Consider the following 124,945-nt stretch of genomic DNA (forward strand, 5'->3'; position numbering starts at 1 on the left):
AAGAGTGCGGTTCCACTGAAACTTTTTCAGAGGCTCCTGGGGCATATGGCATCTGCAGCCGCGGTCACGCCGCTCGGATTGCTTCATATGAGACCGCTTCAGCTTTGGCTTCGCGACCGAGTCCCGAGGTGGGCATGGCAACACGGCACGTTCCGAGTACCAGTTACTCCGACCTGCCGTCAGTTCTTCACCCCGTGGTCGAACCTCGATTTTCTCAGGGCCGGTGTCCCCCTGGCTCGAGCTTCCCGGCATGTTGTTGTCTCAACAGATGCCTCCACCACGGGCTGGGGCGCCATGTGCAATGGACATGCTGCTGCGGGCTCCTGGACAGGACCCCAGCGGCTGTGGCATGTCAATTGCCTCGAGTTGTTGGCAGTACGCCTTGCCCTGCACCGCTTCCGGGCGTTGCTCAGGGGTCAACACGTACTAGTCCGCTCAGACAATACCGCCACTGTAGCGTACATCAACCATCAAGGTGGTCTACGCTCCCGCCGTATGTCACAACTCGCTCGCCACCTCCTCCTATGGAGTCAGAAGCATCTGAGGTCGCTTCGAGCCATCTTCATTCCCGGAGCGCTGAACTGTGCAGCCGACGAGCTCTCACGGCTTCAGCCCCTCCCTGGAGAATGGCGACTCCATCCCCAGTCGGTTCAGCTGATTTGGGACCAGTTCGGGGACGCGCAGATAGATCTGTTTGCCTCTCACGACTCGACCCACTGCGCCCAGTTCTATTCCCTGACCGAGGGCACGCTCGGCACGGATGCTCTGGCGCACAGCTGGCCGCAGGGCCGCAAGTATGCGTTTCCCCCAGTGAGCCTTCTTGCGCACACTTTGCGCAAGGTCAGGGAGGACGAGGAGCAGGTCATTCTGGTTGCCCCTTACTGGCCCAACCGGACCTGGTTCCCCGAACTAGTACTCCTCGCGACAGCACCTCCCTGGCCGATCCCTCTGAGGAAGAACCTTCTTTCTCAGGGACGGGGCACCCTATGGCACCCTCGTCCCGATCTTTGGAACCTCCACGTGTGGCTCCTGGATGGGACGAGGCAGGTTTGAGTACCCTACCACCAGCGGTGGTGGCTACCATCACTTCCGCTAGAGCGTCGTCCACGAGACACGTCTATGCGTTGAAGTGGAACCTCTTCGTCAACTGGTGCTCTTCTCACCGAGAAGACCCCCGGAGATGCTCGATCAGTGTTTTGCTTTCCTTCCTTCAACAGGGGCTGGAGCGAAGGCTGTCTCCCTCCACCCTGAAGGTCTATGTTGCCGCCATTGCCGCACATCATGACCTCATCGAAGGTAAGTCGGTAGGGAAGCACGACCTGATCATCAGGTTCCTGAGAGGAGCGAGGAGACTAAATCCTCCTCGTCCTCCTCTCGTTCCCTCTTGGGACCTCTCAGTGGTTCTAACTGCCCTGAAGAGTGCTCCCTTTGAGCCCCTGCAATCAGTTGAGCTTAAGTTCCTGAAGAGGGTTGGGGACCTGCACGCATTCTCCGTTGACGAAGCGTGCCTGGAATTTGGGCCGGCTTACTCTCACGTGATCCTGAGACCCCGGCCTGGATATGTGCCCAAGGTTCCTACCACTCCCTTCCGGGACCAGGTGGTGAACCTGCAAGGGCTGCCCTCGGAGGAGGCAGACCCAGCCTTGGCACTGCTCTGTCCAGTACGCGCTCTCCGCGCCTATGTAGACAGAACGCAGTGTTTCAGGACCTCAGACCAGCTCTTTGTCTGTTATGGTGGGAAGCTGAAGGGAAAGGCTCTCTCCAAGCAAAGGTTGTCTCACTGGATAGTGGACACCATTGCCTTGGCTTACCAGCAGCAAGGTCGACCGTGCCCCCTTGGTGTGACTGCCCACTCCACCCGGAGTGTGGCGTCCTCTTGGGCTCTAGCGCATGGCGCCTCGCTAACAGACATCTGCAGAGCTGCAGGCTGGGCGACACCTAACACATTCGCCAGATTCTATAATCTCCGAGTGGAGCCTGTGTCCTCTCGTGTACTCGCTTCAACCAGCTAGTACCGGACCCGCTCAGGTGTCTTCGCTTGCTCGCCATTCCACTCCACGGACTGGATACGTGCGATATTTTTCTCAGGTGAGCTTCTCCGAAAGCCCTGAGCTCCTCCAGCACTCCTGACGTCGGCGCCAGTGTCTATTGCCTGTGCGTCGGCTAGGTGCCTCCCGTGTGCATGGTCCCTCCTCTGAGCGACCCCCACATGTGTATTTCCACTGTAAGCCTCCCTGAGCGTGTGTCTTTCCCTTGGCAAGCCACCTTGCCACCCCTGGGGTTGAAATATTCCACCTGCGGCTGGACACCCCAGTGTTTCCCATATGCTTCCTTCGGGTCATATGTGTATTCTCTAAGTCCCCCCCCTCCGGGCTGGCATTAATTGCATACTTCCCCTAGCTTGGGATATGCTTCCCAGTGTACCTTGGTATTCCTGTGTTATATGGAGTCCTTTGTCCAGGCTGACAGGGATCTCGATTTACGCAGGACACTGGAAGACAGCTGAGAAGGTGGCGTGATTAGACTGGTAACCCCATTCGTCGTCATCCGACGTAACTCGGAGTGACAACGAAAGGGAACGTCTACGGTTACGTATGTAACCCTCGTTCCCTGAGTAGGGAACGGAGACGTTACGTCTGCCTGCCACTTTCCGCTGTACCGCGGGGATCGCCTGAGCTCAGTCTTGGCTCCTCAGCGAAGAAACATATCTGCTTGCTGCCGGCTTCCTCCTTTTATACCCACGAGGTGGGGCGGAGTTACGCCATGCAAATTCCGCAGACCCATGGCATTTCTTTGCCATTGGCTCGTTTTGTAATACTCGAAGTTGATAGGCTTTCTAAGCGAAACCCCATTCGTCGTCATCCGACGTAACGTCTCCGTTCCCTACTCAGGGAACGAGGGTTACATACGTAACCGTAGACGTTTTTTTAACATATGTAGTTAAGTAACATAACACGACTAAGGACTGTTCTATATCACGATTGCAAATGTTACATTGAATTTATAGTTTCATAAACAAGTAGCCTAGTTTATATGTAATAACTTACATTTTAGACGCAATATTGACTGGTTTTGTTCTATTTCACCGACGAAAATAGTTACAAAAGAAAAGCATCACTAAGCGCTGTGTTTTGTTACTGAATGATTCATTATTTTGAACGAATCGTTTTAATGAATGACTCAATAATTCATTTATTAAGACAGTCACTTGTCGCCACCTATTGTTTAAAGGTATCATTTATTTTATTTTTTATTTTATTATTTGTTTTAATCTCATAATATTTTTACAGTTGTAATTTTGCAGTGTAAATTAATCGAATGGATACCAGCCCTTTTTATTACAACTGAATTTGATCAAATGTAAGAATTTGACATAACATATATTTAGTAAGATTTAATAAATTGTCCTTTATAAAGGCAAAAAACGCCCTGGTGACCCCCTACAACAAATTAATTTGTAAACATGTCACCTTTTTCACCACTTGTAAGTTTGCAGGTCTGTTTAATAGTTCAAAAAGTACAATAAATGTTCACATTTAGATTTTTTTAAGAGTTGTTGAAAGGTGTCTTTTAATAAATGCAACACGTTCCCAAAATCATGTAAAATAATCGTGTTACATATTCGTGATTTCAATACTGACCAAAATAATCGTGATTATGATTTTTTCCATAATCGAGCAGCCCTACACGAAAGCTCAAATCTGCTTGAATGACACGCTATAGTAAAATGAATGGCATATTAGTGCCTCTGTGGCGACCCCTAGGAATAAGCTGAGAGAGAGAGAGTAATAGTAGTAATATGAATAATACTAATATTACAATTAAGCTACATTTGTCAACATTCATTAGGTAACCTGACCTAACAGTATTATAGCATTTATTAATCTATATCAATCAGTAATTAAATGACCTAGAAAATTAAATATAATAATACATGTTTAGCATGTTAACATTACTTTATGCAATGCATTAAACTAATATGAACCCAAACAGTAACCAAACCAAGATGAATAAATACAATAAATGTTGATAATTCTCTGTTGATGCATGACAGCTAATGGTTTACATGTCCTGTCATTATTCTATTATTATTATTATTATTATTATTATTATTAATATTATTATTATTATTATATGTTAATCTATTATTATAGATATTAACCTATTTTAATTGTATAATTTAAGGTTTTTTTTTTTTTCAAAATCAAAATTTAACCTACTGAATGTTCCCTGACTGAATTATCATTATATATTTTTTTACATTTTGATACCTTTTCTTTGGACATTTTGGTAGTGGAGAGTTTCAAGCAGTTATTTTTAAGTGTCACTTAAATTGAGACTTTTTTTTATTTACCTGTGGTATCGATTTAGTATCGATACCGAGGTATTAGGTTCTGGTATCGTACCGAAGCCAAAATTGTGGTATCGAGCCATCCCTACTATGTTTTAGATGAGTTTTTGTTGTTGTTGTTTTGAACAGGCCATTGATGGCAGAGAGCTGGAAGACCTTGACATCTTGGCAAACATCACCAATGCAGGCTGCTCAAGTACATACTTGTTGCTTTTTTCCATGACCAATACTTTGCTCTTTTAGGAAGAAGTCACATCTGACAACAGTGCATAATTCACAAAGTATTTTCTTATGGCCTTCCTGGTTCTCAGGTGATAAAGATGATCTTCTTCCTGGAGTGAACAGGACAAAATATTGTTATCTTGTTGTTATCAATATTGTAATATTGTCTATTGTTATCTACCATTATCTTGGCTCTTTACTGGCGTTCATGGGTCCATAAAAAGCCTTTAACATCCACTGTTATTTGGCAAGGTCATATATAATGTTAAAAAGGTTCTTCAGATTTAAATATTCTTCACTAAACCCTTAAGTGATGTCATAGAAGAATCATTAGGGTTCTTCAAATAACCTTTTATTGAACGGTTATAGTTTTAAGAACATTAATCTACACTTTGTATTCATGGTTATTCATGGATCCACATATGCCAATCAAAAGCCTTTATCTGTTAGTATCAGGAAAAAGGTTATAAGAAATGTAACAAAAAAGGTTCTTTGGGGAGCCAAAAAAAAGGTTATTCTATTGCACCCCCGAAGCCCCCTTTTTTAACCTTTATTTAAGAGTGGTACTTTTGAATAAAACTTTTGGGGAAAAGGCTTATTTAGCGGAGCCAACTCTTTGTGAAATTTCAATATCTTGGGTTTGGTTACAAATAGTTTATAAGTTTTAGGTAGCTCATTTATGGAATGTGTGTGCAGAGGTGGAAAGAGTAATAAAATATTGTACTCAAGTAAAAGTACTACTACTTCAATGAAATTTTACTAAAGTACAAGTAAAATTAACAGTCTAAAAATCTACTCAAGTAAAAGTAAAAAGTAGCTCATTTAAAATTTACTCAAGTAAAAGTTACTTTTTTAACAGTGGGGGGTGGGTGAACAGTGTGTGGGGTGGGGCGGGGGACTCTCCCTGTAGGGTTGTAATGTATGAGATTTTCACAGTATGATAACGTCTCAGAAAATATCACCGTTTACAGTATTAATCAAATATTAAATAAATAAACGGTATTATTAAATTATGGTTATTATTATTATCAGTTAAAATAACAGTTAAATGAAAGAAAACTGTTTTTTGGTGGGTTGAACAAATGCTTTTATTATAACAAACTTGAAACCATTTGTTTGTTTTGTTTATTAAAATTTCAATAAAACATGTCTAATCAATTAAATTCAATAATTGATAATGACTTAGATTAACAACTTATTTTTAACATTAATAATTTATTAAAATGTTTAAGCATAATATAGTCCAATGAAATGTATTTTATTCAGAAAATTAATGTTTCTTTTTATGATTTAATCCAAATATATTATCAAAAACGGTGGTAATCAAATGAAAATTTAAACTTGTCCTTTTATTTTTAGGGGAAGAGCTGCAAAAACAGATTTACTAAATTAAAACATGGACAAAAATATATTTCTTAAATAATGTTTAAATAAATTGTATTATTATTGTTGTTATTAGTTAAACCAAACTTTTATTTTGACGGGTTGTAGTGAAGACCTGTTTCAAAGTGTATTTTAAAATGGTTTTTCTCAAATAAAATGATGAAAATGCTCATTAGGCGTTCTCTCAGAGCAGCTCTGGAAATGTTCATGTATTCATGTCCTTAAATTCTTTGTGAGACGTCACGCATACTTGAGTAGGCTATGTAGTAGACAAAGCGGAGCAGCTCATTCACACCGATTCACACAGAACAATCGGGTTATATATTTACATAGCAGTATTTTGACCATGTCGCGATTGGATTTATTACACAGTTATACTTTCCATTTATTCATCCATCCATCATTTTGCGTGTTTTACCTGACATCTAGGCTACTAATGTAAACTCCATTTCCATGACTGGATTCCGGGATTCCCTCTGCATCACGTAGGCTAAATCATTCGCCTTAAGTTATAATCGGGACATACCTTTATCTGCAGGGGGATGGTGTCCTATGTATCCTCCTTTGGATATGTCCAATTTTTGCAAATTGGATATCTATCCTCGAGGACAACCACACTATTTTCTACATCCAAAGTACTAAGCCTACCATCCATACTGGCCATAATTCGCTTCAAAAGAATTCGAGGGCGCTTCGCTTTCAGCTTCAGCTGGGTCTGCGTCACCTTTTTTGCGCGTTTTTTCTCCCGCCCTTCAATCAATGCAGTAGTTTCCGGAGTGGGATTTTCTTTTTTTTGTCCCTTGTATTATTTTTTACTCAGTAACGGATATGATTTCAAATGTAGCGAGGTACAATACTTCAAACAAAACGTACTAAAGTAAAAGTTAAATTTACAAATTTTAAAAACTACTTAAAAAAGTAGAAGTACACAAAAAAACAACTCAATTACGTAACGTAAGTAAATGTAATTCGTTACTTTCCCCCTCTGCGTGTGTGTGTGTGTGTGTGTGTGTGTGTGTGTGTGTGTGTGTGTGTGTGTGTGTGTGTGTGTGTGTGTGTGTGTGTGTGTGTGTGTGTGTGTGTTGGGGGGTTCTGGTCTCATGCACCATGTGACTACCTTGTCAAAACTCTACCTTTCCTTCATACTCGATTCAACTAATCTGTAAGCCTTTATATTTGCTATTTTTAATTTTTTTATGTTCTGTTTGGAGAGAAAATAAAAGTATGTCATGTTCTCAGTCGGGAGGCAAGTGTTTCATTCATCTCACAAGCTCCACTTATGAAATGCAACCTTATAATGCTTTATGGAGTGATGTGGGAAGATTCTCTTCTGAAAGTGAAGACATAAAAGCCTAGAATCGGGAAATATTGTCTATAAGATGGTCTCTTTATACTGGTAAATAACTGTTAAGTGATAGTTTTGAAATTGTGCATTCACATTTTAATTCTGGAAGTACTTGGAGTCAAGACTAGATCTTCAAGACCAACAGTTTACCTGAATCCAAACCAGACACTGTCAATCCAAATGGCAGGCTGTCCATTTTAAATGGAAGAAAGCTGAATTTGCACTAATTTCAAACAAGTTCTAGGCGTCAGTCAAAACCAATTTCATGATATATGTAAAGTGGTAATTCCATCGAATACACTTCTTTTTTCTTTTTTTTCTTTTTTTTTGAGGGGTATTAAACAATTTCCTTTCAGTTAAGGTTTGTATTTGTTAGTGTATATTCCTTTTAAAGTTCTTACATATTTGATTTTGAACTAATCTTTCTCCTAATGAAAGGTTTTGCTGAGTATTACATTTCTAAACCTGTTAATAAAGAGTAATTGATAAAAAAAACAGCATGTTAAGTTTTAAACATGTTTGATCAGATTTGCTGAAATCAGAGTTTGACTATGAACAAAATCATGCATCATTGTCAGATATACATTTTAGTAAATTATTCAAATATTAAAAGTGAATGAATCTGGGTGATGTAGCATCAAGAACAAACATTTTCTAACAATGAACGAAAGTATATTTATGAAATAACATTTACCAAGATAACTTAACTTAGACTAATTTATTTTCTGCAGAAGAAATTCAAACAGATTTGTAAATGAGAGTAAATTATTGACTTTTTACATTTTTGGGTGAACAATCAAATGTTTGTTAATGTTAATATGTAAATCTCCTAAAACAGAAACCCACCATTCAGCTTTCATTGATACAATCACCTGTGCCATTAATTATAACATTTACCTGAACTTTTAATACTTATGTAGTATCAATATTAGTTAATTTTACTTTTAGGGGCTGTGTACATGAAACTACAAAAACACAAATTTGTGAAAACGGTGACATCATGCAGATGCGTATTACATTCATTCTATAGTTGTGTAGTGTTTCTTTACAGATATTTACTTATCCTTAAATATGATGATTGGATACTTAATACAGTGCAGACTATCTTTAACATCTATAATAAAAATGAATACTCATAAGTTTGTTACATCTGAGATGCATGAAATAACCTGACATCAATTTACCTGTCTGGGGGTGGAGTGTAACAGCTGACATCATAAAACACCTGAACCAAATGAACCGTAATCACACCTGGTACCACCTGTCTCAATTAAATCATTTTGATAACGGTCCATAGTCATGTCTTTGCACATTTCAGGACTTTAAAAGTCTTTGAGAATAAAGCTTTTATATATGGTGGGGCTCTAACAAGGTTTTGCAGTTTCAATACAGGAACCAGCTTTTGGCTTTAATCAGAAGAGAGGTAGTCAAGTGCAATATTTGCAGACTGGTGAAGTTACTTTAACTGACTAATATGGTAAGATAAGCGTTCATAAAAATGTAGTGTAAAAAGAAACGCCTATAACAAATGTAATCTGTGTAATGCTTAAATGTTATTGTTTTGTCCTGGGAAAGAACTTTGCATTGATGAAACCATTTAACTGAAAATTACGTAACAGAACTGAGAGTTTGCATTACTTCTGATGTTTTTTTTTGTGTGTTTTTTTTTAGATGAATGCTATCATGGCCTGCCTTGCTTGTCTGTTGCTGATGGTGCACACTGCATCATCTTCTGTGCGTGAGTGTTTGTTCGTCATTCCTCTGATTAATGTCACTGTAGTTTGTAATGTCATGTTTCAAACATTAATGTACATTTGCCTTTTCTTTTTTTTTTTAAGCGTGGTGCTATAACAGGCCATCCTGTAGTAAGTTCCCATCATGTTAACCTAAATTACACCATAAAGATGTAGGCTTAGCTACAACAAAGATGTTTATATTATAAAAATGTGTTAAATCTGAATAAGTAAACAAAATGCTTCAATGTTAACAGGGTGAAGATGTTTAAATAAAATGTTTGCATTTCAGATGACGTCACTTGGCCCAGAATTGCAAGTAAAGACTGTAATGGCAATCAACAGTCTCCAATAAACATCATAGCCGCCAATGTCCGAGCTAATGCTAGTCTGACCTCTTTCAACTTCACTGGCTATGATGACAAAACGACCTTGACTGAGATTAAAAACACTGGCAAGACAAGTGAGTAGATCTCTTTATTGTCTTAAATGGTTTTATTCTAGTTTTGAGCAAGACAGGCTTTCTTTGTGTTTAAAACACAAGGGGTTTAAAAGGGGTGCATTTCCCAAAGCCAACAATAGTTCTGGCATGAAACTTGAGGCAAATTTGGCCCGCACCCCAGGACAGTGGAAGAAAATGAAAGCTCTACCTGTTGTTGTTTTTAAGTTTAACTTTTAACTTGATTGCCATGTTTTTAGAATGCTGTTATGCGAAAGATAAACTGTGTTGGAACAGAATTTCACTGGTCAATTTGTTGTGGTTTCAATTCAGTTAAAGTTACACTTGATCGCAAGAGAATGCATGTGGAAGGAGGTGATCTGCCAGGCTTGTTTACCAGCCAGCATTTTCATCTCCACTGGGGTAACAGCAGTGCACTGTTTGGATCTGAACACACTGTGGATGGCAAACGATACCCTATGGAGGTATGAAGATTATGTAATGCAATAAAGCTTTGTTTTTATTACTGGTCTTATGAAAGGTCTTGCGTCTCAGTTGCATGTCGTAAATACAGCCGGGCATAATGGCAGCGTGTCTGGTGATTCAGAACTGGCAGTTCTTGGTGTCTTTATTGAGGTACGTTGCCTTCTCCTTCTCTCATATTTGGAGAAACTATTTCTATATGTTTAATTGAAATGTCACCCACAGGCCACTAAAGACATTGGGAAACCGACGAGCTGGAAGAACTTAACATCTTATCTTCAGAAAATTGCCAATGCAGGTTTGGCCATGATCCTAGACTATGAGGAAGTGGTTGCATAAAAGATGCTGGTAATGTTTATAAATGTATTAATTTTGTCTAAGGTGATGTAGCACGCATTTCCCACAATATCTCCATGAATGATCTGCTGCCTGGAGTGGACCGGACGAAATATTACCGTTATATGGGCTCCTTGACCACACCAAACTGCACTGAAGGTGTTGTGTGGACCATCTTTAAAGATCCCATCAAAGTCAGCCAAGATTTGGTAAATCTATAGCCGCCCAAAATATTTAGTTTTATGTCTTTGATTTGTACAGTTTTCATCCAGGGATGCGTTTCTTGTACAATGAGCAACTCTCTGCTTAACTACCATAGTATGATGCATCTTTGAAGAAATCTACTAGCTAGTCAGGGCTATTTTGCAAATTGGTCGTTCAACCACCTTCGTTAATGATGTCCAGCACATGAAGTAATAATTTAATGAATCTGTTTGAGATCGAATTAAAGCTAGATGTTGTGCTACAAATTGAGTACATGGCACTTGAGGACCATTTCAATTTTTTCTCATTTATTTAGCTTTATTTCCAAATTAAATCATGTGCTCTAGTAAGCAAGAACGAGTTTATGCACACTCTTCAAAAACGGTGCTTATAAATAGAATTTGCGTCTAATTTTGTCAACATTTAATGTATTCTAAATAAACTGTATAGATTGTACTGAATGTCAACTAGCTTTTTGGCTCAAGATAAGGATTTGAGGCTACATGCAAGCAAGACACTATACTTCTAACCACAGGTCGTGAGCTGTCGTTCCAACTACACAACTTTGCAATGCTGTTTTGCGAATGTCGTTACAACTATAGTTTTGGGAAAACCAGATTCGTTGAATTCTAATAACGACAGAACTTGCGACCGTAGTTGGCTAACGATGCTTTCAGGAAATGCGTCCCAGATTTAGTCTCTCTAAGCCCCTCCTTTTCACAGACTACTCTGCTCTGATTGGTCAGATGGCCCAGTCTGTTGTGATTGGTCTACTGCTTTACAGTGTGTGTCGGAAACGAAAGTTCTTCGAGTCTTGGTTACAACCAAAGTGTTTAAGGGTGGAACAAAATAGATGTTTTATTTGGTTGACTGCATTTCAATTTGATTAATGGAAATGTCAGCTTAGCAACACTAGAACATATATGGTATGTGCGCATGAGGCCCCTGCGCGATCAGTTGGATTTAATAAAGATATAAAGAACTTCAATGCGTTAGTCCCAAAAACGAGAGTAGCCTATACTGCTTGACGCATAGTTGTTGTTTTTTTAAACCACACCCATCTATTCTAATTTAATTTGACGGTTCTAATCTTAGCGGTAATGATCGATTGAGCTTCAGTTGTCAGTTTGCCAGTAGATTTACTATTCGCAAATCACGCTACCTCAAACTTGTGTAGGCCTATACAAGTCCTTATTGATAACAGCTGATAACCATATATTTTGCGTGGAAATGGCTATACTATAATTTGTTTTCTTGTCAATGTTTTTCATAAATGAGACCCAATAACTAAGCAATTTTAATAGCCTAAATGCATTTTGAAAACTTAATCTATGCAAATAGTTAAACTATGCAAAACTATACAAGTGTAGACAGAGGTTAAAGTGGGATTTGCAGGTGGGGGAACCCTCAACCCTGTGTTGGTGCAACAGGGAAAAATGACTCTACGTGGGACAACATATTAAGTATCGTGGTATAGCAATACTTTTTGGGACAAGAGTGTCTCTGTGGCACCACATATCACAATACTCATTTACTTGATATTTTAATGGTTTTATTTTGGTCCATTAACACTGATACGATGACGATACTATGTTAAAATTGCTGAACACTGGGCCAAAAATTGAGCCCTGGCATTGTAGCCACATCAGCACACATTACCCCCCACAGACATGTGCGTTTAAATGTGAGGTAGTTCGGGGGCAAGCTCCCCCGAGAAAATTGATTTCTCTGACCTACGTATGTGCAATTTAAGACTTTTGAAGGCCAAAAAAAAATCGATAAATAGCTTTAAAACCATGTCAGTGTTTATTAGATTATTTGTCAATACCTGCTCTCTCATCTTAATCTTTCTTTTTCTCTCAGTCTCCTTATCCTGCCTTACTACTTCCCCTCCTAAAGCTGAACTTTGACTGATAGTCTTTTCATTTTCGTCTGTGTCAGTGAAGAAAGTAAACATAGGCTCAACTGATGAGTGTTATGAAGCATTTTCTTAGATAAGTTAATATACTCAAGGCTACCAGGTCAGCATTGCCAATAGGAACTTTCTACAAGCTTTGGATTTTGAAACTCAATTTTAAATACAAATTTTAGGCTACGTTTAACGCAGTTAGTGGAATTGGCAGACGTTCCCTTAGGCATGCGTTGTGGAAAAGTGTTCAGCATTATCAGGTATAAATATGCAGCATTAATGCACAGTAATTTTGAACGAATATTAAATGTCGATAATGGTTACATGATATTAAAACTAATCCTGCTATTGATATCGTTGTAAGACTGCCGACCCTAGAACAGTGGCAAGGGAAAACAATGTCCGTCGAAATATCGAACATTAAACTAACTTTACCGCGCTCAACCACCGTGAGTGCATTTCACGCATTTATAATCACTCGCGGGGAGGAAGGGAGGTCGGTCCATCTCGGGTCCAGCGAGATTCGTTGCGATTAATGAATATTTATTTAATAATTTATCTGAGGTGCCGGAAAGCAGTTCCGGCCCACTTTAACCCCTGAGTGTAGAAGTCTTACCCCTTTCTTTTATGTATAACCAAAGTCCCTTTAGGCACACTTTGTAAGATTTGATTAAAATATGCAAAAGCCACTAGAACTGTTATATAATTGTGTGCTTACATTTTTCCAAGAATGTTTAAATCCAGAGAAACACGCAGTTTTAACCATGACATGGACCATGTTCCTGCGTCGCCTATGAGTGACATCAAACCCGCGTTACCCTCGATTTCTGGTTTTATTTTGCAGAAACCATGTAAACACCAGACGCTTTAATGTATTGTTTTATTAGAAAGGTCAGCAACTGTTTGGATGCATCCATTGACCGAAAACTAATCTAGCTCAACCGTCTTTGTTTAAATCTCATTTTCTCGATTTAGCGCGAGTAGGCTACCATTTACCATGCTGAATATTGATATAGTTAACTGTAGTGATACAAGTGTCTCATAGTAGCTGCTGAGCAAATGCACAGAAGCATCATAACTTTCAACATACGTTTGAGTATTTAATATGATCAAACAGGGTTGCGTTACCCCACATGTGTATGGGGGTAGAATTGTTGCGTTAATCCAAATAAATAGATTAAGATCCACAAATAAATGTATTATGATCCACAAATAAATATAAAGAGATTTACAAAAATATATAAAATTCACAAATAAATGTAAAGTTTCACAAAGAATTATAAAACTCACAAATAAATAGAATGAGATTTGCAAATAAAAAATATATTTATAAATGTTTATACCACAAACGCAACTCTGCCTGGCATTTATTTGTGAACCGTTTTTTGTGCATTTGTGAATCGGTTTCAGTGCGTTTGTAAATCCCCTCACGCATTTGTGGATTTTGAAGCTCTTCTAGCGTCGACGTGCAGACAAATCCACAAATAAGTGGACTCCACCCACCGTTTACTCAAGGCAATCATATAATGGCAACATTGAGCTGACCAATTGTAGCACGTTCTCGCTACAACCAATCACGTTAGGCTTTACAATCAGAGTGGTCTTGCCCTGAAATAACTTTGCTCGTTCATCTGCATTGGCTCAAATAGGAAGTGTAAGGCTATAAGGCCCATAATATTGCTTAAGTAAAATGTTTATAATTTGGATTTCGTTAGGGTTAGACCATTAGACTGTGTATCAAGCAAAGACACATTTCTATGAGCCTTTGAAAATGCCAGAGAAACAGCGCTTATGTTATGGGAACAACGTGTTATGGAAGCATCACGTTATTCATGATAAAACAGAAAAGCATCAATACGTTGCTGAATAATGAATAACTGGATTCAACCTCGGGAAAAAATTCGTGAGTTTGTGTAATATTGGGGAAATTACTGTCACAACAGCTTTTCCCACTTCTTCATTCAAGTTTTAAAAAGCAGGTCCGTGGATCTAATGATTAAATATATAACATGCATTTAAAAGTGAAATGCCCAGCAGACAAGCGATTTGAATTTATCCGTTAAAACGCTTGATCACATAAATATTTCATATGACTCAGACTTAATAATATTGTATTGTAAAAGTTACTTACAGCATCCAATATAAATGCAAATATGTATTTTTTCAGCATTGCATAATCCACTCAATCTGATGTCACAAATAAAAGATGTCTACACGCTGTTACATCTTCAATGATGGTCATTTGGGCTGACATTTTGTCTTGTACATAATATTTTGTCTTGTACATAATGTTGTGTCCTATAGCTAGCTATTTGTCACAACGATTGTGCTTTAAAAGACAAAATCATCGTTTTGTAATTTATTACATCGTGTCTACCCCGTGCGAGGCTTTCTACATTGGACAATGGAGTAAATGATGTCTTCTGTAGTTGCTTGTAGTAGCCGGTACTCCAGAAGAACGGGCATCCGTTTACTATCAGTGAATCATCGTGTAGCGCCGCGTCCAGTAGACACTATCACGAATTATGAATTTTCATGTAGCCAGCATAGTCGATAAAGAAGATTATACGTCATATATCTTCAGGTAAGAAAACAGACGTCATGGGCAAAATGTGTTAACATTGCAAACATGTTACATGATTTGAAACTGCTACGGCAGGGAAGATAATCTGCTATTTGCTTTTGACGCGGAGCTTAACTCCGGTAGAGAGGGTGTTAAGATGCTTGGGATCTGTGATGATCATTTGTGTGTAATCCTGAGTTAATAATAAATACAAAGAAGCCTTAAACTCCCAACAGTCTCTTGGAAACGGGGTGTTTTAACCACATAAACAGCTCCCATTACAGCTGCTTTCAGGGGTGCAAATATCTGCAAAATTAATCAGATCCAGTTCTCACCCCGAGTGTAAAGCCTAACGTGATTGGTTGTAGCGAGAACGTGCTACGATTGGTCAGCTCAATGTGGCCGTTATCTGATTGGCTTTAGTAAAGGGTGGGTGGAGTCCACTTATTTGTGGATTTGTCTGCACGTTGACACTAGAAGTGTTTCAAAATTCTCAAATGCGTGAGGGGATTTACAAATGCACAAGAACCGATTCACAAATGCACAAAAAACGGTTCACAAATAAATGCCAGGCAGAGTTGTGTTTGTGGCATAAACAACATTTGTAAATATATTTTTTATTTGCAAATCTCATTCTATTTATTTGTGAGTTTATAATTCTTTGTGAAACTCTTTACATTTATTTGTGGATCATAATCTATTTATTTGGAATAATGCAACAATTCTACCCCCATACATGTGCATGACAATAAGAAGCTGAAGTGGCGTCTGCGGCGTAATAAAAGCTCCACTGCTCTCGAGCCGTGTCTCACGCTCGTCTCTCATTAGCAATCGCTCCAGCTGCCTAGATCTGCTCCAGGTTTTGTAACATTATTAAATCTTTAATACATTACCGGTCATCCGTGAATATGACTTCTGCACGAGTCCCGTCGTATTCTCCACTGGCTGTAGAGGTGAAGACGACTCCCATGATTCCGCCAAATCAAGGTGTCATCAAGCCACGCCTTTGTTTTGAATAAGTGACCTCTAGCGGCGAAAAATTACATGGTGTGCCTTGAGGCATGTAATTCTATAGTCTTTGGTATAACTGTCATATGCATCACATTAAGTGCATTTAGCTGCAGTCCAAATGGATGGAATTATTTATTTTTAATTTAGGCCTCAATTCTTGAGACATATTTTCTCAACATCTTCAGTTGCTTTTTGTTTTTTTTCTAGATTGAGCTCTTCACAAAGACTGTCTACATCAACAAGACCACCAATTCTCCTCTAATGACCAACACTTTCCGGGGTGTTCAGCCCCTCAATGGCAGGATTGTGATGTCACAGGTAGCTGGTACCAACACTTCTGGCCTACTAAAACCAACTACACCAACCATAAAACCAACTACATCAACCACAAATCCTACTAAACCGACATCAACATCTGCAAAAACAACTACATCAACAGCAACAAACCCATCCCAGGCTCTCGCGCGCCCACTTCTGAGTCTCGTACTCCTGTACTGCATCCTACCTTTGTTCTAAAACCGGTGCATTAAAAATGAAGGTACTTTTGAACTTATGTCTTTAGACCTGATGGTATAATATTCCCTTGAAATTTTAACAGATGTAAAAAAAAAAAAAAAAAATTGTCAAGGTTTAATATTGTTTTGGAAAGATTTCAGTGTTTTTTCAGCTAAATGCTAGTTTCCTCGCTCTCAGCTTGTTTCCTGCAACTGTTTCATACGGAAGTGTGAATTTCTCCCAGGTTTTGCACTGAAGGTCTTGAGCATTTGGTTGTAGTTGTGTTTTATAGAAGTGTTTGATTTGGTGCACAGTTTTGAAAAACATTTGAGCATGTGTTTTGACTTTTAAATGCACTTATTTTAATATTTGACTACAGTGTCAGCTTTGCCGTTTGAAATGGAAAGCAGGCTGAGGGTGAAGGACATTGATTTAATTGTGGCTTTAGGAGGAAAAAAACTGTTTTTCTCCCCAGAAAGGTAAAACTGTATGATTCTTTTGACGTTCCACTCATGGCTATTTTGTAGGTTTTCACTAAAGTTTGGATTTGTTTGTAGTGCACAAGCTGATTCTTATGAAATGCGTCTCTATAGTACGCATTGTATTATCATGCAATTTATACAATGCGTGCTTTAGAGACAAATTTCATGAGATCGGGTTGAGTACTACACAAGGTTTTTTTCCCTAATCCCTTCAAGTGTCATTGTCTAATATATGAATGTCAAAATGCTTCAGTGTAGTATTCAAACAGTCATTTGAGATTTTTACTCCTTGCTTTTTTTTAATGCAAATTATTGTCTTGAGGGGGGAAAAATTCATTAAAGTTACTAATTGTATCAAATTTATCGGTTTACATTGTTTTGTCTTTTTCAAAGTCATTTTAACTGCAGATGATTGAATTGATTCCACATCAACCTAGTGGTTTTGATTTGCCTTTGAGTGCTGTAATGGTCTAGAACCCTTTAAAAATATTAGTGCTAGGGAGATGTAGCACTAGATTAGCATACATGAGGTTACTTTGTCAAAGCAGAACTAATTTCATATTTGACCTTTTTTAAATGGTATCTTGTCTCAGATTTAAATTTAAGCATTGCGTTATGGTGGTTTTAAGGTAAGGGGAGTGATAAAGAATCTGTATATTTATAAAAAAAAAAGTTTTTGGGGCTATATGTAGAATTAGAAACCCGAGTCATTAGTGATGACTGGTGGCTGTTAAGTGAATTGCAGCCAGCTACTTACTGCTTGCACTTACACTTGTACACGTAAAGTACAAACAGGAGACTGAAGGTGATTCATTGCCCTGATATACTAATTATGTCGAAGTTCTTTGCTTGAGGGGTAAAACAAGTTGGAAATACCTTTGCAGCTATACTGTTAAAGATGAAAAATCATGGTAAATGTCATGAAACAAACGATTAAGCTGTGTTCACGTCATTGTATGGAAGGCTCTATGGTGTGCTCATAAATGTCACACTTGATTTTTTTTTTCCTGCAAAAGACTTCATATAAATTTGTTTACAGGCTTTTAAAGACAACCTAGGATGTCAGGGAAGGTCTCATTTTCTAAGTTTTGATAGTTCACAAATTCTTACCTTATAGTCTGTATAATCCCAGAAAAAACTTTTGAGTATTTCCAAATGACATAGTTGCATTGCACAGGAAAAGGAGAGCTTTTGAACAGCGAGACAGGCTTAAAATGAAAGCAACTCAGGAGATTAGACTGATAACAAATGACTGTAAACAGAAATATAAATGGCTGATTGAGGGGCATTTATTTAGCGCTTTCACAGACCCAATGGCCACCAAAGCGCTTTACATGTTGCCTCACATTCACCCATTCACTCACGCATTCATACACCGACGGCGGGGATTAATAAAGATATGTCACACCCCCTACACCAGGCATATGAGGTGTTGCCATCAGGGAGAAGGTTTAGGTTACCTTCCTTCCAAACAAATCAAGCCAGCAAGTCATTCAATCCAACTAGCATTACATTGATGAATAAGAAGTTACCTGCAGGACAGTGCTTTAAATAGCACCACGCACTTTCTTTCTAGATGGACTGTCACAGTATGCACAACCACACTTTATTATCCCTGTTATGTGTAGTGGGGTTTGAGTTTTTTTGTCCTGACGGCGACGCTGTGTATGTCTAGGGGTGTGGTAGGATGGGGGTGGATGGGGTGATTGAAATTCTGTTGTATATTCTGTTTTGTATTCTGTAATGTCAAATTGTCCATATGGTCCGTCTTCTAAAATGTCTCAAGACTGCATCCCAAATGACATTATATGAACAATTTACTATATAGTCTAGTATATTCATTTTTATAAGATAATTTGCATGAAGTGCCTTACATCTTTTGGTGCATTTTCTTTTTGGAATTTTCAGTGTTAATACACTTCTCACACTGTTTATACTTCTATTATATACTTTTATATACTTGCCATAGAATAGTGCATTAGTACCCAATTTTCAAATCGTGTCAGGACAAATAGATAACATTTGGAATGAGATGTGTGGGTGTTGAACATAAAGGTCACTTGAAATATTACATTTCCGTCCCATGTGGCTCAAATGGGTTGGCCTTTGTATGAATTTCCTTTGCCAGCTGATGTTTCATATGGCCACATTATTACTGCAGGTCGAAACTCATTACAAGAGAGGAAATATTTTCTAAACGCATGTGGGCAATTTGATTATTAAACGCAATGACATCAGTGATGTCCCCTGTGATGTCTTTTGTATGCCTTTGTATTATTAATACAGTAGTGCCACCTTTGAGGGGGTGACCATAGTTACATAATATCAACTGATACTGTATCTGTCAACAAAGAATGCTGAATGTGCAACCAGTGGATTGACAGTCAGTTGGGATTATTAAGTCCAAATGCATTTAAAGGGTTAGTTCACCCAAAAATGTTAATTCTGTCATTAATTACTCGCCCTCATGTTTAAGCAGTTTTTATGTTATGTAAGGGTTGCTTGCTTTCTCATGATAGCAGGAAGTTCCAATATATATTTTTTAATTATTAAAAAATATATTGAACAATATAAAATATTATATTCTTTTCATTGTGTGGCCAATGTAGGCAACAGGGCTGAGGTACGTCTGCTGAATTAGCAGATACAGGACTAGTTCAGGTAGGGCTTACATGGACCTCATGGACAAACCCTTTTAAAGTGATATTTCACACAGAAATTAATATTCTGTCATTGATTACTCACCCTCACGTCGTTCCAAACCCGTAAGACGTTTGTTCATCTTCGGAACACAAATGAAGATATTTTTGATGAAATCTGCTGGCTCGGCTTGACAGCTATTTAATTAACACTTTGAAGGCCCAGAAAGAAAGGAAAGACATCGTTAAAATAGTCCATGTGACTACAGTGGTTCAACCTTAATTTTATGAAGCGACAAGAATACTTTGCGTACCAAAAAAAAACAAAATAACGACTTTATTCAACCATTTCTTCTCTTCTTTGCTGCCGTTCTGATATATGACTCAGAAACGCAGGGCTTTGTTTACAAGCAGAGGAAAACCCACGCTCAACGTAAAACAGTTCATAACTATGTATGTAAATTTCGACACAGAGGAGGAATTGTATTTTTTTGCACAACCTTACTTATTCAAACCAGAATATACAGAGAACGAACTAAAATAGATAGAAGAGGCTGCAACACAACTACGGCCACAAGCTTCTGAGATACAGAGAGCAATGGAAAGCTGGTGGTGTAGATGTATTCAGTGCCAAGCGATTCCTACTGAAGAGGAGAGTGTGTGATGCATCCATTGTGATATTGTCATGACACATCTTGAAAGTTTGGATAATTCAGACGATGAGACGACATATGTATCTCACACACACACACGTCGTGGTGCTCTCACAAGCGCGCGTCGGAGACTGATACGGAAAAGAAGAAATTGTTGAATAAAGTCAATATTTAGGTTTTTTTTGGCACACAAAAATATTCTTGTCGCTTCGTAAAATTAAGGTTGAACCACTGTAGTCACATGGACTATTTTAACAATGTATTTCCTATCTTTCTGGGCCTTCAAAGTGTTAATTAAATAGCTGTCAATGGAGCCCCCTTGAGCCATCAGATTTCATCAAAAATATCTTCATTTGTATTCCGAAGATGAACGAAGGTCTTACGGGTTCGGAACGACATGAGGGTGAGTAATTACAGTTTTTCTCAATTGCTTTGGCACATTTTTCGAAACAGTCTTAACATTCTCTAAACTGTGAGTGCAAATGTCACAACTGATTGCAGGAACTTCAAAACTTTATAGCATGTCTGCAAAATGTAGTTACTCACCCAAAACATTTAATTCATTCTTCAAAACCTAGTTATTGTGTCAATAATTTGGCCAAGGCCACCAAAATCTAAAGTATTTTTGTCATTGTGTGAGCCACACTGGTCAAAATGTTTAGTTGTTTTTTCACCACAACAGTCAACCATGAAATTTAAGGATTTACTGTAAACAAGTCTCATATTTGTTGAGAAAAGTCAATAGTATGTAGAAAAAAAAGTGTATGAACATTTGTATTTTTACAGTGTTTATTTTTGTACTTCATGTGTATATACACAATACAAGTGTATTTACTGTACATGTTACGGTAAGTAACTGACAAGAGTAACAAGAATCACTTTACATTTCATATTTGTGTAAGGATGCTAACCTTGCCAATGGCGACTCTGGCGCGCGCGTGTGTGTGTGTGTGTGTGTGTGTGTGTGTGTGTGTGTGTGTGTGTGTGTGTGTGTGTGTGTGTGTGTGTGTGTGTGTGTGTGTGTGTGTGTGTGTGTGTGTCATTATACTGTAAATATATATATATACACACAAGTGTGGCTCTGATTTCATCAGAGACTCTGACTCTTCTATTTCCACCTCTTCCTCGATTATTTCTTCCTCTACCACCACCACGTATTCTTACACGCCTTCCAACTGCTCTTCCATGAGCATGTTGCTGCAGTTCAGGGTTGTGAACGTCCTCCATTCTCAAAAACTTCTACAGCAGTGATTGTGCTGTGGGCAATCTATATATATATATATATACAGGTCCTTCTCAAAAAATTAGCATATTGTGATAAAGTTAATTATTTTCCATAATGTAATGATAAAAATTAAACTTTCATATATTTTAGATTCATTGCACACCAACTGAAATATTTCAGGTCTTTTATTGTTTTAATACTGATGATTTTGGCATACAGCTCATGAAAACCCAAAATTCCTGTCTCAAAAAATTAGCATATCATGAAAAGGGTCTCTAAACAAGCTATTAACCTAATCATCTGAATCAACTAATTAACTCTAAACACCTGCAAAAGATTCCTGAGGCTTTTAAAAACTCCCAGCCTGTTTCATTACTCAAAACCGCAATCATGGGTAAGACTGCCAACCTGACTGCTGTCCAGAAGGCCATCATTGACACCCTCAAGCAAGAGGGTAAGACAGAAAGAAATTTCTGAACAAATAGGCTGTTCCCAGAGTGCTGTATCAAGGCACCTCATTGGGAAGTCTGTGGGAAGGAAAAAGTGTCGCAAAAAACGCTGCACAACGAGAAGAGGTGACCGGACCCTGAGGAAGATTGTGGAGAAGGACCGATTCCAGACCTTGGGGGACCTGCGGAAGCAGTGGACTGAGTCTGGAGTAGAAACATCCAGAGCCACCGTGCACAGGCGTGTGCAGGAAATGGGCTACAGGTGCCGCATTCCCCAGGTCAAGCCACTTTTGAACCAGAAACAGCGGCAGAAGCGCCTGACCTGGGCTACAGAGAAGCAGCACTGGACTGTTGCTCAGTTTTGCATGTCATTCGGAAATCAAGGTGCCAGAGTCTGGAGGAAGACTGGGGAGAAGGAAATGCCAAAATGCCTGAAGTCCAGTGTCAAGTACCCACAGTCAGTGATGGTCTGGGGTGCCATGTCAGCCGCTGGTGTTAGTGCACTGTGTTTTATCAAGGGCAGGGCCAATGCAGCTAGCTATCAGGTGATTTTGGAGCACTTCATGCTTCCATCTGCTGAAAAGCTTTATGGAGATGAAGATTTCATTTTTCAGCACGACCTGGCACCTGCTCACAGTGCCAAAACCACTGGTAAATGGTTTACTGACCATGGTATTACTGTGCTCAATTGGCCTGCCAACTCTCCTGACCTGAACCCCATAGAGAATCTGTGGGATATTGTGAAGAGAAAGTTGAGAGACGCAAGACCCAACACTCTGGATGAGCTTAAGGCCGCTATCGAAGCATCCTGGGCCTCCATAACACCTCAGCAGTGCCACAGGCTGATTGCCTCCATGCCACGCCGGATTGAAGCAGTCATTTCTGCAAAAGGATTCCCGACCAAGTATTGACATATTGTGTGCATAACTGAACATAAATATTTGAAGGTTGACTTTTTTTTTTGTATTAAAAACACTTCTTTTATTGGTCGGATGAAATATGCTAATTTTTTGAGACAGGAATTTTGGGTTTTCATGAGCTGTATGCCAAAATCATCAGTATTAAAACAATAAAACACCTGAAATATTTCAGTTGGTGTGCAATGAATCTAAAATATATATGAAAGTTTAATTTTTATCATTATGATGGCTTACACAATAAAAAATGTCTGAGAAGTTCTGAAGTGTTTGACAGTGTAAGTGAGAATCGAGTCATCAGTTTTGATCAACAAGCCATATGCAATTATTTGTTGTCCAAACTGCAGACAGTTGTATGTACTCTTTGCACACATGTGCCAAAGCATTTGCAATTTGCTCAAATCAATAAGAAATTCCAATCTGATGTGAGGAAGAAGCGAATTGTTCAGAGATCTGAACTTAATGTTTTGGGAAATAAAAAAAACATTTGAGAACTGAGCCAAAGCAATTGAGAAAAACTGTAATGACAGAATATTCATTTTTTGGGGAACGATCCCTTTAAGACCCACACCGGGGCTAATTCAGATAGGGCTGACAGGGCTGAAAGTAAAATATTGTGTGTGAGAGAGAGGGAGATGAGGAAAGAAAACACAATTTACAAAGACAGTGGACTCGTATTACTATGAATGGGAGAAATGCAATACGAATATGGCATACCAACGACATACGCACAAGTTTGTGTCATTGTATAAAAATCCTACGAAATTCCCATAAACTAATTTGACAATACCACACACAAAAAAGGGGTGTTCCTTTAAGAGACGCACACTATCCACATTCTTCCAATACTGTACATTCTACTGCTTCTGAAACAAAACTTTTTTTATGACTATTTGTTCCGTAACAGGTCTTGAAGGTCTAGATTCTTCCAAAGCATGATTTTCCACCTCTGCAAAGGAAATTTTAACAATACGCAGGTAGTTCTTTGACGTGCAATTACTATGAATGGGGTCCAAAGCTTACAGTTTCAAAATGATGTAAAAAAGGTTCCCATTATTCATTCACTAGTTTACAGGAGCTATGTGATTGCTTTTTGTGAGTGACAGAATAAAGTTTAAGTGGTTATTAACTGACATGCGCACTACATTCCCCTTGTGCATGAGAGTTCAATGATTTCCAATTCCTCAATAAGTTATTCACTCTTTTCAAGGATTCATTTAACCCGATGTGGCCAAATGAATACATACTTGTTAAATATAATCTAAAACCTGAATATGAACTCCAACTGTTAACTAGAAAAAAAGTTTGATGAGATAAACTTTAAGTTGGCTTGAAAAAGCCGGACCAGAGAGTTTGAAGAAGTTTAAAATAGTTTGAAGGTTAAAGTAGTATAAAGTTTGATAGATGGATTAGTTAGAAAGAAAGAATAGTTAGAAAGCAAGAAAACGATAATTTAGGAAGAAAAGAAGATTAGTTAGATAAATGGAAAGATTAGTTTCAATAAAAGAAAGATTAGTTAGAAAGAAAGATTAGTTAGAAAGAAAGAAAGAAAGAAAGATTAGTTAGAAAGAAAGAAAGAAAGAAAGATTAATTAGAAAAAAGAAAGAGAGAAAGAGAAAGAAAGAAAAAGAAAGAAAGAAAGAAAGAAAGAAAGAAAAAGAAAGGAAAAAATGCATAGATTAGTTAGAAAGAAAGATTAGTTAAAAAGAAAGATTAGAAAGAAAGATTAGTTAGAAAAAGATAGATCAGTTAGAAAGAAAGAAAGAATAGTTAGAAAGAAATAAAAAAGATTAGTTAGAAAGAAAGATTAGTTAGAAAGAAAAAAAGATTAGTTAAAAAGAAAGCTTAGAAAGAAAGATTAGTTAGAAAAAGATAGATCAGTTAGAAAGAAAGAAAGAAAGAATAGTTAGAAAGAAATAAAAAAGATTAGTTAGAAAGAAAGATTAGTTAGAAAGAAAGAAAGATTAGTTAAAAAGAAAGAAAGATTAGTTAAAAAGAAAGAGATCAGTTAGAAAGAAAGAAAGAAAGAAAGAAAGAAAGAAAGAAAGAAAGAAAGAAAGAAAGAAAGATAGATTAGTTAGAAAAAAGAAAGAAAGATAGATTGATTAGTTAGAAATAAAGAAAGATTAGTTAGAAAGAAAGAAAAAAGGATTAGTTAGAAAAAAGAAAAAAGATTAGTTAGAAAGAAAGAAATATGGACAGATTAGTTAGAAAGAAAAACAGAAAGAGGGAATAGTTAGAAAGAAAAATAGATTAGTTAGAAAGAAAGACAGAAAGAGGGAATAGTTAGAAAGAAAAATAGATTAGTTAGAAAGAAAGAAAGATAGATAGATTAGTTAGAAAGAAAAAAAGATTAGTTAGAAATAAAGAAGATTACTTAGAAAGAAAGATAGATTAGTTAGAAAGAAAGAAAGAAAGATTAGTTAGAAAGAAAGATAGATTAGTTAGAAAGAAAGAAAGATAGATAGATTAGTTAGAAAGAAAAAAAGATTAGTTAGAAATAAAGAAGATTAGTTAGAAAGAAAGAAATATAGATTAGTTAGAAAGAAATAAAGATATATACATATATATATATATATATATATATATATATATATATATTAGTTAGAAAGAAAGAAAGAAAGAAAGATGAATAGTTAGAAAGAAAGATTAGTTAGAAAGAAAGATATATCAGTTAGAAAGAAAGATAGATTAGTTACAAAGAAAGATAACTAGATTAGTTAGAAAGAAAGAAAGATAGATAGATTAGGTAGAAATACAGAAAGAAAGAAAGAAAGAAAGAAAGAAAGAAAAAAAGAAAGAAAGAAAGAAAGAAAGAAAGAAAGAAAGAAAGAAATATGGATTAGTTAGAAAGAAAGATTATTTAGAAAGAAAGAAAGAAAGATAGATTAGTTAGAAAGAAAGAAAAAAAGAAAGAAAGAAAGTAAGGATACTTAGAAAGAAAGAAAGAAAGAAAGAAAGAAAGAAAGAAAGAAAGAAAGAAAGATTAGTTAGAAAGAAAGAAAGAAAGATTAGTTAGAAAGAAAGAAATATAGATTAGTTACAAAGAAAGATAGATTAGTGAGAAAGAAAGATAACTAGATTAGTTAGAAAGAAAGAAAGAAATATGGATTAGTTAGAAAGAAAGATTAGTTAGAAAGAAAGAAAGAAAGAAAGAGAAAGAAAGACAGAAAGAAAGAGAAAGAACGAAAGAAAGAAAGAAAGAAAGAGAAAGAAAGACAGAAAGAAAGAGAAAGAACGAAAGAAAGAAAGAAAGAAAGAAAGAAAGAAAGAAAGAAAGAAAGAAAGAAAGAAAGAAAGAAAGAAAGAAAGAAAGAAAGAAAGAAAAAGAAAGAAAGGAAAAAATACATAGATTAGTTAGAAAGAAAGATTAGTTAGAAAAAGAGAAATCAGTTAGAAAGAAAGAAAGATTAGTTAGAAAGAAATAAAAAAGATTAGTTAGAAAGAAAGATTAGTTAGAAAGAAATAAAAAAGATTAGTTAGAAAGAAAGATTAGTTAGAAAGAAAGAAAGATTAGTTAAAAAGAAAGAAAGATTAGTTAAAAAGAAAAATATCAGTTAGAAAGAAAGATTAGTTAGAAAGAAAGAAAGAAAGAAAGAAAGAAAGAAAGAAAGAAAGAAAGAAAGAAAGAAAGAAAGAAAGAAAGAAAGAAAGAAAGATTAGTTTAAAAAATAAAGAGAAAGATTAGTTAGAAAGATAGATTAGTTAGAAAAAAGAAAGAAAGATAGATTGATTAGTTAGAAAGAAAGAAAGATTAGTTAGAGAGAAAGAAAAAAAGATTAGTTAGAAAAAAGAAAAAAGATTAGTTAGAAAGAAAGACGGAAAGATGGAATAGTTAGAAAGAAAGATTACTTAGAAAGAAAGATAGATTAGTTAGAAAGAAAGAAAGAAAGAAAGAAAGAAAGAAAGATTAGTTAGAAAGAAAGATAGATTAGTTAGAAAGAAAGATAGATTAGTTAGAAAGAAAAAAAGATTAGTTAGAAAGAAAGAAGATTAGTTAGAAAGAAAGAAGATTAGTTAGAAAGAAATAAAGATAGATATATTAGTTAGAAAGAAAGAAAGAAAGAAAGGTGAATTAGTTAGAAAGAAAGATTAGTTAGAAAGAAAGATATATCAGTTAGAAAGAAAGATAGATTTACAAAGATAACTAGATTAGTTAGAAAGAAAGAAAGATAGATAGATTAGTTAGAAATACAGAAAGAAAGAAAGAAAGAAAGAAATATGGATTAGTTAGAAAGAAAGATTAGTTAGAAAGAAAGAAATAAAGATAGATTAGTTAGAAAGAAAGAAAGAAAGTAAGGATACTTAGAAAGAAAGAAAGAAAGAAAGAAAGAAAGATAGATTAGTTAGAAAGAAAGAAAGAAAGAAAGAAAGAAAGAAAGAAAGAAAGATTAGTTAGAAAGAAAGAAAGAAATATAGATTAGTTAGAAAGAAAGAAAGATACATAGATTAGTTAGAAAGAAAGAAAGAAAGATAGATAGATTAGTTAGAAAGAAAGAAAGAAAGATGGATTAGTTAGAAAGAAAGAAAGAAAGAAAGAAAGAAAGAAAGAAAGAAAGAAAGAAAGATTAGTTAGAAAGAAAGATAGATTAGTGAGAAAGAAAGATAACTAGATTAGTTAGAAAGAAAGAAAGAAAGATAGATAGATTAGTTAGAAAGAAAGAAAGAAAGAAAGAAAGAAAGAAATATGGATTAGTTAGAAAGAAAGATTAGTTAGAAAGAAAGAAAGAAAGAAAGAGAGATAGATTAGTTAGAAAGAAAGAAAGAAAGATTAGTTAGAAAGAAAGAAAAAAATATTAGTTAGAAAGAAAAAAGATTAGTTAGAAAGAAAGAAAGATTAGTTAAAAAGAAAGAAGGATAAATAGATTAGTTAGAAAGAAAGAAAGAAAGAAAGAAAGATGGATTAGTTCAAAAGAAAGATTAGTTAGAAAGAAAGATAGATAGATTAGTTAGAAAGAAAGAAAGAAAGAAAGAAAGAAAGAAAGAAAGAAAGAAGGAAAGAGTAGTTAGAAAGAGAGAAAGAAAGATAGATTAGTTAGTAAGAAAGAAAGAAAGATAGATTAGTTAGAAAGAAAGAAAAAAGAAAGAAAAAAGAAAGAAAGAAAGAAAGAAAGAAAGAAAGAAAGAAAGAAAGAAAGAAAGATGGATTAGTTAGAAAGAAAGAAAGATATATCAGTTAGAAAGAAAGATAGATTAGTTAGAAAGAAAGATTAGTTAGAAAGAAAGAAAGATAGATTAGGTAGAAAGAAAGAAAGATTAGATAGAAAGGAAGAAAGATTAGTTAGAAAGAAAGATAGAAGAAAAGAAAGATTAGTTAGAAAAAAGAAAGAGAAAGATTACTTAGAAAGAAAGAAAAAAGTTTAGATAGAAAGAAAGAAAAAAAGAGAGATTAGTTAGAAAGAAAGAAAGATTAGTTAAAAAGAAAAAAGATTTGTTGGAAAGAGACATTAGTTAGAAAGAAAGAAAAATTAGTTAGAAAGAAAGAGATCAGTTAGAAAGAATGAAAGAAAGAAAGAAAGAAAGAAAGAAAGAAAGAAAGATTAGTTAGAAAAAAACAAAGAGAAAGATTAGTTAGAAAAAAAGAAAGAAAGTTTAGTTAGAAAAAAAGAAAGATTAGTTAGAAAAAAAGAAAAAGAAATATTAGTTAGAAAAAAGAAAAACCTTTAGTTAGAAAAAAAGAAAGATAGATTAGTTAGAAAAAAAGATAGATTAGTTAGAAAGAAAGAAAGAAAGAAAGAAAGATGGATTAGTTAGAAAGATAGATAGATTGGTTAGAAAGAAAGATTAGTTAGAAAGAAAGATATATTAGGTAGAAAGAAAGAAAGATTAGGTAGAAAAAAAGAAAGATTAGTTAGAAAGAAAGAGATCAGTTAGAAAGAAAGATTAGTTAGAAAGAAAGATAGAAAAAAGAAAGATTAGTTAGAAAAAAGAAAGAGAAAGAAAAAGAAAAATGTTTAGATAGAAAGAAAGAAAGATTAGTTAGAAAGAAAGAAAGGTTAGTTAGGAAGAAAGAAATATAGATTAGTTAGAAAGAAAGATAGATTAGTTAGAAAGAAAGAAAGAAAGAAAGAAAGAAAGAAAGAAAGAAAGAAAGAAAGAAAGAAAGAAAGAAAGAAAGAAAGATGGATTAGTTAGAAAGATAGATTAGTTAGAAAGAAAGAAAGATATATCAGTTAGAAAGAAAGATAGATTAGTTAGAAAGAAAGATTAGTTAGAAATACAGAAATAAAGAAAGAAAGAAAGAAAGAAAGAAAGAAAGAAAGAAAGAAAGAAAGAAAGAAAGAAAGAAAGAAAGAAAGAAAGAAAGAAATATGGAATAGTTAGAAAGAAAGATTAGTTAGAAAGAAAGAAAGAAAGAAAGAAAGAAAGAAAGAAAGATAGATTATTTAGAAAGAAAGAAAGAAAGAAAGTAAGGTTAGTTAGAAAGAAAGAAAGAAAGAAAGATAGATTAGTTAGAAAGAAAGAAAAAAATATTAGTTAGAAAGAAAAAAGATTAGTTAGAAAGAAAGATTAGTTAAAAAGAAAGAAGGATAAATAGATTAGTTAGAAAGAAAGAAAGAAAGAAAGAAAGAAAGAAAGATGGATTAGTTCGAAAGAAAGATTAGTTAGAAAGAAAGATAGATAGATTAGTTAGAAAGAAAGAAAGAAAGAAAGAAAGAAAGAAAGAAAGAAAGAAAGAAAGAAGGAAAGAGTAGTTAGAAAGAAAGAAAGAAAGATAGATTAGTTAGTAAGAAAGAAAGATAGATAGATTAGTTAGAAAGAAAGAAAGAAAGAAAGAAAGAAAGAAAGAAAGAAAGAAAGAAAGAAAGAAAGAAAGAAAGAAAGAAAGAAAGAAAGATGGATTAGTTAGAAAGATAGATTAGTTAGAAAGAAAGAAAGATATATTAGTTAGAAAGAAAGATATATCAGTTAGAAAGAAAGATAGATTTACAAAGATAACTAGATTAGTTAGAAAGAAAGAAAGATAGATAGATTAGTTAGAAATACAGAAAGAAAGAAAGAAAGAAAGAAAGAAATATGGATTAGTTAGAAAGAAAGATTAGTTAGAAAGAAAGAAATAAAGATAGATTAGTTAGAAAGAAAGAAAGAAAGTAAGGATACTTAGAAAGAAAGAAAGAAAGAAAGATAGATTAGTTAGAAAGAAAGAAAGAAAGAAAGAAAGAAAGAAAGAAAGAAAGAAAGATTAGTTAGAAAGAAAGAAAGAAATATAGATTAGTTAGAAAGAAAGAAAGATACATAGATTAGTTAGAAAGAAAGAAAGAAAGATAGATAGATTAGTTAGAAAGAAAGAAAGAAAGATGGATTAGTTAGAAAGAAAGAAAGAAAGAAAGAGAGAAAGAAAGAAAGAAAGAAAGAAAGATTAGTTAGAAAGAAAGATAGATTAGTGAGAAAGAAAGATAACTAGATTAGTTAGAAAGAAAGAAAGAAAGATAGATAGATTAGTTAGAAAGAAAGAAAGAAAGAAAGAAATATGGATTAGTTAGAAAGAAAGATTAGTTAGAAAGAAAGAAAGAAAGAAAGAAAGAGAGATAGATTAGTTAGAAAGAAAGAAAGAAAGATTAGTTAGAAAGAAAGAAAAAAATATTAGTTAGAAAGAAAAAAGATTAGTTAGAAAGAAAGAAAGATTAGTTAAAAAGAAAGAAGGATAAATAGATTAGTTAGAAAGAAAGAAAGAAAGAAAGAAAGATGGATTAGTTCAAAAGAAAGATTAGTTAGAAAGAAAGATAGATAGATTAGTTAGAAAGAAAGAAAGAAAGAAAGAAAGAAAGAAAGAAAGAAAGAAAGAAAGAAAGAAAGAAGGAAAGAGTAGTTAGAAAGAGAGAAAGAAAGATAGATTAGTTAGTAAGAAAGAAAGAAAGATAGATTAGTTAGAAAGAAAGAAAAAAGAAAGAAAAAAGAAAGAAAGAAAGAAAGAAAGAAAGAAAGAAAGAAAGAAAGAAAGAAAGAAAGAAAGAAAGAAAGATGGATTAGTTAGAAAGAAAGAAAGATATATCAGTTAGAAAGAAAGATAGATTAGTTAGAAAGAAAGATTAGTTAGAAAGAAAGAAAGATAGATTAGGTAGAAAGAAAGAAAGATTAGATAGAAAGGAAGAAAGATTAGTTAGAAAGAAAGATAGAAGAAAAGAAAGATTAGTTAGAAAAAAGAAAGAGAAAGATTACTTAGAAAGAAAGAAAAAAGTTTAGATAGAAAGAAAGAGAAAAAGAGAGATTAGTTAGAAAGAAAGAAAGATTAGTTAAAAAGAAAAAAGATTTGTTGGAAAGAGACATTAGTTAGAAAGAAAGAAAAATTAGTTAGAAAGAAAGAGATCAGTTAGAAAGAATGAAAGAAAGAAAGAAAGAAAGAAAGAAAGAAAGAAAGAAAGAAAGAAAGAAAGAAAGAAAGAAAGATTAGTTAGAAAAAAACAAAGAGAAAGATTAGTTAGAAAAAAAGAAAGAAAGTTTAGTTAGAAAAAAAGAAAGATTAGTTAGAAAAAAAGAAAAAGAAATATTAGTTAGAAAAAAGAAAAACCTTTAGTTAGAAAAAAAGAAAGATAGATTAGTTAGAAAAAAAGATAGATTAGTTAGAAAGAAAGAAAGAAAGAAAGAAAGATGGATTAGTTAGAAAGATAGATAGATTGGTTAGAAAGAAAGATTAGTTAGAAAGAAAGATATATTAGGTAGAAAGAAAGAAAGATTAGGTAGAAAAAAAGAAAGATTAGTTAGAAAGAAAGAGATCAGTTAGAAAGAAAGATTAGTTAGAAAGAAAGATAGAAAAAAGAAAGATTAGTTAGAAAAAAGAAAGAGAAAGAAAAAGAAAAATGTTTAGATAGAAAGAAAGAAAGATTAGTTAGAAAGAAAGAAAGGTTAGTTAGGAAGAAAGAAATATAGATTAGTTAGAAAGAAAGATAGATTAGTTAGAAAGAAAGAAAGAAAGAAAGAAAGAAAGAAAGAAAGAAAGAAAGAAAGAAAGAAAGAAAGAAAGAAAGAAAGAAAGATGGATTAGTTAGAAAGATAGATTAGTTAGAAAGAAAGAAAGATATATCAGTTAGAAAGAAAGATAGATTAGTTAGAAAGAAAGATTAGTTAGAAATACAGAAATAAAGAAATAAAGAAAGAAAGAAAGAAAGAAAGAAAGAAAGAAAGAAAGAAAGAAAGAAAGAAAGAAAGAAAGAAAGAAATATGGAATAGTTAGAAAGAAAGATTAGTTAGAAAGAAAGAAAGAAAGAAAGAAAGAAAGATAGATTATTTAGAAAGAAAGAAAGAAAGAAAGAAAGTAAGGTTAGTTAGAAAGAAAGAAAGAAAGAAAGATAGATTAGTTAGAAAGAAAGAAAAAAATATTAGTTAGAAAGAAAAAAGATTAGTTAGAAAGAAAGAAAGATTAGTTAAAAAGAAAGAAGGATAAATAGATTAGTTAGAAAGAAAGAAAGAAAGAAAGAAAGAAAGAAAGATGGATTAGTTCGAAAGAAAGATTTGTTAGAAAGAAAGATAGATAGATTAGTTAGAAAGAAAGAAAGAAAGAAAGAAAGAAAGAAAGAAAGAAAGAAAGAAAGAAAGAAAGAAAGAAGGAAAGAGTAGTTAGAAAGAAAGAAAGAAAGATAGATTAGTTAGTAAGAAAGAAAGATAGATAGATTAGTTAGAAAGAAAGAAAGAAAGAAAGAAAGAAAGAAAGAAAGAAAGAAAGAAAGAAAGAAAGAAAGAAAGAAAGAAAGAAAGATGGATTAGTTAGAAAGATAGATTAGTTAGAAAGAAAGAAAGATATATCAGTTAGAAAGAAAGATAGATTAGTTAGATAGAAAGATTAGTTAGAAAGAAAGATAGATTAGGTAGAAAGAAAGAAAGATTAGTTAGAAAGAAAGATAGAAGAAAAGAAAGATTAGTTAGAAAAAAGAAGGAGAAAGATTACTTAGAAAGAAAGAAAAAAGTTTAGATAGAAAGAAAGAGAAAAAGAAAGATTAGTTAGAAAGAAAGATAGATTAGTTAGAAAGAAAGATAGATTAGTTAGAAAGAAAGATTAGTTAGAAAGAAAGATAGAAAAAAGAAAGATTAGTTAGAAAAAAGAAAGAGAAAGATTAGTTAGAAAAAAAGAAAAATGTTTAGATAGAAAGAAAGAAAGATTAGTTAGAAAGAAAGATAGATTAGTTAGAATAGAAAGAAAGAAAGAAAGAAAGAAAGAAAGAAAGAAAGAAAGAAAGAAAGAAAGAAAGAAAGAAAGAAAGAAAGAAAGATGGATTAGTTAGAAAGATAGATTACTTAGAAAGAAAGAAAGATATATCAGTTAGAAAGAAAGATAGATTAGTTAGAAAGAAAGATTAGTTAGAAATACAGAAAGAAAGAAAGAAAGAAAGAAAGAAAGAAAGAAAGAAAGAAAGAAAGAAAGAAAGAAAGAAAGAAAGAAAGAAAGAAAGAAAGAAAGAAATATGGAATAGTTAGAAAGAAAGATTAGTTAGAAAGAAAGAAAGAAAGAAAGAAAGAAAGAAAGAAAGAAAGAAAGAAAGAAAGAAAGAAAGAAAGAAAGAAAGAAAGATAGATTATTTAGAAAGAAAGAAAGAAAGAAAGTAAGGTTAGTTAGAAAAAAGAAAGATAGATTAGTTAGAAAAAGAAAGAAAGATTATTTAGAAATAAATAAATATAGATTAGTTAGAAATAAAGAAAGATAGATTAGTTAGAAAGAAAGAAAAAATATTAGTTAGAAAGAAAAAAGATTAGTTAGAAAGAAAGAAAGATTAGTTAAAAAGAAAGAAGGATACATAGATTAGTTAGAAAGAAAGAAAGAAAGATGGATTAGTTAGAAAGAAAGATTAGTTAGAAAGAAAGATAGATAGATTAGTTAGAAAGAAAGAAAGAAAGAAAGAAAGAAAGAAAGAAAGAAAGAAAGAAAGAAAGAAAGAAAGAAGGAAAGAAGGAAAGAGTAGTTAGACAGAAAGAAAGAAAGATAGATTAGTTAGTAAGAAAGAAAGATAGATAGATTAGTTAGAAAGAAAGAAAGAAAGAAAGAAAGAAAGAAAGAAAGAAAGAAAGAAAGAAAGAAAGAAAGAAAGAAAGAAAGAAAGAAAGAAAGAAAGAAAGAAAGAAAGAAAGAAAGATGGATTAGTTAGAAAGATAAATTAGTTAGAAAGAAAGAAAGATATATCAGTTAGAAAGAAAGATAGATTAGTTAGATAGAAAGATTAGTTAGAAAGAAAGATAGATTAGGTAGAAAGAAAGAAAGATTAGTTAGAAAGAAAGATAGAAGAAAAGAAAGATTAGTTAGAAAAAAGAAGGAGAAAGATTACTTAGAAAGAAAGAAAAAAGTTTAGATAGAAAGAAAGAGAAAAAGAAAGATTAGTTAGAAAGAAAGAAAGATAGATTAGTTAGAAAGAAAGATAGATTAGTTAGAAAGAAAGATTAGTTAGAAAGAAATAAAGATTAGTTAAAAAGAAAGAAAGAGAAAAAGAAAGATTAGTTAGAAAGGAAGATAGATTAGTTAGAAAGAAAGATAGATTAGTTAGAAAGAAAGAAAGAAAGAATGAAAGAAAGAAAGAAAGAAAGAAAGAAAGAAAGAAAGAAAGAAAGATGGATTAGTTAGAAAGATAGATAGATTGGTTAGAAAGAAAGATTAGTTAGAAAGAAAGATAGATTAGGTAGAAAGAAAGAAAGATTAGTTAGAAAGAAAGAGATCAGTTAGAAAGAAAGATTAGTTAGAAAGAAAGATAGAAAAAAGAAAGATTAGTTAGAAAAAAGAAAGAGAAAGATTAGTTAGAAAAAAGAAAAAGAAATATTAGTTAGAAAAAAAGAAAAATGTTTAGATAGAAAGAAAGAAAGTAAGAAAGATTTGTTAGAAAGAAAGAAAGGTTAGTTAGGAAGAAAGAAATATAGATTAGTTAGAAAGAAAGAAAGAAAGAAAGAAAGAAAGAAAGAAAGAAAGAAAGAAAGAAAGAAAGAAAGAAAGAAAGAAAGAAAGAAAGAAAGAAAGAAAGAAAGAAAGAAAGAAATATCAGTTAGAAAGAAAGATAGATTAGTTAGAAAGAAAGATTAGTTAGAAATACAGAAAGAAAGAAAGAAAGAAAGAAAGAAATATGGATTAGTTAGAAAGAAAGATTAGTTAGAAAGAAAGAAAGAAAGAAAGAAAGAAAGAAAGATAGATTATTTAGAAATAAATAAATATAGATTAGTTAGAAAGAAAGAAAGATAGATAGATTAGTGAGAAAAAAAGAAAGATAGATAGATTAGTTAGAAAGAAAGAAAGAAAGAAAGAAAGAGAGAAAGAAAGAAAGATGGATTAGTTAGAAAGAAAGAAAGAAAGATTATTTAGAATGAAATAAATATAGATTAGTTAGAAAGAAAGATAGATAGATAGATTAGTAAGAAAGAAAGAAAGAAAGAAAGAAAGAAAGAAAGAAAGAAAGAAAGAAAGAAAGAAAGAAAGAAAGAAAGAAAGAAAGAAAGAAAGAGAGAAAGAAAGAAAGATGGATTAGTTAGAAAGAAAGATTAGTTAGAAAGAAAGAAAGATTAGTTAGAAAGAAAGATAGATTAGTGAGCAAGAAACGATAACTAGATTGGTTAGAAAGAAAGAAGGATAGATTAGTTAGAAAGAAAGAAAGAAAGAAAGAAAGAAAGAAAGAAAGAAAGAAAGAAAGAAAGAAAGAAAGAAAGAAAGAAAGAAAGAAAGAAAGAAAGAAAGATTAGTTAGAAAGAAAGAAAAAAGATTAGTTGGAAAGAAAAAAAAGATTAGTTAGAAAGAAAGAATGATTAGTTAAAAAGAAAGAAGGATAAATAGATTAGTTAGAAAGAAAGAAAGAAAGATGGATTAGTTAGAAAGAAAGATTAGTTAGAAAGAAAGATAGATAGATTAGTTAGAAAGAAAGAAAGAAAGAAAGAAAGAAAGAAAGAAAGAAAGAAAGAAAGAAAGAAAGAAAGATTAGTTAGAAAGAAGGAAAGAAAGATAGATTAGTTAGTAAGAAAGAAAGAAAGAAAGATTAGTTAGAAAGAAAGATAGATTAGTTAGAAAGAAAGAAAGAAAGAAAGAAAGAAAGAAAGAAAGAAAGAAAGATGGATTAGTGAGAAAGAAAGATTAGTTAGAAAAAAAGAAAGATAGACAGATTAGTTAGAAAGAAAGAAAGAAAAAAGAAAGAAAGATTAGCTAGAAAGAAAGAAAGAAAGAAACAGATAGATTAGTTAGAAAGAAAGAGTAGTTAGAAAGAAAGATAGATTAGAAAGAAAGAAAGATATATAGATTAGTTTGAAAGAAAGAAAAAAGGATTAGTTAGAAAGAAAAATATTAATTAGAAAGAAAGAAAGATTAGATAGAAAGAAGGAAAGATAGATTAGTTAGAAAGAAAGATAGATAGATAGATAGATAGATAGATAGATAGATAGATAGATAGATAGATAGATAGATACATAGATAGATAGATAGATAGATAGATAGATAGATAGATAGATAGATAGATAGATAGATAGATAGATAGATAGATAGATAGATAGATAGATTAGTTAGAAAGAAAGAAAAAAAGATTAGTTAGAAAGAAAGAAAGAAAGATTAGTTAGAAAGAAAGAAATATAGATTAGTTAGAAAGAAATAAAAAAGATTAGTTAGAAAGAAAGATAGATAGATTAGTTAGAAAGAAAGAAATATAGATTAGTTAGAAAGAAAGATAGATAGATTAGTTAGAAAAAAAGAAAAAAAGATTAGTTAGAAAGAAAGAAAGAAAGATTAGTTAGAAAGAAAGAAATATAGATTAGTTAGAAAGAAATAAAAAAGATTAGTTAGAAAGAAAGAAAGAAAGATTAGTTAGAAAGAAAGAAATATAGATTAGTTAGAAAGAAAGATAGATAGATTAGTTAGAAAGAAAGAAAGAAAGAAAGAAAGATATATTAGTTAGAAAGATAGATAGATTGGTTAGAAAGAAAGATATATTAGGTAGAAAGAAAGAAAGATTACGTAGAAAGAAAGAAAGATTAGTTAGAAAGAAAGAGATCAGTTAGAAAGAAAGATTAGTTAGAAAGAAAGATAGAAAAAAGAAAGATTAGTTAGAAAAAAAGAAACAGAAAGATTAGTTAGAAAAAGAAAAAGAAATATTAGTTAGAAAAAAAGAAAAACCTTTAGATAGAAAGAAAGAAAGAAAGATTAGTTAGAACGAAAGAAAGATTAGTGAGGAAGAAAGAAATATAGATTAGTTAGAAAGAAAGAAAGATAGATAGATTAGTAAGAAAGAAAGAAAGAAAGAAAGAAAGAAAGAAAGAAAGAAAGAAAGAAAGAAAGAAAGAAAGAAAGAAAGATGGATTAGTTAGAAAGAAAGATTAGTTAGAAAGAAAGAAAGATATATCAGTTAGAAAGAAAGATAGATTAGTTAGAAAGAAAGATTAGTTAGAAAGGAAGAAAGATAGATTAGGTAGAAAGGAAGAAAGTTTAGTTAGAAAGAAAGATAGAAAAAAAGAAAGATTAGTTAGAAAGGAAGAAAGATAGATTAGGTAGAAAGGAAGAAAGTTTAGTTAGAAAGAAAGATAGAAAAAAAGAAAGATTAGTTAGAAAAAAAGAGAAAGATTACTCAGAAAAAAAGAAAAAAGTTTAGATAGAAAGAAAGATTAGTAAGAAAGAAAGAAAGAGATTAGTTAGAAAGAAAGATAAGATAGAAATAAATAAAGATTAGTTAAAAAGAAAAAAGATTTGTCAGAAAGAAAGATTTGTTAGAAAGAAAGAAAGATTAGTTAGAAACAAAGAGATCAGTTAGAAAGAAAGAAAGAAAGAAAGAAAGAAAGAAAGAAAGAAAGATTAGTTAGAAAAAACAAAGAGAAAGATTAGTTAGAAAGAAAGAAAGTTTAGTTAGAAAGAAAGATAGATTAGTTAGAAAGAAAGAATCAGAATCAATTTTTATTGCCAAGTAGTGTTGTGCACATACAAGGAATTTGCTTTGGTAATAAGATGTTACCGAGGCTGCTATATCAGCGCCAACTTGAGAAAAAAATACAGCATGACATGAGGAGAGGTGAGGAGAAAAAAAGGCGACCCCCAGACTATGCTCCTGTAAGGAGAACAGTCTGGGAACAGGAAAAAACACCTCAGCAACATTAGCACATAAACAGTACACTCTACAAACAAGACATTGCAACATGGTGGGGAGTGGGGGATGGAGGTAGTCCAGCCCAGGCAAGCAGCATCCGGTCCTGCAGCCATTATGGCGCTGGTCACAGACCCGCCTGTCAGACTGGGGGTACGAAGCGGCGAAGGCGTGGGATGGGGTGTGGGTTAGGTGCATATCTGTGTATGTGTAAGTTCATGTGTGTGTAGGCCTGGAGAGAGTCGCTAAGCCAGCACCATAATCTAGGAGCCTCAGTCCGCAGGATTGTCATAGCGATACACAGCAAGTAGCCATGGAGACAACCTTGATCATGTCCCAGGCAGAGTCAACAATCAGCAGGTGTCTGAGGAGTCGGGGAAGGAATGCAAGAGCGGCTCACTGCAGTGCTCTTCCGGGAGAGTTGTTGTTCCAGCAGCGGCCTTGGCCAAGGCCAGTGCTGGTAGGGGGGTGCCGAAACAGATAAGATTGGGATTGTTTGGTCTTCGGGCGAGTAGCCGCATCCAATTTATACAGGCTATTCTCCTGGTCCGTTTTGGTCTCTGAAACGATCCATTTGCCTTTGCAAAGCTGTGAGCTTCTCCATGATGTTATCCATATTGTGGTTCATAGACCCAGTCTGAGTGCTGACAGCTCTGCCCACCGCTTCAATCATCACGGACAGCCTTGCGGGGCTTTTGACAGCTGTCACCGTCTGCTTAGTTCCTCGATAAACCAGGGCAATGCCTAATCCAATCGGCAGAAGACCTGTTATCATGGTGCCGAATAGGTAGATATCTTCAACGTCCTCCACGGAAAGAGCCGCCAGACACACGACCCGCCACCTCTCCCACGCGTCCATCGTGTAGCCAGCTGCGAACGTCCCGGCAGGGCAGTCAGGTTCCCCCCAACCCAAGCTTCTCGTCGAGAAGATGGTGTCAATTGCGTTGAGAGACCAGTTGATCAAATCCATAATTTCTTGGTTTTGGAGAGCAGTAAGAAAGAAAGAAAGAGAGAAAGAGAGAAAAGAGAAAGAAAGAAAGAAAAAAGATTAGTTAGGAAGAAAGAAAAAAGATTAGTTAGAAAGAAAGATTGGTTAGAAGGCAAGGAAGATAGTTAGATAGAAAGAAAGAGAGATAGATAAGTTAGAAAGAAAGAAAGAAAGAAAGAAAGAAAGAAAGAAAGAAAGAAAGAAAGAAAGAAAGAAAGAAAGAAAGAAAGAAAGAAAGAAAGAAAGAAAGAAAGATGGATTAATTAGAAAGAAAGATTAGTTAGAAAGAAAGAAAGAAAGATAGATAGATAGATAGATAGATAGATAGATAGATAGATAGATAGATAGATAGATAGATAGATAGATAGATAGATAGATTAGTTAGAAAGAAAGAAAGAAAGATAGATAGATAGATAGATAGATAGATAGATAGATAGATAGATAGATAGATAGATAGATAGATAGATAGATAGATAGATAGATAGATAGATAGATAGATAGATTAGTTAGAAAGAAAGAAAGAAAGATTAGTTAGAAAGAAAGAAATATAGATTAGTTAGAAAGAAAGAAATATAGATTAGTTAGAAAGAAAGATAGATAGATTAGTTAGAAAGAAAGAAAAAAAGATTAGTTAGAAAGAAATAAAAAAGATTAGTTAGAAAGAAAGAAAGATAGATTAGTTAGAAAGAAAGAAATATAGATTAGTTAGAAAGAAAGATAGATAGATTAGTTAGAAAGAAAGAAAAAAAGATTAGTTAGAAAGAAAGAAATATAGATTAGTTAGAAAGAAATAAAAAAGATTAGTTAGAAAGAAAGAAAGAAATATTAGTTAGAAAGAAAGATAGATAGATTAGTTAGAAAGAAAGAAAGAAAGTTTAGTTAGAAAGAAAGAAATATAGATTAGTTAGAAAGAAATAAAAAAGATTAGTTAGAAAGAAAGAAAGAAAGATTAGTTAGAAAGAAAGATAGATAGATTAGTTAGAAAGAAAGAAAGAAAGTTTAGTTAGAAAGAAAGAAATATAGATTAGTTAGAAAGAAATAAAAAAGATTAGTTAGAAAGAAAGAAAGAAAGATTAGTTAGAAAGAAAGAAATATAGATTAGTTAGAAAGAAAGATAGATAGATTAGTTAGAAAGAAAGAAAGAAAGATATATTAGTTAGAAAGATAGATAGATTGGTTAGAAAGAAAGATTAGTTAGAAAGAAAGATAGATTAGGTAGAAAGAAAGAAAGATTACGTAGAAAGAAAGAAAGATTAGTTAGAAAGAAAGAGATCAGTTAGAAAGAAAGATTAGTTAGAAAGAAAGATAGAAAAAAGAAAGATTAGTTAGAAAAAAAAGAAACAGAAAGATTAGTTAGAAAAAAGAAAAAGAAATATTAGTTAAAAAAAAGAAAAACCTTTAGATAGAAAGAAAGAAAGATTAGTTAGAACGAAATAAAGATTAGTTAGGAAGAAAGAAATATAGATTAGTTAGAAAGAAAGAAAGATAGATAGATTAGTAACAAAGAAAGAAAGAAAGAAAGAAAGAAAGAAAGAAAGAAAGAAAGAAAGAAAGAAAGAAAGAAAGAAAGAAAGAAAGAAAGAAAGAAAGAAAGAAAGAAAGAAAAGAAAGAAAGAAAGAAAGAAAGAAAGAAAGAAAGAAAGAAAGAAAGATGGATTAGTTAGAAAGAAAGATCAGTTAGAAAGAAAGATAGATTAGTTAGAAAGAAAGATTAGTTAGAAAGGAAGAAAGATAGATTAGGTAGAAAGGAAGAAAGTTTAGTTAGAAAGAAAGATAGAAAAAAAGAAAGATTAGTTAGAAAAAAAGAGAAAGATTACTCAGAAAAAAAGAAAAAAGTTTAGATAGAAAGAAAGAAAGATTAGTAAGAAAGAAAGAAAGAGATTAGTTTGAAAGAAAAATAAGATAGAAATAAATAAAGATTAGTTAAAAAGAAAAAAGATTTGTTAGAAAGAAAGATTAGTTAGAAAGAAAGAAAGATTAGTTAGAAAGAAAGATTTGTTAGAAAGAAAGAAAGATTAGTTAAAAAGAAAAAAGGTTTGTTGGAAAGAAACATTAGTTAGAAAGAAAGAAAGATTAGTTAGAAACAAAGAGATCAGTTAGAAAGAAAGAAAGAAAGAAAGAAAGAAAGAAAGAAAGAAAGAAAGAAAGAAAGAAAGAAAGAAAGAAAGAAAGAAAGAAAGAAAGAAAGATTAGTTAGAAAAAACAAAGAGAAAGATTAGTTAGAAAAAAAGAAAGTTTAGTTTAGTTTAGAAAGAACTCCTGTTCTTGTTTCATTGCACTGGCTCCCTGTCAAGTTTAGAGTTGATTTTAAGGTCCTTCTTTTTGTATATAAGGCTCTCCAAAAATCAACCCCGGATTATCTCTATGAACTTATCCAGCCACATACAACCTCTAGGTCATTAAGATCCTGTAACCAGCTTCTTTTATCAGTTCCTCGTTCACGTTGCAAATCAAAAGGCGACAGAGCTTTCGCGGTTGCTGCACCTAAACTTTGGAACAGCTTACCCTTTAATATCAGGGCCTCTCCATCGCTCAATGCTTTTAAATCTAGCCTAAAGACTCATTTTTATACTCTTGCATTTGAGTGACGCTGTGTATGGTACACTGTGTAAATGTACGTAGAAATGTTCTTTTATTCGTTTATTATTATTAATAGTTTTCTTTATTAATTTTTAATTTTTATTTTTGACCGTCTGTAAAGCACTTTGGATCAACTAATGTTGTGTTTATGTTGTGCTCTATAAATAAATTGACTTGACTTGACTTGACTTGACTAGTTAGAAAAAAAGAAAGTTTAGTTAGAAAAAAGAAAGTTTAGATAGAAAGAAAGATAGATTAGTTAGAAAGAAAGAAAGAAAGAAAGAAAGAAAGAAAGAAAGAAAAAAGATTAGTTAGGAAGAAAGAAAAAAGATTAGTTAGAAAGAAAGATTGGTTAGAAGGCAAGGAAGATAGTTAGATAGAAAGAAAGATAGATAGATTAGTTAGAAAGAAAGAAAGAAAGAAAGATGGATTAATTAGAAAGAAAGATTAGTTAGAAAGAAAGAAAGAAAGAAAGAAAGATAGATAGATAGATAGATAGATAGATAGATAGATAGATAGATAGATAGATAGATAGATAGATAGATAGATAGATAGATAGATAGATAGATAGATAGATTAGTTAGAAAGAAAGAAATATTAGTTAGAAGGAAAGATAGATAGATTAGTTAGAAAGAAAGAACAAAATATTAGTTTGAAAGAAAGAAAAAAGATTCGTTTGAAAGAAAGAAAAAAGATTGTTAGAAACTTTCTTTTAGTTAGAAAGGAAGAAAGATAGATTAGTTAGAAAGAAAGAAAGATAGATAGATTAGTTAGAAAGAAAGAAAGAAAGATTAGTTAGAAGGAAAGATAGATAGATTAGTTAGAAAGAAAGAACAAAATATTAGTTTGAAAGAAAGAAAAAAGATTAGTTTGAAAGAAAGAAAAAAGATTGGTTCGAAAGAAAGAAAGATTAGTTAGAAAGGAAGAAAGATAGATTAGTTAGAAAGAAAGAAAGATAGATAGATTAGTTAGGAAGAAAGAAAAAAGATTAGTTAGAAAGAAAGATTGGTTAGAAAGCAGGGAAGATGGATTAGTTAGAAAGAAAGAAAGGTAGATAGATTAGTTAGAAAGAAAGAAAGTAGGAAAGAAAGATAGAAAGAAAGAAAGAAAGAAAGAAAGAAAGAAAGAAAGAAAGAAAGAAAGAAAGAAAGAAAGAAAGAAAGAAAGAAAGAAAGAAAGAAAGAAAGAAAGAAAGAAAGAAAGAAAGATTAATTAGAAAGAAAGATCAGTTAGAAAGAAAGAAAGATAGATAGATAGATAGATAGATAGATAGATAGATAGATAGATAGATAGATAGATAGATAGATAGATAGATAGATAGATAGATAGATAGATAGATTAGTTAGAAAGAAAGATAGATTAGTTAGAAAGAAAGATAGATTAGTTAGAAAGAAAGATATATTAGTTAGAAAGAAAGAACAAAAGATTAGTTTGAAAGAAAGAAAAAAGATTAGTTAGAAAGAAAGATTGGTTAGAAAGGAAGAAAGATATATTAGTTATATATATATATATAAGAATATATATATAAGAAAGAAAGAAAGAAAGAAATTAAGACTCTTTCTCATCCCTGGAAAGAGTCAGTGATTGAGCCTGTGCCGAAGATAAAGGTACCCAAATCACTCGACGATTTTAGGCCAGTGGCTCTTACCTCTCTTATTATGAAATCCTTTGAGAAAATGATTAAACCGGAGATTATAGAAATGACACAGTCTCAACTTGATCCCTTACAATTTGCCTATAGAGCAGGTAGAGGAGTTGAGGATGCGATAAGTAGCCTGCTCAATACAGTTTTTAATCATTTGGAAGGGGCAAAAAAAAATTGTGCGATTATTATTTATTGATTTTTTATCAGCTTTTACCTGCATTCAACCCCACATTTTAACAGATAGACTTTTAAAGAATTATAACATTAACCCAGGTCTAACAGCCAGGTTAGTTGACTTTTTAACCTCAAGATCTCAAAAGGTTAAGGTTAATGGTGTCTTATCTGGTAAACTTTTATCTTCTACTGGCTCCCCCCAAGGATGTGTCCTCTCTCCTCTTCTTTTTGTATTATACACAAATGAATGCCGTTCACACTATGATGATAGACAGATTTTAAAATTTGCAGATGATTCTGTCATTGTGTCTCTTTTAAATGAAAATGTGATTGATCATGGACCAATAGTGAAGGATTTTAATGAGTGGTGTAAGTGTTCCTTTTTAAACATAAATGTGTCCAAAACGAAAGAACTAATTATTGATTTTAGGAAACAGAGCCCATTTCTCCCCCTCACTATCATTGATGGCCAACCCATTGAGATAGTACAAGAATACAAGTACCTTGGCACAACAATTGACAGTAAGCTATGTTTTGATTCTCACACTGATGCTGTTTGTGCTAAAGCACGGCAGCGAATGTATTTTTACCGTAGATTGAGGAATTTTAACATTGACTCCACTCTGATGAAAATGTTTTATTCTTGTTTTCCTGAGTCTGTTTTAACTTTTTGTTTTATCTGTTGGTTTGGTTCCTTGTCTACAAAGAACAAAAAACGACTTGAGAGTATTGTTAGAACATGTAGCAAGATTGCGGGTATTAACCCCCCCCCCCCTCCCCTCTCCCACATCTATTCCAACAGAGTGGCCAAGAAGGCTATAGCTTTTGCAGCTGACCCCAGTCATCCTTTGTCCTGCCAGTTTAAGCTACTTCCTTCAGGCCGTAAGTACTCTATGCCCAGATGCAGGTCAAATAGATACAGAAACTCTCTTATCCCGACTTCGATATCGATATTAAACAAATTGCCAGAACTGTTTTAATGTACTTAATAACTAACTTTTTCTATGTATTTTTAGAGATTGTGTGTGTTTTATACCTTGTGGTAGTGTTGTGTGTTGTGCCTTGTGTTCATCTGCTGGCTGTACAAATAATTGCCCCTCGGGGACAATAAAGTAACCTTGGACCTTGGACCTTGGAAAGATGGATTAGTTAGAAAGAAAGATTAGTTAGAAAGAAAGAAACATATATTAGTTAGAAAGAAAGAAAGATAGATTAGGTAGAAAGAAAGAAAGATTAGGTAGAAAGAAAGAAAGATTAGTTAGAAAGAAAGAAAGATTAGTTAGAAAGAAAGATCAGTTAGAAAGAAAGATTAGTTAGAAAGAAAGATAGAAAGAAAGAAAGATTAGTTAGAAAAACTAAAGAGAAAGATTTGTTAGAAAAAAAGAAAAAGTTTAGATAGAAAGAAAGAAAGAAAGATATATTAGTTAGAAAGAAAGATAGATTAGTTAGAAAGAAATAAAAATAGATTAGTTAGAAAGAAATAAAGATAGATTAGTTAGAAAGAAAGATTAGTTAGAAAGAAAGATTAGTTAGATAGAAATAAAGATTAGTTAAAAAGAAAAAAAGATTAGTTAGAAAGAAAGAAAGATTAGTTAGAAAGAAACAAAGATTAGTTAGAAAGAAAAATAGATAGGTTGGAAAGAAAGAAAGATTAGGTAGAAGGAAAGAAAGAAAAAAGAAAGAAAGAAAGTTTAGAGAGAAAGAAAGAAAGATTAGTTAGAAAGAAAAATTAGTTATAAAAAAGAAAGTTTAGTTAGTAAAAAAGAAAGAAAGTTTAGATAGAAAGAAAGAAATATTAGTTAGAAAGAGATTAGTTAGAAAGAAATAAAGATAGATTAGTTAGAAAGAAAGATTAGTTAGAAAGAAAGATATATTAGTTAGAAAGAAAGAAAGATAGATTAGTTAGAAAGAAAGATAGATTAGTTAGAAAGAAAGAAATATTGGTTAGAAAGAAATAGATTAGTTAGAAAGAAATAAAGATTAGTTAAAAAGAAAAAAAGATTTGTTAGAAAGAAAGAAAGATTAGTTAGAAAGAAAGATAGATTAGTTAGAAAGATAGATAGATTAGTTAGGAAAAAAAGATTAGTTAGAAAGAAAGAAAGAAAAAAAGATTAGTTAGAAAGAAAGAAAGAAAGATTAGGTAGAAGGAAAGAAAGATTAGTTAGAAAGCAAGGAAGATAGATAGATTAGTTAGAAAGAAAGAAAGAAAAAAAAAGAAAGAAAGTTTAGTTAGAAAGAAAGAAAGAAAGATTAGGTAGAAGGAAAGAAAGATTAGTTAGAAAGCAAGGAAGATAGATAGATTAGTTAGAAAGCAAGGAAGATAGATAGATTAGTTAGAAAGCAAGGAAGATAGATAGATTAGTTAGAAAGAAAGATTAGTTAGAAAGAAAGAAAGATTAGTTAGTAAAAAAGAAAGAAAGTTTAGATAGAAAGATAGATAGATTAGTTAGAAAGAAATAAAAATAGATTAGTTAGAAAGAAATAAAGATAGATTAGTTAGAAAGAAAGAAAGATTAGTTAGAAAGAAAGATTAGTTAGAAAGAAAGATTAGTTAGAAAGAAAGATATATTAGTTAGAAAGAAAGAAAGATAGATTAGTTAGAAAGAAAGATAGATAAGTTAGAAAGAAATAAAAATAGATTAGTTAGAAAGAAATAAAGATAGATTAGTTAGAAAGAAAGATTAGTTAGAAAGAAAGATAGATTAGTTAGAAAGAAAGATAGATTAGTTAGAAAGCAAGGAAGATAAATAGATTAGTTAGAAAGCAAGGAAGATAGATATATTAGTTAGAAAGAAAGACAGAAAGAAAGATGGATTAGGTAGAAAGAAAGAAAGAAAAAAGAAAGAAAGTTTAGTTAGAAAGATAGATAGATTAGTTAGAAAGAAAGATTAGTTAGAAAGAAAGATATATTAGTTAGAAAGAAAGAAAGATAGATTAGTTAGAAAGAAAGATAGATTAGTTAGAGAGAAATAAAAATCGATTAGTTAGAAAGAAATAAAGATAGATTAGTTAGAAAGAAAGAAAGATTAGTTAGAAAGAAAGATTAGTTAGATAGAAATAAAGATTCGTTAAAAAGAAAAAAAGATTTGTTAGAAAGAAAGAAAGATTAGTTAGAAAGAAAGAAAGATTAGTTAGAAAGAAACAAAGATTAGTTAGAAAGAAAAATAGATAGGTTAGAAAGAAAGAAAGATTAGGTAGAAAGAAAGAAAGAAAAAATAAAGAAAGAAAGTTTAGTTAGAAAGAAAGAAAGATTAGTTAGAAAGAAAGAAAGATTAGTTAGAAAGAAAGAGATTAGTTAGAAAGAAAGATTAGTTAGAAAGAAATAAAGATTAGTTAAAAAGAAAAAAAAGATTAGTAAGAAAGATAGATAGATTAGGTAGAAATAAAGAAAGATTAGTTAGAAAGAAAGAAAGATAAATTAGGTAGAAAGAAAGATTAGTTAGAAAGAAAGAAAGATTAGTTAGAAAGAAAGATTAGTTAGAAAGAAAGAAAGATTAGTTAGAAAGAAAGAAAAAAGAAATTTATGGTGTTGGCGCAGTGGATAAGACACATGCCTTTGGTGTGAGAGACCCGGGTTCGAATCCACTGTGAGACACCATTGTGTCCCTGAGCAAGACACTTAACCCCTAGTTTCTCCAGAGGTGTGCGACCTCTGACATACATAGCAATTGTAAGTCGCTTTGGATAAAAGCATCAGCTAAATGGATAAATGTAAATGTATATAGGCTATATATATATATATATATATATATATATATATATATATATATCACTAGCTGCGCCAGGAATTTGATTGTAAGTGGGCCTCCAGAAAACTGGATAAGAAACGCAGCGCTGTGCTGCATCGCGTCTAGGACAACTCGAGGTATCGCACTGGACGCGTACTTTCTCAGTTTATGGCCAGCAATACTGTTATGTTTAAGGACATTATGGAATTAAGATAATGTCTGTATTATGTTTTGATTGTAGCTACTGTACAATTAAATACAATCGTTGCTGACTTTGTAGTCTGAATACTTTACCTCAGAGCGTCTGTTAACTGAATGAATTGAGAATATCAGCTGAAAATCCGATAACATCAGCAATTTTCATTCAAGCAGCTGATTTCTGTAAATGAATATAAAACTAAATGTACATTGCAGCACAGGTTGAAGTCAGTATATACATTAACGATGATTTGAGACAAATATATTTAAAATGAATATAAAACAAATGGCGCTCTGTGGGGTGGCAGGGTTTTGAACAAGGTCCTGAGGCGTTGCTGGGCGCTGCAGACAGAACAGACGGTGTGTGTACACTCAAAAAGTGTTCGAATTTAATTTATGTCAAACGTGCAATGGCTTCACCAGGGGGTGGCCAGGCCACCCCAATGGCCAGTATACATTTTAGTAGCATCAGTTATGCATTTCATAAAGTCAAAAATATTCTTTAGTAAAAGAAGACGGGAAATTATTTGTCGTGACGTGCTTTTTAAGTGCCAAATGGTTACAGTATACTGTTACAGCAGCTTTTTGATGTGTCTTTGCCACGTTTTGACAAGCAGGGATGCAAACAGGCGCTTTTCGGCGTCTCCCGCTTTTTTCACGTCAGTTTGGGTGACAAAGTCATCTGAAGTCATTCCATAGCTTAATGTGAGGGACAGAAGTCTATTTACTAGAGATGCACCGATTGATCGGCTGGTGATCGGAATCGGCCGATTTTCACGTGATCGGCCATGATCGGCGACCGGCCGGTCAGTCTGACATATGCCGATTTATTTTTTGCCGGTCAAATGCACTCGGGCGCCGCATGATTAACATCGCGCAAAATCAGCATCACACGTGCACACAGAACGCAGATGTAGGAAACCTCGTGAATTATGGCCGTTTCACACCGCAAGCGTGAGCAGCGCAGGGTTTTTTTCCCCCGGCGTGCATGTTAATCTATGAGTGCATTCACACCGAGAGCAGGAGCAGCAGTGAAGCGCGGGTTTCAGCGCAGAGTATATTTTTGCTGCGCTGCTCGCGCTCAATTAAAGTGATTGTTTTGCCTGGCTGGACATGTGGCAGACGAGAGAAGAACTGTTTGCGAAATAGAACTTGCCATTGATGTACAAGTGATTGCAATAGGCTGTGTGTGTGTGTGTGTGTGTGTGTGTGTGTGTGTGTGTGTGTGTGTGTGTGTGTGTGTGTGTGTGTGTGTGTGTGTTTTGAGAAACATCTTTATACTGCAAGGCTATATTTATTTTATTTTTATTTGCTATTTATATATTATTTTATTGCCATTACCTGTTTTCATACAGAAGTTTAGTTTCGTAAATAAGTAAATATATCACTTTTTTTTGTTGAATATATGGAAATGAAAATGGTTCTTCCATATACCATAACTCTGCATTTAGATATGTGTGAATTTCCCACACCAGGAGTAATAATTTATATAGTTTTATTTTATTTTATTTGTTAAAAAAAATGCTATGTTCTATGTAAAATGTTCAATTAAAGAAAAGATAGAAAATAAATATTTGTGTTTGCTGTAAAGTGGTTAGAAAAAATGAAATCGGAATCGGCTAAAATCGGTATGGGCAGGTCAAACTCATGAAAAATCGGAAATCGGAATCGGCTTAGAAAATTGTAATGGTGCATCTCTACTATTTACATCATTAAAGTATACGGAAACTCGTTCCCTTTCGTTGTCACTCCGAGTTACGTCGGATGACGACGAATGGGGTTTCGCTTAGAACACCTATCGACTTCGAGTATTACAAAACGAGCCAATGGCAAAGAAATGCCATGGGTCTGCGGAATTTGCATGACGTAACTCCGCCCCACCTCGTGGGTATAAAAGGAGGACGCCGGCAACAGGCAGATATGTTTTCGCTTCGGAGCCAAGAGCATTTCTTCACTCCACAGTCATCTCTGACTTCGCTCTACGAGACGAGCTTCTCTCTCCGGTGTTGGTGTGACGGCGATCTGCAGCGAGCTCACAGTGCCTGCTGATCTGTGCAGTAATCTGCCAGTGTGTGTGTGTCTCCCTGTGCGCTTCAACATCGCGGAGTTTTTTCTCTCCTCTCATAAAAGAGCTCGCACGCGGCACGTCTTTTTAAAGACGGCTCGCCCGTGCATTTCTGGTTGCAGCGGACTGGTATCGGACTCTGATGGGCACGAGCGCTGTCTAGTGTGTTTGATCATGCTTGAACAGCGCTCGTGGGTGACTCATGTTCTCGCAAGGGAACGTGATCATCGCGTCATAAATAGGTCGAGACTCGGTGAACTCGCAAGAGTGAGAGTCCCCTCATCCACCCCCCGATCTTCGGCGGGTGGCCAGGGTGACCTGAGGGTTACGGTCTGGAACAAGGCGCCGACTATGTGTCCGTGACCCCAGCCCCCCTCTTCAATGACGGTGCCCGCTAGTGAACTGCTGATTCCCGCGAGTCTACCCTCTGGTGGCCCGCGTGTTTCAGTTGAAGCTACAGAGGAAGATGCCATGTCTGTTGCAGCATCAGAGTGCTTCTTCTCGGCGCAATCCTAAGCACCCGCCCTTGGCCTGTAGTTTTTCGTCTACGCTTGTGGCGAGATCCTATAGTGCCACGGGACTGGCAGCCGCCTCTCTGCATGCCATGGTCATTCTGCTGGTCCACCTGACCCAGATGCTCATGGACCTGCACGAGGGCGGGACTGACCCAGGGCTCTTCACTGAGCTGCGCGCCGTCACTGACCTTGCTCTCCGAGCGACGAAAGTGGCCGTACGCTCCCTGGGTCAGGTGATGCTCACCATTCTGTGGCTGAACCTGTCTGATGTGCTGGATGTCGCGCGGACCCGTCTGTCCGACATTCCCATATCCCAGGTCGGCCTCTCCGGCGGTGCGGTTGAGGGCTTGACCAACAGCTCTCAGCCGCTCATGAGCAGACTGACGTTGATTCCGTCCCGACGGCCTCGCCGTCCGCCCAGGTCCCTCGGTCTGCCCACCGCCGAAGGCGCCCTCCCACGGCTCCCACCCCGCCCGTTCACCCGGGCCGGCTCTGGGGGCCGCGAGCGGACGCCACAGCCCCTCTCCAGCCCCGCCCCCCGCTACACGCCGGGTTAAGCGGCGCTCCTGAGACGGGCTCCTCGGGGATGGAGCAGACTGAGGTTGACTCTGTCCCGACGGCCCCGCCGTCCGCTCAGGTCCCTCGGTCTGCCCACCGCCGTGGGCGCCCCCCGCGGCTCCCACCCCGCCCGCTCAGCCGGGCCGGCTCTGGAGGCGGCGGTCGGACGCCAAAACAGTCCTCTCCAGCCCCGCCCCCCGCTACACGCCGGGTTAAGCGGCGCTCTTGGGATGGGCTCCTCAGAGATGGGACTCAGTTCTTTTCAGGAGCTGGTAGCAGGACCACTCCTTTCCCCGGGTGAGGGCCGGGGAAGAATCCTTATTCTCCAAAGAACTGACTCTCCCGTCTCTGAGCACAGAGAGTTCGGACGTCACAGAGCGCCGCCCACATGCCGTGCTCTTCTCGTCCCCCTCTGTCCCGGAGGTGGTTGACACGGCGTGCCGTCCACGACCGCTTCGCCCCTGTCCCCCTCTGTCGCCAGACCCTTGACAGAGCAGGCCCCCGTGGAACGCTGGTCCTTCCCTGGCCTCCTCTGTCAGGGTGTGGTTTTGACCTTGCCCCCACTCCGGGCCGCTATGCCGTCCACGTCTGGGCCGGTCATTCCGCTTCGCTGCACCACCGGGGGGACGTCTGTGGTTCTCGACGCCGCTGGCACAGTTGGGAGCCTGCCTAGAGCTTCCCTATCTGTTCCGCTGGGTCGCGCGAAGCATCGGCTCGGCTATGCGATTCAGTTCGCACGGTCTCCTCCCCACTTCAGGGGAGTCCGCTCCACTTTGGTCGATGGCTATGCCCTATCATGAGAGCGGAGGTTGCTACCCTACTGGCGAAGGGTGCGATTGAGACTGTCCCTCCAGCCGAAAGGAGGTCCGGGTCTACAGCCCCTACCTCATTGTCCCGGAGAAGTCTGGTGGGTTACGGCCAATCCTGGTCCGAACCGCTCCCTTCACAGGCTGCCGTTCAAGATGCTCCTGGCCAAACGCATTTCTGGATGTGTGCGGCCACAGGATTGGTTTGCAGCGATCGACCTGAAGGACGCCTACTTTTATGTCTCCGTTCTCCCTCGACTCAGAACATACCTACGGTTTGCTGTCAGGGCGCGCGCATATCAGTACGCTGTTTTCCCATTCGGGCTAGCCCTGTCTCTTCGCGCCTTCACAAGGTTGTTGAGGCTGCGTTTGTTCCTCCATGGGGACACGGGGTTTGCATCCTGAACTATCTCGGTGACTGGCTGTCTTAAGCTCACTCCTGAGACCAGGTTTGCGAATACAGGGACCCAGTGCTCCGGCACCTAGCTCGTCTGGGCCTTCGGGTCAACCGGGGAAGGAGTAGACTTTGCCCCGTGCAGAGGAGCTCTTTTCTCGGTATGGACTTGGTCGCCTTCTCCACTCAGCCATTGCTGACTTGCCTGAGACTATCAAGCGCAAGAGTGCGGTTCCACTGAAGTTTCTTCAGAGGCTCCTGGGGCATATGGCATCTGCAGCCGCGGTTCGCCGCTCAGATTGCTTCATATGAGACCGCTTCAGCTTTGGCTCCGCGACCGAGTCCCGAGGTGGGCATGGCAACACGGCACCCTCCGAGTACCAGTTACTCCGACCTGCCGTCAGACCTTCACCCCGTGGTCGAACCTCAGTTTTCTACGGGCCGGAGTGCCCCTGGAACGAGCTTCGCGGCATGTTGTTGTAATGACAGATGCCTCCTCCACGGGCTGGGGTGCCATGTGCAATGGACGTGCTGCCGCGGGCTCCTGGACAGGACCCCGACGCCTCTGGCACGTCAATTGCATCGAGTTGCTGGCCGTACGTCTTGCTTTGCGCCGCTTCCGGGCCGTGCTCAAGAACCAACACGTACTAGTCCGTTCAGACTATACCGCCACTGTAGCGTACATCAACCATCATGGTGGTCTACGCTCCCGCCGTATGTCGCAACTCGCCCGCCACCTCCTCATATGGAGTCAGAAGCATCTGAGGTCGCTTCATGCCATTATATCCCCGGAGCCCTGAACTGTGCAGCCGACGAGCTCTCACGGCTTCAGCCCCTCCCGGGAGATTGGCGACTCCATCCCCAGTCGGTTCAGCTGATTTGGGACCAGTTCGGGGACGCACAGTTAGATCTGTTTGCCTCTCACGACTCGACCCATTGCGACCTGTATTATTCCCTGACCGAGGGCACGCTCGGCACGGATGCACTGGCGCACAGCTGGCCGCGGGGCCGCAAATATGCGTTTCCCCCAGTGAGCCTTCTTGCGCAGACCCTGCGCAAGGTTAGGGAGGACGAGGAGCAGGTCATTCTGGTCGCGCCATACTGGCCCGCCCGGACCTGGTTCTCCGAACTAGTACTCCTCGCGACAGCACCTCCTTGGCCGATTCCCCTGAGGAAGGACCTCCTTTCTCAGGGACGGGGCACCCTATGGCACCCTCGTCCCGATCTCTGGAACCTCCACGTGAGGCTCCTGGACGGGACGAGGCAGGTTTTAGTACCCTACCACCAGCGGTGGCGGCTACCATCCCTTCCGCTAGAACGTCGTCCACGAGACACGTCTATGCGTTGAAGTGGAACCTCTTCGTCAACTGGTGCTCTTCTCACCGAGAAGACCCCCGGAGATGTTCGATTAGTGTCGTGCTTTCCTTCCTTCAAGATAGGCTGGAGCGAGGGCTGTCTCCCTCCACCCTGAAAGTCTATGTTGCCGCTATTGCCGCACACCATGACCCGGTCGAAGGTAAGTCTGTTGGAAGGCACGACCTGATCATCAGGTTCCTGAGAGGAGCGAGGAGACTGATTCCTCCTCGCCCTCCTCTCGTTCCCTCTTGGGACCTCTCAGTGGTTCTAACTGCCCTGCGGAGTGCTCCCTTTGAGCCTTTGCAATCAGTGGAGCTTAAGTTCCTGTCTATGAAGACAGCGCTCCTGGTTGCATTGGCCTCCATCAAGAGGGTGGGGGACTTGCATGCATTCTCCGTTGACGGAGCGTGCCTGGAATTTGGGCCGGCTTACTCTCACGTGATCCTGAGACCCCGGCCTGGATATGTGCCCAAGGTTCCTACCACTCCCTTCCGGGACCAGGTGGTGAACCTGCAAGCGCTGCCCCCGGAGGAGGCAGACCCAGCCTTGGCACTGCTCTGTCCAGTACGCGCCCTCCGCGCCTATGTAGACAGGACGCAGTGTTTCAGGACCTCAGACCAGCTCTTTGTCTGTTATGGTGGGAAGCTGAAGGGAAAGGCTCTCTCCAAGCAAAGGTTGTCTCACTGGATAGTGGACGCCATTGCCTTGGCATACCAGCAGCAAGGTCGACCGTGCCCCCTTGGTGTGACTGCCCACTCCACCCGGAGTATGGCATCCTCTTGGGCTCTAGCGCATGGCGCCTCCCTAACAGACATCTGCAGAGCTGCAGGCTGGGCGACACCTAACACATTCGCCAGATTCTACAATCTCCGAGTGGAGCCAGTGTCCTCTCATGTACTCGCTTCAACCAGCTAGTACTGGACCCGCTCAGGTGTCTTCGCTTGCTCGCCATTCCACTCCACGGACTGGATACGTGCGATATTCTCCTCAGGTGAGCTTCCCCGAAAAGCCCTGAGTTCCTCCAGCACTCCTGACGTTGGCACCAGTGTCTATTGCCTGTGCGTCGGCTAGGTGCCTCCCGTGTGCATGGTCCCTCCCCTGAGCGACCCCCACATGTGTATTTCCACTGTAAGCCTCTTGAGCATGTGTCTTTCCCTTGGCAAGCCACCTTGCCACCCCTGGGGTTGAAATATTCCACCTGCGGCTGGACACCCCAGTGTTCTCCATGTCTCCTTCGGGTCACATGTGTATTCTCTAAGTCCCCCCCCTCTGGGTTGGCAGTAATTGCATATTTCCCCTGAATTTGGGATATGCTCCCCAGTGTACCTTGGTATTCCTGTGCTAAATAGGAGTCCTTCGTCCGTGCCAGTCTCACGACAGGGATCTCAGATTTACGCAGGGCACTGGAAGACAGCTGAGAAGGTGGCGTGATTAGACTGGTAACCCCATTCGTCGTCATCCGACGTAACTCGGAGTGACAACGAAAGGGAACGTCTCGGTTACGTATGTAACCCTCGTTCCCTGAGTAGGGAACGGAGACGTTACGTCTGCCTGCCACTTTCCGCTGTACCGCGGGGATCGCCTGAGCTCAGTCTTGGCTCCTCAGCGAAGAAACATATCTGCCTGTTGCCGGCGTCCTCCTTTTATACCCACGAGGTGGGGCGGAGTTACGTCATGCAAATTCCGCAGACCCATGGCATTTCTTTGCCATTGGCTCGTTTTGTAATACTCGAAGTCGATAGGTGTTCTAAGCGAAACCTCATTCGTCGTCATCCGACGTAACGTCTCCGTTCCCTACTCAGGGAACGAGGGTTACATACGTAACCGAGACGTTTTCCCTCCTCAAGGGAAATCATTCTCCATTCATATTCAAACAGCGCGCGCATCTTGGATGCACGGTAAAACTCTCTCCAATATGATATATTCACATTATAATGCATGATCTGTAGATAAAAGGCTGTAGATTTGCATAAAATTACTTTATTTTGTTGTAGTTTGTTGCTGTTTTTAAACGACTCACTACCATGTGCTTGCTAGATCACACACATCACAAGGACTATGAATCAGCATCAAGCGCACAATAACTGGAATTTAAAACTGTGAAACAAAGGAACAAATCGCACTAGGATTTGTGCACTCGACATTTCTTCGTTTTGTGACGTGAACTTTTAAATGCGCACTTATGCAGCGCAGCGCTGCACACTGTGACTCCATGTTGCTTTGAGCACATCATTTTGCACCCGCGAATCCCGCGATGCGCATACACGCTGTGTGCGCTCTGTTTTTCATTTTATCATGGGTTTGCGCACTGAAATATTAATCAAGCCAATATATTTTGTTATACCTAGCCTTCTCAATACATTTAAAATAAGCATAATTTAATTGTGTATTATTTCTTTGTAGTGTAGGCTATATATGCACTTCTGAATTCTTGACATTAATATATAAATATAAAATTGTGAAATGTATGATTGCCTGTTTGGATTGTATAAGAGAACTAATAGTAATTTGTTTTTATTAATATATTTAGATTTTATAAAATTACTGTGCAGATTTTTTCAAGAATTACTTTTTGCTGCTGATTTATACACTCATTAAGTTTATTAAAAATTAATAATACATTTATGTAATATTTAAAGGTGTTAACTGTAATCTTACACTGCAAAATAATAACTTAAAAAGTATTAAATTCATTACAATTATGTAAGTATCCGGAAATTTACCTCGGGCGAGGGCCCTTATATATATAATATCTATATAATATCTTTATATATAATATAATATATACATATATATATTAGTAGCGCCCTACTAATATCATTAGTAACATTAAATATAACACAATAAACCAAAGTATATCAGTAGGAGTTTCCTTTAGTCTTTCTGATAGTTTTCTACAGGCCGGTTTACAACAACAGTAGAATAAAATTCTGAAATTATGGTTTATAGTTTTGGTGTGAAACCCCAAGATTTTAAGTGGCCCCATCTGGCCACCCTTATGAAAAATTTCTGGAGGGGCCACTGCACACGTGGGGTAGAAATCGCTGATTGGTTGAAAAGCTTTCACTCAAAGCTTTCCTCAGGCTGCTTATTGGATGAACTGCTAGAATGAAAAATCACTCACTACTCACTATAGGCCTGGGTCAAAATGGGCGGGCCTGAACCTAAAATGGGTGGGCCCAGGCACACCCGGGCCCAATGGTAGCGCCGCGGGTGATATATATATATAGATTTATATATCATATATATATCACCCGCGGCGCTACCATTGGGTATGGTAGCCAAAAAAAAAAAAAAAAAAAAAAAAAAAATATATATATATATATATATATATATATATATATATATATATATATATATATATATATTGTAACAGATAGATAGATAGATAGAGATAGTTTGATAGTTAGTTAGATAGTTAGATAGATAGATAGATAGATAGATATGGAGATAGATAGATAGATAGATAGATAGATAGATAGATAGATAGATAGATAGATAGATAGATAGATAGATAGATAGATAGATAGATAGATAGATAGATAGATAGATAGATAGATAGATAGATAAGTTCATTAGTACATATAGAATTGTAGTTTAATTTAGTCTAGGGCTGAAGGGAGTTTAGATTTGAGTTTATTTGTTGTGCACTACTGGGCCACCGTAGTCTTGGCTCAATTTGAACTGTTGCAATGAAAGTCAATGGGATTTTTATGATTTTTAATATTAATTTTCAAGAAATCTGAAAGTCAAATCAGCTTGGAAAGATATAGCAACTCGAGTCAGAACAGTCTGAAGGTCTGACCAGAGTTTGGAATTTGTAGAGTTAAAGCTCTAGGAGTTAGAGTCAGAAAATTTTGAAGAAGAAGAAGAAGAAGAAGAAGAAGAAGAAGAAGAAGAAGAAGAAGAAGAAGAAGAAGAAGAAGAAGAAGAAGAAGAAGAAGAAGAAGAAGAAGAAGAAGAAGAAGAAGAAGAAGAAGAAGAAGAAGAAGAAGAAGAAGAAGAAGAAGAAGAAGAAGAAGAAGAAGAAGAAGAAGAAGAAAAAGAAATACAATATCAGTAAGTTGGCTTTTCCAAGCCAACTTAATAAGTTTAAATACAACATCAGTAAGTTGGCTTTTCCAAGCCAACTTAATAAGATAAGTATAAATGCCACACACCAAGAATCAGAACATAACTCTGCCCAGCATGAAGTCTGAAACAAGGAAAAAATTTTCAGGAAGTGGTTTTACAGGTGCAGTACAACGCTGTTGCATTACAATACAGCTCGTTTTACAAGTTTCACAGAGAAACTTCTTTGTGTGAAGTTTCATCCAAACCTGTCCTTGATTGAAATTCAAGCTAATTTTCAGTTGAGGCCTATTAATTAAACTTTAAAGGTCTCAACAAAGATGGGATTTACTGCAAGTGTTTATTAGATATTCATTTCATCAAACATTTATTCAAGAAGTGAGTGTTTACAACATTCAATTAAGTGTATTGTTCCACAATCTTTATCTCAAACATATCTGAAATGTAATCCAGGGGGTGTGAATTTTCATGTTTGCTGACTGTTGAGCCCAGACCATTAAAGGATCCGGTTCCATTTCAAAGGCAATAACAAAGGACAAAATGTTCTGTTACGCTTTTGAGTGTCATAATTTTGGGTGTAAACTACTGTCACACTTGGCCTTTTGTCGCAAGTCCTTTGTTGATTGTGTTTATTGTTCAAAAAAATTCCGCAACTCAGTAATGTGATATTAGCACTTACAATTCCATCAACCTTCAAGCGAAAAATAATCTTATCATGGCAGTTATACAAGATGCATTACTGTTATATATAAAAAAAAAAATTATGACAATCATTTTGATAATTATAATGACAATACCATGGTTATTATAATTAGTTAAAACCATAAAAAATATTGTCATTACTTAAAACTAGCCTATATAATTTCAGATAGTTGCCATGGCAACATTTTCATTTAGTTTAAGGAAGTACTAAAATAACTAAAACTAAATTAATTAAAACTAATAAATTAAAATAAATAAGACCTGTTTAGACATATTTAAAAAAAAAGCTAACTAATTAACTAGGACTAAAACTAAAGTAAAAAACAAAACATTTTTTCAAAATATTAACAAAAAACTATAATAGTATATCAATAATACTGTCACGAGTAGCAAGGTTTGGTGTAGATAATCTAACAAGACGAAGATGATTTTATTAATGAATAAACAGAAGATAAACCATAACCAAATTTAGATAAAATGTTAAGGAGAACAACAACTAAGGCCGTGTGTCCACCAAAGCGTTTTTAGCCGGCTGAAAACGCTAGACGCTCTGCTGAAAACGCCTAGCTGTGGGCGCTTGAGCGCATTTTGGCAGCGCTGCATTTTTTCAGTTGAGACGATTCATTGCTTTGATACAGAATATCCGCAGCACATTTTACTTGTAACTGATTTCGTAGATAATTTGTTTCATACTAAAAACTTTTTTTTTCATTCATTTTGTTCGGTAAGATCTGCTGGTTGATGTCTTTGTACAGAAAGAATGTTGTGACAGTTGGTCGGTGAGATATTTGTCCCGCCCCTCCTCCACTGTGATTGGATGGCTGTGTAAAAAGTGACAGTGATGAGCGCAGCGTTTTACCCAAAGTTGAACATTTTTCAACTCTCGGCGACCATTAAAAAACGCCGGGCGCTCAGCGCTTGAGCGTTAAATACACGCTCAGCGCCTCGTTACGCTCATGGCGTTTAAAAACCGCGGCGCTCCCATTGAAAACATTGAGAATTTTACGCCAGGTGCGTGAAAAAACGCTTTGGTGGACACACGGACTAAGAGAAAACACAGATGGAGCAAAGAGGAAACTAATTAGTAACCATGGTAACAAACAGGAGAGTAATGCCAACACAGGCAAACTAAGCAGACAGTTCCCTTTCGTTGTCACTCCGAGTTGGATGACGAATGGGGTTTCGCTTAGAACACCTATCGACTTTGAGTATTACAAAACGATCCAATGGCAAAGAAATGCCATGTGTCTGCGGAATTTGCATAGCGTAACTCCGCCCCACCTCGTGGGTATAAAAGGAGGAAACCGGCATCATGCAGATATGTTTTCGCTTCAGAGCCAAGAGTATTTCTTCACTCCACAGTCATCTCTGACTTCGCTCTACGAGACGAGCTTCTCTCTCCGGTGTTGGTGTGACGGCGATCTGCAGCGAGCTCACAGTGCCTGCTAATCTGTGCAGTGATCTGCCAGTGTGTGTGTGTGTCTCCCTGTGCGCTTCAACATCGCAGAGTTTTTTTCTCCTATCATAAAAGAGCTCGCACGCCTTTTTAAAGACGGCTCACCCGTGCATTTCTGGTTGCAGCGGACTGGTATTGGACTCTGATGGGCACGAGCGCTGTCTAGTGTGTTTGGGCTTTGATCATGCTTGAACAGCGCTCGTGGGTGACTCATGTTCTCGCTGGGAACGTGATCATCGCGTCATATTTAGGTCGAGACTCGGTGAACTCGCAAGAGTGAGAGTCCCCTCATCCACCCCCCGATCTTCCGCTGGTGGCAAGGGTGACCTGATGGTGTTGGTCTGGAACAAGGCGCCCACTCTGTGTCCGCGACCCCAGCCCCCCTCTTTAATGACGGTGCCCGCTAGCGAACTGATGATTCCACGAGTCTACCCTCGGGTGGCCCGTGTGTTTTCATTTGAAGCTACAGAGGATGATGCTGTGTCTGTAGCAGCATCACTAGGTGGGCTTGATTCTTCTGGAAATGACGACTCGTCACAGCTGCCACCCTCTGGTGTGCATGACAGCCATGCTTTCCCGGAACGATTGGTTTTTGGGTGAGGCCGCCGACCCGCGCCCACGGCAAACCTCAATATCTTTCCTCCCGGACGTGCATGATGAGATCACGGGTCCGCTCGTTGGTCTCATCCGCCTTTCCTCCCCTCAGGGGCCGCTGCCCATGGGTACACTGGGGTACCCCCGGTTGAACGCTCTGTTGCCATGCTACTGTGTCCTCAGAGTGCTTCCCGGCGCAATCCTAAGCACCCATCCAAAGCCTGTAGTTCTTTTCGTCTACACTAATCTGTGGCGAAATCCTATAGTGCCACAGGACAGGCAGCCGCCTCACTGCATCCCATGACCGTTCTGCTGGTCTACCTGACCCAGATGCTCATGGACATGCAGGAGGGCGGGACTGACCCGAGGCTCTTCATTGAGCTGCGCGCCACCACTGACCTTGCTCTCCGAGCGACGAAAGTGTCCGTACGCTCTCGGAGTCAGGTGATGTTCACCATTCTGGGGCTGACCGGTCTGATGTGCATGATGTCGGGCGGACCAGTCTGCTCGACACCCCCATCTCCCAGGTCGACCTCTTCGGCAGTGCGGTTGAGTGCTTCTGCCCAACAGTTCTCATCCGCCCGTGAGCAGATTGAGGTTATTCTGCCCGACGGCCCCGCCGTCCGCTCAGATCCCTCAGTCTGCCCACCGCCTAAGGCGCCCTCCCAAGGTTCCAACCCCGCCCGTTCACCCGGGGCCTGGCTCTGGAAGACCGTAGGGGGGCTGCCACAGCCCTCTCCAGCCCCGCCCCCCGCTAAACGCCGGGTTAAACGGCACTTTTGAGATTGGCTGCTCAGAGATGAGACTAAAATTCTTTCCAGGAGTTGGTAGCAGGGCCACTCCTTTCCCCGGTGGAGGGCTGGGGAAGAATCCTTATTCAGAAAGAGCTGACTCTCTCGTCTCTGAGCACATAGAGTTCTCGGACGACACTGAGCGCCGCCCACAAGCCGTGCTCTCCTTGTCCCCCTCTGTCCCAGAGGCAGTTGACACGGCGTGCCATCCACGGACCGCTTCGCCCCTGTCCCCCTCTGTCGCCAGACCTCTGACAGAGCAGGCCCCCCGTGGAACGCTGGTCCTTCCCTGGCCTCCTCTATCAGGGTGCGGTTTTGACCTTGCCCCCACACCGGGCCACTATGCCGTCCAAGTCTGGGCCGGTCATTCCGCTTCGATGCACCACCGGGGGGACGTCTGTGGTTTTTGACGCCGCTGGCACAGTTAGGAGCCTGCCTAGAGCTTCCCTATCTGTTCCGCTGGGTCGCGCGAAGCATCGGCTCGGCTATGCGATTCAGTTCGCACGGTCTCCTCCCCGCTTCAGGGGAGCCCTAGTGGCGAAGGGTGCGATTGAGATCCGGGTTTACAGCCCCTACCTCATTGTCCCGGAGAAGTCTGGTGGGTTACGGCCAATCCTGGACCTACGCATCCGAACCGCTCCCTTCACAGGCTGCCGTTCAAGATGCTCCTGGCCAAACGCATTTCTGGATGTGTGCGGCCACAGGATTGGTTTGCAGCGATCGACCTGAAGGACGCATACTTTTATGTCTCCGTTCTCCTTCGACTCAGACCATACCTACGGTTTGCTGTCAGGGCGCGCGCATATCAGTACGTTGTTCTCCCATTCGGGCTAGCCCTGTCTCCTTGCGCCTTCAAAAGGTTGTTGAGGCAGCCCTTGTTCCTCCATGGGAACATGGGGTTCGCATCCTGAACTATCTCGGTGACTGGCTGTCTTAAGCTCACTCCTGAGACCAGGTTTGCGAATACAGGGACCCAGTGCTCCGGCACCTAGCTTGTCTGGGCCTTCGGGTCAACTGGGAAAGGAGTAAACTTTGCCCTGTGCAGAGGAGCTCTTTTCTCGGTATGGACTTGGTCGCCTTCTCCACTCAGCCATTGCTGACTTGCCTGAGACTATCAAGCGCAAGAGTGTGGTTCCACTGAAGTTTTTTCAGAGGCTCCTGGGGCATATGGCATCTGCAGCCGCGGTACGCCGCTCAGATTGCTTCATATGAGACTGCTTCAACTTTGGCTTCGCGACTGAGTCCCGAGGTGGGCATGGCAACACGGCACCCTCTGAGTACCCGGGTTCGAATCCACTGTGAGACACCAATGTGTCCCTGAGCAAGACACTTAACCCCTAGTTGCTCCAGAGGCGTGCGACCTCTGAAATATATAGCAATTGTAAGTCGCTTTGGATAAAAGCGTCAGCTAAATGAATAAATGTAAATGTAATGTAAATGTACCAGTTACTCCGACCTGCCGTCAGTACTCACCCCGTGGTCGAACCTCAGTTTTCTACGGGTCCGAGTGCACCTGGAACGAGCTTCCCGGCATGTTGTTGTCTCAACAGATGCATCCACGGGCTGGGGCGCCATGCGCAATGGACATGCTGTCACACTCTCATGTTGAGCAGAAATGCTCCTGAAAAACTCAGTGAGATTTATCACACCAGGTGTTGAGCAGAAATGCTCCTGAAGTTCAGTGATTCTGGCATGTAGTGTTGAGCAGTATGGCATGTCTATTGCCTCGAGTTGCTGGCAGTACGCCTTGCCCTGCACCGCTTCCGGGCGTTGCTCAGGGGTCAACACGTACTAGTCCGATCAGACAATACCGCCACAGTAGCGTACATCAACCGTCAAGGTGGTCGCCCGCCACCTCCTCTTATGGAGTCAGAAGCATCTGAGGTCGCTTCGAGCCATTTTCATTCCCGGAGTCCTGAACTTATACTGTATACCTCAAACTTTATACTGTAGCCTCAAACAAACTGTATATTCTGTCTCCTTACAGGACACTAACCCAACCCCTAGACCTACCCATCACACAACTTTCTGCATTTTTACATTTTCAAAAAAACTTTTTTGTATGATTTATAAGCTTGTGTACCTCAATTTAGGTCCTCACAGTGGCACGAGTCCCCATGAGTCTGTGTGCATTCAGGTTTAAGTCCCCACCAGGATAGAAAAACATGCGCACACACACACATACACACACACACACACAAACACACACACACACACACACACACACACACACACACACACACACACACACACACACACACACACACACACACACACACACACACACACACACACACACACAGCATAGATACTTCATTATTTAATCCCACTGGCTTTACAGCAGGATGTGTTGGCTGAAGTCAGATGAATTGAGCTGTTGTTTTTTTGGTGGGGGGGGTTATGTACCAGTGGTCACTATGCTACATTTACAGCTGAAAAAAGTAAACTAGGCATGTTTAACAAGATTTCATCTTTAATATGAATTAGTTTGTCTGATTTTTTCAATTTTTTTTTCTTTTTTTTCTTCTTTTTTTCTTGTATACTTTTGGTGTTCCATTTATTTGGTGCTTTGTTCAATCTCAAACCATTATTTTATTTTTATTATTAAGATGTGATATATAACTCTTGTCGACGTACAAGAGTTAACTGTAATCTGGGCAAACATTAAACTTTGCTGAAATTAAGCGTCTCGCTTTGGTCTACACTGGAAGTGTTTTGTTTGTTCTGCTAAACTATAATTACTAAAACTAAAACTGAAACTAAATAAAATAAAAACTAAATAGAAATGTCTTTGCAAAATAAAAACTAAACTAAAACTAACAAAACCATTAATGAAACTAACTAAAACTAAACTGAAATTTAAAGCAAAATTGAAAACGATATTAAAATAAAAACTAATTTAAAAAAGCAAATCTAATAACCTTGGCTCCTGGATGGGACGAGGCAGGTTTGAGTACCCTACCACCAACGGTGGTGGCTACCATCACTTCCGCTAGGGCGTCGTCCACGAGACACGTCTATGCGTTGAAGTGGAACCTCTTCGTCAGCTGGTGCTCTTCTCACCGAGAAGACCCCCGGAGATGCTCGATCAGCGTTGTGCTTTCCTTCCTTCAACAGGGGTTGGAGCGAAGGCTGTCTCCCTCCACCCTGAAGGTCTATGTTGCCGCCATTGCCGCACACCATGACCTCATCGAAGGTAAGTCGGTGGGGAAGCACGACCTGGTCATCAGGTTCCTGAGAGGAGCGAGGAGACTAAATCCGCCTCGCCCTCCTCTCGTTCCCTCTTGGGACCTCTCAGTGGTTCGAACTGCCCTGAAGAGTGCTCCATTTGAGCCCCTGCAATCAGTCGAGCTTAAAGTCCTGTCTATGAAGACACCGCTCCTGGTTGCACTGGCCTCCATCATGAGGGTAGGGGACCTGCACGCATTCTCGGTTGACGAAGCGTGCCTGGAATTCGGGCCGGCTTACTCTCACGTTATCCTGAGACCCCGGCCTGGATATGTGCCCGAGGTTCCTACCACTTCCTTCCGGGACCAGGTGGTGAACCTGCAAGCGCTGCCCCTGGAGGAGGCAGACCCAGCCTTGGCACTGCTCTGTCCAGTACGCGCTCTCTGCGCCTATGTAGACAGAACGCAGTGTTTCAGGACCTCAGACCAGCTCTTTGTCTGTTATGGTGGGAAGCTGAAGGGAAAGGCTCTCTCCAAGCAAAGGGTGTTTCACTGGATAGTGGACGCCATTGCTTTGCCATACCAGCAGCAAGGTCGACGTGCCCCCTTGGTGTGACTGCCCACTCCACCCGGAGTGTGGCGTCCTCTTGGGGTCTAGCACATGGCGCCTCGCTAACAGACATCTGCAGAGCTGCAGGCTGGGCGACACCTAACACATTCGCCAGATTCTACAATCTCAGAGTGGAGCCAGTGTCCTCTCATGTACTTGCTTCAACCAGCTAGTACTGGACCCGCTCAGGTGTCTTCGCTTGCTCGCCATTCCACTCCACGGACTGGATACATGCGATTTCTCCTCAGGTGAGCTTCTCCGAAAGCCCTGAGTTTCTCCAGCACTCCTGACGTCGGCGCCAGTGTCTATTGCCTGCGCCTCGGCTGGGTGCCTCCCGTGTGCATGGTCCCTCCTCTGAGCGACCCCCACATGTGTATTTCCACTGTAAGCCTCTCTGAGCATGTGTCTTTCCCTTGGCAAGCCACCTTGCCTCCCCAGGGGTTGAAATATTCCACCTGCGGCTCCTCTTTGTGGGGACTCTCCATAGGCATAATGGACTTTTATACTGTATAAGCTGTATATTCTATTCCCTTACACTAATCCTACCCCTAAACCTACCCGTTTATGCATTTTTTATGCAAACTTTATGCATTTTTACATTTTCAAAATTCAAAGTTTAGTAGATTTATTAAACCATTTCCCTAGTGGGGACTGCTGGCTGGTGCACACAATGTAGGTGACCTCAGGTTTTAATATCCTTGTGGTGACATTTGGTCCCCGCAATGTAATATAAACAAAGGCACACATTACACACACACATACACACACACAGTTACAGTTTCAGTCAGCTGGTATTTCTGACTTTATGATAAAAACATTTCTAGAATGCTAAACAGCCTTTGTTTCTTATGCTTCCACTTGTCTTTGGCATGTCTAGGTAAGTTTTTTGTTTTTTTTTAGATGCTTTGGTATCATTTTGAATCCCAATTATTTTGTACCTGGAAACATTGCTGCAGAAATTATTTTCAGTTTTGCCTAAAGGTGTAAGTCAAACAATAACTAGTCTTTCCAGATAAATGTTCATCAAGCTGACGCTCCGTCTGAACTGTGTCTGAGGTGAACACGGAACATTCCAGTTCTATTGAGGAATGGCTGGCAACGTCATGAGTCATGACTGAAACACTCACCTGTCAAACTTCATTCTTAGAACAAGCACTGAGCAGGGTTATTTACTAACAATAAACCCATAACATCTTTGTTACTTGAGAGAAAATGAACGTTAAGTGAAATAAATATTTTACACACAACAAATATGATTTAATTATTTAATTATTTTAAAAAACAATAATAAAAATACACTCAAAAAAATTACAAAAACTTTCAATTTAAAATGAAACCAGATACTACAACAGATAATACAGAAATAAAAACGAATTAAAAAATATTTAAACTATGGTTTCACTTTATTTTGATTCAGACATTCTGTTGACTATAAGTCACGTTACTCCTGCATGTCAATTAACTCTCATTAGAATATTAGTTAGTCAACCGAATGTCTAAAGGGGACCATCAAAAGAAAGTGTAACCTATAATATTATCTCAATAATACTAAATTGGATTGAAAAATTATTTTATTAAGTACATACATTTAAGTCATTAATCAAATTTGCTAAACATATCGAGGTGGGCTGTGCTGCCAGATAAAAAAAATAAAAGGATGAATCTTGTTTAAAACACACTTACAGTATCTTGCCTTGTCATAAAAAAGTACAATTATTTGATATTTTAAGAAACTCAATTAACCATAACGCAAGAAAAAACGTTTTTCAAATAAGTAGTGAATGCGTTTTTTGTTGTTCATAGAAATATTACAATAATTCCTTATTTTCATGAGTTTTATTCTTAATCAATGAGCCTTTTCTCTTCATTGTGATATCGGGGTCGGGGCAGTTGCATTACTTTTATGAATTGCATTTGTATTAATGTTTTAATAAATATTTAGATCCAGACAAAAAAAGCATCCTGCCTCTGACCCATATACTTTTATCAAAATGTCCCAGCAAAATTCCAGGCCCTTTGAATCTAAGCAAGGCAGTAGATGAGGGGCCTCATTTATAAAATGTTGCATAGAAACCATCCTACATTTGATCTTTTGATCATTTCTCAAATGTGTGTACGTGTGAGGAACTGAATTTGACACCCATGCTTAGATAACACAGCGAACCTAATGAAGCTCTGCCACGATGTGTGTTAATGCCCACAAGTGGGTCCTACTTGTCATTGCAGCTAGAGATCATATGGACTACATACAGCATACAGTATCTCAAGCTGCCTTCATGATAAAAATTAATTAATTTAGATAAATCTTCGTACTCAATATTTTTACCATGTAGTCGCAGAACAATGCAATAGGGTAACAGTAAAAGCTAAAAAGAATGAATTTCTTATAGTTCAATTAATTTCCTTGCAACCTTGCCAAGGAAGGTTTTTCCTTCTTTTTAGAAGGTTGTTTATTCTAAAAAATAAAATAAAAAGCTTAAAATTAATCTATTTGTACGTTAAACCTGCATAGATCAAACCATGTCTTTTACCATGTGAATCGGCTCTTAAGTAATATTTGGATATTTGATATCACTTTAAGTGCTTTGAGACAGTCCATGTAAAATAAGGCTGATGAGTTATTGCAGGTCGAGGCCTATATGAAGACACCTGGATAAAGCAGTACTATGACTGACAGTAACCACGATGAAGCACTCATCTGTAAGGCTCCGTTGATGCCACAGTGACAGTCTCCTTTCTGACGTGGGTTGTCTGGAAGTTTGGTTGGAGTTGGCTCTGGACACTTCATCCAATCAACTGCGGTCGATTTGATACTGACACTGTCTTGGTCCAATCCTCCGCTCTTCAGCACCCAATACAAGTTGTTCTTGAAGAAATAGGCATCTCCTGTGAGGCAAAGGAAGAAGAGGGATCAGGAAACATTCAGGGAGAGGACGATCCCATAATACATTGTAACAAACTCAGTACATAAAATGTGTCCAAGATTGTGGACAATATTTTTTAAACCCAATTGTGGCTTTTTTCAATCAAATAATGAGAGAAGACGATAATTTTAAATATCATGGTTGATAATAATTCTCGTTCATTTGTCACACTGGACATGGAAGATCAAGCTGAGCACATTGCATTGTGGGAAATACTACAGTAGTTAATTCCAGGTAGGGAAAGATGGGGGAACATTTGCTAATTTATTTCTCATATCACAAATGTACAATTACTACCGGGGTTAGATGGCCACCTACCAAGGGTAAACTTTTACAAAATGTTTAAATTACTTTTGATCTAATTTTTATTAATATTTATATACTGGTATATTTTAAATGGTCATTAATGTCAAACAATAAATCATCATCTAGTCTATCTAAAAATGTGTTTTTTGCCAGTTTAGTTTCTTAGTAAAAGAGATTAATCTAAAAGGTAATTTTATTCTATGATTTATATGCAGGCATATGAATACATAGTTAATTGCCCATATTTTAATTGAAGATATTTCATAATGGCAACATTACAAATTCAATTTAAATGATTACACTCAATTAACCTATAGGTAAATGAATAGCGATGTTTGAAATGTTACTCAAGGAATTATTGAATAATAACACCATGAATTCATATAAAATGTAAAAAAAAAAAAAAACACTAATAACAACATGCCAATTGGGGTCTTCTGTGCCAATTCTGCGCGGGCATCTAACTCCAAGGGTCTCATTTTAATATTTTTACTTTAAAATAAAACAATATTTTTTTCCCACAATTTTAAAGATATTAATGTGTCCACAAATCCCTCATTAACAAATAGACACATATTTAACATAATTCAATATTACAGAGATCACTAATGTCCAGAGACAGAAGATTTGATCAAATATTTATTATGTTTCTGCTCACTAAAACTCACATATGTTGATATTCAGATTTAAGAAGAGCAAACCCTCTGATATTCAGATTGACAAAATTAAGAAAAGCACAAACAATCACTAAATGTGGTAAAATTAGATTTTGTGCCAATATAAAAAATTAAGGTGGGCATCTGATGCCATCACCATATATTTGTGGCATTTTTGCACTTCTGGTTCCATTTTCCTGAAGTTATTGGCTGCATCATAAATCGCATTCGTCCCTACTATATAGTAGGCGAAAAAGAGTATGTTTTAAAAGAAGTATGTCCGAATTCACAGTACTCATAAAAATGTGATTTTGAGATTCTGAAGTGTGGATATGGACACTTTATTATCCCATGAGGCCACAGGAGAGGATTTATGAATGGTTGTGAAGCGACGCATTTGAGCCTTGTAGGTCACATGATCGTGAAGTAATTACTTATTCAAAATAAATAGCCAATCTACTCAAGAGTGTGCAATATCAGACGCAGCTAGGGATGCACCGATACCACTTTTTAAGGGTCGAGTACGAGTACCGATATTTTTTTCCTGGTACTCGCCGATACCGATACCGATGCCTGTTGTACTGGTGGGTTTTCTCGTTTTATGTGGCAATTTTCTAAGAACAACACAATGAGACTAATGAACAAATCAGCATCTTTATTTTCAACAACTTAAATAAACTTAAAAAAATAAATCATTCTTATTGTGCTTATCACAAATTTTCAAAGCCCAAATTTCACAGTGTCCAATAACCTCCAAAGGGCAAAACCAAGGACATAATGAATGTAATTTTTACCTGCCTGTCACAAAGTTGTCAAAGTTCTAAAGAAATCACAGACAACAAGACAATCAATTTTGTCATAAAGTGCCAAAGAAATCACAGAACAAATGTTTAACATAACACTGAGTAACAATGTAATCACAGCCGAAAGTGTAAAGTGAAATATTAGAGTGTACTATTAAATCTAGCAACACTATAACTGCAGGAAGAGTGCTCATAAGAATTAAGAAATATAAGCTAAGGATATACGTGAGGTATCGGTCTTTGGTATCGGGGTATTTTTACGAGTACGAGTACAAGTACATGAGCTTGGTATCGGGCCCGATACCGATACTGGTATCGGTATCGGTGCATCCCTAGACGCAGCTATTGGTTTTTTTTAAATAGGTTTTTGGTTACACGCCTAAAATAAGGTCTGTGGTGAACACAAGCTCAAGATATTTTCACATTTTATATGACATAAAATACATTGGAAATTTTTAAAGCTTTCACTTGTCTAGTAAAAGGCGGTTGCTAACAAGTAGTTAAATGGGTCTACAGAGGTTGTCGGGGACATTAAACATCATGTACAGTAAAATCATCTACTTACTAGTCGCCTTCAAAGCCCCATTGTGTTTATAATTCTTGCAAACTATTCTAACGCAATCTTTCAGGGAAAAGTTTTTTTTTTTTTTTATTTATCCAAAAGCTCATTGAAATATCCTATTGGCTTTTTGTCAAAGGAACCAGGGTGATGTAAACTTCTGGGTTGATACAAAAATAATCACTTCAGCACTCTATTGCAAACATAGTCTCACTGACCACTACAGATTGATACGAATGATAACAATAGCTTCTTTTGTATACTAAGCTGAAAATGCACTTAAGGTAAACAGCCGTTCTCTACATTACCCTCTCCCCAGGTGATGATGTCATCAGGGTTAACGGGCACACCCTTCCAGAGAGAGGACTGTCTGGGATAATCTGCGTCAGGACGATGGTAATCAGTCCCTGAGCCTTCAGAGAACCTCCAGAACTCTCCACCAGAGAAGATGTAGGTTTTTCCATTATGAGCCCAAATGAAGGCCGCCTCCACCCTCTTCACATCCTTTCCATCACGAGAGATCAGCCCCCAGTCGGACAACGGACGTGGATAACCAGAAATCGCCACGGTGTCTTTAAATACCCAGTACTGTGAGCCTATGTAAAAAAAAAAAAAAAAAGTTAAATGCATTCACTTACAGAAACAAGTATTTTCAAACTTATTTCTGACATGACACTGCCCGGAGTGTTTGGCATGTAATGGATATGACAATGTTGATGTTGGCAGAATAGGTCTGCAATGCTGCTGCTGTTATTGCTGCAGCTGCAACAAGTACAGGACTTGCAATGGCCAATACATACACGACACGCTGCTGTGAGCCAGTAATGCAGAGTTCACACTGAACAATATTAGGCCCGATTTTCACTTGCCGACAGGTTTTGGGAGATCGCTGACAAATGCCTGAAATCATAGGCAAATCGGTGCTCGTTCACGTGAGTGACAATCACAAAGTGTGAATTATCAAACACCCGATCACATAGAATCAACGATGAGTCGCCAACTCCCGTGAGATATTTGGCATGTTAATTACCTGGACCTGTCTGCGATTCAGAATCCTGCTGTGTGAATGTGTTCTGACTGAAAACTATAACGGAGATGACCTACAGCCAATGAGAGAGCTAGAAACAGGACAGCGGGATGTTCGGGGAGGAGTTATAGACCAGAATATCAGCATTTTAAGAGATTTATTTACAGTTATATCAAACAGAAACAAAGCACAAACATTTGCTTGACAAGCAGCAACAACAGCAGCACAAATTATTTATTTATCCCCAACTCTCTCTGCAGAACACACAATCATTGCTCTCGTCTAACCAACCATTTGCTCCTGCATAATCTGTTTTTCTTTTTCTCCTTTTTGCTGCAAATCAGCGTAGACAATTTGGATCGCAATCTTCTTTCAGGCTATCATTTTTAATAACAATTTCAGTCTCGCGCGAGAACTCCGGCCTACGCACGCGTGATCTTGCATTATTTCCTTATCACTTCTCACGTGTGTTTGGTTGTGAAACGTAGTTTGCGAACCAGACAGAAGTTGTCGGCGATTCTTTCTTTTGTAAAGTGTGAAAATTTCAGCAACTGAATGTTAAAAGAACAGTGACCCGACTACTTTGAAAATCGTGCAGTGTGAACTCGGCATGCTGCTGCTGTACAATATAGCGTACACAAATTACCCGTACCAGATCTATACAGGTGGAGCTGGGAAAGGTGAAGGGTTTATGAAAGTGCGCTGTACTGCCAAGGCAAATGCTAACCAAGTATATGAAAGTAAAGCAGCGAGCTCATTGGCTGCTGATGCAGCAGGAACCAATCAGCTGTGCCCTATAGAGAAGGATGGGATTGCAAGCGTTTGAGTTAAGGACCTATTAGCCTGTGCCATCTAGAGTTTCATTACAGAACTTTGTATTTGTTCTTCCATTGTGCACCCAAATGAATAAAAATAAACTAACCTATGAAGAAGATGATTCTGCTGTCCGACTTTCTTTCATAAACTGCATCTATCTTGTCAGTGCCAGGAGGAAGACCAATCCAGAAGTTTTTTATGAGAGCCGGCTGAAAGGAAACGAGAGATCCAGACCGCTGGATTCGCCAGAAATATGGACCTGACCGAAGCAGAGGAAATGAAACCAAAATAAATTAACTTAAATTAATTGAAAATAAAATAAAAAAATAACTACAAATATATTACATGCAGCAGCTTTGTGTAAGTGCGTATAATCTTTTAAGCTAGGCAAAATCTGTTATTTAAGCATAATTTCAAAGAAATGTTATTTTAGACAGCATAGATTGTACCTTTAAAAAAGAAAACATCTCCTCTGATGTTTGCCACCGCATCAAAACCTCCCTCACAACGATTCTGGACTGTTGGATCCGGTCTAGACAAACAGAGATTTTAATTTGAACAACATTTGTTGGAGATGTTATTAGTAGCTCATATGGCAGTGAATCTACACCACTGTTCAAAAGTTTGGGGCCTGAAAGATTTTTTTTATGTTTTTGAAACAAGTCTCTTCTGCTCATCAATGCTGCTTTTTTTTTTAACAAAAAATAAATCAATTTAAACACTAATTGTAACGGTCACCAGATGGAGTGCCCTTGAGAGCCACCAGAAGGCACTCCACATCAGACTATTGTCATTAGCTCACAAACTACATCTCCCATAACTCACTGCCCGGACTCGTCATCCATTATCACCTTCATCTGTGTCTCATTATCTTGTTTAGCTCACTCTATAATAGCCTGCTTTTCATATTCATTCCAGGCGAAGTCTTGTTTGGTGTTACACTGAATCTCTGAGCATTCTCCCGGGTTTCCATGTCTCTTGGTTTTTGGATTTCTTGCCTGTTCCATGGATTGCCTGTGTTCCCTGCCTTGTTGTGATTGCTATTGTTTGGATTGATTACCCGGTGTTTATGACCTTTGCCTGTTTTCGACTACGATTTTGGATTACCCTTTCAATAAAACTGCATTTGGATCCTCAACCTTCGTGTCTCGGAGCAGTTTGTGACACTAACCGTGTGTTCACAGCTTCACACCGACACCGGCGAGAGCGGCAAAATTCGCTCTCGCTGCCCTGCCAGCGACGCCATGGAAAGATTCATGGACGATCTGATGCTCTGACGTAGATAAAATGCTTGGTCTTTTTCAAAACTTAATTTAAAGGGGCCGCAAAGCAAACAAGCATGTCGATCGTTATTTTTGCAGAAAATTGATCGATGGAAAGAACTTAACAATTATAGTGACGTGTGCTAACGAAAAAAAAACAATTAAAAGCCATTTGTGTGGTCTGGCTTTTGTGTTCATGGTTAAGTGCTATACTAATTTACATTCCCGCAGGAAAAAAAAGTGTATTTGGGCAAAAATCTTGCCTATAAATAGTGTTGCGTGCCTTATCAAATTCAAATGATCAACCTCTCCTCTATTTTGCTTGGGAACTAATGTGGTCGGAACCAAAGTTTACAGGACTGTGTTCTCTGGAATCCTCTCAAACGGAGCACTTCTACATTCTGATTCATGCCGCAAAAGAAAGTGCAGAGTGCGAAAGCACCAAAGTGACTGAAGGATTGCGGTAAAGCAGTATCTCTGGTGGTACGATGTGTATGAGGTCATTGACATTTTAAAAGACTTTTTAAAGCAAATGAGTGACTCTAAAAAATGTAACACCCAGCAATGAGTAATTTCTTTGCATCTCCTTTTGAATACAACATTCAAATTACTAGACAAAAAATGATATCCTGAGAAAAGTGGATTTTTAGGGGTATAGCTCCATTGACCTCCATTCATCCTGCACTCATCCTGTGAGCACCCTCATATGGAACCAGTGTGGAACTGCAACCAGTTCAGAAGCCGGAAGTTTACTGAGGGAACGTTCTCCTCATATTAGACATTCTCTGTTTCAACTCTCCTCGCCGCTCTCACCGTCCAAGACGTGCCGCGCCGCCGGAGCCGGAGCACGCCAAAAATGAATGACTTCCGGCGTGAATGCACAGTAATATTGTAATATATATTTTTGCAATTCAAAATAACTTTTTCTACTTTAATCTATTTTCAAATATAATTTATTCCTGAGATGCAAAGTTGAATTTCAGTGTCACATGATCCTTCAGAAATCATTCTAATATGCTGATTTGCTGCTCAAGAAACATTTTTGATTATTATCAGTGTTGAAAACAGTTGTGCTGCTTAATATTTTTGTGGAAACCGCGATGCATTTCTTTTCAGGATTAGATGATGAATAGAAAGTTCAAAAGAACAGAATTTACTTGAAACAGAAATCTCTCTGATTAATCTTAAAGTCTTTACTGTCACTTTTGATCAATTTAATGCTTCTTTGCTGAAAAAAAGTATAATTTAAAAAGAAAATGTTATTGACCTCAAACTTTTGAAGGGTATTGCATGTGTCTTGGTAAACATGACTCACTGTACTGGTACTTTGGGACCGGGTGGATTTGGTGGTCTTGGTGGATTTGGTGGTTTTGGTGGATTTGGTGGTTTGGGTAAGTGGGATGTAGGGTTATTTGGGGATGGTGTTGGTGAGCCTCTCTTCACTCCTGCAAATAACAAACCAAAACCACAGCCACAACTTTAGATATGGTCAGCTCGGCTTAAAGGGCTAGTTCACCTAAGAATTTAAATTCCGGAAAAATAAATTTAATTAATTACTCACCCTCCTGTCGTTCAAAACCCATAAGACTTTCGTTCATCTTCAGAACACAAATGACGATATTTTTGATGAAATCTGAGAGCTTTCTGTCCCTCCATTGACATATGCAACTACCACTTTCAAGCCCAAGAAAGGTACTAAAGACATCATTAAAATAAACCATGTAACAGTTTAACCTGAATTTTATGAAGTGGTTTGTTTGCAAAAAAAAAAAACCTGTATAATTAAGAACATAATTTACCACTTTATTTACAAAATATTTATCTCCAACGCTCATTCACACAACAACATTCGTTCTCACGTCAACACAACACGCATGCGTTGTGCTCTCGTGAACACATGTTGGAGATTAATGTTTTATAAAAAAAAAAAACAAGAGGTAAATTATGTTTTTTTCGCAAACAAAGCACTTGCTTCGCTTGATAATATTGAGGTTAAACCACTAGAGTCACATGGATTAATTACTTTAATAATGTCTTTATTACCTTTCTGGGGCTTGAAAGTGGTAGTTGTGTAGCTGTCAATGGAGGGACAGAAAGCTTCAGATTTCATCGAAAAAATCTTCATTTGTGTTTCGAAGATGAACAAAAGTCTCAAGGAACGACTTGAGGGTGAGTGAGTTAGTTTGTGTAAACTAACCCTTTAAGGCGATTAACTGAAAAGATGGGTATACAGATAATGAATTCAAACCAGCTAACAGATTCAAAAGTGTTACATTTACATTTTATTTAACTTTACATTCCTAGCACATGTTTTTATTTAAAGAAATAGTTCAATAACAAACAAAGAAAATCACTTTGTTTTTTACATTAAGCTACTGTATTATTTATGATATGTTTTGTGATTTTGTCCTTATGTTTAGTTGTTGAAAGGATTTTTCCTTTGTGTTCCATAGAAAGAAAATAACAGCAAACAGGTTTTAAAAGACCTGAAGATGAGCAAATGATGACACAATATTCAATTTTGGGTGAACAATCCCTTCCAGAGCAGGTGCACAGAGCTTATTAAGAGCATATTCCTACCGTAGATTGACTGAATGGCATAGCGATCGTCATCTGGAAGAGTGTATGATGCAATATCAGCTCCAACAGCACCCTGGTAATACGGCCGCATGATGGAAGGAGAAGAGGAGGAATGAGAGAGACCGAGGGCATGACCAAATTCATGCACAGCCACCGAGAACAAATCAGTGCCGCGTTCATCTGAAAACATTGAGAGAATAAGAGGAGATTCTCATTTATGTATAATGACATTTAATGAAGGACACTTTTGACTACTTAAAAGCATGAAAAACTTCATCTAAATGATTTAGTATCACATGTCCTAAAATAAAGATGACGTGATGGTGATGACAATACTTACTTTTTTTTAACGTTTCTTTTTTTAACATAAGTCTGTTAAAACTGAACTTATAAATCTAAGATTGATTAAAAAATTGCTTGTTGTAAAATTGTCAAACATTAACCTTATAAAACTGCTCTGAAATCAAGAAAATATATCTTCACTTCTCATTTCAGTCAAATGTTTTCTAAAATTCTTGGTATGATGGAAATGACAGCAATACTTCTTTGTTATACAAATATGAATTTAATGTTGTAACTTTTAAAATAAGGGGAAAAAGTAATTTTAACATCAGTTTAAAGCTTTTAAAAAAACATTAGGGTTTAAAATACAATTCACGAGTTCGCTTGATCATATAATCATACGGCACAGGTGAACAGATTTGGCTTGCTGTCCATGATTGAAAGTTTGCTCTGAAGTCAATTTTTAAGAAATACATAAAAAAATAAATATAGGCTCATGGGACAGAGAATGCGTCATTGGAAGATGTAAGCTAAGATGCTGCTTATACCCATCCACCCAAACTTACGTCATCGTCATGAACTTCATTTAGTATTTAGTAACTGCTCAGACTGACACTATTGGATGAGAACAAAATAAATTTGAACTGATTTAAGCTGGATATTGACACTAACTTTGCAATACTGGCACGATTATTGAACTGAAATGAATCAACATTGAACTGACTTGAGCTGAATAACAACACTATTGTCTTCTGTAGAGCTGCTTTAGCTGAATTGAACTAATTTCATTATTGATGAACTTTACACTTGAACTGAAACAACACTGAACTAAACTAAACTGAGCTGAATCATAAGATAACTTCTGTAGAGCTGCTTTACAGCTTAAATGTCATTTGTTTCATAATTTCATAAACATTAACTGTTATTTTCCTGTTTGTTAACGTGAAGCTGCTTTGAAACAATATGAATACAATTTTATGCAACTTTATACAGTTTGTATTGTATAAAGTAATAAATAAATAAATGTGACTTCATTTGGTTTAACTTAAGCTATATTTTAAAGCATTTTTCTTCTGTGAAAAAAAAAAACAGACAGAAAATATCCTAAAAGCAAAAAAGTAAAAACAGTTAATTTGCAAAAGCATTGAATTTGACGAATCCACAAATATTCTGCTTTGGGACTATTATTCATCTATTTATCAGTGAATATTAGTAATGCTTGTATATCTTGCCTGCATGGGTCCAGCTCTCCTCATCATCAAAATGTGTATCTCCAGCAAGATCATACTCCCCTGGGAAGAAGGCGTGAGCAAGTGTCCCTCCCTTCCCATCAAATGGATATCCGTCTTCGTGGAGCGAGCGGGCAAAAGAGATCTTGATATCGGCTCTGTCCTGCTTGCTTGAGGAAGCAGCTTGAAACTCGAGGTTGGTGACATCACTCCAGGCTTTAAAGGCATAGGCCATTATATAACGTACATGATCGGGTTTAAGGGATGGAAGGAGAGATGGGTAATTCTGGATGCTAGTAGGCAAAACGGAGATAAGTTAGTCACTGCATATTTAAAAGGGTTATGTAAGTTATTACACTTGGCAGTGACCGTCCAGCTAACAAAAATATGTTCTAAGAACCTTTGCTAATTTCCCATTAAGTTATAATAACATTATTTCTGAATGTTCTCTGAACATTCTGGAACAAATTTCAACTAAAACGTTTTTAAAAAGTGTGTAAGGGTCGGTTCCATAGGTCGGTTCACACAGAATGTGTTTTTGCTATTTAAAAACGCAAGAGGCTACGAAGGTGGAACGAAAAAAGCGAAAGTTTTTTTACCTGAGCGCCAAAATTTTAGAGTGCCTCATGCACGCGAGACGCTGCCATGCTGAAACAACACTGAACTAAACTGAGCTAAATAATGATAAATATCTTCTGTAGAGCTGCTTTACAGCCTAAATTTACTGTTTCATAACTTATGAATTTTACAATATTAACCCTGTTATTTTCCTGTTTATTAACTTGTCGTGAAGCTTCAAAACAATATGAATACAATGTTATACAATTTGTATTATATAAATACATGTGACTTCATTGGTTTTAAAGCATTTTTCTTCTGTGAAAAAAAAGAGAGAAAAAAGCTCAAGTTTTTAAAAAAGTTTAACTAATTTTAAATTGAGCGCTGCCTTTTTAGAATGTCATGCGTGATGCTGCAACGGTTAAAGACGTCCGTCGTGTGTTGGAAAAGTAGCACAGTGGAATGGAAATGTTTTGTTCTGTGTGAACGGGCCCTAAGAATTATGTTTTAATGCAAACATTTTGAGAACATTATGAAAGACAAACAAAACAAACATTCTATTAACATTACTATGAGAACGTTTCTTCACAATGTTCTGAAAACATTCCCTGTTAGCTGGGCATGTGTGTCTAGCGATGCAGACCTCCATGTGAGGTCAGACTTTTTCCATCGGAGTCCAACAGTTGCATATCTTCTTTTCCTCCTTCGCTTTTTCAGCAAGTCCCCGAACCCTATAATGTCCGGCAATGAACATCGTGGTGTGTTCATCAGTTTCAGGGTGGCACTGTCTAGAGAAGCACAGGACAGAAGGTCTCAGATCAATATATAGACTTTAGAGATACAGAGCCCATTACAGGACATGAAATAAAACCCCATGTGAGGAGAAGAGACAATGAAATAGTTCTTTCTCTAGACGAAATTTATTGAACCCACCAACCCCAGCATGAGGAAAGAGTCACTCTAAATCTCATCATTACAATTGCATTAAGAATTGAAAACTAGCTAGCAAACATGGAACGTTCTCAGAAGTTTAGCTAACGTTGTGGCAAGGTTATCTCATAGTTATCAACAAATGTTCTTTCAAAATCATCTGATCTTTAATAATGTTCCTGAAAAAGTTATTACAAAAACATTATATACATTGTTCATGGAATGCTTTTACCTGAAACATTTGGTTGGATGTTTGCATAACGTTTTTTAAATGTGACTACTACTCAAACATTCAAAAGTAACGTTCTCTTTATGTCTGCAAAATGATCAAATGGAATGTTCCGTTACCGTTCACATAAGCAAGAATGAACCAAGAAAGGTTTTTAAAACGGGATGTTTTGAGCGTTCAGAAAACATTCAGAAACTTAATGTGAACATTACCAAAACGTTCTTCAAACATATTTCTGCTAGCTTCTGTTTTGATTTAATTTGATTAGAAAAAAAGCAGGGAAACCTAGAACAAAAAAGAACAAATAAATGAAGGGAAAAAAAGGCACTGAAAAAGAGTTCTCAAAGTTTTGTGAAACAAGGCCGTTAGACCATTTCCTGCATGTGATGAAGTACTTTCTGTGAGAGGCAAACGCATTGCATTTACCAAGTCTGCCCGTGTCTTTGAGGCCAGCGAATCTCTGCATTTCTTTGATGGCCTTCTCAATGCCCTCTTTGCTTTGCAGCTGTCCTGTACGGGGGTCCGGAGGGGGCAGGTACCCATACCTGCTCAACCAATCCTAAGAGAAAACACTAAATGTTCATTTAACTTAGTCAAATATACACATGAATAGTGCCATTTTATCATTTTCGATTAAAGGCCAGTTCACAATAAGAACAATTACTAACAGTAACAATATTAGCGTCCACACCAGCGTACAATAAAATTTCTGATTTTGATTGGCGGTCAATGTTTTCATCGTTCATCATTTGGGAAAAAATAATACTGAAAAAAATTTTCTCACTTCTGTGTCATTATAATTTAGTGTTGTGGATTGGAAATCCCTATTCTCTGTGAAATGAATATTCCCCCCCTAGAAAAAATCCCTGAAATTCCACTAACTATAATTAATTTACATTTGCCTCACAGGGATTTTACACACATGAAAATCTAACATGAGCACATGCAACAGAAAACCGACAAACCCACTTACTACATATGGCACAATGTTTGTTTGTTCTGTTTTTAAAAAGAGTTTAACTTAATGCAGAGTAAGGCTCATCTTACCACACCCCGAGAGTACTGGTCCGACATTGGAGCCAAAAGAACCGGAGAGATAAACACAAGCACAGTGCAGGTCAGGTGAACCAGCCAAAGACATCCTGAGGAAACCATCTGCATGGACGGAATAAAAAACAAACAGCTGCTGACAATTAAAAGGATCTGCCTTTATTCTAAGGTTAATGTTGCCCTTATCTCCTCATACCGTTATATGCTCTGATTCTCTTGCTACTTTCAGTTTATCTCTCTAAGGACTAGGCAGGGCAGACCAATCGATGAGAAGGATAGCTCTCTCTCTCTCTCTCTCTCTCTCTCTCTCTCTCTCTCTCTCTCTCTCTCTCTCTCTCTCTCTCTCTCTCTCTCTCTCTCTCTCTCTCTCTCTCTCTCTCTCTCTCCATTCTGAACTCAAGAATTTTCTCACTCCCTGCTGAATCAAGTGAGCATTACTTAACTGCATAAAAATACATAATTAATAATATCATTAACTGTTCAGTTATGCCTTTATTTAAAAAAATTAAGCTTGTTAAATCAGTTTTTAAAAAAACCACAAAACAATACTGAGGTTAAGGTGCAGTAGTTACACCCATAACTGAAAGAAACAGGATGTTTCGAATTTTACCGTTACAACACTAATTTTGTTCTGTTTAAGATGTCACCCTAAGTAAAACAAACACTTCAATGATAACAATTACAATTATTTTTTCTTTCATTTTCAATATGTAGGCTAATATTCCTTAAAAATATAGCGAAAATCTATTATCAATCAAGTTGTGCAAGAAAGCTACTTTTAATAATCCTTTATCAATAATGTATCAAAAAATAAATAATGTAATCAATAATTATTTGCAGACAAGCCTACACCAATGACACAAAAATAAAACTTGCCTAAATGGGATTGTGTGACCGGAACCTGTGGCAGGAAGATAACATCACAGGGGTTCAGGAAATGTAGGCTACACATGTGTTTAAAAAAAGAATTAAGTCATGGCACTAACTTTAAAGTTTAGGGTCTCAGTGTGTTTAACTGAAGTGTATTGCACTGATCTGTTTAGGATGCACAGTCATGCAGTAGTTTTGTAACACTGGTCACAGGACAAATGTCAACATAGGCCTATTGCTCCAGGTATGTCACTGTCAGACACATGAACATGTGGTAAATGATGCAAAACATGACTTTAATGAGCAATACCACACTTTAGAGCTGTAACAAAAGTGTTGTTGTTCCCAATATGTGCTGATAAGGTGAGGTCACATTTACCGCTGTTCAGGGAAAATTAGCTGGCGGAATCCAGTCAATCCGTGCGATTGGACGTTTCGCATGAGGACGAAAAAAATCAGTCACGTGAATATAACCTACAGAATGCTGCTTGTTTTGATAAATGACTTCTGTTGTGTGAGCATGAATGGTTACGCTATTGACAATGCATTAAAAAAAACGTAATATTTCCAGTAATAGGGGGAGACCGGGTATGGTTGTAACACTTTTTGCTTCAGTAACTATAACTCTCTGAATTTCATAGCTAGAGTTCGCAAATTTGTATACAAAGTACCCACATTTGTTCACAAAAAATGGCACCAATTCAATCCCCTACAAGAATATCACAGACCTTGTGAGTTGGTGTCAAATACATACTGTACCTTCGTTACAACCTACCCCAATACCAGGGTAGGTTGTAACACATGCTGGGGTAATTGTAACAATTACAAAAAAGAAGCTAAAATGGATGCCACACTATATGATATGCTTCAAAAACAGGTTTATTGACATAAAAGAACAGTCTCACTCCCTCTCTGTCTGATTAACTTGTGTGTGTGTGTGTGTGTGTGTGTGTGTGTGTGTGTGTGTGTGTGTGTGTGTGTGTGTGTGTGTGTGTGTGTGTGTGTGTGTGTGTGTGTGTGTGTGTGTGTGTGTGTGTGTGTGTGTGTGTGTGTGTGTGTCTACTTGAACGAACTTACTTAACAGTATACTTGATAAATATACTACAATATCTAACAAAAAAACAATATCTCTGTGTGTGTAGGTGCGTGTGTGTGTGTGTGCGTGTGTGTGTGTGTGTGTGTGCGTGCGTGTGTGTGTGTGTAATTGTGTCTACTAGAACAAACTTACTTAACAGTATACTTGATAAATATACTACAATTTCTAACAAAAAAACAATATCTGTGTGTGTGTGTGTGTGTGTGTGTGTGTGTGTGTGTGTGTGTGTGTGTGTGTCTTCTTAAGGGTCTGGTCTGGGTGGTGATGGTGGTGATGGTGCAGTGGATAACACACATGCCTTTGGTGTGAGAGACCCGGTTCGAACCCACTGCAAGACACCAATGTGTCCCTGAGCAAGACACTTAACCCTGAAATATAGCAATTGTAAGTCACTTTGGATAAAAGCGTCAGCCAAATTAATAAATGCAAATGCATAGGGTCCCATGTACCTTTGCAGCTGATCTAACTGACTTACCCTTTTGTAAGGGCATTCTGTAAAAATATTAAAATCAATCAGTTGTATGATAGGGGATGGTTGTAACACTTTTTCAAGAAGTGTTAGAACCCACCCCACCCCTGTCAGTCACTGTTTAGCTAGCTCTATTAGCATTGGGTTTAAAATTAGTATGGGAAAACTGCATCACATGTTGCCTAAGAAACGTCTACGGTTACGTATGTAACCCTCGTTCCCTGAGTAGGGAACGGAGACGTTACGTCGGATGACGACGAATGGGGTTTCGCTTAGAAAGCCTATCAACTTCGAGTATTACAAAACGAGCCAATGGCAAAGAAATGCCATGGGTCTGCGGAATTTGCATGGCGTAACTCCGCCCCACCTCGTGGGTATAAAAGGAGGAAGCCGGCAGCAAGCAGATATGTTTCTTCGCTGAGGAGCCAAGACTGAGCTCAGGCGATCCCCGCGGTACAGCGGAAAGTGGCAGGCAGACGTAACGTCTCCGTTCCCTACTCAGGGAACGAGGGTTACATACGTAACCGTAGACGTTCCCTTTCGTTGTCACTCCGAGTTACGTCGGATGACGACGAATGGGGTTACCAGTCTAATCACGCCACCTTCTCAGCTGTCTTCCAGTGCCCTGCGTAATCGAGATCCCTGTCAGCCTGGACAAAGGACTCCATATAACACAGGAATACCAAGGTACACTGGGAAGCATATCCCAAGCTAGGGGAAGTATGCAATTAATGCCAGCCCGGAGGGGGGGGACTTAGAGAATACACATATGACCCGAAGGAAGCATATGGGAAACACTGGGGTGTCCAGCCGCAGGTGGAATATTTCAACCCCAGGGGTGGCAAGGTGGCTTGCCAAGGGAAAGACACACGCTCAGAGAGGCTTACAGTGGAAATACACATGTGGGGGTCGCTCAGAGGAGGGACCATGCACACGGGAGGCACCTAGCCGACGCACAGGCAATAGACACTGGCGCCGACGTCAGGAGTGCTGGAGGAGCTCAGGGCTTTCGGAGAAGCTCACCTGAGAAAATATCGCACGTATCCAGTCCGTGGAGTGGAATGGCGAGCAAGCGAAGACACCTGAGCGGGTCCGGTACTAGCTGGTTGAAGCGAGTACACGAGAGGACACAGGCTCCACTCGGAGATTATAGAATCTGGCGAATGAGTTAGGTGTCGCCCAGCCTGCAGCTCTGCAGATGTCTGTTGGCGAGGCGCCATGCGCTAGAGCCCAAGAGGACGCCACACTCCGGGTGGAGTGGGCAGTCACACCAAGGGGGCACGGTCGACCTTGCTGCTGGTAAGCCAAGGCAATGGTGTCCACTATCCAGTGAGACAACCTTTGCTTGGAGAGAGCCTTTCCCTTCAGCTTCCCACCATAACAGACAAAGAGCTGGTCTGAGGTCCTGAAACACTGCGTTCTGTCTACATAGGCGCGGAGAGCGCGTACTGGACAGAGCAGTGCCAAGGCTGGGTCTGCCTCCTCCGAGGGCAGCGCTTGCAGGTTCACCACCTGGTCCCGGAAGGGAGTGGTAGGAACCTTGGGCACATATCCAGGCCGGGGTCTCAGGATCACGTGAGAGTAAGCCGGCCCAAATTCCAGGCACGCTTCGTCAACGGAGAATGCGTGCAGGTCCCCAACCCTCTTGATGGAGGCCAGTGCAACCAGGAGCGCTGTCTTCATAGACAGGAACTTAAGCTCAACTGATTGCAGGGGCTCAAAGGGAGCACTCTTCAGGGCAGTTAGAACCACTGAGAGGTCCCAAGAGGGAACGAGAGGAGGACGAGGAGGATTCAGTCTCCTCGCTCCTCTCAGGAACCTGATGATCAGGTCGTGCTTCCCCACCGACTTACCTTCGATGAGGTCATGATGTGCGGCAATGGCGGCAACATAGACCTTCAGGGTGGAGGGAGACAGCCTTCGCTCCAGCCCCTGTTGAAGGAAGGAAAGCAAAACACTGATCGAGCATCTCCGGGGGTCTTCTCGGAGAGAAGAGCACCAGTTGACGAAGAGGTTCCACTTCAACGCATAGACGTGTCTCGTGGACGACGCTCTAGCGGAAGTGATGGTAGCCACCACCGCTGGTGGTAGGGTACTCAAACCTGCCTCGTCCCATCCAGGAGCCACACGTGGAGGTTCCAAAGATCGGGACGAGGGTGCCATAGGGTGCCCCGTCCCTGAGAAAGAAGGTTCTTCCTCAGAGGGATCGGCCAGGGAGGTGCTGTCGCGAGGAGTACTAGTTCGGGGAACCAGGTCCGGTTGGGCCAGTAAGGGGCAACCAGAATGACCTGCTCCTCGTCCTCCCTGACCTTGCGCAAAGTGTGCGCAAGAAGGCTCACTGGGGGAAACGCATACTTGCGGCCCTGCGGCCAGCTGTGCGCCAGAGCATCTGTGCCGAGCGTGCCCTCGGTCAGGGAATAGAACTGGGCGCAGTGGGTCGAGTCGTGAGAGGCAAACAGATCTATCTGCGCGTCCCCGAACTGGTCCCAAATCAGCTGAACCGACTGGGGATGGAGTCGCCATTCTCCAGGGAGGGGCTGAAGCCGTGAGAGCTCGTCGGCTGCACAGTTCAGCGCTCCGGGAATGAAGATGGCTCGAAGCGACCTCAGATGCTTCTGACTCCATAGGAGGAGGTGGCGAGCGAGTTGTGACATACGGCGGGAGCGTAGACCACCTTGATGGTTGATGTACGCTACAGTGGCGGTATTGTCTGAGCGGACTAGTACGTGTTGACCCCTGAGCAACGCCCGGAAGCGGTGCAGGGCAAGGCGTACTGCCAACAACTCGAGGCAATTGACATGCCACAGCCGCTGGGGTCCTGTCCAGGAGCCCGCAGCAGCATGTCCATTGCACATGGCGCCCCAGCCCGTGGTGGAGGCATCTGTTGAGACAACAACATGCCGGGAAGCTCGAGCCAGGGGGACACCGGCCCTGAGAAAATCGAGGTTCGACCACGGGGTGAAGAACTGACGGCAGGTCGGAGTAACTGGTACTCGGAACGTGCCGTGTTGCCATGCCCACCTCGGGACTCGGTCGCGAAGCCAAAGCTGAAGCGGTCTCATATGAAGCAATCCGAGCGGCGTGACCGCGGCTGCAGATGCCATATGCCCCAGGAGCCTCTGAAAAAGTTTCAGTGGAACCGCACTCTTGCCCTCGAATTGTCTTAGGCAAGTCAGCAGTGACTGCGCGCGCTCGCTCGTAAGCTGCGCGGACATGGCGACCGAGTCGATGTCCATACCGAGAAAAGAGATCCTCTGCACGGGGCAAAGTTTGCTCTTCTCCCAGTTGACCCGAAGGCCCAGACGGGCTAGGTGCCGGAGCACTAGGTCCCTGTGTTCGCAAACCTGATCTCGAGAGTGAGCTAGGATCAGCCAGTCGTCGATATAACTCAGGATGCGAACCCCTTGCTCTCGAAGGGGAACAAGGGCCGCCTCGACGACCTTCGTGAAGATGCGAGGAGACAGGGCTAGCCCGAAAGGGAGAACCGCGTACTGGTATGCCTGCCCCTCGAAAGCAAACCGGAGGAACGGTCTGTGTCGAGGAAGAATGGAGACATGAAAGTAGGCGTCCTTCAGGTCGATCGCTGCAAACCAATCCTGGGGCCGTATGCATTCGAAAACGCGTTTGGCGGTGAGCATCTTGAACGGCATCCGATGAAGGGAGCGGTTCAGCACGCGCAAGTCCAGGATTGGCCGTAACCCACCGGTTTTCTTGGGGACAATGAAGTAGGGGCTGTAGAAGCCGGACCTCATCTCGGCTGGAGGGACAGTCTCGATTGCACCCTTCGCCAGCAGGGTGGCAATCTCTGCTCTCATGATAGGGGCATTGCCACCGACCAAAGTGGAGCGGACTCCCCTGAAGCGGGGAGGAGACCGTGCGAACTGAATCGCATAGCCGAGCCTGACGGTACGCGCGATCCAGTGGGACAGACGGGGAAGCTCTAGCCAGGCTCCCAGGAACTGAACCAACGGGATCATGCGGGCCACAGGCGTCCCCCCGGAGGGGCAGCGAGGCGGAGTAACTGGCCCAGATGTGGACGGCATAGCGGCCCGGAGAGGGGGCACAGTTAGCAACCGCACCCTGGCAGAGGGGGCCAGGGGAGGACCAGGCTGGTCGTCCCGCGGGGGCCTGCTCTGCCAGGGGTCTGGCGACAGAGGGGGACAAGGGCGAAGCGGTCCGTGGACGGCACGCCGTGTCAACCGCCTCTGGGACAGAGGGGGGCGAGGAGAGCACGGCTTGTGGGCGGCGCTCTGTGTCGCCCGAGAACTCTGTGAGCTCAGGGAAGAGGGGATTGTTTCTGTCTTTAACCACATTAGGGTGCTGCCCACCCGTGGGTGAGCAGCGGGGAGTGGAGAACAAAAGATTCTCCCCCGGCCCTCCACCGGGGGAAGGAGTGGTCCTGCTACCACCTCCTGAGAAACAATCATCATCCCTGAGCAGCCCGTCTCAGGAGCGCCGCTTGGCCCGGCGTTTAGCGGGGGGCGGGGCAGGAGAGGGCTGTGGCGCCTTCTTACGGCTTCCTCCGCGACCGGCCCTGGGTGGAGGCTGCTGCGTGGTCCGGGCGGGAGGGGCGGGAGCCGCAGGAGGGCGCCCTCGGCGGGAAACAGGTCGAGGCGTCTGCCCGGCCGGCAAGGTGGAGGCAGCAGCGGGCCGGCGGGGCAGAATGTGTTTGATGGCCTCGGTCTGTTTCTGGGCAGTTGAAAACTGTTGGGCAAAGTCTTCAACTGCACCGCCGAAGAGGCCGGCCTGGGACAAGGGGGCGTTAAGCAGACGGGTCCGCTCAGCGTCCCGCATGTCAGCCAGGTTCAGCCACAGATGTCGCTCCTGGACCACAGCTGTGGACATCACCAAACCCAGGGAGCGCGCGGTAACCTTCGTCGCCCGGAGAGCAAGGTCGGTCGCGGCGCGCAGCTCATCAAAGAGCCCTGGGTTTGTCCTACCCTCGTGCATGTCTCTGAGCATCTGGGCCTGGTAGACCTGCAGAGTGGCCATAGCATGCAGTGAAGCAGCCGCCTGTCCCGCCGCTCTGTAAGACTTCGCCACCAGGGTCGACGAAAATCTACAGGCTTTGGATGGGTGCTTAGGCTCGCCCCGAGAAGAAGCACTCTGCGGACATAGTTGCATGGCAACAGAGCGTTCAACCGGGGGAAGCCCAGTGTACCCACGGGCAGCTGCCTCATCGAGGGGAGGAAAGGCGGATGAGACCAGCGAGCGGTCCCGAGAAGACAGGGGGGTCTTCCAGGACTTCGAGATCTCATCATGCACATCCGGGAAGAAAGGTATTGGGGTTTGCCGAGGACGAGGGTCGGCGGCCTTACCCAAAAACCAATCGTCCAGCCGCGAGCGCTCAGGACAGGGTGGAGGCCTCCACTCAAGTCCGATGCTCGCGGCTGCCCGGGAAAGCATGGCCGTCATCTCCGGATCAGACTCGAGCACAGCCGTATGCACACCGGAAGGTGGCAGCTGTGACGAGCCCTCACTTCCAGAAGAGTCAAACCCGCCTAGTGATGCTGCAACAGACATGGCATCTTCCTCTGTAGCTTCAACTGAAGCCCGCGGGCCACCAGAGGGTAGACCCGCGGGAATCAGCAGTTCACTAGCGGGCACCGTCATTGAAGAGGGGGGCTGGGGTCGCGGACACATAGTCGGCGCCTTGTTCCAGACCGTAACCCTCAGATCACCCTGGCCACCAGCCGCAGGACGGGGGGTGGATGAGGGGACTCTCACTCTTGCGAGTTCACGGAGTCTCGACCGTAATGACGCGATGGTCATGTTCCCACAGAGAGAACATGAGTCATCCACGAGCGCTGCTCTAGCATGATCAATGCCCAAACATACTATGCAACGCTCGTGCCCATCAGAGTCCGATACCAATCTGCCGCAACCAGAAGTACACGGGCGAGACATCTTTAAAAAGACGTGCCACGTGTAAGCTCTTTTAGTGAGAGAAAACTCAAGTGTTGAAGCACCCGGGGAGAAACGCACCGACTGGCAGACCACTGCAACAGATCAGCAGGAAGCACGCTCTCGCCGTAGATCGCCGTCACACCAACACTCGAGGTACTCGTTTGTAAAGCTGACAATTCAGAGATGGCTTGTGGAGAGAAGAATACACTTGGCTCCGAAGCGAAAACATATCTGCTTGCTGCCGGCTTCCTCCTTTTATACCCACGAGGTGGGGCGGAGTTACGCCATGCAAATTCCGCAGACCCATGGCATTTCTTTGCCATTGGCTCGTTTTGTAATACTCGAAGTTGATAGGCTTTCTAAGCGAAACCCCATTCGTCGTCATCCGACGTAACTCGGAGTGACAACGAAAGGGAACTACATTTTAATATAATACAAGTCAAACTATTTTATCTGCAATAGTTTAGATACTAGACAAAAAAATAGTCTTGGTCAAAAAATTTACTTTCTTACTTTCTTCTTTGTTCATGGTTATCTGGCCTTTAGTAATGTTCTCAAAATCTTAGCTAAAAAAATTTAACTCATTCATGGAATGTTTTATTTCTATAATTTTGTTGTTGTTGGACATTCATATAGCCTAGCGTTTTTAAAATGTTACTACTAGTTCCAGTCTTCAGAATGTTCAGAGAACATTCAAAAGTTACATTTACATAATGTTTGGAAAATTACTGGAATGTTTTCTTAATGTTCATTAAAACAAAAACAAAAAAGAAAGCATTTAAAACTGGGTTTTGAAAGTTGAGAGAACATACAGATAACATTTTCATAACTTAATGGGACACTTATAGCACAACTAGTTTCACCTTTTACTAGTGATGTAGTACTCGGACTCGTCTGGGACTTGTTCCTTCAAAGACTCGGTCTTGACTCGGACTCGGCATAGGCGGTCTCGTCCCCATCACTACCTTTTACTGCACTTTGTTATTCTTCGACTTATTTACTTATTGCGGTTTACATGTCTCACATTCACACAAAATTGCTTTTGGTTTTGCAGATGGATAAAAATGGCCTAAATTTGTGAGACGTTTCTTCATTTTGACTTCACACATCAGTCTTCCTCTTTCTTTTTGTGTTGGAAAACGTAATTTCTTGCTACCTCTGTTGACTCCGTCATACTCAGTAACAAAGTTATTAACACACCATATGCAATACATGATCATATCTGTGAGCTCCAGAATGCTCATTTCCTGCTGTTGAAAGTGCCTGCAAACCATCAGCTGTACTTGTCTTTCATATTTTCCCACACCCCCGTCCCCGCCAGAGTGCATCTGAAAGTGCTATTAGTGGTATACATATGACACGGTATCGCTAATGCCTTGAGAGAGAGAGAGAGAGAGAGAGAGAGAGAGAGGCAGACAATCTGGGTTCATTTCTGCTTCACTTTAACTATTTAAAGCTAATAGCGACTCATCAAGTGGCTTTGTTTTAGACTGAAGTTGAATGCGTTAACACTCAGATATGAAGTAAAAAAGGACTTGCATCGTTAGACATAAAAATTCACATGATTGTTGTTTTGCACTTAAAATGTCTCTTATGGAAGTGAAACCATTGATATACAGTGAAAAAATATGAACAAAAATATTAATTTTCATATTTAATTATTTGGTTAAATTTACTAAAATAGTTATGGTAATTCATTTGGGATAATGCTATATTTTGCATTTCAGACAAATACAAATCACAGTAGGCTACATGATTGCAAGATAAATGTCTTATTAAAGGGTTTAATGCATATACATGAAATGGGTTGACTGGAGCGAGTGAACATCCACAACCTGGGATTTTTTCTAAAAAATAAACTATATTTTAGGATTTAGAAATAAACAGAATGTTTTAGGACTATAACATTTATGTAAAAACTTTTTTTTAAAGAAGATGCTGTTGACAATAAAGCAAAAAGTACAAAAGACGTTCTGTTTATTTTTCATTGCAACTCTTCATGGAAATTTATTTTGTAAGCAAAGTGTGTGTGTGTGTGTGTGTGTGTGTGTGTGTGTGTGTGTGTGTGTGTGTGTGTGTGTGTGTGTGTGTGTGTGTGTGTGTGTGTGTGTGTGTGTGTGTGTGTGTGTGTGTGTGTGTGTGTGTGTGTGTGTGTGTGTGTGTTTGTGTGTGTGTGTGTGTGTTAAATTAAACTGGTTTTACTAGTAGTCTCAGACTTAATTTGTACCTCACTGTTCTCTTTCACACACACACAGTTTCCCAATATTTAAACATATTTCCTCATAAATGTACTGTATGACAATATAAATTTGAATAAAGAAATAAAGAACACAAGAGAAACGGATCATAACACTACTGAATTTGAACAACAACACTTTGGATTTGCAGATGAGCTTTATGCTGGAGATTGTTTTGGCAAAAAATGTTGCATACTTAACCCTTGCTTTGCTGACCGCTTTTTAAATCATTGATTTGTTCATTGGTCTTGAGTGCAAATCACATGATTGAGTCTCAGTTCCTGACTTGATTGTCACAAGCTCATCATAAATCTGTTTATGAAAATGATCACAACAAAAGAATGACTATAATGAGTGAGATTACAGTGGAGAAACGAGGAATTATCATAAAAGAAATTGAAAGCAGAATCATGTTCTTAAAACATCATACTTTACTTGACTTAAAACAAGTCAAATTATGCGGAAGTGTGTAAAAGGCTTATCCTCCCAGTTCAGAGAAGTTGCTTACAGGAACTCAGAGTCACAATTCTAAAAACAACACATCAAGTGATGTGAAACAAGTCATTGCCCAATGCATCTTCATATAAATCATATACATTCCTGATTGCCTGAAATTGAATGGAAACAAATATGGCACACTGTTATTAGATCTAAAAAAAGAATGGCTAAAATAATAATGAGTTTTGGTTTTTAGGTTCAACCATTAGAGGATCGCTTTGTTGAGAACAATTTGTTCTAAAAGTTTTTTTTTTTTTTTTTTTCCTTTTGTAAATATAAATATTTAATATTCTAAAGCAAAATCTTCCTCCCCTTTTCTTACTGCAGTCTGGCCCAGTACATATTTTGATCATTTCCTGGTACCTGGACAGGTACAGAAACACCTGGAGAAATCAGACCTAAAGCAGAAAATGGAGGAAAATGTAATGTGTTAAAACAGTGATATCAATTAGTAAGTAAATAATAAGTATATAAATATGTAATAAAATATAGAAATAAGTGGACAATCAAAATCCATTACTTTGGTCTTTCTAGTTTAAGCCTGTTTGTCTGGTTTGTGTTTTTCACATCACAACTATGGCTAAACATAGTACAGTAAAAGATCAGATTCATAAAGATTCTAAGAATCCTCTCAGAAAACTCGTAATTTAGCTTAAAATCTTTTACGTAGGAGTCTTAGCTTAAGAGCGATTCGGGACCGTTCTGAGAGCAACTCTGAGTAAGGAAAAGACAAAAACTTTTATCTTCGTGAGGAGGCGGGGCTGACCCCGTTGCTATGTATGACACAATCTTTTAAAGACTGTGATTGGTTGGTTGTCCAAGAAGGAAAAAAGAGTGATTTTAAGTGTAGGGTCTATTCTAAGCCTTCACTTTGAAATTACATGCATAATTTTTCCTATTTGACCATTCTCATACACACGCACGCACGCACGCACGCACGCACACACACACACACACACACACACACACACACACACACACACACACATTATATATGTGTATATAAATCCTTTTTTTTATTTACCATACTGTTAATTTCCTATAAGGTAATTGATTGGATTAGAATGATACAAATTGTTCCACTGTCTATTTAAGTGGTGGTTTGAATGTTGGTTTTAATGTAGCAAACATGGAATAAAAAAACAAGAAGGACAAGAAAGCTCAACTGGACAGAGGAACAGTGTTTACTGTGAGCCCAGTTAGTGGATGAACACAAGGCCATCCTTAAAGGAAAATCAGGCCGGGTGTCACAGCACAGAAGCAGACATGGGAGCTTATAGCGGTTAATAATAAATTATTTACGGTTCATTCCCCCTGCTTGTGCGGAAGCCTGCTATATTCATAAATGCATTTTTTTGAGCCTGCAAGGTGGGAATCTCCCGTGTAAACAAAATGAACTGCGACACAATAAGAGGTTCTGAAAGTGCTGTAATTGTTTGTGATCACTCTGCTTACAGAAGGTTGTGACAGACCCAAATCATCACTGCTGCATTGATGCATTTTCCCAGCTGCCAAATATCTTAATGTACAGTAGTGATTTAATTTCTGGCACTACACCATTCCTGCGCTGTGTCGGAGATGTTATTGTGTCTCTAATAAAATCGGTCACAAACATGTTCCCTGCACGATCTAATCTATAGTGTCTTATTAACTCACTGTCATCTATTGTCTGTGACACATTTCTTCTCCCTCTTCTTCTTTCTGCCATTTTCTCCTCTGCTAAAGAAACTCTTAAGCCTCTTAAAAGTCCTCGTCCGTACTCCTAACAATTTTGACCTTAAGACCTCTTTTAAGGGTTAAGATGCTTTCTGAATTACTTTTTTCTTTACTAGGATTTTTCTTAAATTTTAAGAGTAAACGCCCACATTTCTAAGAATTTTCTTAGAATTTTGTCACTAGGAGCTACTCTTTGCATTAAGATTCTTTATGAATACGGGCCCAGTTCTCTTAATTTTATTTGTTTGGTGATTTAATAATTAAAATTATTTTATTTTATTAACATTAATATTGTATTTTATAATTTATTTAAATAATATATACATTTTTTTTATTCAATCTTTATTGAATCCACGGATTATCCCACTTGTACCTGGTAATTTGCCAGCATTGTCAACTTATAGCTGTTTCAAATTGATGTAAAAAAAAAAAGATGTTTGCAGGTCAAAATTTGATTGAAGGATAAAAATGGCGGTTATTTTCGTCAGTTGGGATTGTTCGAGCATTCTGTCCGCTTTGAATCCAGCGATGAAACACCGTAGTTGCTGAGAAATATAAAGTAGCGATTCAGTAAGCTATTTTATTAATAAAAGTTTATATGTGATAACAAGTTTCTGTACTCCTGAATGTTTGTTTGTTTGTGTGTGTGTGTGTGTGTGTGTGTGTGTGTGTGTGTGTGTGTGTGTGTGTGTGTGTGTGTGTGTGTGTGTGTGTGTGTGTGTGTGTGTGTGTGTGTGTGTGTGTGTGTGTGTGTGTGTGTGTGTGTGTGTGTCGTGATCTCCGAGTAGTAGGAGTGTGTAGCATGCTTCAGTGAAAAGAGTGGATTAAAGCTCCAGTAGGTAGCTTTTGTAAACAAATATTTGTTAAAACTGTCATTATGTACTGAAAGTAGAATATGAGACAGATAATCTGTGAAAAAAATCAAGCTCCTCTGGCTCCTCCCTGTGGTCCTACTGCCATTTGCAGAAATACACCGCTCCCGGTCAGAAACAACCAATCAGAGCCAGGAGGAATGTCTTAGCGGTGTCAATCACGCTCGTGTACGCGCTGATCACCCCTCTCTTGCACAGCGCGAGCGCGTACCGTCGTTCGTGACTCTCCTGTTCGAACTCGTTCATCCAAATGAACAAATCTTTTTTCAAGTAATTTCGTTCATTCAACGGACGAAATGACTCGAAAAAAGATTTGTTCATTTGGATGAACGAGTTCAAACAGGATCACGAACGTGCATCACAGAACAGAGCAAGGCGAGCATTTGTGCTTATAAAACTTAAAGTTTTTTATTTATTTTTGAAATGACCGATCGTTTCGCTAGATAAGACCCTTATTCATCGTCTGGTATCGTTTAAAGCCCTTTGAAGCTGCGCTGAAACTGTCATTTGGTCCTCGAAACGTTTGTGTCCTATTGAAGTCCATTATATGGAGAAAAAGCCTGGAATGTTTTCATCAAAAAAACTTAATTTCTTTTCGACTGAAGAAAGAAAGACATGGACATCTTGGATGACATGGGGGTGAGTAAATTATCAGCAAAAGTTTTTTTTTAAAGTGAACTAATCCTTTAACGTTATCTTAGTAGCTATTTATAATTATAGAAAGAATGCAACCTTATAAAGTTACATGTATTGCAAAATACATAATGATTTGAGGACCAAGTTTGTAGTCAAAGTATGGGAAGGCCATAGTCGATGTAAAGCATATTGTTGATGTTTCGTCCATATTAGTGAATGTTCCATAACTGTTTATAATCCGCCGTCATCGGTGGTCCTGTTTACTAAACTGCGCGTTCACGGCAGGCTCCGCTGTGGGGGAGGAGCTGTGGAGGGAGGAGCTGTGAGCGAGGAGCTGTGGGGGAGGAGCTGTGGGGGAGGAGCTGTGGAGGGAGGAGCTGTGGAGCGAGGAGCTGTGGGGGAGGAGCTGTGGAGGGAGGAGCTGTGGAGGGAGGAGCTGTGGGGGAGGAGCTGTGGAGGGAGGAGCTGTGGGGGAGGAGCTGTGGAGGGAGGAGCTGTGGGGGAGGAGCTGTGGAGCGAGGAGCTGTGGGGGAGGAGCTGTGGAGGGAGGAGCTGTGGAGGGAGGAGCTGTGGGGGAGGAGCTGTGGAGGGAGGAGCTGTGGAGGGAGGAGCTGTGGGGGAGGAGCTGTGGAGGGAGGAGCTGTGGAGCGAGGAGCTGTGGGGGAGGAGCTGTGGAGGGAGGAGCTGTGGAGGGAGGAGCTGTGGGGGAGGAGCTGTGGAGGGAGGAGCTGTGGGGGAGGAGCTGTGGGGGAGGAGCTGTGGAGGGAGGAGCTGTGGAGGGAGGAGCTGTGGAGGGAGGAGCTGTGGGGGAGGAGCTGTGGAGGGAGGAGCTGTGGGGGAGGAGCTGTGGAGGGAGGAGCTGTGGGGGTGGAGCTGTGGAGGGAGGAGCTGTGGAGGGAGGAGCTGTGGAGGGAGGAGCAGTGAGGGAGGAGCTGTGGAGGGAGGAGCTGTGGAGGGAGGAGCTGTGGGGGAGGAGCTGTGGGGGAGGAGCTGTGAGGGAGGAGCTGTGGAGGGAGGAGCTGTGGGGGAGGAGCTGTGGGGGAGGAGCTGTGAGGGAGGAGCTGTGGAGCGAGGAGCTGTGGAGGGAGGAGCTGTGGGGGAGGAGCTGTGGAGGGAGGAGCTGTGAGGGAGGAGCTGTGGAGGGAGGAGCTGTGGGGGAGGAGCTGTGGGGGAGGAGCTGTGAGGGAGGAGCTGTGGAGGGAGGAGCTGTGGAGGGAGGAGCTGTGGGGGAGGAGCTATGGGGTGGAGCTGTGGAGGGAGGAGCTGTGGAGGGAGGAGCTGTGGAGGGAGGAGCTGTGAGGGAGGAGCTGTGGAGGGAGGAGCTGTGGAGGGAGGAGCTGTGGGGGAGGAGCTGTGAGGGAGGAGCTGTGGAGGGAGGAGCTGTGGAGGGAGGAGCTGTGGGGGAGGAGCTGTGGAGGGAGGAGCTGTGGGGGAGGAGCTGTGGATGGAGGAGCTGTGGAGGGAGGGCTGTAGCGTAGCAGAGAGCAAGGGGGTTGGACCTGTAAGTTGTGCTTCTTCAAATTTTCAGGCAAAGTCAACATTTTCTCAAAACTCCCTACTGCAGCTTTAATATACAGTAGAACGTGATTACACTGATGTATCCTTCCAACCAATCAGAATCGACTATTCAGACACACCATGGTAAAGTAAAAATAAATAAATAAATAAATAATAATAAGTGAGTAAATAATAAGGACATAAATAAGTAAATAAAATGTACAAATAAGTAATAAGTATATTTATAATAAGTAAATAAACAATGCAAATACATGTAAATTGGTCTTGGAGCAGCTCTCAGACTGACCTGTGCTGGTGCTGGTTGAAGACGGAGCTGTCAGATGAGAAGAGGAGTATGACGGGGACGGAGACAGCATGCAGGAGTACGAGGAGGAAGATGGAGAAGGAGCAGACTGCACACAAAACACCAGTAGAGGGAGACAACAACAACACACAGACAGAGTGTGTGTCAAATAAACCATTCATTGTGTTCAAATGCATTGAAGAACAGAAGCATAGTGCTCATACTGTTTTTGCAGTATATACTCTGCACAGTATACATACTGATACTATAATATTTTACTATACAGCTAAATTTACCAAAACATAGAAAAATAAGAACTGCATGTTCCACAATGAAATGCACTCAACTCGACCTTCCAATACATTTCCAGTGAGATTAACTATCCTGTTAACTGTCAGCGTCCCAGTAGTGGAGGGACTCTTGGCATGCTTTTTTTATTGCCTTTCTTCCCTGTCACATATTTTAATAATAACCATACATGTGGTATCATTCGAAATCTCAAATTTCACTCAAAATTGGCCATTGTGTTATGGAAACAGTAGGCAACTTTAAAACCTTTTAGCAGGCTCAGTTTCTTTTGATATCAACTTCAAATTCGAAATACAACTTGGTTAGACATGTAGCTTTCACGTTTTTCTTGCAATTTTAGAGTCCAAATTATTTTAAATTTCTTTCCCTTCTGCAATAATCCAGTGAGTGTTTTTCTAAAAAAATCTAGGTCTGTTTTCCAAATAATTTATGCATTACAATCATTTAAGTTCAGATCTATGGTGAAAAACGGGGGTGACAGTTAACAGGTTAATCTTTTTCTATACTCATTATTTGATCCGATTGATAAAAGCTAATACATTGAATGCAATATTGAAAGTAAAATGTAAAATAACAATGATTATATAAAAAATAACTCGATGTCATGTGACAATGCTGAAACCTTAATCATTGAATAAAGCCTAAAATTTTGCTTATTTTTAGAAAATAGCAGGCAGTGCATATTCAGTAAGTCAGCTTATTCTGGTGTGAGTACACAGATTTTTTTAGTGCTCACTGATAGCAGTTCCATTGTCACCACGAGATGGCAATAATGCAAAACAGTACACAAGTACATATGCAGTATAAACTGGCATTGCAATGGTTTGCTAAATATGAATCTCATGAAATGAGCAGTCTCACCTGGAGCCCAGTATAGACTGAGAGAGAGTTATAACTGGAGAGAGCTGCGTCACTCTGACCGATCATGGATGCTAATAACACACAAACAAAGAAGATGAGAGAAAAACTTTGTACAGTATATACAGCTTACCCTTACCATTATTAAAATATCAAAACCATGAAAGAATGCAAATGGAATACAGGATTTATGTAGATAAATATTAGCTTCTTCAAAGTCATTACCATTTTGAAAAATAAAAAAAACCATTATAAGTTTTAGTCTTGTAAATAAATGTAAATCCAGGTACAATTTCAAATGTTTAAGCACACGCTTTCCTCGAAATGTTTTTAAGTTAATCAGAAACATAAATTTAGTCTCACACACATAAAAGAAGAATAGAAAAACCCCCGTAGTGCAGTACAGCTTACCTCAACACGAAATGAGTACATATAAATTCTTAAGAATAATCATTATTTCATAAAATTGGTATACTATTTTAAAATATCATTAAAGCACCAGAATTATGAAAAACACAAAGGGAAGTATGGGAATTATGTAAGTAACTAAAATTGTTACACAAATAAACAATCTTCAATTTTAATTTCTTCAAAGTCACAATTCAAAAATTCTAAAAGTAAATAAATAACAATTCAGTTAGGTAAAGTTTAGTACAATTTAGTTTATTTAAGTATGAAAAGTATGAATTGATGTAATTTGAGTTAAATTCATATCCAGCCATAGGTCAAAATTATTTTTAAACATTGATTTAAGAATATGCTTTTCCCTCAGATTATGTTCGTTTATTTGAAACATTCAGTCACACAAAGAACATGAGAGGGGGGGGGGGGGTCATATTCTAAGCGACAAGTACAGTATGCAAATTTTCCAATGTAAATGTCCGTTCTCACGTGCGCTGTTGCCATGCGGATGATGATAGACAGCTGGATTAAAGGATGTGTTCAGTGGAGCGTGTGTTTGAGCACAGGACGTCCCGCCTCCAGGCCGCCTCTGGTTTCGCAGCTTCTCCTCTCGCCTCCATTTGGCTCTTCGATTGGAAAACCACACCTGTCAATCAAGATCCAGAGAAAGAATATAAATGAAATAATCTATTCGAGCATTGTATTCTATTCCAGGACAGTGACTTACTTGTATCCGTGCCTCTGGAAGGTCGATTTTGTTTGCAAGTCGTTCTCGTCCGAAAACATCCGGATAATGTGTTCTCTCAAACTCTGTAAGATAAAGTTTAGTAGTTGAGTGTACTTAAATCTTTCTATAAAATAGATGTCACATTCTCAGAAAAAAAAGGTACAAAGGATGTCACAGTGACCCCAAAAGTTACACCTTTGTACCTAAAGAGTGCACATTAGTGCCTCAAAGGTACATATTGGTACCAAAAGTGTGTATATTAGTCCCTAATTGGTACAGAGAACCTTTTAAAAGGTATCCTCTAAGTGACAGCTTTCGTTCTGTCGAAAGTTTTTTCATTTAAAGCTTTTATTGTCTATTTTCTTACCTTTCTCCAAGGCCTCGATCTGCTCAGTTGTGAAGCTGGTTCTGTTGCGCTGAAGTTTTCTCTTTAACTGCAGCCTCAGTTGAGACTCTTCTCCTTCAACTCTTTCTACATGTCCTCCTCTTCCTGCCATCCTCCCATCCACGTCCACCAGGCAGTCATCTGAAACGGAATAAAAACTGTTACCGATCGAGAATGCATAACAGAAATACATAAATGTTTAGAAAGATCTAAGTCATTTGCTTGGTGCACTGCTGACCTCACAAAGCTGAAAGTGTGGTTTTATGAATTCTTAAGAATAATCATTAGTTCATAGCCACTTTGGCTTGCTCCGTTGGGGATTAAAAGACAGATAATATTAAGCAATATTATTGATTTAACTGCACCGACACTATTGGATGAGAACCAAATTTGAACTGAATTGACCCAGCCAACAGGGAACGTTCTCAAAACTTTAGCTAACGTTGTGGCAAGTTTCTCTCAAAGTTGAGCAAATGTTCTTCCAGTAATGTTAATAGAGTGTTCATTCAAAGTAATGTGGTCTTTAATATTGTTCTCAAAATGTTAACACATAAACATTATCCATAGGCCTACATCATTCATTGAACGAAATAATCAAATATTTGTTTTAGAATGTTCAGAGAACATTCAAAAGTAACATTTCCATAATGTTTGAATTATGATCGGATTCCTAAACATTCATATCACCAAGAAAAAACATTTTGAAAATGGATGTTTTGAACATGTTTTGAGCTGGATAATGACAGTAATGTTGACACAGTTGTCTGAACTGACCTGAGCTGAGTATTAACTCTATTGTTTTCTTCTACTTTACAGATTAAATTGAATAATTCATAATTGACAAATTTCGCAACATTATCACTAATATTTTCCTGTTTATTAATGTGAAGCTGCTTTGAAACAATGGTGCAGTTATGACGTCAAAGCCAAGAAGACTAATTCACCCCTGGTTCCCTCAAGATTTTCCTATGGGGTTTTATAATGGGGTTTTTTTTTTAAATTTTTGAGTCAAATAAAGACTGTGGAAACATAACTTAACGATACTTTGACATTTTTGTTCTACAATGTAAACTAAACACACTCACACCCCAAACTGTCTTATTACTTATTAAAACCATACATTTTCAAAAACATGGTTTTCGGTATATGGGTGTGTGTGGAATTTTCATTGTCGAAAAAAAGTTTTATTTACAACAGAAGGTTATCTTCACCACAGGTATATGATTGTATAAAACACAATATAAATAAATGTGACTTGATTTTACATTTTACTATTTTACAATAACATTAAAGCATCTAAACCATGAAGTAGCAGAAGTCTGGGCTTTATGTAACCAAAAGTACTATACCAATAAATAATCTTACATTTTAACTGGTAGAAAGGTTGGTTTAAATGACTCGTTTTTAAAGGTGCTCTAAGCGATGTCACGCGTTTTTTAGGCCAACACATTTTTTGTCACATACAGCAAACATCTCCTCACTATCCGCTAGCTGCCTGTCCCCTGAACACACTGTAAAAAAACGCAGTCTCTGCAGACACCCCAGGCTCCACAAACGGCAACAAAAACAAACTGGGCTAACCCGCACCACGAAACACAACAAACTGTTCCAGCCAATAACCGACAAGAAGGATTTGGGGGTGGGGTTTGGGGGGTTAGTGCGCGGATGAGGAGGAGGGAGGGTCTTTCCAGCCTACGTTTAGTTTGACAATAGCCTACTTCGAACGTCAACAAGAAGTGACGTCACCCGACATCGCTTAGAGCACCTTTAAACGAACACATTTTAATGTATATATAGTATGTATATACAATACAGGCCAACTGATATGGCCCAGAGGAGGTAAAACAGTGATATCAACCAGGCCTAACTCCTCTCACCGGTGCTGTGCTGCTGGCTGGGACCGTTGCTCTGCTGATGGTACCAGTCATTGGATCCACTCCAGTTTGAAGTGTTCTGGAGATTCAGCATGGTTAACCTCTCAAACATCATGGGCTTGCCCACTGCAGCCTCAGAATGGAAAGAGACAAGAGACTGTTTCGAATTAATTTAGATTCTCCTTTGACCCTGAACAACGGAGAGTATCAAATTGTGTGAGGATGAAGCATGAGTTCACACACATTAAAGTGAATTACAGTACCATCATTACATATAAAGAAAGAGTCTGTTACATGAAGTTGATATTTCATAGTATAGCAGTATGCATTTATTTATATGCATACAGTTCCGATTTGTGCATTCGAAAACAAATTATGTGAATTAAATCACTAGCGTAGCCAGAAATGACTCTCTGGGTGTGCATAAGAAAAAATGGGTGTGCCACATTTATTGTCAGATTAATATGCAATAAACCCCGATCACTAACTTTACAGAATAGATTGGGCTGATGTCGCCACATAAACATAAAAATGTATAAAATATAACTCAGGGCTCGACATTAAGCCTTTTCATGTGCTTGTTCTTCGAACAAGTAAATCGGTCAATATACTTGTCCAAGAAAAAAAAACTGCTTGTCCAGAAACAAATTCAATAATAAAGCGATATTCTCATTTTTTCTCAGTCAACTTTGACATTTTTAAATCTGCATATTTATATTTTAACCTTTATAAAGAGCATTTTTCCTTAATCGTTTTAAATGCTTCATCTTTAATTTTAAATTCTTAAATTTGATCAATAAATTAAATTATAATAATAAGACAGTATATGGCTGCTAACAATCAAATTAAATAATTGACAATTAAAAAATTACAACGGAATTAAATAATGTTATGAGATTGTTTTAAATATTTTTAGACATAAACAGATGAAATATGGGAAAGAATGATACTTTTAAACACGAAACTAAACCACCAGTAGGGGGCAGCAGATCAAAATAAATCAGATCACCGTCTTAATGAGTGAGTCATTGAGCCATTAATTCAAACGATTCGTTCAAACGGCTGAATTGTTCAGGAATGAGGCAGTTGTTTAATAGGTCATTGAATCTTTGACTCAACCGATTCGTTCAAAGCGCTGAATCATTCAGTAATGCGGTTATGTGTTCCGGTGAGATGCGTTGTGGTTCTTTTTTGATCTTTGTTTGGAAGTATTTTCGCTGCTCAAATACACAAAAAAAATCAATATTGTGTCTAAAATGTAAGTGGCGTAATATTAATTACTTGTTTATTTATACTGTCATATGAAATCAGTGACACATTTTCAATGGTATTCAGCAGTCGTGGTCGTGTGATGTTGCTTAACATTCATATGTTATAAATATAAGAACTCCACATACATTTGTATCGCTGTATGTACATTTAGTTTCTTTGTGTGAACTGCGCTCATTTCTTTCCATTTCTCCTCATGAGGCTGCGCGAGCCTCAACAGCACAACCTTGTTACAGTCAGACAGTCAGCGGCTGTTTGCGGATTGGTTGGCAGTCCGAATGTTGGCAGATATTTATATTAACGATATAACTAAAACATTAAATTACATTTTAAAATAAAAAAATTAAGTAAACAACAACAATAGGCCAAGTTTAGAAAAACATTTTTGTCAAGACTTAAAAAAAAATAATTCTGCATATTTTAGGTGTGCCAGCTCCCAATGTGGGTGGCACCGGCACACCCGTGGCTACGCCTATGAATTAAATATAATACATATTATTTGTCTGTAATTACACTTATCTGACGGCACCATTTAATAATCACAGACCGTTTGTATTATTTCTATATATTATAATATATTATCTAACATTAGGAATGTTTACAGTATGCCTCCATGCTCTGTCAGTGTGAATGTGCACGTAACGTTTAGTTTAGATTCAGTGTTTAGTTTTGTGAACTTTTGGTAACACTTTACAATAAGGTTTCAGTTGTTAACATTAGTTAGCTACATACATGAACTAATCATGAACAATACAGCATTAATATTAACATTTACTAAAACATTTTAAGATTTAAAGTTGTATCATGTTAGTATTGGTTAATGCACTGTGAACTAACATGAACATGAACTTTTTTTACGAACTAACATTAACAAAGGTTAATAAATGTTGTAAAAATATATTGGGTAACACTTTATAATACGGTTCCTTCGTTAATGAATAACTACACAATAACTACTATTAACTAACACAAATTCTGATTAACAAATTAGTAAGTAATAGCACACAGATGAAAGTGGTAGTTCACTATTAACTAATCGATAACTAATATTTTGTAATGCTTCCCAGATATTGAAAAAGTTTCATAATTCATGCTAAACTAATCAATAACTAATGCAGGACAAATGACTAGCACTACATTAACATTTTAACTGCTACTGTAAACGAATACACAAGGTTTATCAATATGTAATAGCATTGCAGACTTATGATTTGGGAAATAATTAGCCTATGCTCTCTCCTGAACTATTCATCAACTGAATAATTTTAAAGAAATTGATTTTTAAATGCAGTTGCCGGGACCTTACTTGTCCTGTGGCCAATTTTCCAGCATTCCTCTGGACTGGCATTGAATCACTAGAGTCACGGTGACGACTGGAACATATTGAGTTATCAGCCATCCAAGTACCATATACAGTGATTTTATTATTTAACCTAGCTCACAAAAGAAAATGTTTTTATGTATGTCTCCTGACTCATATATGTGTGTGAAAATATCTTGTGAAGGATTAGAAGATTCTACACTTTAGGATTGGCTTTTCATTAGTAACTACTAAGAATCATGGTATCTAAATAATGACTCAAGTGTTACTACATACTTCTATGGGAATTACTATTTAAAACTTCACCAAAAACCTCAAAAGCTTAAAATAATTAGTAATTCCTTTGGAAGTATGTAGTAACACTTGAGTCATTACTAGTTAGTTACCATGATTCTTACAGTAGTTCTCTGGGAAGCATTAAAAAAAAATAGTAGTTATTGATTAGTTAATAGTGAACTACCACTATCATCTGTGTGCTGTTACTTACTAATTCGTTAATCAGAATTTCTTGTTAGTTAATAGTAGTTATTAGATTGTTAATATTGTTTTACTAATTTGTTCCTGCGTAGTTATTCATTAACGAAGGAACCGTATTCTAAAGTGTTACCATATATTGTTCATTGTTAGCTCATGTTTGTTAATGCTTTTAGTAATTTTAACTAATGGGACCTTATTGTAAAGTGTTACCAGACTTTTGGTTTGTATGTACTTGTTTTTGTTTTGTTCCTATTTCCTCTGATCCCCACATTCCCGTCGCCTGCTCATTACTATAATTACTGGTTATATTGAGCACCTGATTCTTGTTATGTTCCTCTTTATTGTATATATGACCCCATGCAGTTTGTTCAGTCCCTGTTTGGTAGTTATGGGAGAAACAAATTTTTTTGAACAACTGAATCAATTGAATCATGATTCGATTCACTGTTTCGAAGCGCTCGAAACACCATGACTCCTGCTGGTCAAAACGGTGTAAATGCAATGAAAACCTTAATATAAAACACATTTTGCAAACCAATTGCAAATGTTTTAATGAAAGTGTATCTATTAAATGCAATTAACAAACTATCCAATACCATTACTTATTAAGTGTCTGTATAATATGTGGGTGTTTTTTAAACTTGTTTTACAGAGAGCTTGGTAAATCAGTCCAATAAGAGACTAAAATGACAACAACAACAAAACAAAAAAACATAGACAATGGTTCATGGCTTCATTGCGGCGAACCATTGATATGTTGAAATGTTTCGAACTAGTTATAACGTAACGAAGGGTTTACTGAAATCACGTGACTTTGATAGTTTGATACGATCTGTGAAAGGTTGAACCACTGGTTCGCACGAAGTGTATCAAAAGCGCCCATCAATACTGTCGGCTTTTAGTGTGAAATTGTTAAGTTTTAGCCCTCATTTTGTATCCCCTCCTTGCTTTAGTTGTTGTAATGATTTGTGCTGCATTTTACAGTTTTTCCTGAATTGCTAAAAACACTTCCCAGATAGCATGGTGACATTGATACAATGTTGAGTTTTGATCCAAACCATCATTTTGGTTGAGATTGACATTTCAATGTTTAAAGTGCGTTGGATCAGCATTTTTGATGAAAGCCAACAGCACACATGGGTGTAGACAGTGACATTGAACTAACAGTGATTTGTAGTTGATGAGCACAAGTTTATTCAGGCATGTATCTCTGCAGAACACCAGTGGGTGTTTCTCAATCAGTGGGGCATTTTCAAACCACAATGGGCATTTTCAACCGCTTTACCAGATTTGCTGTAATCCACTGAGGGCTTGGTTTAGGCCTTCATGATTTTAGCTGAAAAATGGTTGAAAAACATTTATTGTAGTTTGAAATTGGCCACTGATTGGTAAACACCCATTTTGGTTTTGCATGTGCACTTCTCAGTAGTCTAACGCTTCCTCATTAGAGAGAAAACATAGGTGCATCCTATACAGAAGTCTTGCACCTGACATACTTGCATGACTTCTCTAGCACAGTTTTAAACAATGGTGCATCTGCCTTATTTCTCTGTTCCTTTGTTTTGTGTTCTTATTTGCGTTTGATTTGTGTTGTTACTCACTGTAATTAGACATTAAAAAGTTATTAAACTGTTTGAATAAAGCATCTATTTTTCTATCTTGCTTTAGTAAAGTTTATTAGGAATTTCCTGAATAAAGTACTAACATCATTTTTCTGATTTCTTGAAGGGCTGGAGACATGAACATGAGCAAGAGTATTACACTGCAAACATAGCCCATGTCTTCATCCGTCAGTGCTTGCATGCAGAGCACATTGCTCCTTTAGTAGGAGTGAAGGCAGATGAAGATGGACAATTTAAAAAAAAAAGGAGAAGCACCGTCCCGATAATGCTGACATTGATAATACAGTGAGTTGTTGTCGACAGCATAATCACCTGACCTGGGACTTGATGATATCCTGAGCCTTATCACTGCTTAATCAGGTAACCATCCATATTCCTGAATCTGTATTCAATTTGAGAAATGTAACTGATTTCCATTCAGTTTAGCTTGTTTCCACTGAAACACAATAACAAAAAAACATCTTTTTTATTAAGAAAGTGACTGACATGGCTATTTTGTGATATTTAAAGAAACGAAGGTCTACATAAGGTGAGGCTGCAGCTTTAAAGGGATTGTTCAGCCTGAAATGAAAATTACGTCATTTATTTATGAATGTCTTTCTTCTGCTGCACACAAAAGAAGATAGAGTGAAGGATGTTGGTAACCAGACGTGATGGCTGATGGTAGCCATTGACTTCCATGGTATTTTGTCCTACTATGGAAATCAATGGCCACTGTCAACTTTCTGGTAACCAACATTCTTTAAAATATCTTATTTTGTGTTCAACAGAAGAAAGAAACTCATACAGGGTTTGAACAACTTGAGGGTGAGTAAATGATCACAGAATTTTCATTACGGGCTGAAGTATCCCTTTAAAGAAATTTGCATTCTTTCATTCTACAAGATAAACTAGTTACTTGAATGCTAAGTAGTTTCACAGAAAATGAACTGAGATGTAGTCAATAGCTATGGCTCTGAGGTGTTTGTTCCTCTTCATGAAGATGTGAGCTCCAGCACCTGGAAGTGTTCATTGATCCTCATGGCCTTGATTGGCTTGATTAGCTGCCTCAGGTGTGTTTAATTAGGGCTGGAGATAAAAGCGGACACCCCTGTCATAGTGCTTTCTTAAAAAATCAAGTGTTGTAATTGTGGAGGAGAACACAGTGCTGCCTACAAAGGATGTGATGCACATAAAAAAGCGGTTCAAATTCAGAATGTGAAGGTAAAAGAAAAAATTATGTACGTTGAGGCAATTAGAAAGGTTAAATCTAATGAGGATAATAGTAGATTAGCACCTGTGATTCAATCCCCAGTTCAAAATTTGCATAAGTGTAGCAATATTACCAGGGATACACTTATAGTGGAGAAGAAAAAGTTTGTAGCATTTATGGTGGAAATCATTAACTGCTCTGCCCAAGCATGTAGCCGAACAGAGAGAATTAAGATAATTGCAAAAGCGGCAGAAAAATATTTTGAAATGGAAGAGATGTCAGTAGAGATCATCAATGCAACAATTAGAATGGGGATATCAGATTCACAATCAACATGTGGTGGTGGAGATTAATAATGATGCTAAGCATTCTACAATGGAATGCGAGGAGTCTAATTGCGAACGGACAAGAATTAAAACAGCACATTCAGGAGCAATCTGTCATACCTAACATTATTTGTATTCAGGAATCTTGGCTAAAACCTTCACTTGATTTTATATTGTATGGATATACAGCAGTACGTAAGGATAGAACCCTTGCTATGGGTGGTGGAGTTATAACCTTCATTCAACATGGTGTTAATTATAGAGTTATCAACAGTAGTGAAGAGCTTGAGATAATTATAATTGAAGTATGGGTGAATAAAACAAAAACTAGAATAATAAATTTTTATAATCCTTGTAAAAAAATAACTAGAGACATGTTGGAGCGTATATATGATGTGGAAAAATCCAAAGTTATAATATGTGGAGATTTTAATGCAAATAATACCCTGTGGGGAAGTGCTAGAACAGATGGAGATGGGTACATTATTGAGGATTTTATGGATGATAATCAGTTAGTGTGTTTAAATGATGGAAGAGGCACTAGATACGATGTAGCACATGGTGTAGAAACTGCAATAGATCTTACTTTTGTATCACAACAACTAGCAGGTTCTTGCATATGGGATGTGAGAAGTGATAATGCAATGGGTAGTGATCATTATCCTATCTGGGTAAAGATACGGAGTCAAAATGTTAGTTTTGAAGAAAATTGGATTCCAAGATGGAGAATGAAAGAGGTCAATTGGGGACTGTATCATTTTAAAACAAGCAGCAAATTAATTGAAATGATGCCAAATTTGAGTGAAGACATTGAGGAATTAAACAATTTGATTATTAACATAATGCATAAGTCAGCTGAGGAAACAATAGGTAAAACATCTGGAGCAAAGAAGAAGAAAATGATACCATGGTGGTCTGATGAGTGTAGAGAGGCTGTTAAAAACAGGAATAAAGCTTTTTAAGGTGTTAAATCTAATCATTCATTTGATAAATTATTGGAGTACAAAAGAACACAAGCTAAAACTAAAAGAATTATAAAAGAAACTAAAAGGAAATACTGGAGAGATTTCTGTAGTAATATTGGGACAGGAATTAAAATAAATGATATATGGGGAATGGTTAGAAAGATGGGTGGCATAAGAAGGGACTTTTCACTACCAGTATTAATAGATAGTGGTATTGAGGCAGTAACTAGTAGAGAAAAAGCTGAGATGCTCGCAAAATCTTTTGTAAAAATACATAGTTCAAAGAACCTTTCTAGTGAAGAGCTAGATATAAGAATGAGGATCATGGAAGATGATAAAGATATGCTGGGGATGAAAGTGGTGGGGGAGAACTCACTAGATGCAGATTTTACATTGTTTGAACTAAAAAGAGCATTGATTGGTGTAAAAAATACCTCACCAGGGAGAGACGGGATATGCTATAAAATGATTGAAGAAATATCTGATGTGGCAAAAAATGTGATACTGGTGTTATATAATAAAATTTGGGAGCGAGGGAAATTACCCACTGGGTGGAAACATTCAGTAATAGTCCCTATAGGGAAACCAGGAAAGGATAAAACGAATGTCAAAAGCTACAGACCAATAGCGTTAACGTCTAATTTATGTAAACTCATGGAGAGGATGATTACTAAAAGGTTAGGGCACACATTAGAAAGCAGAGGGCTGATCACACCATACCAGAGTGGTTTTCGTACTGGAAGAACAACTATGGATCCTGTAGTCTGCCTAGAGAATGAGATACGTAAAGCACAAGTTAATAAAGAATCTGTTTTGGCAATATTTTTTGATATAGAGAAGGCTTATGACATGCTGTGGAAAGAAGGACTTTTAATTAAGTTGAATAAAATGGAAATAGGTGGTAAAATGTTTAACTGGATTAAAGATTTTTTTAAAGGATAGAACCATAGAGGTAAGGATAGGATCAGAGTTATCAAGTACATACACAATAGATAATGGCACCCCACAAGGTAGTGTATGCAGTCCAATTCTTTTTAATATAATGATTAATGATGTGTTTGATGGAGTGAATCAAAGGATAAACAGGGCATTATATGCAGATGATGGAGCATTGTGGGTGAGGGGCCGTAATATAGATAATTTACAGCAAAGGATGCAAACAGCAATTAGTCAGGTTGGAAAATTGTCATTTGAATGGGGGTTCCATCTGTCAGTAGAAAAAACGCAATTCATCTGTTTTTCTAAGAAAAGGGTAAAACCAACAATAGATCTTAAGATATATGGGCAATCTCTCAAACAGGTTTATGAGTTAAGATATCTTGGTGTGTGGTTTGATAGTAAACTCACTTTTAGAAATCATGTACAGAAAATGGTGGAAAAATGTAAGAAAGCAATTAATCTTTTAAAGTGTCTATCAGGTTATAATTGGGGGGCATCAGGCTCTTCTTTGAAAATAATTTATATAGCAATAATCCGATCAGTGTTTGATTATGGATGTACAGTATATAAAACAGCAGCTAAAACGACATTGGCTGAATTGGACAGGCTGCAGGCCAAAGCTCTCCGGCTGTGTAGTGGAGCTTTCCGAACATCACCTATCTCAGCGCTGCAGGTGGAAGTAGGGGAAATGCCTTTAGATCTTAGGAGGTTAAAGCTTTCTAGCATATTGGGTAAACTTACAAGGGCATGAGAATATACATCCTACAAAATTGGTGTTAGAGGAATGCGGGGAATATGGTCGCATTGTGGAAAATAGTTTTGGATGGAGTAGTAAAAAAGAGGCAGATGAAATGGGAATCAGTAATATATCCTGCAGCCAAACTGTTAACTTGAGCATAACTCCTCCTTGGTTTTTTTGCTATCCTGTAGTTAATTTAGAGACTAAAAACATAGTTAAGACGGGATTGTGTCAAAGTGTACAACAGTATATAGAAGTAAAATATAATGATACAGTACAAATATTTACAGATGCATCCAAAGAACCAGCAGGTAAAACGGGGGTGGCTGTATACATTCCTGAATATAAAGTCACAATACAAAAAAGAACCTCAAACCACCTCTCAATCTTCTCTGCAAAAATGACGGCCATCATAATGGCACTACAGTGGGTAGAAGAAGTGAAGCCATATAAATCGGTTATTTGTTCAGACTCTATGTCCTCCTTAACTAGCATCCAGACTGGGAAATCTGAATGCAGGCAGGATCTTTTAGACGAAGTTCATCAGATATTATTCAGAATAAAGCAACAGAAGCTAATAACACAGTTCACTTGGGTTCCAGCGCACACAGGTATTGAGGGGAATGAGAAGGCAGACGAGTTGGCAAAAGAAGCACTTAAAGCAGAACAAGTAGAAATACAGGTACCACTCAGCAAATCAGAAATTAAAACAATAATTAAAGATGGTATTCATAAACTCTGGCAGGATAAATGGGATAAGGGGGAAAAAGGTAGGCATTTATATAGTATTCAACAAAATGTGACAGTTAAAAAAATGAGTTCATTATCACGACAGGAGGAAACATGGTTCACTAGGCTAAGGTTAGGACATACAGGACTGAACAGCAACCTACATATAATAGGGAAACATGAGACCGGAATGTGCCCATATTGTACGGAAACTGAAACTGTGAAGCATGTACTTTTGACATGTAGGCAGTACCTTGAAGAGAGAGAAAAAATTAAGAGGGTAACAAAGAAGTCTGTTAATTTAAGCAACCTGTTGAAACTACCAGGAACACACTCTACAATAAAAGCAGTGATAGAATTCCTTTAAAAAACACAGTTAGCAAGAAGACTTTAGTGTTTTTTTTTTTTTTTTTTTTTTTTTTTTTAATATGGAGGTTGAGTTGAGGTTGAAGCTGGAGGAGCTAAACACGTAGCGCCAGCGGAAGCTTGGGCTCTGGTTCCAATTTTTTTCTTTTTTTATTTATTTATTTTTTTCACGTCCCAATGTGATCACACCTTATTCCAGTAGATGGCGGTAATGCACATAGATTGCAAACTGCCAATAAAAGTCACAGAAGAAGAAGAAGTAGTGCTTTCTTTTGATATTAAAGCATTAATAGATTTTAGAAAAATTAATTAAATAACAGAATTTAACAGTACTATAATTGTTAGAATATTTTGTGTTCAGCAACTTTAAAAAAAAAATTGAATCATATTGCGTTTAGTATATTAACATTCTTGAATGTGACTATGTATGACAACTGAATTGACTCGTTCTGGAGTAACATCATGCTTTCTTTTTCAGATTTCAGAGAAGGAAAAGAGACAGTAGTCTGATGCAAGACAGATTTTTAAAAACCTGAACCGTTGGACCACCTGTAGTTATTGTCACTATATAGTGTGCGGGTTGAAGAAGAGGGCTGAGTCAAAGGCTTCAATTCCAACATTTACTAATATATATATATATATATATATATATATATATACTAGTGATGTTACGTATGACACTGAAGCTTCAATGTGCGTATCGCGAAAGCGAAGCAATTTCTATTGAAGCCCCGTATCGGGGTGTGTATTGGTTTCCCAGAGGACACGTGATCGATGACAAATGAAGCCTCACTTTCTGTCCAACCACGTGTGCGTTTCGCTTTGGGTGTCAGAAGGCTCGAAGGTCCTTGTTGGCTCAGTCTGGTTGATGGGTTTGTGAGGAGACTAGAGTGCTGTACTTTGAAAGTTAATCAATACATTACATTTAAATAACCAAAACGACTTATTATTTTTTTGTTGTTGTGTCTTTTTGTTTTTGTAAGATCGTTGCACTTTTGGTGTTTTTTTTAGGTAATTTGGTGTTGGTATTTGGGTGTTTGGTGAAGGGTTTGTATTTAGAGCAATGGCAACAGCCATAAAAAGGAAGACTTCCCCTAACTGGGAATATTTTGAGCTTATAGCTTCCAATGTATGAATCCATTTCTAAAAAAACAAAAAATAAAAAAAAACATTTATTTATTATTATTTTATTTTGTATCATTGTATTGTATAATTGTTGACCGTTGATGTGTCTTATATTCAGTCAATGTACATGTACAGTCACGCCCAAAAAAAATAAATGTATCCTCACACTTCTGAGGTGGAAACCTTTGTCTTCTGTTGGACAGTGCTGTAGACCAGCACAAACAAAGCTCAAATGCCACTTCTGATGCAATCCTAGAAGTGGATAAATACCTTACAGAGACAAACATACAAAGAGCTGAAGATCCACTTGAATACTGGAGAATGCAGAAACATGTCTACCTCCATCTATGTACCTTGGCATTACAGAATAATTAAAATCTTTATCACCTTTCTGTCATTCCTACAGTTACATAAGCGCTATCACTGCCAAGTGTCAGATGAACAGATGATCCTATCACACAATGTCCTTATTCACTGTGTGTGTGTGTGTGTGTGTGTGTGTGTGTGTGTGTGTAGAGAGAGAGAGAGAGGGTAGGCCTACATTAGATCTTATTAAATCATATGCTCATTTTATATTTTATTGTCACACTTTAATGGGTAAAATAATTTATTTATTTATGGACAAATCAAACACAAAACGTGTAAGGCTTTTTATTTGTACACATAACATTGAAACTATGGAGTGTGTTGTGGTTGCTTCATCTGACAGAGAAAGGCTTCTGGCTGCTTTATTTTAAATAAGCACCAGATGGCGCTGTTCTCGACACTCTCAAAGCTTTGAATCTTTTCCCGGAACAGTCAGGGGAAAGCCTCATTGCTTCACGAGGCTTCATTTCCCCATCCCTAATATATACATATATCCAAAAACAATAAACGGGTACAGGCAGGTTGACGGGAAAAGCTAAACTCACACATAAAACTCTGAAACATTAACAGAAGCATAACATTTACAAGAACCAACAAAGACAGACTGAACTGAAGAAAACTAAATACAAGCACAAATCAGAGATAACAAGGTGAAGACAGGTGACACTGATGATGACGATGAACAGGCAGATCATTGAGGGAGTGAGTTCAGCTGTGGAGACAAGGAGGATTCTGGGGAGCGTAGTGCAGACGAAGGCTGCGTTCCAAACCGCATACTCAATGAGTAGGTACTTAATTTCAGTGAGTACTTACTTAACGAGCGCTAAAAGAGTAGGTACTTTATAGCCAAATCTCGTTGAGTATGAATGCGATCGGGACATCATCCGCCATGTTGACGTTATCATGTGACCTACGACACGTTATCACAAGCGCAACAACTTAAAAGATGAACGACACGTTTAATTCATCTATCTGTAAATATCTTGATATTGATGAAACTTGCTCATTTTGTGGTATTGTTGAAGAAACAGCTGCCAATTTATTTTGTGAATACATTTAGGGTTGATTTAAGTTGTTATATTTTAAACCCTTCTAATGTGACCCACAGTTCCTTATAACGATTTTTTATGAAACCCCAAAATCGTTATCTCTTGAATATGTTGTTAATTTCTTTATTTTATACCCAAAAAGTTTCTCCTTCAAGTTTTCCTCTTTTCTTGATGAATTTACCTCTCGTTTCATCCCTCAGACAATAACAACAAAACTATTTTTTAATGTATTATGAAGAACTATTTATATTTAAAGATATTTAGCCTTGTTATTGTTCTTTTTTCCTGTGTATAAATATCATATTATGATGTACACAAACCAATGATCTTTATGTTTTCTGCTTTGTCATTATGATTGTTCATTGTTAGATACAACTAGTATCTTTCCATGATCTTTATGTAATAAGTTTATAAGTTTAAATTATATGAGCGACAGGTGCACTAACACTTCATAACATAACTCGACAGCACAACCTAGAACAGTTTTCCTCTGCGTTTACTGTCAGCAGTGCACAAGGAGACGGGCCGCTGCTCGAAGATCTCCTTTGGAGAAACTGTTGACTTTATACTCGAAAAATGCAAGTATCGCTCATAAAAAATTAATATTACCTCAGAATGAATTGCATTGTTAGCCCACCCCAAAACTTAAACAAAATAATATTTAATGCTGACCAATACTTAATTATATTTCTTTTTTTATATATACTAAAAATGATATAATTTAATAAAACAAGCAAAATTTAATTTGTTTTGTCATATGACTTATGCATGAATACACGTGAACATCTCAATTGTCAGTCAAGCAATGAATTAATGCATACATTAAATAATTATATTTTATATACTGACAACAATAAGAAACATGAATAAATGAGTAAAAGAACAAATAAAAGTAACCATCACACAATAAACAAATGCATGCACATGAAACAAATCTTTATTCAAACTACAAGCATGTATTTGGGCGCTACGCCCACATCCTACTGCCATCTGAACACAGCGGTTCCCATTCTGCGGCTTTATTCTGATGAATTCACCAGAGGTGACCGTGCCTTCGTGCCGGAGCTTGTTGCTGCGCTGCGCTTCACAATCTGAGGCGAAAAGGGCAGATGGAGAGATCTTATGACAGTCTCATCCATGGCACCGTTTCCAGGATTCAGCTCTGGGCTCCTCATCCTCAGTGCTCACACCAGTCTGAATAAAAACATGTTTAGTTACTTTATATATTTGTTTATTTACCTTATTTAAAGCACATTAGTCTAATGTCAACAGTGTTGACAACAGTGAATTAACGTTATCCTATCCTATGATAATGCCACACATACATCACTCAGATGTCTTTTTCATGTTGTGATGTGCTCATCTGCAATATGTCAATACTTACAATATTTTCCTTTCAGATGTAAATAGACATTTTAAATAAGCGTGTTTAAGATGTATATGGTTATGTAAATCCACTTTAGAGACGTTACGTGTGCTTAGAGCTCCCCTGTTAGCTAGCTATACAAAACATGTTTTTACAGCAAAATCACAACTATACTATACTGTCTAACTACTTTACACCTTCAACAGTTAAAACGTCTACTCTATTGTAGTTTAACACATAAGGAACCGTGTTTACTCACATTTGAAAACCCCCGGCGTCGCTGATCTCCGTGATGTTTGATAATGACGTATCCTCTCGCGTGGCCTCCTGGGATAGATGAGTACAAGCTGAAAAGCACTCAAATGTCTGGGCGAAAGCAGGAGATCATCCGGGAACTTCTCGCCTACTCTTTTAGGAATACTGATGTTTCGAACGTACTGCTTCTTTCACGTACTGTTTTCGCCTACTATATAGTAGGAAAGTAGGCATATTGGAACGCACTATCGTCCAAATCTCGCGATAATTAGTACGTCAACCAGGTAATTCTCGCCTACTCTTTTATGAATACTGAGGATTCGAACGTACTTTTTTGCTCGCCTACTCTTTTTCCCATACTATATAGTAGGGAAGTATGCGGTTTGGAACGCAGCCGAAGACTGTGGGTGCTTCTCATTTCTTATTTGTCTATCCTCGTTTCCTTTCCTCGCTTCCTTTCCTCGTTTCCTTTCCTCGACGAGAATACTTTTTGTGTGCAAAAACAAACAAAAACAAACAACTTTATTTAAACTATTCATTTCCTTCTCTGTGGGCCTCTAGTCAGTTAACGTAGTGTGATTGCGTAGAGCTACGTCACACTTAGGCTCACTATTGGCCGACGCTGGTCATGTGTGTGATGCGTGTGACGTACAACACAGAAGCGCTGCACTGTTACACTAGTGAACTCACTCGAGGCCCACAGAGAAGGAAATGAATAGTTGAAATAAAGTCGTTATTTTTGTTTGTTTTTTGCGCACAAAAAGTATTCCTGTCGCTTGATAAACTTAAGATTGAGCCACTGTAGTCACTTGGACTATTTTAACGATGTCTTTAATAACTTTTCGGGGCTGGCAAGTTTCAATCCCTTAGAAGCCTATGGAGGAGTGATCCAGCTCTCAGATTTAATAAAAAATATCTTAATTCGTGTTCCGAAGATGAACGAAGGTCTTACGGGGTTGGAACAACATGAGGGAGAGTAAATACTGACAGAATTTTCATTTTTGGCTAAACCCTTTAAGAAATTCATAATGAATAATAATAAAGCAAGATACCCTGTTGAAATATGTGAGATGTGTGGTTTATATAAACTGCAAGGGTAAAGTATAAAATAAAATTATTGTGACCGATGTGAAGGGGGAGGAGAATTTATATGTGCGTCACGTTTAGTCAATAAAACACTTCCGCATAGGATACACCTGTGTGTCCTCGCTCATGACTCCTCTGGAAGCCTCCTCACTCCTCGATCCTCGACTCCTCGCGGGGCAATTAGAGAATTGAGATGTCCTTCAAGATGGCTGAGCTCGATCGGTTTCCGGGTCATAGGATGGAGGACGGAGGAGCGAGGAGACGAGGAGGAAAATTGAGAAGCACCCTGTGACAGTTATGACATCAGACGCCAATTCTGAAGCCAATTTTATTTTTTAAAGGTTGAAATACTTTTTTCCTATTTCTCCCCCTTTCTTTTTTAAAGAATGATATTTTAATATATTTTTGTCATTGATTGATTGAATAAAATAAATTGACTCAACTGCTGGAAAGGTGTCATTTATATTTTAAAAGGTATACGCCAAATTTTGAAATGGTCAGGAATTTGTTGACGCACCATTGAAGTGTAGTTGAAATGTTAATGTTGTTTCAACATTAACTTGGTACATCAGATGGCAACATTGTTTGACATTCCTTTTCAGTATTTTCAGTGTTTCAACAATATGTGTTTAGAATCAACATCACATTGTAACATTGATCAAACCATATTACCAAAGATTATTTTTGTTAATTTCAGTGTTAATTCAACAGCAGTGATGTAGATTCAACATCATAGTGTAATGTTGATTCAATAGCATTACCATTGATTTTTTGTTCAACATACAGTAGTTTCGACATTAACTGAGTGTGCAAAAGTGATGTTGATAAAATATCACTTTTTAATGTTGAATCAATACTATTACCGTTGATTTTTGGTTGAAATCTCAACATTGTTTTACCATTAACTGAGGGTGCAAGAGTGATACTAAAGCAACATCACTTTGTAACGTTCAAATTCAATGCAAATATTATTGCTTCAACACTGAGTCAACATTGTATTGTATCAATGTCACCATGCTATCTGGGATGAAACCATCACTCACTTTCTCAAACCCTTAAACACAAAACCAAATTTTCAAATCACATTCAGAGAACTTCTGACTCTTCTGGCAAAATCAAACAATTGCCTCAAAACAATTTTAGCTGTGCTCAAAATCAAACAATGCGAGTCAATTTTATAAACACTACAGATCATTCGTTAGACTCTAGGCTACATCAGAACACAGAAAGCATGCAGTTACAGAAAAAAGTATATTGTAACAAAGTAAATACATTTTGCAATACTGTATGTATAAGTATAGTAATGACAACTTACAGTACAATATACAATAAATGGTATACTGTATGCACTGCAAGTATATAGTATTGTACTGAATATTGTATAGTGGGCCTATCGAATGTCTGTATATTCAACACTTGCACACTGTGAAAATACAGTGACCCAACGGCAAGAGCAAAAAAGGTTACAGTAAAAAACTCTAAATGAAAAGCGATACAGTAAAGTACACTCAGAAGAGTTGTGCAACTGCGAAATCAAGGTCAGTGAGAGAGATTATATTCAGCATCATGTCTTCATGTTGAAGTTTTGCAAAAAGAGTTCATGAGATTTGCAAATAGTGTTTTAACTACCTGAACTTGTTTAATGTTTTACAGACAGAGTGATTTATTCGACAAATTGCATGGTTTAGGCTATTGAGAATTTGATTCAGAGAATAGGGTTTAGTATTTTACCAATTCAGAAAAACTGTAATAAAAGCAGATTCTAATCAAGTTTTATAATAAAATTATCATGTATTTTTAATGGTGTAATTTTACACATTACAATTTCCTTTTACATTTCTGCCGTTTCACAAATTATTTTGTGGCTCTTTTTTATTATTTAGATTTAGTTTTTTAAAAACTGCTGAAATGTCTAAAATTGTCTTTTCTTAATGGCTATCCCATAATAACACAAGTGTTCAATAATCTGTATCTTTTTCCTGGGCAATAACAGAGAAAATGTTCAATAGCTTTTTTTAAGCCGACACAGAAATGTACTTTTAAAAATAAACCTAAATATCCCATTGCATTTGCTGTAAAACTGTCACCTGGTTGCCATAAATTCAATGTAAAAAAATAAAATAAAATAAAATCTGCTATTATGCATTGGACTATTGCTGCCAAACCTTATGTCATTAATTAATTATTTCATGTTAATTAACCAAACTACTTGAAGTACCAAAACATGCTTGTTATTTTAGAATAATAAATGACAATACAGCTGGTAAATTAGAAAGCCACATGATAAATCAGAGTTCATCGTAAGTGGCTTTACTATAAATGCATAAACATTCTCTAAACAACACCTAATGCACATTACTGATAACAAAAATAAGAAGAAACGTAATTATTCATTTAAATTATAATGTATCATGCAGGGACGTATGAGTACATCCTTTTATTGTTTTTTGCTGTAAATTATACAAATTATACAGGTTTTAATTTAAAAACATTATATGAGCATGACAGTAAAATTACATATAATATGATATTTTAAGGTATCTTACAGGTTATTAACATTGTTATTTTATTTTTGGTAGCTAAACATTAACAAACATTTTGTATTCAGTGCATACTCTGAGAAAAAGTGGGACACCTAGCCCATGTTCAAAAATAAAGCTTGAATTCTGTTACTCAGATGTTCAGACTTTTGTTTTTACCAACATTTGTGGATTCAGTGCGGCAGTTAATAAAATTATAAGAAAGTACAAAGAAAAATAGTACAAATCTGACTCACCAGTTGTTACATTACGAGGAGTGCGTCCACAATATTATCCCTCTATTTGAAGTGTTATTAAAGGTTTACTTCCCACTTGCTTTGTTAACAATGACCTGTGTGCATGGAGTGACAGAGAGATGCATCTGCAAGAGAGAGAGAGAGAGAGAGAGAGAGAGAGAGAGAGAGAGAGAGAGAGAGAGAGAGAGAGAGAGTGACACAGCGAGTTAACATCAGTGTCAAGTTTGAACTTAATGCCAGCGAGAGAGAGAGAGAGAGAGAGCAGCAAAAACCCTTGAGAGATAATGGAGTGATGATAAAGACGAAGAGGGGAACGGCAGCAAAGAGCACAGTTTAATATTAATTAGCTTGCACACGTTAAAAGAAAAGTGGGATTTGGGAGGGAAATGTGAGGTCATTGACATGGGCCTGAAGTGGGAATGTTTTCATTTCTCTTCATTTTGATCATTGGCTGAATCTGCAGAGTTTAGTTGCTAAATGAAGCGAATACATACATACATGATTGAATAAAAAAAATATTTAAATAATACTAATATATACTTAAATAAATAAATAAATAAATGTAATGTGAACATTTCTAAATAGTGCTGTAAATAGTCTATCCCAGTTGCACTTTACCCCTCTGAAAGATGATGCCTGTGTTACAGTAATATAGATACACTACTGTATAGAGTGCTGCAGGGTTAGTGTATTTTCAGGCCAATCCAGAAGTTAGCATCACCCTGGTTCCCTCAACAAAAACCCCAATAGGATTTTTTCCTTAGCTTTTGGATAATTGCGGAAAAATAAGGTCTGTGGCTAACAAAAGCTTTTGATTCTGACACGTTTTGTTCATCATGATAATCTTCACAAATGAACACAATGAATTTTGAAGCGTAGATACAATCAGCAGAATTCAAAAGCTAAGCAGGCTAACTAACTATAGGCTACATCCCGATCACATGACTTTAACGTAAACATCTCTAACCTTTCAAACCCTTTAAGACATTGTTAAAAATAAAAAAAGCCATGATAGCATTTCTGTGAATCTCCAAAAGAGGGAAAAAATATTGTGAGATAGATTACAGCAGTAAGAAGAGAGAAAATTGTGTGAATTTTTCAAATTGTATGTTGTGGAAGGAATAAGAGCACAATGAGAGTGTGTGTGTGTGTGTGTGTGTGTGTGTGTGTGTGTGTGTGTGTGTGTGTGTGTGTGTGTGTGTGTGTGTGTGTGTGTGTGTGTGTGTGTGTGTGTGTGTGTGTGTGTGTGTGTGTGTGTGTGTGTGTGTGTGTGTGATTTTAGGTTAGGGAACAGGGGGATGCCACATTACTTTATTTCCAGTTGACAAGACTTTACATCCCCCACTTCTCTGTCTATCTCATACACACTTCTTTATTAAACAGTCATATTTAGAAGCATATGCTGTGCTCTAAAGTGCTAAAATAACTTTTTAAGAAGAGAGAGGTTGTGAAGGAAGAAAGACGACAATAAAGGGGAGGGTTTGTTTAATTGTTTATTTTAAAGTTAGACACTTGGCGTAAGATGACCCCTTTGTCATGATTCTGCCTTAGTGTTCTTGATTTTCCCTGGTCGTGAGGCAGGATCATGACAGAATCATGTTTTATGTACAAGCGCATGGTCTGTTATTTGGGCCATGTGCTTGTGTTGTCTTGTTATGTAACTCCGCCCCCTTGTTACCCTCGTCTTGTCATTATTGTCTAGTCAGTTTCACCTGTCCTGGTCATTAGTGTTCCCTATATAATCCCCTTGTGTTTGCTGTCCTGGGTCGGTTCATTGTTTGATACTGCGATTCCTATCTGCGTGTTTACTTACCTGTGATTACCTTGTGAGAGTTTTGTCTACTGTACCTGTTTCTGTTGTTAGTTTATAGTCTAGTTTAGTCATTCCTGTTCCAGTCCTGTTTTTCCCCCTTGTGGGTTTTGTTTTCCCTGTTTTTGTCTATTATTTAACGTTGTCAACGCATCCTGTCTGCGCCTGGGTTCATCCGCCACCCACATAACAGAATGAACCGACCAAGACCGAACCCTGCAGACGTTTGCCCGTCCCTGCCAAGCGTTATCAGAGAAGTCTGGTTGTCTTCTCCCCTCAACAAGAGGAGTGTCACCTAGTGATGGTGAGATGAAGCTTCATAAAGCATTGAAGCGTTCCATCCAATTGGTTCACTCATGTACCGAAGCTTCATGGTGCTTCATTTGCTCTATTGTGCCATCAAGTGGACAATAAATGTAAAACGTGCAGTGTGATTATAATGACATCGCATGGTTCCATCGGGAAAAAAAAGAAGCTTGAATAGATTGCTAACAAACTCGCAAAGTCCCAAGTCCACAAAATGTGAGGGGGAATCCATTGCATTTTGCTGGCCCTTATATTTCAAATAGACCGCCAAACCGCGAACCACTTCCTGAAGCAGTCACGTGGTACAGGCGGCTCGTGAGGCTTCAAACGTCACCAGATACGTCACCGACACAAGCCTCGATACGCGCTTCACAGAAATCATCCCGGATTACTCGACACACGCTTCGAAGCCTCGATACGGGAGGACACATCACTAGTGTCACCCTTCCATACTCACCCGAGGGTGAGTGGATCTTGTCGAACTTCTCTCGTCTGTATGACCGCTTCTCCCGGGAGGAGTCCAAGGCGGCATCCTCGAGGTCTTCACCTTCTGCCCGCCTACCTATCATTCCCGAGGGTCGAATGATGGGCGTCGCGACGCTTGGGGACCAGGCTGGTTCCCCCACGACTCCAGAGGCGTCTCCCACACCCGCTGACCTCTGTGGTAAACGAGGGAGACGGGTTTCTTGGGATTCCCCCTCGGAGTCATCGTCATCTGAGCTCACCCTACCAGAAGTGGTCTTTCCAGTTCCTGTTTTGTCTTCCGCTGAGCCCGTCCAGCCGATCACGAGTCCTGCTGTAACCATTGCTTCCCGACCTAGGAGAAAGAGGAGGAAGAGGGGAGCCTCCCATCCTTCAAACGCTGTTCCAGAGCCCGCTACTGCAAGCGCTGTCCCAGAGCCCGCTGCTGCAACTGACAGCTCAGAATGCAGGTCTGCTGCATTAAGCGCTGTTCCTGAATCTGCAGCCGCGACTGCTGTTCCTGAGGCTGCAACAGTTAGCGCTGTTCCAGAGTCTGCAGCCATGACCGCTGTTCCTGAGGCTGCAACTATAAGCATTGTTCCAGAGTCTGTGGCTGAGAGCGCTGTTCCGGAAGCTGCAACGCTAAGCGCTGTTCCTGAGTCTGCAGCTGTGACCGCTGTTCCGGAGGCGGCATCTGTGAACGCTTGTCCTGAATCTGCTACTGCAAGCGCTGTTCCTGAATCAGCAGCTGGTTGCCCGGTTACCGAATCTGCCTCTGTGAGAGCTGCGGCCGATCAAGCTGCAGAAGCAGTCCTGCAAGCGGTGTCTGCTCGTCAGAGGTTGCCTATCATTGTTGCTGCTGAGACCCTAGCAGACTACCTTGCCAAGCTTGTCAAGATCCTCGATGTGCCCGTCATGTCCCGAGCCCACTGTGTCTGTGAGCTCTATTCCCAAGCCTACCCCTGTGAGCGCCGCACCCGATCCTGTCCCTGTGAGCGCCGCACCCGATCCTGTCCCTGTGAGCGCCGCACCCGATCCTGTCCCTGTGAGCGCCGCACCCGATCCTGTCCCTGTGAGCGCCGCACCCGATCCTGTCCCTGTGAGCGCCGCACCCGATCCTGTCCCTGTGAGCGCTGCACCTGATCCTGTCCCTGTGAGTGTTGCACCCAAGTCTGCCACTGAGCGCTGCACCCAGTCCTGCCCCTTCGCCTGCCATGTTCCCCGTCAGGAGTCCCATTTCCTCATCCTCTGTGTCTGAGTCTGTTGCTGCTGCCGCCAATACAGTATCCCAGTCTGTCTTCCTGGTCGCCCCTGTCTCCTGTGTTTAATGTCCCCTTGAGGAGCGTCTGGAAGCCGCTCCTTAAGGTGGGGGTTCTGTCATGATTCTGCCTTAGTGTTCTTGATTTTCCCTGGTCGTGAGGCAGGACCATGACAGAATCATGTTTTATGTACAAGCGCATGGTCTGTTATTTGGGCCATGTGCTTGAGTTGTCTTGTTATGTAACTCCGCCCCCTTGTTACCCTCGTCTTGTCATTATTGTCTAGTCAGTTTCACCTGTCCTCGTCATTAGTGTTCCCTATATAATCCCCTTGTGTTTGCTGTCCTGGGTCGGTTCATTGTTTGACGTTGTTTGATACTGTGATTCCTATCTGCGTGTTTACTTACCTGTGAGTACCTTGTGAGTTTTGTCTAGTGTATTACTGTACCTGTTTCTGTTGTTAGTTTATAGTCTAGTTTGTCAAGTCTTAGTCTAGTTTAGTCATTCCTGTTCCAGTCCCGTTTCGCCCCCTCGTGGGTTTTGTTTTCCCTGTTTTTTGTCTATTAAACGTTGTTTCAACGCATCCTGTCTGCGCCTGGGTTCATCCGCCACCCACATAACACCCTTAGAAATAGCTATGTAAATAAATGTGTTGTATTATTCATAATTATTATTTAAGCATTTTGACTGTGTATGGTAATGGCATGATGTATGTTGTCAGTCACCAACTCTGTAACCTGTCTGCACTACACTTCCCAGCATCCCTTCTGGTCCCCAACTGCACTCAGTCAGCCATCACCACACCTGCACCACACCTGCTGCTCATCACCAGATACTGATCACCTGCACCTGCACACCTCCACCCACAACTCCGCCTGCACACCTCCACCTCCACCCGCACATCCACCTGCACACCTCCACCCACACCTGCACCTCCTTCCACACCGCCACCTGTACCTCCACACACACCTCCACCTGCACCAGCACACCTCCACCTGTACCTCCACCCACACCTGCACATCCACCCACACCAGCACCTGCACACCTCCACCTGTACCTCCACCCGCACCTGCACCTGCACCTGCACCTGCACCAGAACCTGCACCTCCACCTCAGATCTCCAGTCATCGTGTTCTTCCTTCAGCTGCACAGAGTTTCTACTTCAGTCATCGCCAGCTAAGTCTCCATCGTCTGGTTCCCGCTGTTGTCCCATCACTCTGCTTTTACATGAATAAACCATTTCACCTTACCATCTGTCTGTTCCCTTCTGTGAGTGTGACATATATACAGTAGCTTATATGTTTGTTTGTTAGACATATAAGATGAGTAAGTAAATAAATGAATACATTTGGTTTAATAATAATAATAATAATTATTATTATTTATTGTTATTTATTGTTAGTTAATATTGTATAATTATTGATATTAATACCAATAATTATTATAAAATTATTATACATAATATAAAATTGTTTTATTATTGGCCTATTATTTAAGCGTTAATCTTTTAATCAATGATTTTCATATCATTAGCGACATTTGAATCAAGTGTGTCCAGCCTTTTGACTGTGTATGTTAATGTCATGATGTTGTACAGTATACAACTACAGTATATAATAAATTAAGGTTTTTTAATTATTTGTTTATACATTTATAATTTTTACACATTTAAAAAAAAAATATTATAAAGACTGGGGTAAGATGCCCCCTCAGAAATAGTAAGTAAATAAATACATATTTATTTACTGTTAATTGTAACATTATTTTATTAATAAACAATATAAAAAATGAATACATATAATTATTAATGATGATGCCCCCCTCAGATATAATAAAAAAATCTGTTTTAATAAGAATTATTTAGCATAAGTCTTTAGATCAATGTTTTTGAATATATAAGAAACATACAGTTAAGTCAACCTTTTGGTTGTGTTAGTGTTATGTTGTAACCTATGTACAGTATATAATGCATGGCCATATAAGATAGATAGATTAGAATTATATCAATTTATAATACAAAATAGAATCAGATTTTTGGAAGGCTAACCTATGTCTTAAGTAGCCTACGTTATGAATATATATATATATATATATATATATATATATATATATATATATATATATATATATATATATTTTTTTTTTTTTTTTAGAATGTGACTGTGTGCATCTTGTGTATTTGTGAGAACAAGTCAGTGTGTGTAATTTCTTGCTGAGATTAATATAGCTTTAGGGCATGCATTTTTTTAACTACCCCACCATCTCTCCATCTATCCCTCTCTAGCTCTTTTCTTAGGGACTATGACGAGAGAAGGGGTGGTCACCATAGCAACAATGCCACCACAGATATTTATCTAGTCCTTAAAACAAAGCCGAGCAGAGAATCTTTATCAAATAACTCGTGTAGCTCATCCCGGGACAGTCAGCAGAGAGATGATCTACAGCACACTACTAGAGAAAGAATAGTTTTCAGCCAGCAGGGTTTCTTCTGGTTATCAAAAAGAAACTTTTCCATATTTTGAGTTTGTGTTCTTGCTGCTTGGTGGAACCGAGGCTTCCTTCAACACCTTTTGGCGTGTCTATATACATCCTGTTATTCTGTTACGCGCGCTCTACTTTCTACTTTTTTTCTAGTGTTTGTTGTTGCTCCCGGCGACACCGTAGTTCACCCCCCTCTCTCCTTCTCCTCTCTCTCTTCTCCTCCACTCTCTCCCTCCTCTCTTTCCCGTCACCTTGAATCGCGCTGTAGAAGCAGACACAGAGCCCGAGGCCAGAGACAGAGCACGAGAGGGACACACACACACACACACACACACACAGAGAGAGAGAGAGAGAGAGAGAGAGAGAGAGAGAGAGAGAGAGAGAGAGAGAGAGAGAGAGAGAGAGAGAGATTTTCCTTCTCATCGATTGGTCTGCAGTACAAGAGTCAGCAGTAGCACATTAGGGCGTTAGATATGAGAAAACCGCGTTGTAAATCAAATGTATTTTTATTAATATTATTATTAACAGAAGAGTCAG

The 124,945-nt window shown here is 38.4% G+C and overlaps 2 protein-coding genes and 1 long non-coding RNA gene across 3 annotated transcripts; 2 read left to right on the forward strand and 1 right to left on the reverse strand.

The window, feature by feature from the left end:
- Positions 1–8,602: 8,602 nt before the first annotated feature.
- ca15b (carbonic anhydrase XVb) lies at positions 8,603–16,892 on the forward strand. Its single transcript, XM_077206230.1, has 10 exons — positions 8,603–8,778; positions 8,973–9,039; positions 9,140–9,166; positions 9,327–9,497; positions 9,807–9,958; positions 10,029–10,109; positions 10,182–10,254; positions 10,338–10,501; positions 16,187–16,331; positions 16,407–16,892. The coding sequence occupies exons 1-10, from the start codon at positions 8,776–8,778 to the stop codon at positions 16,493–16,495; spliced, it is 972 nt and encodes a 323-aa protein (XP_077062345.1). The 5' UTR covers positions 8,603–8,775; the 3' UTR covers positions 16,496–16,892.
- Positions 16,893–31,503: 14,611 nt separating this feature from the next.
- LOC143714589 (uncharacterized) lies at positions 31,504–35,263 on the forward strand. The gene is made up of 2 exons (XR_013195554.1): positions 31,504–31,537; positions 35,059–35,263. It is a non-coding gene; the product is annotated as an uncharacterized LOC143714589 (long non-coding RNA).
- Positions 35,264–65,807: 30,544 nt separating this feature from the next.
- mmp25b (matrix metallopeptidase 25b) lies at positions 65,808–118,178 on the reverse strand. The gene is made up of 18 exons (XM_077205767.1): positions 118,091–118,178; positions 100,126–100,279; positions 98,231–98,389; positions 97,864–97,946; positions 97,626–97,782; positions 96,738–96,808; positions 95,571–95,676; positions 90,865–90,940; positions 79,463–79,622; positions 78,842–78,974; positions 77,900–78,044; positions 76,702–76,991; positions 75,188–75,367; positions 73,923–74,052; positions 71,795–71,877; positions 71,452–71,604; positions 69,811–70,098; positions 65,808–67,140 (listed from the first exon to the last, which is right to left on the reverse strand). Exons 2-18 carry the CDS (start codon positions 100,235–100,237, stop codon positions 66,890–66,892), a joined length of 2,577 nt encoding a protein of 858 aa, XP_077061882.1. The 5' UTR covers positions 100,238–100,279; positions 118,091–118,178; the 3' UTR covers positions 65,808–66,889.
- Positions 118,179–124,945: the final 6,767 nt, after the last annotated feature.

This window comes from Siphateles boraxobius, unplaced genomic scaffold (assembly GCF_051911475.1).
Source record: "Siphateles boraxobius isolate OS27281-9 unplaced genomic scaffold, OSU_SipBor_1 55, whole genome shotgun sequence".
In the NCBI taxonomy this organism is placed as follows: domain Eukaryota; kingdom Metazoa; phylum Chordata; class Actinopteri; order Cypriniformes; family Leuciscidae; genus Siphateles; species Siphateles boraxobius.

Bases quoted from the DNA above. Each gene is read 5' to 3' on its own strand.
- ca15b (XM_077206230.1), top strand. The intron at 9,167-9,326 runs GTAAGTTCCCAT...TTTGCATTTCAG, and splicing joins CTATAACAGGCCATCCTGTA to ATGACGTCACTTGGCCCAGA. The intron at 10,110-10,181 runs GTACGTTGCCTT...TGTCACCCACAG, and splicing joins TTCTTGGTGTCTTTATTGAG to GCCACTAAAGACATTGGGAA.
- mmp25b (XM_077205767.1), bottom strand. From the start codon at position 100,237: ATGATGTTTGAGAGGTTAACCATGCTGAATCTCCAGAACACTTCAAAC. The intron at 97,947-98,230 runs GTAAGAAAATAG...TTTATCTTACAG, and splicing joins GATCGAGGCCTTGGAGAAAG to AGTTTGAGAGAACACATTAT. The intron at 75,368-76,701 runs GCAAGATATACA...CAATGTTTTCAG, and splicing joins GGAGAGCTGGACCCATGCAG to ATGAACGCGGCACTGATTTG.